Genomic DNA, 144,179 nt, shown 5'->3' with positions numbered 1-144,179 from the left:
AATATATAGCCTGTTAAAATTTGACATGACGAAATAATTATGCATATTTCATAACAACTGAAAAAAGCTGAATCCCTGATTTAAAACTCTCCAATATAGGTCCAGAATTTCACTATGTAATTCTAGCAAATGTTTATTGAGTAAACATCTTTATGCATTTCAAGAAAAAAAATTTAGGAAACACTCTTCAATTTAATTCATGAGGTTGGCATAACCCTGAAAACATGAACAGGAAATTATGAAGAAAAAATTGGTTTATTTCAAAGGTGCATGTCTTTCTGAACTCTCATTTGTGCCACTGATCTTTGTCTGTTCTCACCCTCAAACTGCACTATCTTAATTATTGCCCTCCTCCAGAGGATCTTCCCAACCCAGGGATTGAACTCATGTCTTCCGCATTGCTGGCAATTCTTTACCGATTGAGCCACCAGGGAAGCCCTCTTAATTATTACAGACAGACAATAAGTATTGTCAGACAATAAGTATTAATACCTAGTAGAACAAATCCTCCTCCTTTTACCCTCCTATTCAAAGAATGCCATGAACATATACATCAAAATTCTTCATTTCAGCTAACCAAATAACATGTATAAACAATAATATGTCACAAATAAGATGGGTTTGTTGTAATTATGCAATGTTAGTTTAATATTAGAAAACTAATCAGTAGAATTTACCACATTAAAAGAATAAAAAATATCATATGACCATCTTAATAGAAAAGCAGCTGATTAAAACCATCTTTTGGCAAACTAGGAATAGAAGCAAATTCCTTTAATAGAGGAAATCTACAAGACACCAATAGACAGACACGATGGAAATAGTGGAAGCTTTTCTTCCGAGATCAGGAATAAGACAAGTATGAGAATTATCACCACTTCTGGTCAGCCTTATACAATAGTCCTAATCAGTGTAGAAGGAAAGAAAAAGAATTCAAAGAAACAAAACTGCTATTATTTGTTATGATTATGTGCATAGAAAATCCCAAAGATTCTACCAATAGATATAGAATTAAATGACTTTAACAAGATTATCTTTGTGAAGCTCATTTAATTCTAATATCTACCTGTAGATTTTTAAAATTGCAGGACTATGACAAGTAGCAATAGAAAATAGAACTGAAAAATTTATAATAGTATCAAAAATATTTAAAATCTAGGCATAGATATTGAAAAGCTGTGAGGCAAAAGCATAAAACATTCCTGAGAGACATAAAAAACAAATTAATGCAGGCTTATGTCACATTCACATATTGAAAGACCCAGCATTTTACATTTTAATTTTTCTGAAACTGAGCTTTAGGTTCAATGAAATTCCAATAAAAATCCAAGTAAGTTTATATGTGCACTTAAGTGTGTGTATATGTATATGAGAGGGAGAGAAAGAAAGGATCTTAAAAATTTTTTTAATATATATATATATATGAAAATTGAAAGGAGCAGGTACAGGTAAGACACTCTTCAAATAGGAGGATAAAAATAGGAGGATTTGTTCTACTAGGTATTAATACTTATTGTATATCTATAGTAATTAAGATAGTTTAGTATTGGGGTGAGAATAGACAAAAAGATCAGTGGCACAAATCAGAATACAAAAAGAGATGAATCTTTGCAATAAATCTGTTGTCTCTATATTCAACTGGACATAAAAGTACCAATAAAAGGAAAAGACTGATAATTGAACCATGCTAAAATTAAGAACCTCCATTTATTAAAAGACACTTTTAATTACCTGTAGTCAAGTAATTCTGCTTCTCTACTGTCAGTGACAGCAGATAAGAAATTGAAGCAGTGTAATGATTTCAACAAGTTTAATGAAGGAGCAAAAGGAAGTATAATTTGTATATTTATTAATATTTCTAGAAATAACACATCATTTTATTGTTCTCATAACTGAGAAGTTTCAATTGTGTAGTGGTCAAGTTCAAGGGTAGAGGAATATATTACACATATGAGTCTTAGATCCAGCATACATATAAAGAACATGTGCAAATCAATATTTAAGACAAACCGATGAAAAACAAGCAAGAGACCAGAAAGACATTTCACAAAAATAGGATACCACAATCGTCAACAACTATAAGAAAAGGCCTTTAATTTCTTTAGCAGTCAGGCAAATGCATATTAAATTAAATTAAATGCAAATTAAAACCACAGTGATATACTACTAGAATTCCTCTAGAAAAGCTAAAATTACTGACAATCTTAAGTATGGGTAAGGTTGTGGAGCAACAAGAATCCTTATTCACTGTTAAAAAATTTTTAAAGTTGATAAATTATCCATAAAAAGAGAATGGAATTAGCATGTATATGTATATTATTCATACATTCAGGTGGCAAGCACTGACTTGTGTCTCAACTGCCTTTCAGGATATGTACAGTATCTAGTTTACAAATAGGAAAAATGAGGCTCAGGAAAGCCAAAGATCTTTAGCATAAGTTTACTAAGTGGAAGAGCCAGCATCTAAACCAAGTCTTTCCAACTCTCAACTCCATATTCTTTTCACTAAGACAATGCAGTTTAGAACATAACTATGATCTGTGAAAGAAGTTCAGTTCTTTACTATGTTGATCTCTATCCTAGTTGCTTTCTTTTTAAAAACTTTTTATTGGAGTGTAATTGCTTTACACTGTTGTGTTAGTCTCTACTGTACAATGAAGAAAATCAGCTGCACGTGTACATTGTCTCCTCCTTCATGATCCTCCTCCTCACCACATCCCACCCCTCTAGGTCATCACAGAGCACCAAGCTGAGCTCCTTGTGCTATATAGCAGCTTCCCACTAGCTATCTGTTTTACACATGGTAGCGTGTATATCGGAGAAGGCAATGGCACCCCGCTCCAGTACTCTTGCCTGGAAAATCCCATGGGCAGAGGAGCCTGGTGGGCTTCAGTCCATGGGGTCGTGAAGAGTCGGACACAACTGAGCGACTTGACTTTCACTTTTCACTTTCATGCATTGGAGAAGGAAATGGCAACCCACTCCAGTGTTCTTGCCTGGCGAAGCCCAAGGACAGGGGAGCCTGGTGGGCTGCCGTCAATGGGGTCGCACAGAGTCAGACACGACTGAAGCGACTTAGCGGCAGCAGCAGCAGCAGCGTGTATATGTCAAGCCTAATCTCCCAATTCATCCCACCTTCCCTTTTCCCGCTTTGTGTCCACATGTCACATGTGGACATGTTCTCTATGTCCATGGCTCTATTCCTGCCCTGAAAATAGGTTTATCTGTACCATTTTTCTAGATTCCACATATATGGGTTAATATACAATATTTGTTTTTCTCGTTCTGACTTACTTTACTCTGCATGACAGACTCTAGGCCCATCCATTTCTCTGAAAATGACCTGATATTATCCCTTTTATGACTGAGTGATATTCCACCATATATACGTACTACATCTTATTTATCCATTCATCTGTCATTGGACATTTAGGTTGTTTCCATGCCCTGGTGATTGTAAGTAGTGTCACAATGAACAGTGGGGTACATGTGTCATTTTGAATTATGGTTTTCTCACGATATATGCCCAGCTGTGGGATTGCTGAGTCATATGGACAGGGAGTGGGAGAAAAAGGAATCCACTTGCACTGTTGATGATGATGCCAGTTGATAACAGCCACTGTGGAGAGCAGTATGCTGCTGCTGCTGCTAAGTCGCTTCAGTTGTATCCGACTCTGTGCGACCCCATAGACAGCAGCCCACCAGGCTCCCCCATCCTTGGGATTCTCCAGGCAAGAACACTGGAGTGGGTTGCCATTTCCTTCAGTGCATGAAAGTGAAAAGTGAAAGTGAAGTCGCTCAGTTGTGTCCGACCTTTAGTGACCCCATGGACTGCAGCCTTCCAGGCTCCTCCATCCATGGGATTTTCCAGGCAAGAGTACTGGAGTGGGGTGCCATTGCCTTCTCCAGGAGAGTGGTATAGAGGTTCCTTAAAAAGCTAAAAATAGAACTGTCTTCTTTTAATGTATTTTTACTTAGTGAACATTATTGTACTAATTTGTTTACATGTGTCTCTTATTACTAGATTCTAATATTATAGTGGGAAAGCTCTAATCTTTGTGTTTTTATATCCCCAGCATATCACACAAATGTCTGTTAAATGAATGGATTAAACTTTTACCCTTGACACCTTGACTCACAATGGGCAAATTCCCATTTCAACTCTTTATCATTTTAACTCGTTAAAGATTGAAATGACTCTGATCTCTTCTAGGGAAATTAAAGCCAAATCGTGTTCTCAAAGATAAACAATTCTATTTCATCTTTCCATTTGAAGTTATTTGCAAACAATTCCACTTCTTGTTGCTCTGTTCATTCACACACTATCCAGATTTCACAAACTGTACCCAGAGAGTGTGCTGAAAGTTTTGTTTTCTTCTCCTCTTCTGTGTGCATTTAATCATAAACATGTCTCTCAGAATTATATTCAGCATTATAATTTGCATCCCTGCTATACATTTGCATTCATATGTCAACTTTTTTGGAATCCAGGGAGAATTTTATTTCAGCTATACTTAGTAATTAAAAATAAATATCTGTTTTATAGGAGAAAAATTTTAAAATAGATACCTTTAGTATAATATCTTTAGTAAAATAGTATACCTTTAGTATGTTAACAGAAAATACATTCCTGGGAGATGATATACAAGGTACAAGATGCTACATGATGTGATAGAATTGATTTTAGCCCAAGTCTTTCTCATTTGAATGTAACAGTTATAACTTCTAAAAGTTGTGTTAAAAATAAAGATTATTTTAATACTAATCTTAAAATGCTACCTACCTGAGTGACACGTGGTCTGCTGTATTTGCTTGCAGCAAATTCTATTGGTATAATTATATTGTGCTCAAAATATCTATGTATTTTAGGCTAAGTTCCTAGTCTTTGTTGCAAAAACAGTTAATGACTGTGATACGTATAAATATTTATGACTGTAATGAGAATAGCTATGATATACTGATAATGTCTAAGTTTAGATTTTGTCTTTATTGGGTATTCCTGGTTGCTTGGTGGGTAAAGAATCTGCTTACAATGAAGACACAGGAGATGTGGTTTCCATCCCTGGGTTGGGAAAATCCCCTGGAGAAGGAAATGGCATCCCTCTCCAGTATTCTTGCCTGGGAAATCCCATGGACAGAAGGGCCTGGCGAGCTATAGTCCAGGGGGTCACAAAGAGTCAGACATGACTGAGTGACTAAACACAACACTGTTAATGTCTAAGTTTAGATTTTGTCTTTATTAATGCAATAGCCCTCGCTATAAATACTATCATCATCTCTGTTTTACAGTAAGAAAGCTGAGGCACACAATAAATATTTGTTCAGTGTCACACAGTTAATAAATGGTAGAGATGGTGCATAATCTAAATAATCTGACCCTGCAACCCCTGCTCCCCACTGCAGTATTATGCAGTACCTCATATATATGAGGAAAGCATATATAAGAAAAGTTGCTTTGTGCAGGTTTTACTTTGCTAAATTTTTCAATAGTATCATAATTCATCATTTAAAATCAGAAATGCTCTAATTGCTGAATTAATCTGGAAGAAAATGAAAAGCAGCATTTTTATTATTATTATAGTAATAATATTTTATTATTTTATTTTATTATTTATTTTATTTTATTATTATTATATCTGATTATTATAGAGAGTCTTGAGGTCAAATAAAGATTTACAAAATTGTGCTTTGATGAAATCTGTGGTTTCAGATATATCATAGAAAATGGTTTTACCTACTTCCTAATGACTGTTTGTGAACTAAAATGTCCCATGTGATTTGCTCTTTTTAGAAGTAGCTCTGAGGACATCAAATATGTTAAGTCTGCTCTGATTTATGGAGACTTTTTACTCCTGCATTCAATAACACCCATGGCAATTTGGGAGGACATAATAAAATTTGGTATAAACACGAAGATTATCTTCAGCATTTGCAGCAGAAATTTTGCACTTACATTGATCCTGTCAGGTAAGAGGAAAAAAAATAACCACAAAGGATAAACTTCATCAATTCCTTTCTGTAACAAGAGCTTTGTTTTTCTTCACATCTCTGTTCTGTGTCCTGATTAACCTTACTTTTCTGGCTCCATTTATGTTTAATTAATATGCATCCTTTCATAGCAAAACATTTAAAATTTTGATCCTATAAATTAAGAATACATTATAATTCATAAACTGAACCAAAAACTACTTTTGGTATAAGTACAGAGAGAGTGGAAACCTTAGCTAAGAAGTTTGACCCATACCCAACCGGCATCTGCAGTTTTGTTACCTAATTTGCAGAATTCATGTAGCTTATTCCATTCACAAAGCCGTAGAGTGACAGAAAGCTTTTTCCATTTTCCAGCAAAATAGTGTACAGGCAGCAGCATGTTATAAAACAAAGCAGCTCTTGCCAGTTAATCAAGATTCTCCAGCTTCTCCTTGTGCCTGGACCTCTGCAGCCTTGCCCAGACATCCTTGCCTAGGTCCATCTGGAACTGTAAGTTCCTCTATGGTTCCAAATAGCAAAGCTCGATACTCCAGAAATGTTTGCTCTAATCCTGATTTGTCTCACACACCCTGTGTTAGAATCTCTGTTCATCTGTATCCATTTACTAGTAATTTGCTCCTGTTCAGTAGATGAATTAATTTTTCTTGTCTATAACTGGATGACAAAGTTCAAGATAGGATCTTCCACCTCAGTCCTGTCCATCTGTTCACCATATCCCATGGCCATGTGTCCTGAACTTTTCATCTCCCATAGCTGATGTGGCTACTTCAGGCTTCCAAGAACTTACATAATGTTAAAACTTAGAACATTTACAAGTTGTCAGGGAACATGTACCCACCCACAAATAATAATCTTTTTTCTTGTTTTTTTTCCAAAAAATAAACTATCCTTTTTTTTTAACTTTATGATTTATTTCAGTTGAATTGAAAAACGTCTCCAAAGTTTTTTTTCAACACTGAAATTGGGACTTGGTGAAGGGAAGTGGTACAGTTCAGAAGGGAAAGTTCTGCTAAAAAACTCGTATTTTTTTTTTTTTTTTGAGCCATGGAAACTATCATTTTGTTGTTTTAACATGGAGTGAAATGATCTGAGCTATGGTTTAGAAATATTAATCTGACTACTGTGTTTTGGATGGCTTAAAGAGAACAGAGTCATGAAAACCAGCTGTAGGATCAATCAGAGTGAGAAAGTAATGAAATCTTCCCTTAAATAGGGAAGTAGTAGTGGAAATTAATAGGAAGAAGACAGTTGTCTGTAGAATCTGGCAGGATTTAACAACTAAGTTGGGGAGAAGGAAAGTCAAAGGTAACTGAGGTTTCAGGTTGCTCACTGCCCACTCTTAGTGCTAATGCTGTTATAGAAAATGGAACAACACAAGAATGAATCCATTCTGCAGTTAGGGAGATAGTGAAATATCCAAGAAGAGGTATTGAACCAGGCAGTGGAAATACAGAATTTATGTTATAAGATTTGAAAGTCTCTACTGATAGCTGTGAAAATGGATATAATTTCTGTGTGAGAGTATATAGTACAGAAAGATGAGTTGCATGGGACTTTAAGATACATTCACTGAGGAAAAAAAGGATTGATAAAAGGAAGTATGCAAGAGGAATAGTCATGAAGTTGTGAGGGGACCCATGAAAATTTGTTTGTTCAGTCCCCAAGTCATGTCCAGCTCTTTGTGACCCTATGGATGGCAGCATACCAGGCCTTCCTGTCCCTCACTATCTCCTGGAATCTGCCTAAGTTCATGTCCATTGAGTCAGTGATGCTATCCAACCATCTCATCCTCTGCTGCCCTCTTCTCCTTTTGTCTTCAGTCTTTCCCAGCTCTTCCAATGAGTCAGCTCTTTGCAGCAGGTGGCCAAGGTATTGGAGCTTCAGCTTCAGCATCAGCTTCCAGTGAATATTCAGGTTTGATTTCCTTTAGGATTGACTGGTTTGATTTTCTTGCTGTCCAAGGGACTCTCAAGAGTCTTCTTCAGCACCACAATTCAAAAGCATCCCTTCTTTGGCACTCAGCCTTCTTTACGGTCCAACTCTCACATCCGTACGTGACTACTGGTCCCATCACTTCATGGCAAATAAAAGGGGAAAAAGTAGAAGCAGTGACAGATTTTCTCTTCTTGGGCAACAAAATCACTGTGGATGGTGACTGCAGCCATGAAATTAGAAGATGCTTGCTTCTTGAAAGGAAAGCTATGACAAACCTAGACAGCGTATTACAAAGCAAAGACATCACTTTGATGACAAAAGTTTGTGTAGTCAAAGCTGTGATCTTTCCAGTAGTCATGTAAGTATCCATGAGGATACACAGTCGCAAAAAAAAAAACAAACAGTGAGGAGAGCTTCTTGCAGAAGGTTTATCTACCTGGGGTTCTTGGAGTCTCTTCGATATGCGTATTAATGCTTTTAATCAAATTTGTTATATTTTCAGTTATTGTTTTTCAAATACTTTTTATGCTGTCTTCTCTTTATCCTTTTCTTGTGGAACTCCCACTACTAGGATATTGGTACATTTGATGTTGTCCCACTGGTCTCTTCAGTTTGGATAGCTTCTACTGGTCTGTCTTCAAGTTCACTGATTCTTTCTTGTGCCATCTTGAATCTGCTCTTGTGGCCTTCTAGTGAATTATGGAGAAGGAAATGGCAACCCAAGAACTCCAGTGTTCTTGCCTGGAGAATCCCAGGGATGGGGGAGCCTGGTGGGCTGCCGACTATGGGACCCCACAGAGTCGGACATGAGTGAAGTGACTTAGCAGCAGCAGCAGTGAATTATTTTATTTTTCAAATCAGGAATATATGCTTTGGTACTTTTTTTCTAATTTCTGTCACCCTGCTGAAAATCTCTATTTGTCGATTCATTGCTGTCATACTTTCCTTTAACTCCAGATCATAGTTTACTTCAGTGCTTTGAACTAAATAGCTGCTTTTTATAAGAAGCGTTTTGTATTTTTTGTCTGTAAAATCCAACATTTGAGGACAGTCAGACAATGTTTTTATTAACTGCTTTATTTCCTGAATATAGGTCACACATTCTTATCTCTTTGCACGTGTCATAACCATTTTCTTGAAAACTGGATGTATTAGAAATCCAGTGCTCTATCCATTGCACCACAGAGCCTGACATAACTAGATATATTAGGCAATATATCTCAATAAGTCTGGATTCTGATTTTTGTTTTCACTTCTGAAGGTTATTTTTGCTGCTGATTTTGTTTGCTTGTTTAGGAATTTGCCTGGGTTAAATTTGTGAAAATTTTTTCCTCTGCCATTTGCTTGTGCTGATGTCTCTGCTCAGTTTAAAAAATATATAAAAGTAAAGACTTCCCTGATGGTCCTGTGGCTATGACTCTATGCTCCCAATGCAGGGGGACTGGGTTCAATCCCTAGTCAGGGAACTAGATCCCACATGCTGCAACTAAGACCTTACGTGGTCAAATAAATAAGTAAATATTTAAAATATACATATAGATATAGGTTGAAATATGTGTACATTTCATAGATAGATATACATGTACATCTATATGTATCTATACATTATATATAATATCTCTATATATGTGTATATCATTTTACACAGAATTTACAGTCTTAGAAAGTAAGTTTCATTCATTTGCTAAAAGCTATTCAAATTGGCTAATACTATTGAGACTATGGTTTGTTTTTACATTGTGGCTAGTAGAACATTTGTTGTGATTGAGTATAAATTTGGGTTTTTGCCTACTTTTCTTTTAACTTCCATATAGTCAACACCATTAATAACTTTTCTAAAACAGAGATGTGAATGTTTTCTCCTTGCTGAATTCTCAGTCTCATGAATCCAGTTTTAGAACCCTGATTTTAATGGAATAGTCATCTGATTTTTAGTTTGACGGTTCCATACTCAGACCTCCTGGCATCAAGAGAGTAACCCTTCCTAGAACCATGAGAGAAAACAGTCTGTTTTGAGTATGGTAGAAGATAAAAATAAATCTGATAACTCATGTCACATTTTAAAACGTGTATTTTTTATTTAAGAAAAGTGTTAATAAGTTGGCAAACTTATTAACATTTAAATTTCTAGAAACCATTTTTATAGCTGATTATAATATGATTAAATATATTCTTATTGGCTAAATACATCACAACTACATTCTACTGTAATTTTACTATAGTAATTTTTGTTATTTATTAATAACTTCATTATTTTTACCTCCTTATGAAATAGTTGCATGTGTACTGAAATTTTTAATAATGTTCCACAAAAAGATAAAAAGAATAAGAGTTATTGACCATCTTGGATTAATTTTTCCTGAATGCAGTGTCCTCAAGTATATTCTTTTATAACCTCAGGTTTATCAATTTAATTCAAATGATCAGTCTTTGCTGACTAGTCCTCTCTGTCATCAGGTGTCCTCCAATTCTAATTCCAGACTTTAGGAACTTTTGAGTTTGTAATCAGAAAGCTCCCTGGTAAGCATGAACGAGACGAAGGTCTTGAATGTTCGTCTCAATTCTGGTAGAACCCAGAGAGTTGTCTCGAACATTTTATCATGCGTCTTTCTACTGACCACAGTTCTCCTATCCCAGAGCGCTGCTCCTTAGTTTATGAGAACTTTAAGTCCCATCATTAAACCTTTACTAATTGCATGTAACCTCTTTGGTTATAATTAGTTTCCCCTGGACTGTAACCAAAGCCCATTCCAGTCTCTATCCATCATCTGAGAAAAGTTAGAATCTCCAGACCTCAATTTTCTGTCTATAAATATGTAAAATAAAAGGGTCAAACTATATGTCTAGCTGGAATGTTTCATAATTTTTTGTGTTTATGTATTTTTGGAATCAGTATCCACATACAGTCTTGCTTAATGTTACTTTGTGTGAATTGGCTATTATTAATATATATATATCTACACATTGTCTATCTACACATAGCTTCCTAGGCACCACTAATTTTTTCAGGCTTTAACTTACCTTGTTACTATGTCCAGGTATCAGTTCTTCTAAAATTACCAGTTAGAACCATTTCTTCTCTCAATCATAAAGAGTCCCCAAACACAGGACCTGCCCTCAAAGAATCTCTCAGTATGTACTGAATTGACATGGGTCATTGATCCTCATTTCTACACTCTGCATGGAGGTAGCTGTGCTGGGAATGGTGGTTCTGAAAAGCTAAAGGACTTAAAAAATCTACAGGATCAGTGCTAGATAGGGTAGAGGCCAGTAGCTCTGAAACTGGGTAGTAGGAAATAGAGAAACAAAAAACAGGAACTTTGGGATTCTTTGAGGAGCTTTAAACCACTTTAAAACACCACAGCCCAGATGTTTGTGCTAAAGAAATAAGAAGGCCAAGGAGAAAATATTAGTCAGATCTGGGACTTCATTCATTCCAATAACATGCCTGGCAGAGAAATCACTATCCGTTTTGCAACATAACCTAGGGCAAGTCTGGGCAGGCTTTGGGAGGGCAAAAAGTTGCCTTCCACAAACTGAGCTGGCTTGCAAAGCAACCCACACACATGCCCCACACATGGAATCCTCCTTCTTTCCTTTTTCCTATCCTCTTTTCATTCGTCCTTCATCCTTCCCTCCCTCTATTCTCTTCTTCCTCCTTCTCCTTCCTCCTTCCTCCTCCTTCCTCCTCCTCCTCCTTCCTTCCTCTCCTCTTCCTCCTTCCTCTCTTCCCTCCTCCTTCTCCGCATTCTCCCTTCCTTCTCTCTCTCTCTCTGTCCTTTTCCAGAATAATCTGTGGGATTGTGGAATGTGTTTGTCAGACAAGTGCATCAGGGAAGATTAAGAATAAGACTGAGGCATGAGTCTTATGGTCATCATAAGTGCTTGAGCTTCTATAAACCTTAATCATTTATTTTATCTAAGCAGTAAAATGTTGGTCTTTACTAATTTGTAGTTCAAGTACACATATTAATAAATGTCCTTGTGTGTATGTGTGTACATGCAAGTGTATATATCTGTGGGTTTGTCTTTATATAAACACTGATGGATATTTTTCCAAATGTACTGGTGCTGACCTTTATTTTGTGTTTAAGCAGAAGGAACTTTATGTTCTACTTTTCCTCTGGAGAGATGGAAAGACTACTAAGGATGGTGGCGAGGGGCAGATGGAAGACATCTGAAGATGAGAATATCTCAGACTGAAGGCAGCCAGTCTACAAACAAATGTTGCTGTTGTTGTTACTGTTAAGTTGCTTCAGTCGTGTCCGACTCTGTGCGACCCCACTGACGGCAGCTCACCAGGCTCCCCCATCCCTGGGATTCTCCAGCCAAGAACACTGGAGTGGGCTGCTGTTTCCTTCTCCAATGCATGAAAATGAAAAGTGAAAGTGAAGTCGCTCAGTCGTGTCCGACTCTAGCGACCCCATGGACTGCAGCCTAGCAGGCTTCTCCGTCCGTGGGATTTTCCAGGCAAAAGTACTGGAGTGGGGTGCCATTGCAAACAAATGTTGAGCAGCTCAAAAGTAGATCTATCACCACAGCTGCAGCTCCATCAAGTCACCAGTTGGCAGAGCAGAATCTGGCCTCCTTTGTTTTGCAACATCAGCTCACTGTTTTGTTTTGTTTTTTAAATACATTTTAACTTGAAATTGCCCTCCATAACTGAAAGCACCCTTTGCTGTCAGGATTAGTGTTGAAATCTTCCAGCTCACTTAGCAGACAAGATAGTCCTCTCTGGAGGGTCTCTGCGGGGGTTGCTAACCATAAATCACTGCTTCCCTTAGGCCAGCTACCTCCGAACTGCACGAACCCTCAGTTAGGTCAGTAAAAAGGTTTTAAACACTGCTCTGTAGATTGGAATAAACTGGCTGCATCTCAGATTTATCTAGTGAGATTTTTAAAGATATGATCCATGCTCAAGGAATGAGATGCGCTCAGAAATACATTTTTTTAAAAGTTCCTCTAATAATTTTGATGAATAGCCAGGCTTTGGAACCATGACTCACAGCATCGAAGAGAAATGTAACTCCTACTCCTTCCTATTTGCAAACTCCTCTAGTGTCAGTAGCAGTGGTGTCCCAAACGGGAGAGAGCCGCCACCAGCAACACACGGCGCTTGTGAGCACTTGATGTCACACGGCTATTTGAGATTTCTTTATTGTTTGGGGTTCGAATTTATACACCATTTTTGTGTTTCCTGTCTAGAGAATATCCTTTAGTATTTGTTGGAGAGCTGGTTTGGTGGTGCAGAATTCTCTCAGCTTTTGCTTGTCTGAGAAGCTTTTGATTTCTCCTTCATACTTGAATGAGATCCTTGCTGGGTACAATAATCTGGGCTGTAGGTTATTTTCTTTCATCATTTTAAGTATGTCTTGCCATTCCCTCCTGGCTTGAAGAGTTTCTATTGAAAGATCAGCTGTTATCCTTATGGGAATTCCCTTGTGTGTTATTTGTTGTTTTTCCCTTGCTGCTTTTAATATTTGTTCTTTGTGTTTGATCTTTGTTAGTTTGATTAATATGTGTCTTGGGGTGTTTTGCCTTGGGTTTATCCTGTTTGGGATTCTCTGGGTTTCTTGGACTTGGGTGATTATTTCCTTCCCCAGTTTAGGGAAGTTTTCAACTATTATCTCCTCAAGTATTTTCTCATGGTCTTTCTTTTTGTCTTCTTCTTCTGGAACCCCTATGATTCGAATGTTGTAGTGTTTAATATTGTCCTGGAGGTCTCTGAGATTGTCCTCATTTCTTTTAATTCGTTTTTCTTTTATTCTCTCTGATTCATTTATTTCTACCATTCTATCTTCTAATTCACTAATCCTATCTTCTGCCTCTGTTATTCTACTATTTGTTGCCTCCAGAGTGTTTTTAATTTCATTTATTGCATTATTCATTATATATTGACTCTTTTTTATTTCTTCTAGGTCCTTGTTAAACCTTTCTTGCATCTTCTCAATCCTTGTCTCCAAGCTATTTATCTGTGATCCCATTTTAATTTCAAGATTTTGGATCAATTTCACTATCATTATTCGGAATTCTTTATCAGGTAGATTCCCTATCTCTTCCTCTTTTGTTTGGTTTGGTGGGCATTTATCCTGTTCCTTTATCTGCTGGCTATTCCTCTGTCTCTTCATCTTGTTTAAATTGCTGAGTTTGGGGTGTCCTTTCTGTATTCTGGCAGTTTGTGGAGTTCTCTTTATTGTGGCTTTTCCTCACTGTGTGTGGGTTTGTACAGGTGGCTTGTCAAGGTTTCCTGGTTAGGGAAGCTTGTGTCAGTGTTCTGATGGGTGGAGCTGTATTTCTTCTCTTTGTTCAGTCGCGCTGTGGGGAGGGAGGGAGGGATGCTGCAAACAAATAATACTGGCGTGCGCTCGCAGTGCCTCAGCCACACTGGGTCTGCCCCCGCTCACGGCGCGTGTAGCCTCCCTGCCCACACTGCTCGGGCTCTAGGTTGTTCCGCCGGGAACAATCCGAGGCTGGCCCTGGGTTGCATGTACCTCCCAGGTCCAAGCCGCTCAGGTTCAGGCACTCCGGTAGTCCTCAGAGGCGCAGACTCAGTTGGGCCTGAGTATTGTGCTCTTCCCAGGTCCGAGCAGCTCAAGTGATGAGGTGTTTGGCGAGCGCCAATGCTGCGACTTATCGCCTCCCCGCCACTCGGTTATCTGGGCGTAAAACCGGCGCACCTTCTTAGGCAGATGTTAACCGTCCAGACCCCCAAGAAGTTTTAGTTAGCAAAGAAGCCTGCTTACAGTTTTATAGATAATGTCTCTCTGGGGCTGCGATTGCCCCCTTCCGGCTCTGGCTGCCTGTCACCGGAGGGGGAAGGTCTGCAGCCGGCTATCTCTGTTCAGTCCTTTGTTCCGTGCGTGGGTCTGGGGGTGTCTTAGGTTGGGGCTGGCTTTTTGCGTGGTAGATATCCCACAGTCTGGTTTGCTAGCCCAAATTATTTCGCTCAGATAGTGCTCAGGGTATTCAGGCCAGATTCTTACTCTCAGCGATGCAGCCCGCGCTGCGCCTCCCTGCCCAGCCCCCGCTTGCTAATGGCGCGTGCAGGCGTCTGCGCTGCTTCTCCGCTGGGGGAGTTACCGTAGGACTCGCAATCTTCGAGTTTTAATTGTTTATTTATTTTTTCTTCCTGTTATGTTGCCCTCTGTGCTTCCAAAGCTCGGCACAGATTCGGCAGTGAGAAGGTTTCCTGGTGTTTGGAAACTTCTCTCTTTTTAAGACTCCCTTCCCGGGACGGAACTCCGTCCCTCCCTCTTTTGTCTCTTTTTTTGTCTTTTATATTTTTTCCTACCTCCTTTCGAAGAGTTGGATTGCTTTTCTGGGTGCCTGATGTCCTCTGCCGGCATTCAGAAGTTGTTTTGTGGAATTTACTCGACGTTTAAATGCTCTTTTGATGAATTTGTGGGGGAGAAAGTGTTCTCCCTGTCCTACTCCTCTGCCATCTTGGCTCCTCCCCCTCTATTTGAGATTTCAAAGGGGTGTTGAAATAACCATATTTCGGACATACTGGGTTAAGGAAAAATTTTATAAAACCTTATTTCACCTGTTTGTTTTGATATATTTTAATGTAGCCACTACACATTTCAGATTACCTATGTGGCCAGCATTATATTTCTTCTGGACTGTCCTTATCTAGAAGGCCACAGCTACCTCAGTTCAGAAATCCTGAGTCATCAAATTCTAAAGGTGAAGGAATCTTGTAGATGACAACAAGCTTTCATTCCATGAATGAGGTTATTGGCACCCAGTTGGGTGCAGTGACTTATTCATGTCCCTCAATTGGTGGTAGAGTCAGAAAGTACCTATCTGGCTCTCCATCAAGTGTCTACTTGACTTTTCCCTCCCATGAGGCCTGTGTTTGGCTGCAGTAGCCACACTGAATATTTCAGGACTCCTCTAACTCTGGGGCACGGAAAGGCATACTAGCCTCAGCCCCTGCTGCCATCTCTGCTCACCTGATCTGTCTTCATAGCTGGTTATTGTTGTTCAGTCGCTCAGTCGTGTCCAATTCTTTGGTGCTTCCAAGTTCATTTCTAAAAAGACATATTTGGGCCTCAAGTTAATGTCTCCCCCTTTCATCATCTCACATTAATTACTGATTTTGACATCCACAGGGAGCTGTGGTTTTAGTAAGGTCTTGGTATCTTTCCAAAGCATGGCTCGGAAAAACAAAAACCCTAACCAACTGAGAAAAAGAAAAAGCAGAAACAAACCCTTTCTAGCTAATTGAGAAGTGTGAAACTTTGAAATTCATTATTATGTTCCCTCCCGACATTTACTACATGTTGGTTTTCTCTAGCATCCAGAAAACAATGTTACTTCTCCAGTTCTAGTGCACTCTTCAGAAGGATCAAGTGCTGATGGGTGGTGAGCCACTCCCTAGTTTCTGCCCTTAAGCTGTAAAAACAAATTATTTTTTACATGGCATCAACATAGCCTTGCTTATATAAGACTTTTTTTTTAACCCCCAAATATTTTTCCTTCTTTCTCATCTGTTAATAAACTATTTGAGAATTTTAAGTAAATAGGTAGCATCCAAAATATTTCCAGAATCCATCACCCTGCAATAGGAATATTTGCTGCTCTGAATGGTACATTCCAGGGACCCACTTTCCCAGATGATTCCAAGCCTGTTGAAGTCTACGTACGTACATGTCCCAAAATGTATGAAAATCTGTTTGTGTATGTATGTGTGTCAAAAGTCTGAAGACACAGGGAAATACCTGGCTGAAGCCTTTGCATTTGATGTATGTTCTTCTGGATTCCTTTGGTTTAAGATGAGCTGTCAAGTGCAGAATTTATAGAGTAATTAATCCAAGTCACTGATAAATTAAAATGCCCCAGGCAAATAAGACTAGGTAAATAAATCTCATTTTAGAATTTCTTAGAACTAGGTCATAAAATGCTTTCTAGTTTCAGTTCATCACTATCTAGTTGAATCCCTGCCACTGGCAGAAGGCAAGCAAGTTAAGTTCTCTTTCCCCGGTTCCAAGGCCCTATATCCAGTGCAGTAAAAATTTCTGATCATTATGCTATTTTCCTCACAAGTTACAGATGTCTTTCAGTGTTGCTGATTCTTCCTGACCATAGAAATATTCACCCTGTGAAAAGACATAAACGTAATAATCAATAGATGACTGTTTAGAGATTTTACAGTATCGACACCATCTGCAACAGCAGTCTGCAGCCTATACTTGTATGTATACTGCTACTGCTGCTGCTAAGTTGCTTCAGTCGTGTCCGATTCTGTGCGACCCCATAAACGGCAGCCCATCAGGCTCCACCGTCCCTGGGATTCTCCAGGCAAGAACACTGGAGTGGGTTGCCATTTCCTTCTCCAATGCATGAAAGTGAAAAGTGAAAGTGAAGTTGCTCAGTCATGTCTGACTCTTAGCGACCCCATGGACTGCAGCCCACCAGGCTCCTCCGTCCATGGGCTTTCCCAGGCAAGAGTACTGGAGTGGGTTGCCAGTGCCTTCTCTGAGTATGTATACTACCATATGATTATTTATAAATGTAGGAGGTGGAAAGAGTCTTTGGCTGTCTTAACTTTGTTGAAGGAAAGAGATATTCTTTGCTGATAAAAAACCTGAGATGACATAATGAAGAAATATGGCAAGACTGGGATGTGCAGTCCTTGGAAGCCTTCTTCCCACTGGCAGGAATTGATGACTCATGATCATTCAGGTGGACCTTCTCTTTGATGAACTGATTACTTCTAAACTGTGGGAAAACTCTGGTGCCTTACAGCTCTAACAATTGCTAATTTTCTTGGTGTATTTCAAAAATGCAAAATCTTCTGTTAAAAGATCTATGTGACCCTTGGAAAAGTCTTAAATGTAGTGTATTGCTTTAAAGATTAGATTGATTAGATTAGATTAGATGTTTAACGGTTAGATTTACATAGATTAGAAAGAATGCAGATGCCACTGTTTCAGTTTTATACTTCTGAGAGGTCTATATCTTTAAACTTTGAAAGTAAACATAAGCAAGATCTCTCCCCATGTACACAGAAACCACCAGCGCAATGTTTTTAAGCTGCAAGTTGGAATCTAGTAGTGAGTTTTGAAATCTATTTAGTCAATGAAAATCTTTCTTTTTTAATGGAACAGACTAAAATAAACTGGTTTCTGAAACTTTGTTTTATACATACCTATTTTAGTATCTTTATCATGTATTGTCTACCTTGCTATTATTGATATCTATTTTCTATCATCTCCTCTATCCATATTAGTTTTTAGTTTTAAAAAAAAAAGGTTTGAGAAAAATCTGCTCTAAAGGAACTGTTAGATTATTAGATTTTGTAACAATTCTTATGATTTTCTAGTAGACTAAATAGGGAACACTTCCTGTAGGTCTGTGTATATAATGACATTCTCTTTTTATAACATCTTCCTCCCAGAACTCCATGTTGGATATTTTGGGGGAGTTTGGAGATTTGGGGTTTTTTTGTTTTTTGGTTTTTTTTGCTTTTAAAAACTGTGTGTAGAAAGACGAAAAATACTTAATGCTGAGTCTTAAAGACACTTAGATCAATTATTAGAGGCCGTTGGATCCCGGCTCAAAGCTCTCTGGGCCAGATTCAGCTCATATTCCTCCTTACTGATGCCGTCTAACAGAAGAAACGGGTGGAATCTCAACTGCTCACAGTCCTTGCCTTGGTGGGCACTGTCTGTCAATGGTGCATCAGATGAAAGAGGTTATGGAAGATCAGGGACCTATTCAAATACTGTCCTTCATGTTCATACTTCATCCATATATCAATACTTGGAGGTCAGTAGCCAGTGAACCTTGTTTAAACTTCTGAGCAATACTGACACCAAAGTAGAAACAGAAATTTAAAGTGAAAACTTTATAGTGATATGAAAAGCAGAGCATAATTTCTAAAGGAGTTGATATCATAAGAATTATTGCTTCCCTATACAGTTCTGATACTGAAGTCTTTCACTCAGACTAAAGAATCTGACACTTCTTTCATTGTCCATCCAGAATAATCGAGCTGTGATTTGTCATCTCAAAGTCTAGGCAATAGAAGTCACCTACAGAGATAGAAACCAACAATAATTTATATTTTCTTCATTTCAATTCAGTTCAGTTCAGTTGCTCAGTCATGTCAACTCTGCGACTCTTTGCTCAGGGAGCACGCCAGGCCTCCCTGTCCATCACCAACTCCTGGAGTTTACTTAAACTCATGTCTGTTGAGGTGGTGATGCCATCTAACCATCTCATCCTCTGTCATCCCCTTCTCCTCCTGCTTTCAATCTTTCCCAGCGTCAAGGTCTTTTCAAATGAGTCAGTTCTTTGCATCAGGTGGCCAAAGTATTGGAGTTTCAACTTCAGCATCAGTCCTTCCTATGAATATTCAAGACTGATTTCCTTTAGGATGGACTGGTTGGATCTCCTTGCAGTCCAAGGGACTCTCAAGAATCTTCTCCAACACCACAATTCAAAAGCACCAATTCTCTGGCACTCAGCTTTCTTTATAGTCCAACTCTCACATCCATGCATGACTACTGGAAAAACTATAGCTTTAACTAGACAGACCTTTGCTGGCAAAGTAATGTTGCTGCTTTTTAATATGCTGTTTAGGTTGGCCATAGCTTTTCTTCCAAGAAGAAAGAGTCTTTTAATTTCATGGTTGCAGTCTCCATCTGCAGTGATTTTGTAGCCCCCCAAAATAAAGTCTGTTATTGTTTCCATTGTTTCCCCATCTATTTGCCATTAAGTGATGGGACCAGATGCCATGATCTTAGTTTTCTAAATGTTGAATTTTAAGCCAACTTTTTCACTCTCCTCTTTCACTTTCATCAAGAGACTCTTTAGTTCTTCACTTTCTGCCGTAAGTGTGGTGTCATCTACATATATGAGGTTATTGATATTTCTCCCAGCAATCTTGATTCCAGCTTGTGCTTCATCCAGACCAATGTTTCTTGTGATGTACTCTGTGTATAAGTTAAATAAGCAGGGTGACAATATGCAGCCTTGACATACTCCTTTCCTGATTTGGAACCAGTCTGTTGTTCCATGTTCAGTTCTAACTGTTGGTTCCTGACCTGTATCCAGATTTCTCAAGAGGCAGATCAGGTGCTTTATTAAAACTATTCTCCTTATTGGGGAAAGGAAGGTACAGACAGTGGTGTCAGTTCCTCGTAAAACTGGCAAATAAAACTTCTTAATATATTTCTGAACTGAGAAAAAGAACATAATAGTTCTAACTGACAATGCTTCTTTTAATAAAAACAAAGATTATATTTAATGTGATATTTTAGCAATTTTCTCACTGAAAGTGAACAGTGTATTTTACCCAGTTTCTTAGTAATGACCTAGTTTCTTAGTAATTTAATAATGACCATTATTGTCAGAATCTTATAATTTTCAGCAGTCATTGTCAGCCATACATGATCAAATTTAAATATGTCTTTTTCTCCTATTTATAACTTCGGTTTAGCTACTATATTCATATATTTTGTCTCCTATATATATTAAGACCATAAAGAAGGCTGAGCACTGAAGAACTGATGCTTTTGAACTGTGGTGTTGTAGAAGACTCTTGACAGTCCCTTGCACTGCAGGGAGATCAAACCAGTCAATCCTAAAGGAAATCAATACTGAATATTCATTGGAAGGACTGATGCTGAAGCTAAAGCTCCAAGACTTTTGGCCACCTGATGCGAAGAGCTGACTCATTAGAAAAGAAAGATTGCTGGGAAAGACTGAAGGCAGGAGGAGAAGGGAATAACAGAGGATGAGGTGGTTGGATGGCATCACCGACTCAGTGAATATGAATTTGAGCAAACTCCAGGAGATAGTGAAGGACAGTGAAGCCTGGTGTGCTGCAGTCCATGGGGTTGCAAAGAGTTGGACGCAACTGAGCGACTGAACAACAACTATATATATATAGTAAACACTGTTTTAATACTTAGCAAATGCAGTTTAATACTGAATTGTGACATTAGGAAGGTTTTTGGCTTTCAGAGAATGACATCTGAAGATTAAGAACGTACAAAAGTTACTACTGTTCTTTTGCACTCATAAGTAGAAACTCTGTAATAGAGATCTTTTACTTCAATAAAATTAAGAACATACAAAAGTTACTACTGTTCTTTCACACTCATAAGTAGAAACTCTGTAATAGAGATCTTTTATTTCAATACAGTATATACAACAGGTGATGTGGTCACGTGGAAACAGCTGGGTGTTTTTCAATATTATTACAAATCAGATTGTCTAATGCTTCCTTTTCACTGCAAGTATTTGTTAATCTCAGCTCATTTGTGGTTTTAAGTGTTGGTATAGTTTGCTTTGTTTCATAAAATCGTATCTGTTGACTTGTGAGGCAAGATCTCTTAGGTTAGCATTCTCTCTGGTTGCTAGGTCATGGTCATTCTTACTGGTATCCAATAAAAGCAAAAGCAATATGGCAGTATTGCTTTCAAACAGTTATCCACCAAATTATGTTTTGATTATAAACTTGCTTACAGAGAAAGAATATTGCCATGTATCTGCATATGAAAAGAAAGTTACATCTTGACATGTTTTCTAATATTTTATTTGTAATTTCTCTTTAATGTTTTTACTTGTTGAAACATGCAGAAAATATTTGAAAGATGGTTTTTGAAGGAGTTGTAAACAAAGGTGACACCATTATCCCACTTTGATTAGAGCATGAATTTCTGAGTGGATGTACCAATTCACTGGTAATTCTCAAGTTACTTTGTGAGTATCAGTATGGATATTGAATGTATCCATATGTTTGAAAATGTTGCCCCTATGGCCTCATCAGAACAGAATAATAATTAAATCAAGTGCTCAAATACTGTTCTTAATAAAGAAAGGCAATGCCAAAGAATGCTCAAACTACCGCACAATTGCACTCATCTCAAACGCTAGTAATGTAATACTTAAAATTCTCCAAGCCAGGCTTCAGCAATACGTGAACCGTGAACTTCCAGATGTTCAAGCTGGTTTTAGAAAAGGCAGAGGAACCAGAGATCAAATTGCCAACATCCGTTGGATCATGGAAAAAGCAAGAGAGTTCCAGTTATTGACTATGCCAAAGCCTTTGACTGTGTGGATCACAATAAACTGTGGAAAATTCTGAAAGAGATGGGCATACCAGATCACCTGACCTGCCTCTTGAGAAACCTGTGTGCAGGTCAGGAAGCAATAGTTAGAACTGGACATGGAACAACAGACTGGTTCCAAATAGGAAAAGGAGTACGTCAAGGCTATATATTGTCACCCTGTTTATTTAACTTATATGCAGAGTACATCATGAGAAATATGGGCTGGAGGAAGCACAAGCTGGAATCAAGATTGCTGGGAGAAATATCAATAACTTCAGATATGCAGATGACACCACCCTTATGGCAGAAAGTGAAGAAAAACTAAAGAGGCTAAAGAGTCTGTTGATGAAAGTGAAATAGAATGAAAAACCTGGCTTAAACCTCAACAATCAGAAAACGAAGATCATGGCATCCGGTCTCATCACTTCATGGGAAATAGATGGGGAAACAGTGGAAACAGTGTCAGACTTTATTTTTCTGGGCTCCAGAATCACTGCAGATGGTGACTGCAGCCACGAAATTAAAAGGCGCTTACTCCTTGGAAGGAAAATTATGACCAACCTAGATAGCATATTCAAAAGCAGAGACATTACTTTGCCAACAAAGGTTCGTCTAGTCAAGGCTATGGTTTTTCCTGTGGTCATGTATGGATGTGAGAGTTGGACTGTGAAGAAAGCTGAGTGCCGAAGAATTGATGCTTTTGAACTGTGGTGTTGGAGAAGACTCTTGAGAGTCCGTTGGACTGCAGGGAGATCCAACCAGTCCATCCTAAAGGAGATCAGTCCTAGGTGTTCATTGGAAGGACTTATGTTGAAGCTGAAATTGCAATACTTGAGCCACCTGATGGGAAGAGCTGACTCATTGGAAAAGACCTTGATGCTGGGAAAGATTGAGGGCAGGAGGAGAAGGGGACAACAGAGGATGAGATGGTTGGATGGCATCATCGACTCGATGGACATGGGTTTGGGTGGACTCCGGGAGTTGGTGATGGACAGGGAGGCCTGGCGTGCTGCGGTTCATGGGGTCGCAAAAAGTCGGACATGACTGGGCGACTGAACTGAACTGAACTGAATACCTCTGTGGTTAGACTCAGTATTATTAGGAAGATTGTTAGTTTTGATTCATTAGTTACTTGTCCCTCTCTGATGAATTTGAAGTTTTTAAATAGTTCATGTGCTTGAACAGAAATGACAAAATATCAGTAGTGTTTTTCTACTTTTATGTGCTAACTTTTGTGCTGACAGAATTACAATTAAATTCATTGGTTAGAACTCTGGTAATCTCAGATTTTTTAAAATGTCAGCTTTCTACAACTATTGTTATAAATTTGGGGGGGAAATGGCATCTGCAGGTTTTAGCCTAGAGCCATTTATATCCTGGTATCAAAAGAGATTTTAAAATTATATAAATTAATATGTTTTAATACTAAGAAATACCCTTATTTCCTTTATTTATACAGTTGAATAAACTTTTCTGAGATTTATAAAATAATCACATTATGTTTGTTTTTTAGTATTACTCCTGGTCTCCAAATTTGTAAGATTCTTTTAAAATGTCTCATAATCATCTGGCCACTACCCAAACTCTCCTTTAGTTTTGTACTGTGGAAAGATATTTGACCATCAAATAGATCTTCTGTTTTTATGAAGCATAAAGTGAAAGTGAAGTCGCTCAGTTGTGTCTGACTCTTTGTGACCCCATGGACTGTAGCCTGCCAGGCTCCTTCATCCATGGGGTTTTCCAAGCAAGAATACTGGAGTGGGTTGCCATTTCCTTCTCCAGGAGATCTTCCCAACCCAGGGATCGAATCTGGGTCTCCCGCATTGCAGGTGGATTCTTTACTGTATGAGCCACCAGGGAATCCCCTATGAAAATATATGGTTCCCTATGAGGACCATGTATCTAAGAAAATGGTACTATCAAAATAGAAATTCTCAAAATAATTTCAGTTTCATGTATCATATAATGAAGTAATGAAAAGAGACTAACAAACGTGTTTGTATCTGAAACTACAAAATAGAGCTATCTGATCACCCTCCTTTTGATGTATATTATCTAGATTATTAATATTATTTTACATATATGTATGTCATTGTATTAAAATCTACACTATTTTCGAACCAAAAAGATCCTTAGAGATCTTCTACACTGGAACTTCTCAGACTGGAGTCACCTGCAGAGCTTTAAAACTTGCTTAGAGTAGGCATCCTGTAACAAATCAAAATTTCTGGGATAGGGCCCCAGGCATCAAAGGTTTAAACATTCCCCAAATGATTCAATGTGCAGCCTAGTGTAAGAATAAGTGGTCGAAGCCAGTAATTCTCAAACACACTGTGCCTAAGAACCACCTGTAGAGTTTGTTAAAACATGGACTTCTGGTCCTTACTCCCAGAATCTGGGCTTGGCGCTGACATTTTAAAAAATCCCATGGTTCCCAGAGGAGAGGGGTAAGTGGGGAGGAGAGATAAATTGGAAGATTGGGATTGACATATATACACTGTACATATAAAATAGATAACCAATAAAGACTTACTGTATAGTACAGGAACTCTACTCAATGCTCTATATAGGCCTATATAGGAAAATATGCTAAATAAGAGTGGATACCCACTCCAGTGTTCTTGCCTGGAGAATCCCAGGGACGGGAGAGCCTGGTGGGCTGCTGTCTATGGGGTCACACAGAGTCGGACACGACTGAAGTGACTTAGCAGCAGCAGCAGCAGCAGACATATGTATAAGAGATTCACTTTGCTATACACCAAAACTAACACAACATTGTAAATCAACTATACCTCAATAAAATAATTAAAAAAAATTTTTTTAAGTCCCAAGTTCCATGTACTGAACTGTATCCCCCACCACCTTATATATTGAAGCCCTGACCCTATATGACTATATTTGGAGATAGGACTTTTAGGAAGTAAAGTTCCATGAAGTCGTAAGTGTGGGGTGATAATCCAGTAGGACTTGTCTTAAAAGAAGAGGAAGAGAGAGAAAGTTCTGTTTCTCTCTCTACACTTGCATGTGCCAAGGAAAGGCAGTGTGAGGTTATAGCAAGAAGACAGGAAGAGAGCTCTCACCAGAAACTGAATCAGCTGGCACCTTGATCTTGGACTCGCCAGTCTTCAGAACTTTGAGAAATAAATTAATGTCATTTAAGCCACCCAGTCTCTGGTATTTTGTTGTGGCAGCCCAAGCTGACTAATATACCACGTAATGCTGATGCCAGCAGTCCATGGGCCACATTTTGAGTCCTGCTAGCCTAGGCTGCATTCCCCAGAACTTGTTTTAATTTGCCTGAGGGTACTGCAGAGTGTCATTATTTTTTAACGTTTGCTGGGTGATTCTAGTGTATAGATAGAATTGAAAACCACAGATCAAGCCCAGTTTCTTCAACTTATAGCTAAGGACACTGAGACTCAAAGACGTTGAGTGATTTTGCCCCAAGTTTTAAATGCTGAATTTTAAATTGCTGAAGTTTTCCAAATTTATAGGGGAAAAAAAGAAAATGTATTCTGGGGTTACACTGCTGGCATCTGAAAGACTTAGCCCTAGAACCCAGTACTCTCAGTTTCTAGTATTAACCCATTTCCTGTTTTCCCCAAACAACATTAACATCCTGTAACAAATCAAAATTTCTGGGATAGGGCCCCAGGCATCAAAGGTTTAAACATTCCCCAAATGATTTTCCATGATAATACAATCCAAGAATGTTGTAGTCTATACTCTGAGTCTGCTTAATAACAGTTGCTGTTTGTTGCAACATGCTTAATGACTAAATAGAAGGTGAGATCATACACACACACACACACACACACACACACGTGTATATGGGCTTCCCTAGTGGATCAAGCAGTAGAGAATCTGCTAGTAATGCAGGTGCCATAGGAGTTGAAGCTTCGATCCCTGGCTCAGGAAGATACCCTGGAGGAGGAAATGACATCCCACTCCAATATTCTTGCCTAGAGAATACCATGGACAGAGGATCCTGGTGGGTACAGTCCATGGGGTTGCAAAAGAATCAGACATGACTAAAGTGACTTAGCAAGCACGCATACATGTATATGAATATACATGTGGTTGACCTTCACACAATAATATTAATTTGCTCACCGTGAACAAAAACACTGGTACTGTCCTTCTTGTATAATAGCAAGAAACTTAGAAAATTGACTTGTGCAATAGAAAGATGAAAATTTAAGACTTCTGAATGCCTTAAAAATCCCAAGTATAATGTGAATAAATTACCAAGATGAGTAAAATTTTACTGAAGATTTCACCCCAATGACAAAAGTTTGGTTTGGTAGCAATTGCAAGTATGTGGTACTGAGCTTACTTTGCCTAAATCTCAATGGAAAATTATATCATGAGTAACCTATAGCATCAAATTTAACAATGATAAATGTGCTATTTGGAGTAGACATTTGATTTTTCCCTAAAATAAAGCTTATTTCTCCTTATACATTGACATTCTGTTAGTGGAAAAAATGAATCTTGACATTTTAAAATAAATTGCCATAGTTCATGTGAAATATGAGGACCTCGAAAAAAAGAAGTTAATTGTGCTTTTTTGGTCAATGATGCAGCATGCAGAAGTGGGAGAAATGAAGCTTGGCTAGAAACCAGGAGGACTGATATCTCTTCCCATCCCTGTCAGTAATTAGCACCAGGAACTGTAACAACGACCACTTATGTTAACCTCAGTTTCTTTGTAAGATGAAAGGGTGGGTATTATTCCAAGTTTCTTTTTACCTTCATTGTATAGATCATAAGCACCTCTAAGGAATAGTGCTTTTCTGTCAAACTTTACTTGGGTTTTTAAATTTTGTTTCCATTTGTCCACAAAGAGTAAAAATGGCCACTCAAAATTTGCACCATTCTAAAATAAAAACTAACACAGAAGAAGAAACAATCTGTATTCTTTGGAGTCAGGTTAGAAAAAGATGTTGAAAAATACCACTGGATCACATCAGTTCAGTTCAGTTCAGTTCAGTCACTGAGTCGTGTCCGACTCTTTGCGACCCCATGAATCGCAGCACACCAGGCCTCCCTGTCCATCACCAACTCCCGTAGTTCACTCAAACTCACGTCCATCGAGTCGGTGATGCCATCCAGCCATCTCATCCTCTGTCGTCCCCTTCTCCTCCTGCCCCCAATCCCTCCCAGCATCAGAGTCTTTTCCAATGAGTCAACTCTTCACATGAGGTGGCCAAAGTACTGGAGTTTCAGCTTTAGCATCATTCCTTCCAAAGAATACCCAGGACTGATCTCCTTTAGAATGGATCACATACTTAGCTTTAATATCAGTAAACTGTTAATTATTCCTCATCTAAAAGATGCAATACATGAAAAGCAGACAAGAATTTCATTGCTTCATACAGTTAATCTCACCAGTATAAGAAAAAGCCTGAATAGCCTGGCTATTGGAATTCAGTATTTATAATACTTGGGCAGCAGAGATGTGAAATGAACATTACAATCTGAAAGCAGTTTCACTAGTTCAACCAATACTGAAATCAAGTATCACTTCCCCAAATTGCATATCCAACAAATGTATTTAGAAATAAACATATTAGTGAACTGATATAAATGAAACTGATCTTCACAATATTTTATATAATTATTAAACCAGGAGAAGCATGACAAACAAACTTATTTTTTAAATCTAATGCTTCGTTTGATTCAAGTGCCCATTACCCCTGTAGAACAGTGGTTCTCAAGCTTTCTCTACACTGGTGTCATAGGGCTTTAAACACTGAGTTATTATGCTTTGATTGGTACAGGCTACAGTCTGGCATCACAAGTTCTAAAAGCGCCCCCAACCGGGTAGTTCTAAAGTACAGCTGAGTTGGGGAACCATTGTTGCGGAGTATTGGTTCTAACTTTGGCTGCATTCTGGAACCATCTGTCACCTTAAAAAGAATATGGGATGCCTGGACTTCGTCCTAGAAAGAATTAAATCAGAATTCTGAGAGTAAGTCTGAGCATTGGTGTGTTTTAGGTCCTTCCCTAAAACAAATAGTTCAGTTCAGTTCAGTCGCTCAGTCCTGTCCGACTCTTTGCAACCCCATGAATCGCAGCATACCAGGCCTCCCTGTCCATCACCAACTCCCGTAGTTCACTCAAACTCACGTCCATCGAGTCAATGATGCCATCCAGCCATCTCATCCTCCATCGTCCCCTTTTCCTCCTGCCCCCAATCCCTCCCAGCATCAGAGTCTTTTCCAATGAGTCAGCTCTTCGCATGAGGTGGCCAAAGTACTGGAGTTTCAGCTTTAGCATCATTCCTTCCAAAGAAATCCCAGGGCTGATCTCCTTCAGAATGGACTGGTTGGATCTCCTTGCAGTCCAAGGCACTCTCAAGAGTCTTCTCCAACACCACAGTTCAAAAGCATCAATTCTTCGGCGCTCAGCTTTCTTCACAGTCCAACTCTCACATCCATATATGACTACTGGAAAAACCATAGCCTTGACTAGACAGACCTTTGTTGGCAAAGTAATGTCTCTGCTTTTGAATATGCTATCTAGGTTGGTCATAACTTTCCTTCCAAGGAGTAAGCGCCTTTTAATTTTGTGGCTGCAGTCACCATCTGCAGTGATTTTGGAGCCCCCCAAAATAAAGTCTGACACTGTTTCCACTGTTTACCCATCTATTTCCCATGAAGTGATGGGACCAGATGCCATGATCTTTGTTTTCTGAATGCTGAGCTTTAAGCCAACTTTTTCACTGTCCTCTTTCACTTTCATCAAGAGGCTTTTGAGTTCCTCTTCACTTTCTGCCATAAGGGTGGTGTCATCTGCATATCTGAGGTTATTGATATTTCTCCCAGCAATCTTGATTCCAGCTTGGGCTTCTTCCAGTCCAGCGTTTCTCACAATGTACTCTGCATATAAGTTAAATAAGCAGGGTGACAATATACAGCCTTGACCTACTCCTTTTCCTATTTGGAACCAGTCTGTTGTTCCATGTCCAGTTCTAACTGTTGTTCCTGACCTGCATATAGGTTTCTCAAGAGGCAGGTCAGGTGAAACAAATATTAGGTGATGTTAATATTCAGCCTTAGGGTGAGTTACTATTATAGAACACTGCCTGAATATTCCCCATGGCCTCCCAAATATGTAAGTGTGAAGTCCCATAAGGTTTGTCTTCCACGTTAGTGGAAACCTGGCATAAACTCAGCTACTTTCAGCAGGGCTGTGAGGGGGTGGGTGCATGAAGACAGAAGTAAGGCTATTTCTTGAAATAACAGACCATAACAGTACACAGACATTGGGCAATCATATTCCTGGACCATGAACCTGTCCTCAGAACTTTAACATAACTCTTCACTAATTGTACTTCTCTAGAAAAAGCCAGAGTTTGGTAAAAAGAGAATTAAGTACTACCTGAGCACCTGAATCGCCCAAATTAAAAAGTCTCAGTAAATATTTATTTTCTAATCTTCTCAGTGATACCCACATTGCTTTACGTTCTCAAAAGCCATGTTCAAAAGCATGCTAATGCAATGTCAGCAGTGGCAGGCATCTGAGAATGAGAACTTGAATGTTGACATGGCATACAGACTCAATTTGCAGAACACATGAAGGTGGGAGGTAGAATTATTCAATTACCTCGATGATACCTAACATGTCAAGGTAAAAGGGCCTCACTTAACATGTGATTCTATTAAATTTTATTGTGCAAAGTGCTGAAAAAACTATAATGGGAATAGGCTGGGAAGAAGTACTTTGGAGAAGACATGAAAAAGTCTTTTCTGCTTTCGAGTTTTAGTAGGTTACAACATAGGAGTCAATAGGGTGACATTGCTCCCATAATAGTTCCTAGGATTTACTTGGGAAAATACAGTAATTAGAACAAAGCCATTAAACATTTGTGTTATTTGAATGAAACCTTGAATTTCATTTTTGGGGGTCAGATTTTGAAACGAGCAATGGCAAAGTAAACCACCTTCCAAGGGCTTTCAGAAAAGAGGAGGAAAAGCTGATGGAGTTGGTAGATATCCAGGCAAACTGAAGCACTCTCCCTTGGAATTAAGGCTACAAGCATCCTGGAAGACTCCAGAGGGCAGGATTACAGATCTTTTGAGTCCTACTATATGGGGGACCGTTTGCAAGAGGTAGATGTTACTCAGAAGCAGATTTCCAGGTCAATTTACAGCAAAACGGGGGGCAAAGGGGAATAAATGACAGTGGGTACTGTCTCCTTTGAAGATTTCTTAATCCTGGTTGCACATTCTGATCACCAGGGAAGAGATTTTCAAATGCTGATGCTTACATGTTAGCCTTAGAGATTCTGATTTATTGGTCTAGTGTGGGGTCCCCATTAAAAACTATTTTATCACATCTCCCCCGTTGCTTTAACGTTTTGGGTTGGAGAATCACTGAGTTAGATGACTACTTATGGGGAGGTTAAATAAATCAAACCAGATGCTTTTTCTAAGGTCTCTTCCAAGTTTGGGAAGGTAAGTAGAAACAACACTTACGGGTTACATACTACAGCTAGACCCTTTCACAATTAATCTTCTCTAATAGCTGAATCAATACATGTAATTCGCTTAGCACAGCATCTGGCATGTAGCAACTCTCAAATATTTGATATTCTTCAATGGAGGTATTATACCTCTGTTACAGTTAAGAAAACCAAGGCTCCGGGGTTAGCTTTCCAAGGACCCTTGTAGTAAACTGCAAATGAGGATTATCATTATTATTTATTTTTGGCTTCGCTGAGTCTTTGCTGCTGCACCTGGGCTTTCTCGTTGCTGTGAGTAGGAGGCTACTCTTCTTTGCAGTGTGCAGGCTTCTCACTGGGGTGGTTTCTCTTGCTTGCGCAGCATGGGCTTTAGAGCACCAGCTCAATAGTCAGTTGCACTGGGTAGTTGTGGAGTTCAGTTGCCCTATGGCATCAAGGATCTTCCTGGACCAGGGATCGAACCTGTGTACCCTGCATTGGCAGGCATATTCTTAACCACTGGACCACCAGGGAAGCCGCTCAAATGAGGAGTTAAACCAGATTAAACTAGTTTTAAGTTCTAGAGCTCCTTATCTCCTCCACCATCCGCCCCTAAAACATCTGGAAGTTTATGCAAATCAGTGGTATACTTGATTGAACATTTAATATATTTAACAAAACCACTTCCTCTTGTCCATTTTGTAAGGAATCTCTCTGCAAATGCAATTTCTGGAAAAAAAAAAAAAACAGCAGAAAAGTCGACATCCACATTTTTTTTTCTTTTTTTCTAATGTGGCCTGAGGAAATCTGTAGGTCTTGAGAGCTTCTAAGGACCGGGAAAATGGACAGAGGTGGTCCTTTAGAAGTCATAACAGCGGAGAGGCAAGGGAGTAAAGCACTCCTCTCAGGTAAAACTTCTCTAGTGCTAACGAATGGATGAAGATCTGTCACTTCTGTACCTTGTAGCTTCTGTAGTTTAATTACATGCTAATACTGATGGAGGCGAAGTTATTAGCCCTGGGATGATGGCTCTGGTCTTATCTGACACCTTTCTGAGGTCAGATTGAACCAGGCTGTGTGCAATGGCTGCTTCAAGAAAATGTAGGAAAATTCTCTAAAGACTGTGACTACTAAGGTTGCAGATTGTCCACCTGAAAAACTCGGATGACAGTCTCTCTCTCTTGTCCCCCCAGGATAGGAGATAGGGTAAATTAAATTTCTTCCTGTCAGCTGTATATTTCGAATGTTCTGTTCCTGACCCTTGACCTTTGATTGTAATCTGTTTCATTTGTAGAGTCCCCTGCTTTTGATTTACTGTATTTTGTTCGAAGGGTTAAAGCGGGAACTGCTTCTAAATAGATGATTTCCTCCTTTCTCTCTGAAGAGAGTAAAAACCGAATCCGGGAGAAACGGAGTAACAATTTTGGAAAAGGCGCGGGGAGCGGGGAACAGTCTCCGGTGTAAAGTTCTCTCCACGTTTTCCTCTCCCGGAGCTGTTGTGAAGCATCCATCAGCTCCTCCCCTCGGGCCTCCAAAAGTACCCCGCGGTTGGGGCGATTCTAGAGTCGAACCCAAAGCGTGTGGGGTCCTTAGAAACTAGAGCAAGCTGAAGCCAAAGAGGCCTGGCAGGGTAGGGGTACGTGCATTCGGGCCCGAGTGGAGGGGAAGGCCGACAGCCGCGAGTCCTCGGAGAGGAGGAGGAGGGCGAGAAAGCGGGGCGGGCCGGAGGTTGGGGTCCCGCAGCGGGAAGGGGTCCCCGTTTCCCCCTCCCATCCTCGCCGCCCGGGGCTCTGGTGACGTTGCGGTTTCCTCCTCCCTCCAGCGAGCCTCAGCGCCCGCCGCGTCCCGCCCTCCTCCCCTTTCGCCCACACCCACCCGCCCGCGCCGGCCCGGCTCGCAGTAGCGCCGCCCGAGGCTGCAGCGGCGCATCCTGTGGCGCGGCGCCCACCCGCACCCATGGCGCGGCTGGCGCGCTGAGGGTTCGGCTCCGAGGCCGCCGGGGGCCCGGGCGCCTTGGAGAGAAGGGGGCCGGGAAGGGGTTCCGGAGCCTGGGCCCAAGCTGGAGAGGCGACGCCCGAGAGGACGAAACCGCGGCGGGGAGCGGTAAGCGGAGGGGCGCGCGAGTGGTGGGCAGCGGCGCGCGGCGGACGTGGCTCTGGACCCCGCGCCGCGCAACTTTCTTCCGGAGTCTCGGGAGGGTCGTCGGCCAGACTGGCCGGGAGTCGGCGGGAGGCAAGCGCAGAGCCACGTCCCCCGCCGGGCGCGGAGCGCCGAGTGCCGCGACCTGCGCGCCCGAGCCCAGCTCAGCTGGGGGGCGCGCGAGGCGTGAAGCCGGAGCCGTGAGTTTCCCCGGCGGCAGGGCAGCTTTGAGTCCCTTTCCAACCCTTGGGCGCCCAGCGCAGAGCTGGGCGCACGGTAAAAACTCGGAGATCACTTTTCTGTGCGTCGGGTCCGGCCGGCCCAGCCGCGATTTCCCGGACGGCCGGGGGCTCCGGCTTCCCTCTGCCCGGTAGGTTGGCACAGTTTCGCGCCCTCCTTTCCCTCCGTCTCCCTGTTAATTGGGGTGGTGGTGGTCGGGTGTGCGATCCTGGCGCTGGCAGCCAGCCTCTGCGACTGTGGAAGCCAGGCGAGCACGTCTCGAGCCTCCCTAGACGCCGGATTCCAAAGCCGCCAGGCTCCACCGACACTTGGAGAAATTGTTGGTAAACCTCACTCCCAGGCAGCCCCTGGTGGTGGGGTGGGGGGTGGGGCGTGCTTGACTCACAGGCTGGGAAGCTCTGTGAGCAATGCCACATGGGCTCTGTCGCGGATGGAATCTAAGCTGTTTGTGACCTCAGAATTTTCTCATTTTCATCGCTCGGCTGAGGCATCAACCTCTGCTCAGGCTGGCGGGCATTGAAGGCTGAAACCGAATCGATTGCTTATAAGTAGGAGGTGAACCTCATTTACTTGGAATTCCTTAGATCAGGAAATGACACTTAGTTTCTAGGGATCTCCGTGTTATAGGGTTCTTTTAAACATTTTTTCGTTAGTCATGCTTTAGAGAGTCATGGTTTAGTTGACATTAAATTTGAGAACGGACGTTCTCAACTGAGAAATAGTTTCAAAACAATTTTTTCCCCCAGTATTTTATGTTTCACATAATAGACCTTAACCTTTCAGGAATTTCCTTTTCTTCAGTTGTTTTTTTTTTTTTAATTTCGCAATAAATGATAACTTGTATGAAATGAAATAGGATATGCAATATTTTGTAGAATATTCTGACTACTTCTAAAATGAGATCCCCAAATTGTTTGCAGGATTCATGCAAGAAATTTGTATATCATGTACTACAAGGTTACCATACAGATAGATATGTGTCCTTTTGTAAAGTGTGCAGGTAAGATGTGTTCTATAAAAATAGAGAAGAGAAAATGTGGACAAAAGGGAAATTTGCAACAGAAAACAGTATAGACCCCTTGTCACTGAAGGATTTATTAGCACCTTCCTGGGCCTGCTGGGTAGAAGGTTTTTAAAGTTCCTCTCTCTGAGGTTTGGGGCCTGGTTATGGAAAGACTGGGTAAGAAGTTAGCCACATGAAGTCAGGACCATCATAATACCTAACATTTGTGTGTCTATCTACTTTAGTATTTATAAAGTTAGTCCACAAATTAGCTAATAACATGTTTTCAGTGAGATTTGTTGACTAGTCCAATATCCCACAATGCTGCCTTGAGGGGATCTGATGGTCATCCAGGAGGTTCTTAACTTCACTGAGGTTGTACTGCCCTTCCCAAGACCTCATTATAAAGGTTTCTTTTAATCTCTGAAAAAGTATTTTAAGATCATAGATGAAAATACATTCTGCAATTAAGCAATAAGATGTTTGTTTATACATTTCTTAATATTTGTAGTTGAATATTTTGGTATTTATTTCTACTTGCATTGGATGACACTCTGTCCCATGAAAGAAATTACATGATTTCCACTCAATATTACAATTGCAACAAATGATTGGAAAGGAATAAGGAAGATACAGCATTTAGATTGGGGTTTTACTGTATCAATAATGTTTGTTTCCCAAAGGGGTAAAGAAACTAGTAAAAAATTAGCATTCTGTAGTTGCAGTGTGTATTAAATATTACTTGCATGCATGCTAAATCGCTTCAGTCATACCCAACTCTTTGCAACCACATGGACTGTATCCATCCAGGCTCCTCTGTTCATGGAATTCTCTAGGCAAGAATACTGGAGTAGATGGCCATGCCCTCCTCCAGGGATCTTCCCCATGCAGGGATTGAACCCGTGTCTCTCATGTCTTCTGCATTGGTGGGGGTTCTTTACCATTGGCGCCATGTGAGAAGCCCAGATATCATTAGCATGTTTGTACATGTTCTTATCCTTTTTTCACCTTCTTCCCCCATAAATTAAAAAACCAAAACTTTTTTTATGTTAGAATATGTTTGTGGCAGGCCTTTGAGGAGATCAAGACCCTCTTGTAGAGGGAAGGTCATCATTGTAGTGGATCCTTTTATTCCGATTACTGAGAAGGGCTGGATCTTTACTATTATGAAGGAGTGGGTAAGGTGGAGATTCCATGTCCATCAATCCTTCTGAAAGAATGGCTCCAAGTAGAGGACAGGACAGTTCTTTTGACTATATTATAAAATGCCTTAGGATTTTCTCATCTTGGAATTACATTATCTTCACCCATGGTAATTTGTGGGCTTTGCAGGTGGCCCTAGTGGTAAAGAACCTGCCTGCCATTGCAGGAGACATGAGAGACATGCGTTCAGTCCCTAGGTAGGGAAGATTCCCTGGAAGAGGGCATGTCAGTCTACTCCAGTATTCTTGCCTGGAGAATGCGGTGGACAGAGGAGCCTGGTGGGCTACAGTCCATGGGGTCGCAGAGTCAGATGTGACTGAAGTGACTTAGCACGTATGCTTGTTGATTTGTAGAAAAAAAACTTGTTGGGAGTCACCAAATTACCAGTGGGTATTTGGATGACACAGTGTAATCTAAACCAAGAGTCAGTGCCTGACATGGGAATTCGGCAAGTGTATAAGTTCAGAGTACCAAAAAGAAATTACTTCCCAGTGAAATTCATCTGATGAATTAAGGGCAGAATGGAAGTAGAGTTTAAAGTCCTAGATTTCAGTGGCACTGATCCATGCTTCTATTTGATGATGGCAGTAATTAGAAATGGATGAATTTCAAAAAGTCTTACTGATTCTAATGCCCAACTCTAATATAAATTATATATTTTAAAAGTGAAACCTTGCATTAAGTGGATAATATTTTTAATTGAAGTGATTTTTCTTTAAAGAAAATCTTTCTATATATTTTAATAAATAAATGTAGTCCCAGGTTCTTACCCATCTAACTTTAGTGTTTCACAGCTCCTACTTGCATGTAGAAGAGTGGTTTGATTAGGGCGTGGTGGAGAGATATTACTGAAAAGAATCATACTAGAAAAAAAGGTAGTGTTGTGGACAGGATAAAAAGGAGCCTAATAAACTCTTGCTTATGAGTTCCTGTGCATTAGACAATGGAAGGAAAACAAGAGTCCCTGGTAGATCATACAGCTATGTGAATGCTTCTATTTAAAACTGCCTAGGGCTTCCCCATGGCTCAGTGGTGAAAAACCTTCCTGCAATGCAAGAGGCACAGGAAGGGTGGGTTTGATCCCTGGGTGGGGAAGATCCCTTGGAGGAGGAAATGGCTACCCAGTCCAGTATTCTTGCCTGGAGAATCCCATGGACAAAGGAGCCTGGTAGGCTACAGTCCATGGGGTGGCAAAGAGTCAGACATGACTGAGCGTGAGCGTGAGAAAGTAATTCAATATTTTTCCAAAGAATTCTAATATTTTCATTTTTTAGCCTAGTGGAAATGAAGAGTGATATAGAGCAGGTGTCTTATCCTTATTTTAGAGCTGTAGAAATGGAAATACCATGAAAAGAAGAGACTTGTCTGTCATTTACAAGTAATGACGGGGGAGCCTGGTGGGCTGCCGTCTATGGGGTCGCACAGAGTCGGACACGACTGAAGTGACTTAGCAGCAGCAGTAGCAGTGGCCTATTTTAAATTTCAGATTAACCTAAATGGCATATTTCATTCTACTTTTCTCCTTTATGATTCCACATCCATGTTATTAAAGACTCTTACGTTTCATTTTCTTACAGATCTAATTTATTATCCCATTTACTACTCATTACTGTCCATGATTTGTCAGCTCCCTGGAATGCTTGCTTATGTGTTTTTCAGGCTTCTGTAAACTGGCTGCTTTGGGGCCCTCTTCCCACAGCACGCTCCTCTCACTCTGCTTATCTCTTATCATCCTCATCAGGGTTCCATCCTGGGGCCCCTTCTGATTCCCATAGAGCCCTATGCTCATTGCTCAGCTCTCATTTGCTGGCTTCAGGTTTTTGGGTGTTTTACCAGTTGTGTTGCTTCCGTCTGCATGTCTCAGCAAGCTCCAGCATATCAAGGGTATGGATTTCAGATCCTCTGTCAGATGCCCAGAAGAGTATAAACCTGCAGGAGGCAGTGTTTAGAGAGTCTGTTAAATACCACAGAAAAGAAAAGGGAATGATTTTACTTTGGAAAAAGAAGAAATGATGGTTGCGACCATCTGTTTATTTTTTTTTTAATTTTTAAAAATTAATTTGTTTGGAGTACAATTGCTTTTTTTAAATTAATTTTATTGGAGAATGATTGCTTTCCCACCCCCACCCCACCCTATCATGCTGCACAGCATGTGGGATCTTAGTTCCCAGACCAGGGATGGAACCTGCACCCCTTGGCTTTGGAAGCGTGCTGTCTTAACCGCTGGACCACCAGGCAAGTTCCATCTGTTTATTTCTTGAATGGAGTTCTGTCCTTAATTCCAGATAACACTATGAATTTTAGTGTGCTTTAAGATTACCACTGGATTTCCTTCTATTTGTTCCAGCTCCCTTAGGGTAGTCCATAAACATGATCTTGGTAAGTGCTGTCATCAAATGTTAGTAAACAATTTCTGAAAGAACAGAATTTCCCTCTTTAGTAATATGTAGAAGCTATAAACATCCTGGTAATAGCATGATTTGTTTGGGCATTTTATATTTGAGAATAGTTATAACCATTAGGTAAGTGTAGTCCTGTTTTTAAAAATATAACAAAACACATGTGTGTAGTTAACTCTCAGTTATGCGTATGTCGTGTATCCATTGTAGACTGCATCCATCTGCTTTGCTCTAGACAGAGAGAATTTGCAACTGAGTGTATGTGTGTGTCCACATGCGAAAAATATTTTTGGTATTATTTATGGAATTAACAGGGCCTCTCTACTTAATTAGTGGAAAATATTAGGATTATCATAGTAAAATTCCCTGTGTGTTTAGTGTACATGATCATTCAGTAGAAATTGAGTAGGTCCACAGTCATTTAACTCCAGTACTCTTGCCTGGAAAATCCCATGGATGGAGGAGCCTGGTAGGCTGCAGTCCATGGGGTCGCTAAGAGTCAGACATGACTGAGCAACTTCACTTTCACTTTTCACTTTCATGCATTGGAGAAGGAAACGGCAGCCCACTCCAGTGTTCTTGCCTGGAGAATCCCAGGGACGGGGGAGCCTGGTGGGCTGCCGTCTATGGGGTCGCACAGAGTCGGACACGACTAAAGTGACTTAGCAGCAGCAGCACAGTCATTTAAATGTTTCCATTTGAAATATTCATTTCATATACAGATGCCATAGGGTTGTAAATTTGTTGATTAAATTAAGGTTTTTGCCTTTTTCTCATGTGTAACAAACTTAGCTACTAAGCAAAAGGGATTTAATGCGTGCAGATGTTATACCACAACAAAGCTGAGTCAGCATTTCATAACTCTTAAAAAGAATTTGTAAAGGAAATGGGCTCACCAAGCTGTGGGTCTATAATATTTTTATTGATGAAGTACACAGGCAATGTACTGGCTTTACTGTTGGAGTCTAATGACTATTGTGAGAAAAATGGGGATATTTGTTAGCAATTCTTGAAGTGGGAGTTAACAGCATTAGTGTAAAACGTAGTGCTCTGCATATTGTGTTGTGAACCTAGAGATTACTAATTTAAAAAAAATAGACTGGGAGCACAGTTGGTGAACCAGGGGATGCCAGTGATGTCCTAGATGAAGCGACAGTCCTCCCTAGCAGAAAGATCAAATGGATCATGGTAATTGGCTGAGGCCCATGGGCCTCTTGAACAAGTCTGTTCTGTTCCGGAAACCAAAAGTGCCCTTTTTTATCTTTGCATACATTTTACTGTCACATCCTCTTCTTCAGACTGTGTGGTCTCTACTTCTTAGGGATTGGAAATCCATGCTGAAGTCACTTTTCATTAGAATTTGCTCATCTGCATTTGTATGAGATGGATGTAGGGATCTTTGGCAGGTTGGCAGGGGAGAAGGGATTGTCATCCCTCTAAAATACCTATTATGAAAAAAAACAGGACAGAATGCAAAGGAAACAGAGGTGGCAGGGAAAAAGGAGCAGAGAAGAGCTGTGAACAATGCTCATTTATTTCAAATAAACATATTTTAAAAAGTGAAAAAAAAGAAAAAAGACTACAAATTAACACCTTCATTTAGAGTAGTTCTGCACCTTGGAGTATTGAAAGGGTTATTGCATTTCTAAAGTAAGCTTACATCCAGAAAGTTGCGTTAGTGACAAAGGAACTCAAGAATTGCATGATAAAAATCATCAAGTAGTTTAAAAATGTTTCATGCCAGGGTGCACTCAACACCCTGACACCGGGCAGAGTGGTAGTGAAGCCCGCCAGGCTGCAGGATAACACTGCTTACCTTCTTTACAGTTGCAACTGTCAGCTTTTCTTCTTGACACAGTGCTATTCTTGTTGTCTTGACTATATCTGAGGACAGACTCTAAGTAAAGGATTTCTGGAATTCCACAGATTCTGGTAAAGAGCTCTTCTTGGGGCCTTGGCAGTTGGATGACAGCATCCTAGGAGGCTCGCACGGGGCCGAGCTCACCAGCCCCTTGGATAATCGGGTAGGGGCCAGCTGGATTTAGGAATCACCTGCAGTGTTTACACTTCTCCCAAGGGGGAAATGGGCCTGGCAGGAAGGAAAAAGGGGCCTGAAAGGGAATGTTGAACAGCTGTTTTCCATCTTCCCTGAAGAAAAAGAAGAGGAAATCGACTTACAGCAGGCATCAAGAGGGATTTATGCTAAATACGGGGAAGTTTTTCTGAATGTTTTAACCTTTAGAATGGATTTATGAAGGAGGCCTTTGAGTTCTTCTCTGTTTAGAAAGGTTTAAGTGAGGTTGTCCAGGAGGGATGTAAGCATTTGTCTTCTGGGGTTCTAATTTTATGACTGCTGCTCATCTGGATTTGAAAATCTTGGAAATTAAAAGTGACTTAATTATGTGAAGGTAGACGATATGGTGAGTTTTAGTGTTTGAAATACAAGTTGTGTATAGTTTCTACTTAGCACTTTTATTTGTTAGAGCAAAGTATTAATATTTGCTAACTGGTTAAGTATTGATCATGCATAAGATTGCTTCAGCGTTTCATTCAGATACACATAACAGTGTCTGAAAGCCCTTCTCCCCTATGTCTAATCTATTTTCTCCTCAAACGGATCACTTTCCTCTACATTTCTTTTTTATTTTAGAAAATCTTTTTTAAAAAGGGCTTGGCAGCAGATTGTGGTGTTGCATTTGGACTTTCAGTAATATCTTTTACATTTCTCTACCCCATTTTTATGGGAGAGTGAGACTGGCAACAGTGGTCACATGAGTGTATGGGGCATTCATTAGCCATGTGGTCAAAACATAGAGGCTGCCCATGTCAGAAAGAGCTCGGAAACTTCGCTTATACTCCAGACTTCTTAACAGCAGTATTTTTGGTTAAAAAGAATGGCATGTATAGAAACAGAACGTGAGCTTTGTTTCATTTTTGTTCAGGAAAATAGACTCTAGTAGAATTAATTTGTGGTTGCAGGCCAGTGGTCGTGTTTTTTCACAGTAATAAAATTAGGCAGGACTTAAGATGTAATCATTTTAAAAGCATGTTCATACTGATGCTGCTAAAGGTGTTAGAAAGCAGACTTAGCCAATATTGGGTCAGTGGGTTTGGGGGATGCCAAGAACAGGAGCCCAACAATGTCAATGTCTTAGGCAGCTGAAATGGAATGTTTCCACTTAGTTTTACAGCCCATAGTTTTAAAGCAATTTTGAAATGTTTTTCACAGTTACCTTTCTCAGAGGAAACTGATTTCTTAGAATCACTGAAAAGCCTGCAGAGTTAACCAGTTAAAGTGTCTTTTGCTGTCTCCCTTAGATATGAGGTTGATTTCTTCTTTTTTCCTCTAATTTGAATGTAAGTCTTTCACAAGTTAGAGCATGTTGGTTCTAATGAGAACCCAGGTGAAATAGAGAGCAGAATAATAATTGATCTATTACTTTTATGCAATAGTTCAGTTTATCATTTCTTAAACTCTAGTGTAAAAATTTAAGATCCACTTCTTTTCTCTTACGGAAACCAGTATTGTTTCCGTAAGAGATCCTGTTAATCACATGCTCTGTTAGGGTTCTAAGCTTTTCAGCATGAATAGTTTTTAGATTTACTGTGACTTGCATAGAGTTATTCTAAATAAAATTCAAATTAACAAATGGTATTTGAGTATCTGCTGCAGGAACTTGAAAAATTCAGTTTCACTTCAACTTGTTAAATGTAATCTGGCAAGTTTTAGGGTAAGTTGGGCCACTTTCAATATCTCTTTCTTGGGGAAGAAATGTGTTGGCAGTATTTATACTACTAAATTGCCATAAAATGATAAATCCTGTGCCTAAAGTTGAATGGAGCTAGCAGTGTTCGGGTGGTTATGTAACAGACCCTTCTTTGTGCGCTTACACCTTTTTTTCTTGTTGGTGAAGCCACTGAAGTTTGGTTCAGTGATTGCAAGTTTTAGAAAAGATAAATCTGTGTTACCAGGAATGAATGCTTTGATATATAATTTTTTCCAGTGTACTTTTGAACCTGAGAGTCAGATGAAAGAACGTTCTACTTTAGCGATAGAAATACTGAAAGGATTTAGTCATTCAGCAAGTACTTGCCAGGTACTTCATGTTTGAGGGGACGTCTGGTTGAAGCCAAAGCAGGGCAGCATGCAAAAAAGAAAAAAAAAAACAACATGGTTTCCAGCCTTCAGGAGCTATAAAGTCTGGTTGGAGAAGGATAACTGAGTATGAAACTTTATGAGAACAATTAAGTGTTGAACAGACAAATCCTTGCAACAGGATTGCAGGAAGAAAAATGTCTGTGAAGGTTACGTGGGCGAAGAATACTCAGCAAGGAGGGGAGAATGAACTGGGCCTCAGAGGATTTTATGCCAAAAGGGGGAGGAGAGAAAGCCTTGCACGCATAGCCACCAGCTAAGCAAAGGCGCAGGAAGAGGAGTGAGCTAAGGAGTGGGGTAGCCGCCAGGTCAAGGAGAACTTCTTAGAAAAATCATGCTAATTCCCTTATCTCCTTTCATGACAGTCTCTCTCCTATCTTCTGTACCTTCTTCATGAATTCTTTCCTTGTTTTCCACAAATATTTTTGAAGGCCTGTGTTGCACATAATCATTTGTGCATGACACCATAGGGAAGACAAAGAAGATCTAAGGGGATCTAAGATCCCCGCCTCCCAGAGGCTTATACCTGAGCAGGTGTGATCTGTCTCAGAGCCCTTTTGGATTCAGAGAGGACTGAAACAATAAATGTGAGAAAAGGAGAAAACAAGTATCTTCAAGTAACTCAGTGTGCATGTTATTAGTACTGAGTGTATTAATTAGTGGGCATAGTTAAAGATAGTTATAGATAGATAGCTATAGACATTCTTCCTGATCCCTTTTTAAGACCCAGTTCAGATGCCCCTCAGTGTATCCATCCTTCTTCAACTCAGTTGGAAGTATTGATTTCTATGAATTTCAGTAGTACTTTGTAATTCTCATATAATTCTTTTTCTTTTGGCCTGTAGGATCTTAGCTCCTCAACCAGGGATCAGACCCATGCCCCCTGCAATGGCAGCTCAGAGTCCTAACTACTGGACTGTCAGGGAATTTTCTTACTTCCTTTTTCTTTAGTGGTTTGTGTAGATATTTTCTTTGTTTTACCATTTTATAAAAGGGCAGATGCACTTTCTTGGTTGGCATCATCCCTGAATTCCCAAAGAGTATTGAGCAATGCGTGTATGGGGCCATAGGGGAGGCCACTTGTGGATAGAGTTGCTAGGGAATGCTGTTGCTAGATAGTACTGTTGCTAGATAGTACTGTGCTCTTTGAGAAAGATAGGAGGTTGATGTGGAGCAGGTAGAGGGAACCCTCATAGAGAGTAACAGTGGGAATCGAGGATAAAATATGAGTTGTGCTCAAGCAAGGATGAGCAGTTAAGCATGAAGGGAGAGTTTGTGTGGGGAGGAAGTGAATGCTAAAGTTGAAGAGACAGGCCAGAACTAGACTGTGGAAGCTCTTGGAGGAGAAAATTGTTATTTCTGCTGTGGGAAATAGAGGCTCTTGAGTAGGGAAGTGGTTATGATGATGGTGATTTATTTAATTTGGAAGGACCTTGATAGTTTACAAAGATAGTTATTTCATGGGTAATACTGTCAGACTGCATGGGTTTATATCTTGGCCCCTTCACTTTCTGTGTGACCTTGACTGGTAAAGAATCTGCCCGCAATGTGGGAGACCTGGGTTCAATCTCTGGGTTGGGAAAATCCCTTGGAGAAGGGAAAGGCTGCCCACTCCACTATTCTAGCCTGGAAAATTCCATTGACTATACAGTCCATGGGGTTGCAAAGAGTCCGACACTACTGAATGACTTTCACTTTGCTTTTCCTTACTATTCTGCTGTGTCTCGGTTTCCTCAGCTGTGAAAAGGGGACAATATTAGTATCTGTGTTACGGCATTGTGGTGAAGATTAAATGAGTTAACCCATGTGAATTACCTAGCGTAGTTCCTAGTATTTGGTAAGCACTATATGTTTATTTTTTATAGCAGCCTTTGGTGTATATATAATAAAAATTACGATCCCTACTTTAGGAATGGAATGAGGCCTGGAGTGCTGCAGTCCATGGGGTTGCAAAGAGCTGGACACGACTTAGTGAACAACAATTTTAGGAATGAGAACATTGTAGGACTAGGACTGCATATAGTTTATTAGGGCTACTATAACAAAATGCCTCCACTTGAGTGGCTCACACAACAGAAATCTATTGTCTCACAGTTCTGTGAGGCTAGAAGTCCCAAATGCAAGCATCAGCAGGATCGGTTCCTTCCAAGGCCGAGAGAACCAGCTCCATGCCTTTCTCCCGGCTTCTGGTGGTTTCCGTCAGTCTTCAGTGTTCCTTGGCTTGTGGACACTTCACCCTCATCTCACGCTGCATCTTGTCATGGCATTCTCCCTGTTTATGCATTTCTGTCATCAAATTGCCCCTTTTTATAAAGATAACCATCGTATTAGATTAGGAGCCCATCCTACTCCAGTAAGACATCATCTTAACTTAATTATAATTGTTATATCTTAATTATATCTGTGGTTTATTTGGACCTTGTTTCCAAATAAGGTCATATTTTGAGGGTATTAAAACTCCAACACAGGAATTTTTGTAGGACCCAATTCAACCCATTACTAATTTCAAGTTAGATCTTTTGAGTCTACCATACTATGCCATGACATGCCTAAAGGACTGTAGAAAAGAGGAGACCTCTGTGGTTTTACATGGGAAATAAGTAATGAGCTATCCATGGCTCTCCTGTCTCCTCTTTGTCTGGACTTGCAGTGTTTCCTGAACAGCAGTGGACACATTGTGCCTGGTTGGCCGTGGATATTTGTGTGCTCCCTAAGTCCTGAAAAGATCTTTTTGCCTTTCTTCTATCTTTCCAGGATGGCACTCTCCATGACTTCTTTCCATTTAGGATTAGAGAGAAAGATATTAAGATAAGTTTAGGGACATTGTACTTACACCGGATAATTTCAGTTTTCTCTGTAAATTTGGATGATGTGTCACTGTCCCCAAATATAGGTGATAAAGGAAGAACTGAATACTTTTGAGAAGAGGCAAAAATCTAATGTTTCAGAATAAGGATTTTGCTGAGGAGTTAATTGAAAATGAGTAAGTGAGTAGGTATGCAGCTGTGAGGTAAGATGGAAATTAATGCCTCTGGGCTTCCCAGGTGGTGCCAATGGTAAAGAATCTGCCAGCCAGTGCAGGAGATGTAGGAGATGTGGGTCGATCCCTGGGTTGGGAAGATCCCCTGGAGAAGGGAATGGCAACCCACAGCAGTATTCTTGCCTGGTCAATCCCATGGACAGAGGAGCCTGGGGGACTACAGTCCATTGGGTTGCAAAGAGTCGGACACGACCACACATGCATGCACACAGGTTTTTAGTAGGGTTGAGTTTCCCAAGTCACTGAGAGGTTGAGAACTATTCGAAAACAATAGAAATGACCCATGAAGATTAAAAAGAGTAGAGACAAATAACATTTGCAAGAGATGAACGCGCCAGGAGAGTCACCCCTGGCAAGTCACTGAGGAAACTAAGGTGGCTCCAGGAACGGAAGAGGCTGGTTCCCATCTTGCTTGTGGGTTGGGGAGAATGGCTTTCAGCCTCCATGGAGAGCACAATACAGGATGTATCACTGAAAGAGTCAAAATTACTTCACAGAATCTTTAATTTGGAGCATCTTAGGTGTCATCTCTGCCCCCTGTCCCATTTACCTCAGGAATTGACCTGGCAGATGGTCATCTAGTCTCCACATTCATGTAGGACAGGACATGAGAAGAAGGTCTAAGAAATAAAATCAGTACAAGAGGAGTTTTCTCTGGCATAGATGAAGAGAATTCCTTCAGGTTTGACTAAAAGAAATAGCTAGGTAGAATCCGGCCATGAGCAGAGACGGGGTGAAATGAGTAGGGTGGATATGAGAGGTGTATTCCTAGTTTCGGAGAAGGCAATGGCACCCCACTCCAGTACTCTTGCCTGGAAAATCCCATGGATGGAGGAGCCTGGTAGGCTGCAGTCCATGGGGTTGCTGAAAGTCGGACACGACTGAGTGACTTCACTTTCATTTTTCACTTTCATGCATTGGAGAAGGAAATGGCAACCCACTCCAGTGTTCTTGCCTGGAGAATCCCAGGGACGGGGGAGCCTGGTGGGCTGCCATCTATGGGGTCACACAGAGTCGGACACGACTGAAGTGACTTAGCATTCCTAGTTTAAGAGATACAAAGAATGGGGCTACCACTACCAGAGTAGAATGCTAAAGTCAGGAAAAAATGCAGTAAATGCACCGATATGAGGTTATAGACACCAAGTTAAATGTTCATGACCTAGAACATACAGACACAAACATTAGATATCTGGCAGTTTCAGGCTCTGAGTTGGGCTATTTCTTACTGGAAAATGTGTTTTGGCCTGTGAATCTGTCACCATCAATTCAGAAATTATTGTCTTATTCTTCACAGCATGCATGGTCTCCACTGTCTAGTAACATATCTCCGCAAAAATTGTTTCTTGACTAGTAATGTTTTATAGACCGAACTATAAAAACTGTTACAAGAAGTTTTTAGCACAAAATAATAGGAATAATGTAGGTGTGAAAGGAAGAATAATTCATTAGAAAGCACCCTTATTCTTTTGACATCTCTGCATAAAAGAAATGTTGGCAGTACAGAGGATTTTTTAAAAAAATTTCCAGTAGCATCGACATATATACACTATCATGTGTAAAATAGATAGCCAGTGGGAAGCTGCTGTATAGCACAGGGAGCTCAGCCTGGTGCCCTGTGATGACCTAGAGGAGTGGGGTGGAAGGGAGACTCAAGAGGAAAAGAATATATATATATATATATAATTAATGCTCATTCACATTGTTGTAGGGCAGAAACCAATACACATTACAGAGCAATTGTCCTCCAATTTAAAATAAAATATCCAAATAATAGCAATAATAAAGCCTTTATAACAAACCATTATGTTATGATGATAATCTTTGGGAATGTGGTTAAAAGAAGGGACATGAAGGAAATGACTTTAAATTTCAAAACAGAAGATCCTCAGTGAAAGTCTTAGCATATGCAGTCATCGTGCATGAAGCAGGCCTGGCTGGTCTGAGCTTGAGGAGAAAGGGGAGCGGCAGAATGTCTAATCCCATGCAAAAGGGGCTGAAAGCTTTGAGGTGACATTTAGGAGAAAACTCTGAGGAAACCCATGAAAACCACTCGTGGAATGCTGGGAAACAGCAGGGAATCCTCAGGGAGTGGACTGTGGTCAGAGGCAGGCCAGGCACGTTGACCAGGACATGGTGGGCTTGGGGGTACGGGAGCCAACCACAATCAAGGGTATACGTGGGGCTTTGCCTGAGTGAGGGTTGGAAGGGCACTGGGCAGAGGGCAGCTCTCAGTCAACTCTGTCATTAATAATCACACTCAGCAGTCTTCTAAGGTTCAGGCATTGTAATACATTTTACCTCCAAAAGTTATACTCAAAAGACCATTATTTCTTCTTTTTATGTAGTTGTATTTATATAGTTATCTAACTATATGTTTAGTTATCTCTGAGTATTTAGAGCTTTGCATCTTAAACACGTTTATTAAATTCATCAATTCCATAAATATTTTCTGTTTCTTAACTGCTGGGCATGCTTAGGTGGTGGGGATATAGCAAAAAGCAGCAAAGTGCCCTCATGGAGCTTACATTCTAGAGGGGGAAGCCAGGCACACACAAAAAATAAGTAGGTTGTATAGTAATTAGAGAGTTATAAGTGCCATGAAGGAAAATACAACCCAGAAGGGAGTTTAGGGAGTGATGGTGGTTAAACATGGTAAGGATATAACTTAGATGAGATGGTCACATCTGGCCTCACTGAGAAAGTGACATTTGAGCAAATACTTGAAGTGAGGAAGCAAGCCATGTAGACGTCTGGGGGAGGAACAAGCACATGGGCACTGGGGACAGAGCACCCACATGTGTATGAGGATAGCAAGGAGGCCATGTGACTGGGAGGGGAAAGAGGGGGAGAGTTGTAGGAGGTGGAGACTCCACATAAAGACTTGAGAACTATTGGTGGTACCTGGGGACTTCCCAGGTAATGCAGCGGTAGGGAATCCTCCTGCCAATGGAGGAGATCCAGGAGATGCAAGTTCAGTCCCTGGGTTGGGCAGATCCCCTGCAGGAGGAAATGACAACCCACTCCAGTATTCCTGCCTGGCAAATCCCACAGTCATAGGAGCCTGGCAGACTACAATCCACGGGTTCTTGAAGAGTCAGACATGACTTGCACGACTGAGCAAGCATGCATGTTGGTACTTTGGTGCTGACTCTGAATGAGATGGGAAACCTTTGGAGGGTTTTAAACAGAGTGGTGACATAATCTGAGTTATGGTTGAACAGGTCAGCTCTGGCTCCTGTGTCGAGAATGACCACTGTAGGTGAGGGCGAAGACGGAGATTAGTTTGGAAGCTATTGCAGTGATTTGGGCAAGACATGATGTGGCTTAGGCTGTTATGGTGGTGGTGAAAGTGGCTGGATTCTGGATGTATTTTGAGAATGGAACCAACAGAATTTGCTGATGGTTTGAATATGGAGACAAAGCGGGGAAGGGAAAAAAGGGAGTTTGGGCCTGAATTTCTGGCAGGATTGATTGCCAGTAACTGAGACTGAGATGGGGAAGTCTGAGACAGCAGTGCCTGCGTCTTTGGGTTAATTACATCTCTGTATCTTTGTTCTACAAACCAAGTCTGTGGTATTCTGAGTTTTGATTATGATTCATAGGAGGACATTTGGAAAGTACTCAGGGATTTTAATGCCAAGGAACTATGATCCGTTAGACAAAAATGAGAATGAGAACAAAAGTACACATAAAAATGTTTGAGAATGTGAAGACGGCAAAAAAAAAAAAAAAAGTAGAAGATTAAGAAATGGAAGAATGCTTAAGTATAAGTAAGAGATGAAAAGGAACTGTGTATATTGTTAAAAGCATCACTGCATACCTGCCATCCAATAAATGACATTTTAATTTTAAACAAATGAACTGAAATTGTATGTTTAGTGCCAGCAAATTACTTCCTAGAGAAAATCTTCTAAGCTTTTCCACCTAACATTATGTATTTCATTTTTAGACAATATCTAAGGCTTTTAAGTTGTTTAATCCTAAGTCCAGTATTCTGCTGTGTCCTTTACTTCAATAGCAACATCCTTGGACACAATCATATTGAGGGGTTTAAAGTAGAACAATATCAGAAGTTAAGTAAGGAGAAAGAGTTGGTGAAAAGTATCATGACATTTTCTTATGTAATGGGACAAAGTGCTATAGCAAGACTTTCAGAATTCTAACAGAAATTTAGATCATTGAACTAAAAAGGAGGTCAGGGAGTTCCCTAGGACCACGGTTGGGCTCAGTGATTCACTAGAAGGACTCAAAAAGCTGTTACAATTATGGTTATAGTTTAACACAGCTGAAGGATAGAGACTGAAATCAGCGAAGAGAAAAGGTGCACGGGGTGAAGTCTGGGAGGAACTGGGCACAGGCTTCCACTGTCTTCTGCTAATGAAGTTCCACTCCTGGCACGAATCTGTGACAACCCTCACAAAGAGTTGCCAGCCAGGGGAGCTCACTTGAGCCTTGGCGGTCAGGGATTTTTATTGGGGTTCAGTCTTGGAAGCATGTAGCGCCTGCATGACTGACTGTAGCTACTCAGATTCTGGTCCCCCAGAGCAAAGACAGTTCATTGTGAATCCCATTGTTAGTATAAACTGTCCCATCTTAATAGTACCACATGGCCCAAGGCCTCAGGCACCCCAAAATCCTCTTATCACATAGAATATAATGAGAGCTCAGAACTCATCTCCCATGAACCAGACATGGGCCAGTCCTTTCTTAGTAATGTATAGGATTTGAGTTAACTCTTTCCTGCAATGGCACCCCAGGAGAAGGCAATGGCACCCCACTCCAGTACTCTTGCCTGGAAAATCCCATGGACAGAAGAGCCTGGAAGGCTGCAGTCCATGGGGTCTCTGAGGGTCTGACACAACTGAGCGACTTCACTTTCACTTTTCACTTTCATGCATTGGAGAAGGAAATGGCAACCCACTCCAGTACTATTGCCTGGAAAATCCCATGGATGGAGGAGCCTGGTAGGCTGAGTTCCATGGGGTAGATGAGGGTCGGACACGACTGAGCAACTTCACTTTCACTTTCACTTTCCTGCATAGCTAGGTAGGGCTTTGAACATGGTATTAGTGCTTCCTAGAGTCATTATTATTAGAGGGTAAATTTATGCTATAAGGACATATTCTAAATATGCATAGTTTTAGGTAAATAGGTAAATGAATGAACCAGAGTAGATTATGTATGAGAAGTTAAATGTATTTTGTGGTACTTTGCCTGAAAAATATATAATTGTTGTCATGACTTATTCCACAGAAGTTTGCAGATACTGGGCTAGAAAAATAGAGGCATTGACCTCCAAGTATGTGGTATTGATTGGAGTCAGGAAAGAGGTAGAAAGGAGAGAGGGTAGCCTGGAAGTTGATGTTGAGGCAGAAGAATTAACTCATGCAACTCATGCAGCTACGGAAGCTGATTGTCTGCAAGCTAGAACCCGGGAAAGGTTGATGGTACAAGTTCCAGTCTAAGGGCAGGAGGAGATGATGTCCGTGCTCATCAGTAAGGCAGAGAGAAAGGGAGGGAGTGGGAGGGAAGAGGGGATTTCTCCCTTCCTCTGACTTTTTGTTCTATTCAGATCCTCACTGAATTGAACAAGACTCACCTACATTTGAAACAGCAATCTGCTTTACTCAGTCTACCACTTCTAATGCTAATCTCTTCAGGAAACCTTTCACAGACACAACCAGAAATAACATTTCATCAAATATCTGAGCACTGTATGGCTGCAGTCAGGTTGACGTATAAAAGTAATCATCACAGGTGCTAAGAAAAGAAGTCATATAGCTCAAAAATCAAAGGAGGAGATTTGGTTACAGAATTAAAGATACTTATGTCCACAAATTCAAAGAATTACATTGCTAACTGAAAATTAATATATAATGCCATTTATGACTTCCCTGGTGGCTCAGACAGTAAAGCGTCTGCCTACAATGTGGGCGACCTGGGTTCAATCCCTGGGTTGGGAAGATCTCCTGGAGAAGGAAATGGCAGCCCACTCCAGTACTATTGCTGGAAAATCCTGTGGACGGAGGAGCCTGGTAGGCTACAGTCCATGGGGTTGCAAAGAGTCGGACACGACTGAGCAACTTCACTTTCTTTCACTTTCATGGGAAGTAGAAAATGTATTTCGATCAAACATAAGATTTAAAAATTTTAAGTTCAGAAGTAAGTTTTTCATCTTTAAACTTCAAAAGTGTTGTTTCTATGTTTAGGATATTTTTCTGACTGGGTGAGCACATATACAATCAGAATGGTTATCTCTCTCTCTGTATAAAATTTGGTTGCCGAAGAAATAGTATTAAATGTAGAAACTTCTTTTCTCCTCACATGTGTTCAGTTACTTGGAATGTGTAGCCTCAAAGTTATAAATGTGCCATTGAGCAGGAAGAAAGACCAACTTCTTGGCATCAAATACTTTATATTTGTCAAAATATCTGATATTTGTAGGCTTTTGAAGACTCTACAAGGTTATGAATACATGGTGCATTGTACCTGTTTTAAAAATAACCTTCTGTGAGTGATGGTTTGTGAGCACTTCCTCCTGGTGTCATAGCACGCTCTCTCTCTTGTGGACTGACCTTGGTGTTCTTATTGGCAAGATGATGACAACTGCTAGCCTTTGTGGAACACTTTCTAAATCCCAGTGACCCTTTTAGTGCTTGAAGCTAATTTAAGATCACAGAAACCCTGTGAGGAATGTATTATTTTACCCATTTTACAGAGGAGGAAACAGGAACATCGCTAAGGATGTGGTGGTGCTGGGATTCAAACTCTTTAAGTCTGGCTCCCGCTTGTGCCCTCAATCACTAATCGGGTTCTGAGGTGAATGATGAGAACTAGCATTTCGGGGGAACCCTTACCAGAAAGTGTTAATTACTTTATAGGTGTTATGTCGTTTAATCTCCCAACCAGCCTGTGAGACAAATACCATTGTCCTCTTCATTTTAAATAAGGGATTTGGTTTAGCCTGTCCACAGTCACACAGTGGTGAAAAAAGCCACTCTGACTCCTGGGCCAGCCTTCTTAACTGCCTCAGCAGTCTGCCCTTATGAATCTGTGGCAGGAAGAAAATTTTTCCTTTACTTTTCATGGACATTTCCTGGTTTAAATTAACTGTTATTTGAAACTGTATGAGGTTATATTTAGCTCTTGGCTTCATTATCTTTATTCATTTTCTTTACATGCTTTATGCTTTTAGTCAGTTATGCCAGAAAATAGTGTTTTCATGTTTAAAGCTATTGCTGAGAAAGTCACAGCTAGTTTTTGAAACTCTTCTAGAAAAATCTTTGATTACGAAAAATTTTGAAAACAAAAAAGATTGCTAATTTTCTTTGGGGCCAGGTACAATAAGTTAAATAAATTGCTTTGGACTAAGGGAGAAATTTTACCTTGTAGCCTCATGCCTAATATAGTTTCTAGGTTTATAGCTGCTCAATACATAGCTGAATTAATGAATACATACAAGAAAGTCTTACTCCCAGTATAGGTAGGGAATTGGTATTCCAATTCTGGAAAACAATACAGTGGAAAACTTAAAATACATAAGCTACCACTTTTTAAAAGATTCAGAATGCCAAAAAAGAAATACACTTAATTATACTAAGATCTGCTGAAGAAGGGATAGGCTACCCACTTCAGTATTCTTGGGCTTCCCTGGTGACTCATCTGGTAAAGAATCCACCTGCAATGCAGGAGACCTGGGTTCGATTCCTGAGTTGGGAAGATCCCCTGGAGAAGGGAAAGGCTACCTACTCCAGTATTCTGGTCTGGAGAATTCCATGGACTGTATAGTCCATGGAGTCACAAAGAGTTGGACATGACTGAGCGACTTTCACTTTCATACTCAGCATTAGATTGTTCTGAAAATAATGTAAGAATAAAAAATTCTGAAAATAGGATTTTGTCGTCCAATGTCATCATTAAGAAAATCCATTAAAACTGTAACAAGTACCAATCAGAAGATATCCAACTGTTACACTGCTAGATAAACTAGAATTTACTTATAGCTTGTCTTAGAAAGTATAAAACCATTTCATTTTCTCTTTGAGCATTTTTGCGGGCAAAATTCAGTACTGTAGTAGTCTCATCAGTGACGTTGTAGATACTTCTCTCCCCCTACTCTCTGTCCTGTGCTCTGTTTGCCTCCATGAAAATTTTACTTCCTCTCTGCTTTCTGTAGGACAACCACTCTCTCAAAAGAAGAATCTTAATGGTTTTTAGTTTTGTAGAAATGTGTAGCAGGCAAAACTCTCCGCCTGAATTATACCGTCAGTTTGATAGCCACTAAATTACTCAAACAAAAGTCTGTGGTGCATGCGAGATGGAGATTTCAGATTTGACACCAGAAAATATGTATGATCATTTAAAAATATAATCTAGCTTAATTCTTCTTCTTATATAAAGAAGTTATACAGTTACTATTGTTGATGCTGCAAAGATGTGAACTTCAGAGAAAATGTGGAATGAGAAAATGTGGAATCTTTTAAACAACTCTCCTAGAGACACATGGAAATTTTCTTTGACTGTGCAGGGCTGCACTTAACTTATAGACCTAACCTAAAGTTTCTCCAGCGTTGAGTGTGAAGGGGGTGAACACCATTATTATACACAGTGTGGTTTTGCCGTGTGGGTTCAGGGTTATGATTACTCCCTCAGTAGTTTGTGTAAATTCTTGGGGTTCTGCATGTTATAATTTCATATTGTGGACTTTTGTTTGGAAATGACTTTTTGGGGAGATATATTTCATTTCACCCTTAAGTAAGGAAACAGTAAGCCATCAGTAAAAAAAAGAACTTTCATTTTGATTAAGAGTGCTTGGTTTTTAAATTTTTCTTTTTTGGCTGAGTCCATAGGCTTTACACATCAGGGAGTATAATTTTAGGGAATGATTGTATGGTACCAAAACCATATGTTTTCTTAGCGTTTGATATATTTAAGAATAATATTAGATTTATTTCACTACAAAAGTCTACCAAGGACCTATAAGGTTTTATTTTGATATTGAGGAAAAATAATTTTTAAAATTATCCTAATGATGCATTTAATAAAATTGAAATAGAAAAGCGAGGAGAACTTTAAATATATATATATTCTACTTAAAACATATGGAAACGGTGCAGTAGTATGTGTGAGACCACGGCAAGATGTTTCTCAAATACTTGGAAATAGGTTTCTTTGAGAGTCAAACCCTAAAATAGATCAGAGAAGGAAATATATAGCTCTGCTGGGAGATATTAGTGCTCTCAGACCATTGGTTTGCCTAAAACCTGACTGGAGGCCTAAACAGGAAGGGAACTTGGGTTTCATTGGAAGCGTGAAGAAGAAGGAGCTGTAGCTGCAGACTTCTGCAAGGTCCACGTGTTTACCAGGGCATAAGGTACAATGTCAGGGGCATTCAGTTGTCTGGTTTACTAGACTGTTTTAGTCCTTCATCAATAAGGGCACCTCCAGTTCTAGTGTGGGAGGGTCAGCTATCCTTGACATATATTTGGTTGGCCAAAAAGTTTGTTCGGCTTACAAGACAACCCAAACGAACTTTTTGGCCAACACAGTATTAACTATTGGGCCTGTCCATTGGGTTGGGCAAACTAGAATGGTTACTATTGAGCTGAGCTTAGTGTGGAGGTGGTGCAGGAGGTCTGGGGAGGGGTTGGTGGTGCACGTTTACTCTTCTTTCCTAAATAACATTCAGTTCAGTTCAGTCACTCAGTCGTGTCCAACTCTTTGCGACCCCATGAATTGCAGCACGCCAGGCCTCCCTGTCCATCACCAGCTCCCGGAGTTCACTCAAACTCACATCCATCAAATGAGTGATGCCATCCAGCCATCTCATCCTCTGTTGGCCCCTTCTCTTCCTGCCCCCAATCCCTCCCAGCATCAGTCTTTTCCAATGAGTCAACTCTTCGCATGAGGTGGCCAAAGTACTGGAGTTTCAGCTTTAGCATCAGTCCTTCCAAAGAACACCCAGGACCGATCTCCTTCAGAATGGACTGGTTGGATCTCCTTGCAGTCCAAGGGACTCTCAAGAGTCTTCTCCAACACTACAGTTCAAAAGCATCAATTCTTTGGCGCTCAGCCTTCTTCACAGTCCAATTCTCACATCCATACGTGACCACTGGAAAAACCATAGCCTTGACTAGATGGACCTTTGTTGGCAAAGTAATGTCTCTGCTTTTGAATATGCTAACTAGGTTGGTCATAAGTTTCCTTCCAAGGAGTAAGCGTCTTTTAATTTCATGGCTGCAATCACCCTATCACAATTCATTTTTTAGCATTTATTTTTAGTGGTATCCCAGGGGCATTTGTGACAGGCGCTGACAACGCAGACTCCATTCAAGTGCAGTTGTGGTGGTATTCTTGACCGTTTGAATTGCTCCAAGCCCAGGGCCCTTCCCACTGCCTTGGTTCTGATTCCTTATACACCAGGCAATTATCTAATACTTCTGCTTCCTGTGTATTTTTCTAATGAAGCCAGAAAATATTTCCCAGTCTTCTTGATTGTTGTATTTCTGAAAAATGAATGCACTGACATTTATATATGCTGAGGGAGGAGGAATTTAGTTTTATTATCATAACATCAGCTGCCATCTCCTAGGATGATCAGCTGAGATGATAATCTGAGCCAAGACCAGACCCTGGACTGAGGTGAAATCGTTAACTCTGGCAATGGCAGTAGATATCCTCCAAGTACTCATGTACTCCTTCCACGATATAAACCTGTTACTAGGAAATAGCTCCCCAACCAGAGATTGTTTTTCCCAGCACTATCCCTTTCCTTCCAAAGAATACAGTAATAAGCAGTCACTTTTTGTACACCGAGAGTAATTAACTGGCCTTGGAAAGCAATCAAACTCAGTTAATAGTTCATTTAATGTTTATGCTTTTCTTTGGGGGCAAAACCCCCCCAAAAATTTTGAAAAATGTCAAGGATTATATGCTTTCCTTTCCAATGAGCGTTGAGCTTACTATGAATGATGCCTTAAAGAATCGGGAGCCTTGAGTTCTAGTTTCAGCTAAGTCTCTTAACATGTGGCATGACCTTGCCCTAGTCAGTTGACATCTCTAGTTCTCATTCTTTTACTTATGATATTTAATTTTTTTCAAATAAAATATTTTATGGGTCAGTTCAGTTCAGTTCAGTCGCTCAGTCATGTCTGACTCTTTGCGACCCCATGAATCGCAGCACGCCAGGCCTCCCTGTCCATCACCAACTCCAGGAGTTCACTCAAACTCAAGTCCATCGAGTCGGTGATGCCATCCAGCCATCTCATCCTCTGTCGTCCCCTTCTCCTCCTGCCCCCAATCCCTCCCAGCATCAGGGTCTTTTCCAGTGAGTCAACTCTTCGTGTGAGGTGGCCAAACTACTGGAGTTTCAGCTTTAGTATCATTAGGTTAATATAATTCTGCATGTCTGAAACGTCTTCCTTTTTGTTAAAAATAACAAATATTTATGGAGCTCTTATTTCATGTCAGGTTTTATGCTAAGTGCATTATATAATATTTATTTGCCTCAGGAAGTTGGGACCATTTTATGAATGAGAGAATGGGGGTTCTGAGAGCCGAAGTCAGTTGATCAAAACCAGTAGACAATAGAGCTGGAACTTATACACAAGTCTGCCCAACTCCACGCCCATAATGTTAATTAGTGCTGTGCTCCTTAGACTTGGCACATATTTTAAGGGGTTTTTAAATCCATCTTAATTTGGGACATGGTTTACTTTCTATAGGGTGATTTCTTACTTCCATCTTTATACTTTCTATATTTCTGAAACCAGAGGAACTGAAAGAACTTTTGTACTACTCTGTGTTTCGTTTATAAATCACCCCAGACTGTTTGGAAACCCACTTCATTTTTGAAACCCAGCGTGCTGGTATAGTTTTCAATTCTGTTCCTTCTCGGTATATGCTTTCTGTGCTTTCTTTGTGTAAGGACGACAAAAATGGAAACTTTTAATGTTATTGAATGTTAAACATTTGGCTAAAGGAGAGAACTTTGGTTTACGCCTTAGGAGATTCAGGTTTATTTCTGTCTCTAGATATTTATGCTGAGATATTGTGAGAGTAACTCTTAGTACTGTTTTGCCACGTTATTAAATATGTGAAGAGCATTTCACACAAAATCGCTGTGTGTCAGCAATCATGGTATCTGCAGTGGATTGTTGGAACCAGAATTAAAGCAAAATAACTTTAGGCTTATTGTTGCTCTGTGTGGACCTACTTAAGATAATTGGAATTCGGGCGGTTTGTTAAATCCTTTTTACGTTATTTGACTTGGCCTTAGCATAATGCCAGTTGGACGGCTGCAGATATATGTGGTGCATACAAGCAGATAAATGATTATATTTCTGTCTGAATTATCTCAACTGTACTGTATTCATTGATTAGGTCTAAAATTAGGAATGTTTTGCTCTCTGAGCTGTGTCGAGTGAGATGAAAGAATGGGAAGGAAAACTGAATTAGGAGAGAGAGTTGGTGGAAGAGAAGAGGAAAGAAAGGCTGTTGGGGAAAATGAGGCTAAAAAGCGTCATTCAGAACCATTCTGAGAACTGAATTATGAGTAAACTGTGCACTACTCATAGGCAGCCTCTGAGCAGAGCTCACGATTTTGCCATTTTGAGGGTGCCTTGCTCCTGAACTGGGCCAAGGGCAGCTTAAAGATGTAAGGGAACTGGCGGTTGTTTTGTGTTAAAGAGATGGGAAGAGTCACGGTTGGTCATTTTGGTAAACTCTTTAGCCTTTAATAACCATTGTTTCACTCAGCATTTTCAGCATCTTCCAAACTTTGGTCATTCAGGCACCACCTTCAACAGTTTTTGCCTTATCCATTTGCTTTTCTTTTAAACTTACTTTTAAACTTAAATGTATTTTAAACAGGAACTTTATGTGTCTGTTGAAATCTGGTTTGATATGATAGTTATAGCTTTTCCTAATGTGCACTGAAATAAGTACATGAAGTTAGCATAAAGCCTAGACACCAATGTCCACCTAAAATTACCTTGAGAAATGCTCCTTTCATCTAATTCCAGCTCTTCCCTTGGCAAAGAGGGTACACAGAACACTGAGGGTAGATGGTTAAAGGGAAACCCAAAACTTGGATATAGGGGCTTTTCAATAAAAACCTAGACAGATTTAAGATGGTAGATGAGAACTAGGTCTCCCTTTGGGTTACCAGCCTAAAGACTTTAGTTAAGTTTCATTTCTTCTTTCTTTTTTTTGGTAAACTACTGAATGTTTTTTAGGCTACAGGAGTGTCTAGGCCTCATGAGTATTTTTCTGTATTTGTTGCCTCGCAGAAACTGTATCTCGAAAATTCTGAACTTGCTTTAGCTTCAAGTAAGGAGGAGTAAGATTTCTCCTTGCTCATTTTAGTGATAAGATCCCCTCTATCACTTCCTAAGCCCAGAAGTTCAGTGTCTGTGAACTGCCTTGTACATGCCAGGCACACACTGCTAACCCCTGTGATGCAAAAAGGAAGCTGTGGTCCCCTCTTTGGTGAGGTCTGGCATAAACAGCTGAAACAGTCCCATGTAATACAGCCATCAGCCAGATACAGGAGATGTTAACTCTTTGGGTAGATCAGCAAAGGCCTTCATAGCTGGTTGCATGTATGCCGTAAGGAGAGCAGCACAGTTTGTGCCCCTGTGAGTGTCATAGTCTTTTCTCCTCCGTCTTCGTAGATGATCGTTTAGCAGAATTTCTGTGGGTTGTACCCTGGCCCACATGTGTTCCAACAGGAATGTTTTCAATGTGTGGTAACTCAAGCCTTGCTGCCCTGACACCTCCACATGAATTTGAAGCAATAACTAGGGAACCTTCAGTAACAGTTGGCATATTGAGATGGCATCATTCCCAAAACAACATCTTAATGAGGTCTGTGCTTCAGGAGCAACGCTTCTAGTTTAAATATACTCGGGCATGTCCTATGTAACTGGAAGCCATGTGGCAGAAGTGGCTGTGATCACAGCGTGGTTCAGTCCTGCATTGGGAAGGTCTCATTGGAGCAGCTTCTCTAACCTCAGTGACTCCAGACCTGGGTAGGAGGGTGCTGTACATAAGGCAGGAGAAAGAGAATGTAACAAATCAGGGACTTCTCAGAGATTAAGACTCTGCCTTCCAATGCAGGGGGTGTGGGTTTGATCCCTGGTTGGGGAACTAAGATCCCACATGCTGCAGGGTGCAGCCAAAAATTTAAAAATACAACTTTTTTTTTCTTAGAAAAAGAGAAAGTAAGATAATAAAACATATCAGCCTTAGCCCCTTTTAGGGAATGTGTGTATAGAAGAACCCTCCTGCAAGTGCAGGAGACATGAGAGACCCAGGTTCAATCCCTGGATCGGGAATATCCCCTGGAGGAGGGCACAGCAAGCCACTTCAATATTCTTGCCTGTAGATTCCCATGGACAGAGGAGCCTGGTGGGCTACAGTCCATGGGGTCGCAAAGAGTCAGACATGACTGAAGCAACTTAGCATGTACAAAATCTGAGATATAGATTCTAGTCTTCACAGAGCTTCCAACCCATCCCTCCAAACCCCACGCCACCTGCTTACCCACCTAGAACCTGAGCTGCACATTTAAAAACCAGTAGTTCAGAGAAGATTCTCAGTTCTATCTATGTAGAGGTCAGTTAAAGGAGAAACCTCCAAGCCATCCTCACCCTGGGATGCTAATTGCTAATTAAGTGCTAATTGCATTGATGGCCCCATCCAGTTTTAGACCTTTGGGGATTTAATAATGCAGGCTTGTTTTTTTAATTAGCGCACTTGTTCTCTTCAAGAGCAGAAAATACACTCCAGGGTGAGGGTGGTGGGGAGTGAGCTTTCAGACCAAGCCACGTCTCTTGTGTTACCAGAGACCACACCCCTCCTCAGACATAACCACCGAAGACTTGTTTCTTTTGGCCAGCTCTCTGACCTTGAAGGATCCAGCCAGCCGCCTTGAAGATTTGGGTGCTAGACATAATACGGGTAGAGTCCAAGAGTTATTTCTATTTTATATATTTTATGTAGCTTGGCTATATTCATTTTGTATTCGTTAAAAGTTCTGTTCTTGAAGTAAGTCTAAAATACTTAACACACACACTGCCACTGACTTTTTTTATATATAGGCTAAAGCACATTCAGAAATATAAAGAATACTAGAATTTATGGCAGCATCCGCAAATGATGCTGTGTTGCATCACTTGGACACAGACCAAGTTAAGAGTATGGATTGTTCTCCACTGTGTGTTAAACCCTTGGTTTTCTTTCTTCTGAATGTGATGAGGCAGATTTTCCTTGGAAAAATGGTTTGCGTTTAGCTGGGGAGATTGATTTTTTTCCCCATCAGTTTCTCCCTTTAATAATTGAAAACTACTGTTCATTATTTACATAAAACTGTCTTTTTCTGGTCTGCTTTCCATAACCTTTCCCCTCTGAAGAATTTTAAGAATTCCCTGACTTGCCTCTGGGGGATTTTATGCCTGCTTTATCCCAGATGTGGGACATAGACCAGGCTGAGGGGTTTCTTTTTTTAATGTTCCTACTTTGAAAGACATTCTTTAACTAGTGAGCAAAGCTGCCACTGAAGAAAAGGATTTTCAAGAAAGTTAAGCAGTTTAAGAAAAGATGTGAGCTTGGTTTAAATGTCTGACTTAACTGAATGACACCAAAATCCTGAGTGCGAACTAAAAAAAGTAGACAGTAGTTTCAAATAATAATGGGAAAATGCACACGCATTCTTTCAGCCTTTTAAGTTTGGAATTGTATTTTCTGAATGAAGGCATGTCAATCTCCAGTCCCAGCAGCCCCGTGTCTGATCTTGCCTTGCATGCCTGCTGATGTCATCTCAGGGAGCGCACGGGCTTAGCAGATGTTTACCCTACTTCTGTTAGTCCTGTCCCCACCTTCTGCTGACACAAAGAGGATATTCAGCCTTACTCATAATATTTTGTCTGCTCACATTCATATAGATGTATTGATCCTAATCCCTCATTCAGAATGGAGAATGTTAGAAGGAGGGGAGAACTTAAGAGTGCAGGAGGCTGTATTAAGACAGGATTTTCTTATTTTTTTCCTAACGTCCATTCAGATTCCCAGACATTTCACCATCAGCTTTTGGTTATTGTAGCCTTCATAGTAATGTCCAAAAATACCATAAAATTGAAACGCTTTTGTGTGATAAAATGTGAGAAGAATGCCAGCTAGGGTTTTTCTTCTCTACTCTAGCAAATATTACACCATTTTCCAAGTCCAAAGTTCTGTTTTCCATGATGAATATATCTGATGTATCCTGTGTAATTAAATTATTAGGTTTTGGTTTCTTTCTCGTTCAAATTTTTGTTGCATTTTTGAAATATCTGAAAATTCTTAAGCTTAATTTTCATGTATGCAAAGTGGCTGCCTACCGTATATTTCCTGCTTCACCACGGTCCCCTGGCTGACATAACCTCCTCTCCTTTTTATTCTCCTGTAGGATCTTTCGAAGATGGTTTGGCTGCCTTGGAGATTTGGAGATCTGATGCCACGATGAGGACTCACACACGGGGGGCTCCCAGTGTGTTTTTCATATGTTTGTTTTGCTTCGTGTCAGCCTGCGTCACTGACGAGAATCCAGAAGTCATGATCCCCTTCACCAATGCCAACTATGACAGCCACCCAATGCTGTACTTCTCTAGAGCGGAGGTGGCCGAGCTCCAGCTGAGGGCCGCCAGCTCCCACGAGCACATTGCCGCCCGGCTCACTGAGGCCGTGAACACCATGCTGTCCAGCCCCTTGGAGTACCTCCCTCCTTGGGATCCCAAGGAATACAGCGCCCGCTGGAATGAGATTTACGGCAACAACCTGGGGGCCTTAGCAATGTTCTGTGTGCTGTATCCTGAGAACATGGAAGCCCGAGATATGGCCAAAGACTACATGGAGAGGATGGCAGCTCAGCCTAGTTGGTAGATTTTTGTCTTTTTCTTCTTACTGTATTAACTCTGTGATTTAAGGAATGAATTCATAGGGACATGAAATCTCAGAAGCCAGATTTTCATATACTGTGTATGTGTGTGTGATTGAGGGGGGAAGATTGCTTGTTATTTATGTTGTCAGTGGCTTCTGAATGGTCTCTAGTTTCAAAGACCTAGTAACTTCCAAGTTTAAAGTTAGAAGAAAAATATTTATAGATACAATCTAACCAAAGAAAAAGTAATTTGCTGCCTTGAGTAAACAGTATCATCTTGATTGTTGAGATTTCTTTCCCCCTTGTTTAACACACTTGTATTACTATCATCAGGTCTTAGGTTCTGACCAACCCCCAAGTGATTAAAACCTTTTGCCAGCAAGAGATTTCCTCCAATTAAGATTTCTTTCCATTTTAGGACAATTAGGAGCTTGAAGAGCTAAAAGTAAATGTGATAGGATTAACTGACAATTTATAAACAAGATCTTATCCAATAACCAGCAAATTGCCCAAACCTGTATGAAAACCAAAGTTGTAGTATAATTATGTGAGGAATTCTAATTATGTAATAATTTACTTTCAGAAGTTCAAAATTTGAGAACAAACTTCCTGTCACTTCTTGATTAGCTTAAATTTATTTGTTTATAATTGATGTGCCTACCTGATTCCAAAAGGTATGGGATGAATTAATTAGAGATTCTGTGGGTATTCTTATTTAAACTGTGTTTTAATACATAGTCAAAGACCAATTACATTAAAACAATTGCAAACTATATGAAATATCCTTTTAAAATTACATAGGCTGTTAATTGTCCTAGGGTTAGAAAGAGCTCATTTTTAAATGATTAGAAAAATCAGTGAATGCATTTAATGTTGTAGGGAGTTACATCTCCCATATCATAGGGGTGAAGAATGGTAGCTTGCAAGCTTCCTGAATTCCGCCAATACAGTAAATAAATGTAATTCTTCCTAAATTTCTGCAATATTATAAAGAATGTTGTTTGCTTATAGAGTTTGAAGGATTTCCTGAAATTTCTTACTGAAAAAGATTATAGAAGCATTGGTATTACATTCATATCAGAGCTTATTTTTAAGGCTTATTGTTAGGTATGTATAATCATTTTGAAGCTTACAATATTTTAGATTGAAAAGAAGCTTTTTATTTGGATTGTTTCAGAGCTGATCCATATATGCCATAGTTTCTGTTCTTGATTAACTCATTCTATTCCTGACTCCAAGAAAGAACATAAAAGATGTATGACTTCAGTTTTTATTTGCCAACCATACCTCAGTAAAGCTTGCAAAATTTTTTTAAATAATAAAACAATGATGTATGAAAATTGGATATTTGAACTATAAATTTCTGTTAGCAGATATCACAGTTACTTGACATTGTACAGTTAGTTAAAAATGGCAGCCATGTTCATAGTATTTGAGGAAAAAATCTTTTTTGTCTATAAAGGTAAAGTCCTTTTTGTTTTAGATAGATAAGTGAAATTTGACAGATTAAGATACTGATGAAAATGTTCCAGAGAGCCATTCTGGAACATTAATTTCACTTCATGAAAGAGTAGGTAACTGGGAAGTGCCACTTTATAATGGAGACTTTATCAGTATAAATACAATCACATTAAGAGACTTGCACAAGACCTGTGCAATTTTATTATAATAAAAAACATTCAGGCATATAAACACTAACTTAAACAAATGCTGTCATTAGAAAGGATTAAAAGAAGGAAAATAAAACTTAAAAATGATCATTTTCATAGTTTCTACAGGTTCAGAATTACTGGTTGATGGAGATGTTGTAGAAATATACTAGAGGCCTGGCACTTTTTTTGTGGCAGTATTAATAAAAACAGGTATAACTCTATGCCATTATCCAGTAACCCAAAAGCCAGCCTGTGATTTAATAGAGCTGAACAGTTGATTTCTTTCTCTTGACCTCCTGGTAGATGAAGGTCAGAAATTGAGAATTTACCTTTATATCTGCTGTGTATTTCCAGAAGTTATCCTAGCATAAAAAGTCAAGCTACTGGAATATTTTTATCTTGGGAAGGACTGTTAGGAGGTGGTACTTTTAAATGGTTTTATGGAAATTACAAGTTTTAAGAGCTATCGCACCCAATCCCTAGACCTTTTTTTTTTTTAACTTTTTTATTTATTTATTTTTTTAAATTTTATTTTATTTTTAAACTTTACAATATTGTATTAGTTTTGCCAAATATTGAAATGAATCTGCCACAGGTATATATGTGTTCCCCATCCTGAACCCTCCTCCCTCCCCATACCATCCCTCTGGGTCGTCCTAGTGCACCAGCCCCAAGCATCCAGTATCGTGCATCGAACCTGGACTGGCAACTCGTTTCATACATGATATTATACATGTTTCAATGCCATTCTCCCACATCTTCCCCCCTCTCCCTCTCCAACAGAGTCCATAAGACTGTTCTATACATCAGTGTCTCTTTTGCTGTCTCGTACATAGGGTTATTGTTACCATCTTTCTAAATTCCATATATATGTGTTAGTATACTGTATTGGTGTTTTTCCTTCTGGCTTACTTCACTCTGTATAATAGGCTCCAGTTTCATCCACCTCATTAGAACTGATTCAAATGTATTCTTTTTAATGGCTGAGTAATACTCCATTGTGTATATGTACCACAGCTTTCTTATCCATTCATCTGCTGATGGGCATCTAGGTTGCTTCCATGTCCTGGTTATTATAAGCAGTGCTGCGATGAACATTGGGGTACACGTGTCTCTTTCCCTTCTGGTTTCCTCAGTGTGTATGCCCAGCAGTGGGATTGCTGGATCATAAGGCAGTTCTATTTCCAGTTTTTTAAGGAATCTCCACACTGTTCTCCATAGTAGCTGTACTAGTTTGCATTCCCACCAACAGTGTAAGAGGGTTCCCTTTTCTCCACACCCTCTCCAGCATTTATTGCTTGTAGACTTTTGGATCGCAGCCATTCTGACTGGCGTGAAATGGTACCTCATAGTGGTTTTGATTTGCATTTCTCTGATAATGAGTGATGTTGAGCATCTTTTCATGTGTTTGTTAGCCATCTGTATGTCTTCTTTGGAGAAATGTCTATTTAATTCTTTGGCCCATTATTTGATTGGGTCATTTATTTTTCTGGAGTTGAGCTGGAGGAGTTGCTTGTATATTTTTGAGATTAGTTGTTTGTCAGTTGCTTCATTTGCTATTATTTTCTCCCATTCTGAAGGCTGCCTTTTCACCTTGCTAATAGTTTCCTTTGTTGTGCAGAAGCTTTTAAGTTTAATTAGGTCCCATTTGTTTATTTTTGCTTTTATTTCCAATATTCTGGGAGGTGGGTCATAGAGGATCCTGCTGTGATGTATGTCGGAGAGTGTTTTGCCTATGTTCTCCTCTAGGAGTTTTATAGTTTCTGGTCTTACGTTTAGATCCTTAATCCATTTTGAGTTTATTTTTGTGTATGGTGTTAGAAAGTGTTCTAGTTTCATTCTTTTACAAGTGGTTGACCAGATTTCCCAGCACCACTTGTTAAAGAGATTTAGACTCTTAAATTTTTAATAAATTGGAGTTCAATATAATCAGTCCCTTTTTGAAACTTAAAATACTGCTGAATGTTTTCGTAGTTCAACTATCTATATTTAAATAAACTAAATCATATGTTCCTATTATGCCCAGAGAAAGTATTGTAGGTGTTGTCACTGTCTTAGAATATAGTTCACCTATATTTGGTTTCAGGGGAAAATAAAAGACTTTTATTTATAAAAGAGATCAATATTTAATACTATTTAATTTTAAAAGCTTCCTACAATGGCTTCATCAAGCTTAATACATTTGCCATGTTCCATGAAGATCCTTCCTACTCTTTATAAAAACCTATGAGTAAATTGTGTCCATTCACTTGTTCAATTAATCAACATTAACAAACATTTATTGAGCATCTGTTATATGTCATGTACCATATAGATGCTGGGGATTCAATGATGAAAAAACAAATAGCTCTGTACCTTTAAAATTTGCACCAAGGATAAGGGCTGCAAACACTGGGTATTTGAAACCTAAGCTAGGACTATATTCTCTGCTCAGAATTAAGTGTAAGGATCACTTAATGCGGGGAGGGGGGTGGTGGTCATTAGTTTTTATTCATGAATTACTTAAAGATTTGAGGAATAAATGAGATATTGTAAAATACTTTATTAGCACAGTTCCTGTCACACAGTAAGCCTTCTATGAATAAGAATGACAATGATAATTATTGTTACTGGTATTTACTTAGTATTTAGACCTTGTTTAGTTTATAATTTGGTGTATGTAGGCTGTAAGGAAACAGTGTTTGTTTGGGATTTATTTGGAGACTTTGCTTATCTTTGTTCAAATTGCTCTCAAAACTAGAACATCTGTTTAACGTATAATATGTTCCTTTTGGCATTGTTCCATTAAAACTTTCAGTGTTGCTCCCTTGGGCCCTTTTTGTTAGCAGATAAGAATCTGATGGTAGCACCAATTGTGACGGCTTAGGGAAAAGGAACAATGATGTGTCTTTTGTCTGGTATTAAAAAGAAGTACACCTGACATACATATGCATACAGATTTATTAATGTAGTTCATTTAATTTGAATATTTTTAAAGTAAAGAGCTAAAAGGTCACAGCTGTAGATTTACTTAACAGTCTAAGGCCATTGGAAAAGTTAAATGGAAAATATTATCTAGTTCTATACTGATCTTATGTGTTCATCTGATAAAAAGAAAGGGATCTCATAGATTGATAATGATGTTGGTGATTGAAAAACAACCGCATGCAGTACTGTCATCTTTTAACATTATAATTTTGTGTGTCAGTGAGTACACAAGGATGAGACGTGTCTAAGTCCTGTATCTGCTTTTGTGGAGATGTCCATATTCTCTTTCAGAAGCTCTCTCTGCTTTGTTCTTCTACCTTTTGAATGTCATGCATTCTTCAATACATTCTCCATAACAGTAAAAGTAACAAGGTAATTGAATTGTTCTTAACTTGGTTGTAAAAATCAAATTTTAAAAGATGTTACTTTAACCTATATATAAAATGGCACATTATTTTTAGCATCACCAATAATGTCTTTGACCTTTTAAATTAAGCCTTTTTTCCTCTATAGATCTCCTCTTCCAAATGAGAGCTAGGATTTGGGTTACAGTTGGCCCTGTTTTATATAAAAGAGTGATTAGAACTTCATTTTACAACTGCTTTAAGAAATTAAATGAGCTGAGATCATAAATCTAGACCGGTAACAATAGAAAATGTGTTTCTATTACACTTAAAGTCATTTCATTTTTTTATATCATTTAATCACCAGAGCAAGTTCTATATATGTCAGTTGGCACATGGGGAAATTCTCTTTATAAATGGTTGATTTCTGCATTCAGTCCTTACCTAATTAAAAAGGGAACACTGTTGGGTGCCAAAAAATGAAAAATTTTCCATCAGTTTTTTTTCCTCAAGAGCTTAAACTTTAAGGTGAGAAAATAATAAAAGCAGATCTTAGTCAAGATTTAAGAGATTTCTAAAGAGTCGGTTTTTGAAGTTTTGGAATAAGCACATATTGCTCAGTTTTCCTAAAATTTTCATATGTATGTATATTTTTATTTACTTATCTTTACTTTTTTCTACTGTACCTTTCTTCCCAAAGATTAAGGAAACAAAGTATAATACTCAAATAAGAACTAGCTGAGAAACAAAAGAGGAAAGGAAAAGATTAAGAATATCAGCTGGACTAGCAAGGAGGCAGTTGCTGAAATGCATCTTATGTCCGATGAGTGAATGGGCCACAGGTGGGCCCTAAATTCTTTTATTTTTTTTGTTTTTATTTTTATTTTTTGCAAATGCCAACTGGGAAGAGTGTTTATTTTAAAAGTAAAAAAAGTAGGTTCAGTTAGTTTTGAAGTATAGTGTCCCTGGGATTAAAAATAGATCAGGTACTCCAACTACTACTCTTGACTCAAGGATCAGAAAGAAATTTCTCCTGGAATTTTCATGAAAAACTCTCATGGTAGTTTCATGAACATCCTTCCAGTGCATGTATGATGAATTGCACAGTGCTATCTTTTTTATACTATACTAGACTAGACTGAGGGCAGGACTGGATCTGTTTTGCTCATACATACCTCTGTCATCTCCTAACAGAGTATCAGGTATATTTTTGCCCAATGAATGAGTGCTCTAGTATCCTTGGATGAAGGTTCTTCAAAGTGAAATTGACTAAAACTAGAGTGGAGGTAGAGGGGATGGACATATGGTTTAGTCCCAGGCTACTCTACTTTTCTTTCCTAGTCTAGCTTAGTCCTTCAGTAGAATTTTGCTCATGCAGAAAAGTGAGATGACGTATACCTGTCAGGTGGCCTCTCTGTACATTGTGTGTCTCAGCTGAGCTTATGATAGATGGGTTCTCTGAGCTTTGTATTACACTACTCTGCCTGTTCTTACAGTAATCTTCTATACCTAAAAACAAACAAAAAACTCACTTAAATGATCATCGAAAATCACACCACACCTGAGTCACTTAAGAAAGATATAGATAAGTTGACCATATCACACCTACTATGAAGAAATGAATGTATTGAACATAGGTTTAAAATAGAATTGTAACAAAAGATTTGTTGTTCAAGCTCTACTGACATCATATACTTATCCCATGTGCATTTCTGAGCAACGGGCTTTTCAAGGCTTTTGTCTAAACATTGTAAAGCCTGGGGAAGGAGCCAAGCATAGCAGTCCTCGGATGCAGAGCTGCACTTGTATCTTGATTCTACTTTATTAGCCTTTAGCAGGTTTTTTTTTTTTTTTAACTTCTATAAAACCCCAGTGTCTTTGTCTTTAAAATGTGGATTGATTCTTCCCATGCGAAAAATGTTGTTCCAAGGGTTAAATGAGATAATGCATGTAAAGCTCTTAGCATTATGTGCCTGATACATATTTTACTAAAAAGTTTATTTTTACTATGCAGAAATAGATATGATCATGTAGCTTTATTCTTGACACACAGGACTTCATTTTACCTATTCACTCTGGAGTTGGGTTTTTGAGAAGTACTCATTTTGCATCATTTTCTTCCCTTTACAGTATTTTTGCTTACTTATCATCAGAAAATAAATCATAGAGGAAAGAAATTACTTCACTCTTGCATGGCTGCCAGTCAGCTACAGGAATTCAGAACTGGTGAGGGAAACAAAGAAAGTTGAACTTTTGGACAGAGGAGTAATTATTTTATTTGCAACAGACAGTGTATTAAATTCTTTGCTTGTGCAATGCAAACTTCTGGAGAGTGACATCTGAGGGCCCCTTTGCAAAATAAAATACAAAAAAAATAATAAAGTAAAAAAATGCCCTTGGCATATCATAGTGAACCAATCAGTTTTCTTCCTGTATGTTCCAAAATGAAGGGTGAGCACGTCACTCAGCATGGTGTGCTGGGCTTCAAATGCAGTTCCCTACAGCTGTCTCTCAGGCTTTTTACTTCTCTAAATTGCACAGTAAAGCTGGGGATCAAAGTAGGGGAGGATGTAGAGCCACAGCACCCTAAGTAAAAAGATCGGGTTTTCCTCTCATGACCTTACAGTGGTGAAGACCTGGAGGCGTAGCCCATAGTGCACCTGGAATCCATCCAAGGAAACAAATCCAGTGGACTCAACTGCAGGGTCTCTATTAACCCAGCCCCCAAGTCCCCTGGCTTTTTCTCCTTCATGCTTTCCCTCCCTTCTGCCCTTCCTCCTCCTTCCCCTTCTGCCTCTCTTTTTCTCTCTGTTCCATTCATTCAGTGATCTCAAGAAATACACTGCTTTTACCCTGCTATAAATCCTTGCAAACAGAAGTCTGAAACTGATGACAACAAGGCTTTTTATGATGATCAGATTCTTTAATATTTACAGAAACACATTTTAGGAACCTGGCCATTGGGAATTCCTTTCTGGTATACCATTTAATAAACAGGTTTTTGCCAGCATCATTCCAGGTGAGGGCAGTGGGCAAGGACTGGTGTTGCGAGACCTGTGGCAGAAGGAAGCAGGTAAGGAATTGCTCAGGGAGAGGCCAAATCAGGTGTTAAGGTTAGCTGAGCATCTCAGTGCTGGTTTTCATACACAACAAGGAGACTTCTCCATTCAGATGAAGTGAGGTTAAAATAGTTTAATAATGCTTCTTTCTAACAACAAATGTGAGACATTTTATATCATCTCTGTTGTTGTTCAGCTGCTAAGTCATGTCTGACTCTTTGTGATCCCATGAACTACAGCACACCAGGCTTCCCTGTCCTTCACTATCTCCTGAAGTTGGCTCAAACTCATGTCCATTGAGTCGATGGTGCCATTCAACCATCTTATCCTTTGTCTCTCCTTTCTCCTCTTGCCCTCAATCTTTCCCAGCATCAGGGTCTTTTCCAGTGAGTCAGCTCTTAGCATCAGGCAGCCGAAGTATTGGAGCTTCAGCTTCAGTGTCAGTCCTTCCAGTAAATATTCAGGATTGATTTCCTTTAGAATTGACTGGTTTGATCTCCTTGCTGTTGAAGGGACTCTCAAGAGTCTTCTCCAAGCACCACAGTTTGAAAGCATCAGTTCTTTGGTGCCCAGCCTTCTTACGGTCCAGCTCTCACATCTGTACATAACTACTGAAAAAACCATATCTTTGACTATATGGACCTTTGTCAGTAAAGTGATGTCTCTGCTTTTTAATATGCTGTCTAGGTTTCTCATAGCTTTTCTTGCAAGGAGCAAGCATCTTCTAATTTTATGGCTGCAGTCATAGTCTCCAGTGATTTTGGAGCCTGAGAAAAGAAAATCTGTCACTGTTTCCACTTTTTCCCCATCTATTTTCCATGAGGTGATGGGATTGGATGCCATGATCTTAGTTTTTTGACTGTTGAGTTTTAAGCCAGCTTTTTTACTTTCTTCTTTTCACCCTCATTAAGAGGCTCTTTAGTTCCTCTTTGCTTTCTGCTGTTAAGAGTGGTATCATCTGCATATCTGAGGTTGTTATTTCTCCTGGCAATCTTGATTTCAGCTTGTGATTCATCCACCCCGGCATTTCACATGATGTGCTCTGCACGTAAGTTAAATAAGCAGGGTGACAATATACAGCCTTGACGTACTCCTTTCCCAATCTTGAACCAGTCCATTGTTCCATGTCCCGATCTAACTTTTGCTTCTTGTCCTGCATGTGTGCGTGCTAAGTCACTTCAGTTGTGTCCAACTCTTTGCGACCCCATGGGCTGCAGCCTACGCAGCTCCTCTGTCCATGGGATATTCCAGGCAAGAATACTGAAGTGCATTGCCATGCCCTGCTCCATATGGTCTTCCCGACCCAGGGATCAAACCCAGGTCTCATGCTTTGCAGGCAGATTCTTTACCACTGAGCCACTGGGGAAGCCCTTTGTGTCTTGCATACACCTCTAAACATACCCAGTTGAAAAGAAATCCGAAGTTAGTTTTCCTGTGGGGTCTGTTTGTTGTTTGAGTGTATTGTTTGTTGTTTGAGTATAACATTCAGTATTGATGCAACCCTCAACTGTCTCCACAATGAGTAACACTCTCTCCTACCTCCTGCTCTTTTAGTGTCACTTGTTGCTTTTTTAATAAAAAAAAATCACTGTGGGCTTTTAGAGTTGTCCTAGGGAGCTGTGCTTAAGGCCAGAGGAATCCTCATCCTTCTTCTGAAGGGGTTCTAAATCTGGGCTGCTCACCCCATATATACAGCAAAGATGCACATGCGGTAAGTGCCACACCATCTTTACAGTCTGGCTCTCACATTTATCTAACGTTAAACTTGCCAAGTATGTTGCTTAAATTGTATGCATTCCTTGCCCTGTATCTTGAGAGATTTGAGTTAGCAAGTGCTACATACACACACACACACACACACACACACACACACACACACACACACACACACACACACATATATGTATGTATGTATTCTATTTCAATATTGCTTTATAATCTTTTTTTTTTAAGTTGCCTTTATTAAGTGAAATAGTTAGTACTAGTACCACTTAAGATGTAGGGCCTTGTCGACATTAAGTTCCTACTAGTAGTGTATGAAGAGATATTTACAACTACTGGAGAGGAGCAGTGACATGAGTATGTCTGTGCAGTCTTTTGTAAGGCTGGCTGGTTCTTTTTACCGTAGTTATCTTCAGAATGGCTCTTTCCTTCTTCATCTCCTTCTGCCGTATCTGTCAAGAGAGCATGTTTTAGCTGTGTTTAACACAGTCTCTTTCCTCCATCCTTCCTTTTTCATTGCAATGTCAACATGCTGGTTTAGGATAGCAGGAAAAACCATAGTCAGGAGACAGATCATTATGTTTCTCACATAAGCCTGCAGTTTAGAAGCTTTGTGTGTGGATGGCTTTGAGGAGAGGAATCAGGCGGAGGGGAACTAGGTGGAAGCTTAGGGAGGAAGTGAAGATCACGGCTAAGCCAGAGAGAAGAGGAACAAGAAGGAATGAATTTAAGGGACATTTAAGACAGAGAATCTACAAAGAGATTGATTGGATATGGGACACTGTTCCTCAAACTATGGTTCCTTCCTCAGAATCATACAGGTGTTCTTAAAAACAGAGCTTCCCGGAACTGGCCCAGACTCAGGGAAACACGATCATTTGGAGTAGGTCAAAGAACTTCTCCTTTTAACAAGTTCCCCCTATGGTTCTAAGGTACCTACAAATTAAATAGTGAAGGGAAGGGAGGTAGAAAGCTTGGGACTTGGTTTTTGTCTTGGGCAAATGGGTGCACAGTGATGCAGACAGGAGATGGAAGGTAGAGTGGGTGTGTGGGAGAGAAAAGATAGTTCACATTTAAAAATATATATTTATTTATTTTTTGGCTGCACCGGGTCTTTATTGCCACGTGCGAGCTTTTCTCTGGTTGTGGTGAGTGGGGCTGTTCTCTAGTTGCAGTGCGTGGGCTTCTCACCGCAGTGGCCTCTCTTGTGAAGCATGGGTTCTAGGGTGTGCTGGTTTCAGTAGTTGCAGCGTGTGGGCTCAGTAGCTGTGGTGCACGGGCTCAGTAGCTGTGGTGCACGGCTCAGTAGCTGTGGTGCTTAGACGCAGTTGCTCCTCGGCACGTGGGATCTTCCCAGACCAAGGATCAAACCCGTGTCCCCTGCATTGGCAGCCAAATTCCCAACCACCGAACTACCAGGGAAGTCCGTAGTTCACTTTTTTGCATGACTTTTCCCTCCACTTTAATGGTCTCACTTTGTTGGTATCACCAACTATATGGAGAGATGAATTCAAAGCCCCCTGTCCTTGTAATCATTACAAGTGCTCATAGATTCTCTTGGCAAATACTTTGGTATATATTTATTAGTATAATTTTAAAGACTTCCTGGCCATATCCGTTCATTTTTACACATTCATCACCTACCACTTTCTCTGTTCTATGGCTGCCACAGAACAGAGAAAGTGCCACACTCCTTACCTCTAGCCGTTTCTCTCCTTCCTCCCCTTTATTCAGTGCTTCACTCTCACTACCCTGAATACATTTTGCTGTTGGTGGTGGTGGTGACATTGTTGGATATGGGTGAGCTCTTCAGGAAGAATTATCTTTAGGTGGTTAAAAAAGATCAGCCTGTCATCATTCCTGTAAAACATGCCCCCATCCACAGCTTTCGGATTCTTGAAATCTTTTTATTTCCTAGAATGTTGTGATTTTAGTGTTTTAAGCTTTTCACCGGCAGGCGTTGATGTGCTTCCTCAGTGATTCACTGGGCCGTGTGCACTGACATTTTCAACTCTGCCTCAATCTGGGTGGTAATAAGTTTACAGACCAGCCCTGAGCAGACCTTTCTGCCTGCAGAGATCCAGACTCATCCACCCCTTTCCTTCCTCCTTTTCCCCAACTCGATGTAGACGTCAGGATCCTGTTTAACTTCTTCTTCCATAACATTTTCTCTAGCCCCTCATCCATCTCAGTTCTCATAGGTATTATTTTTCATGTGAACTTGTTGGTTTTACAGTAGTAACGGGGTTACTTACCTCGTTCTCTGATGAGGAGTGTGTGTGTCTTCAAGATGCAGCTTAAAGAAACTTCTTCGTAAAAACCGTTTGAACTCCAGTTTCTACCCTGCCCTGGCCAGTGTAATTCAGGTGTGCCAGGGAACCCATGCAGAACTCTCACAGGATGTTTCGCCTGCACTATAATTGTGGAGATTCTACCATTTGTCTGCCTCTGGCACATAAGCTTATTGAGAGTAGTACCATCATCATGTTTTACTTCTCTGGCCTGAGAGTGGAATATGCTATAGGGGCCACAAGGACACTAATAATAACTTAAATGGAATGAATGAATGATCATATTTTGATGAGTAGTCTAGGCTTACCATGAGCAGGAGTCCAAGATCTGTTTTCAGTTTCGAATCTGATCTGGTGCTTTGTGCACTGTGGATGGTCACACTTATTTGGCCTCACTCTCACTCTGAGGACCTGCCTGCTGTTCATCTGTAATCAGAGGTGTTGCACCTTTGGCCCACTCAGAGGCTGGTAGTGGGTATGTCAGGATTTGACATCTCTGTCTCTAGTTCCCCAGGGAGTCTCAGATTCCCTGCTCTTTGAAGCACTTCTCCTGCACCTGGTAGTCTCTCCTGCCTAATCTCTTGAGTTTTGGTGTCCATCATTTTAACTTCCACATAATATTCATGGGTACTCCTGGTCAGGTAACCCCAATAGAATTTTGTTTTTATTTTAAAGCCACCTGCTTCAGTATTTGGAATGAATGGTAGTGATGTTAGGTGGTGGGAGTGATACTTAATTAGAATTAAGATCAAGGACCATGGTGTCAGACTTTCATGTTCTAATCCCATATGTGAACCATATGACATGGAACATGTTACTTGATATCTTCATGACTCAGTTTCCTCATCTGTAAATTGGTGATAAACATTATATAATACTTACCTCGTAGTGTTTAGAGGGTTAAATGAATTAATGAAACAGTAACTGGCATAAGGTGTTAGCTATTATTTTTATCTTTATTGCTTTGCTTTTGTGTTCTTATACTTTGATGTCAGTAAAGGTAGTTTTCATTTATAAACAAATGTATGCATATAATTCATTTTATGCAAGGTTATTGTGTACTTACTCTGTTCTAGATGTTGTACCTAGGCATTGGGATATAAAAAATTGACACAAGTTATACATCTTGCCTAGAATTGTTGATCTAAGGAAAATATGAACTAATAGACAATATTAATGCAGATGATAAGGCTGTGATTGAGAAAGTACAGTGTGCGGTGGAAGACAGAGAGGTAGTTAATACTTCAGCATGCCCAGCATTGGAGTGTTGGAAAGGCTTTCCTCCAGGGGCCTGAAGGACAAATAGGAATCAGCCAACTACCCTTATGGCAGAAAATGAAAAGGAACTTAAGAGCCTCTTGATGAAAGTGAAAGAGGAAAGTGAAAAAGTTGGCTTAAAACTCAGCATTCAGAAAACGAAGATCATGGCATCTGGTCCCATCACTTCATGGGAAATAGATGGGGAAACAGTGGAAACAGTGTCAGACTTTACTTTTTTGGGCTCCAAAATCACTGCAGATAGTGACTGCAGCCATGAAATTAAAAGACGCTTACTCCTTGGAAGGAAAGTTATGATCAACCTAGATAGCTTATTGAAAAGCAGAGACATTATTTTGCCAACAAAGGTCCGTCTAGTCAAGGCTATGGTTTTTCCAGTAGTCATATATGGATGTGAGAGTTGGACTGTGAAGAAGGCTGAGCACTGAAGAATTGATGCTTTTGAACTGTGGTGTTGGAGAAGACTCTTGAGAGTGCCTTGGACTGCAAGGAGATCTAACCAGTCCATTCTGAAGGAGATCAGCCCTGGGATTTCTTTGGAAGGACTGATGCTAAAGCTGAAACTCCAGTACTTTGGCCACCTCATGCGAAGAGTTGACTCATTGGAAAAGACTATGATGCTGGGAGGGATTGGGGGCAGGAGGAGAAGAGGATGACAGAGGATGAGATGGCTGGATGGCATCACCCACTCGATGGACATGACTTTGAGTGAACTCCGGGAGTTGGTGATGGACAGGGAAGCCTGGCGTGCTGCGATTCATGGGGTCTCAAAGAGTCAGACACAACTGAGCGACTGAACTCGCCTGAACTGAACTGAACTGAAAGGGAAAGAGCATGTTTCAAAGTTCTAAGCAGAAGTAACTGATGTTCAGAGACTGTGACATAAGGAAGCACGGTGCTTTTGAGGAACTGAAAATTTAATGTAGGGTGGGCACAAACAAGCATCAAGGCTTAAGTGGACAGCCAGATGCTGCAAGACCTTGTCCACCATGTGAAGGAGTTTGGACTTTTTCTTACAAGAACTGTGAGGCCACTGAAGGGTTTTAACAGAGTAACAACATGGTCAGATCTGTGTGTGTGTGTGGGTGTGTGTGATTTTTTCATTGTAAAATAAAAGTAGAACAGCATAGGAACAAATGTGTGGCTTAGTTAAGTATTTTAAAACCTAGCCCTGGTAACCACAGCCCAGCTCCAGAAAAAGAACTTTGCCAGCCACCCTGGGAAGCCCCTCATTGGCCCCCTAGTCACAGCTCCCTCTGCCTCCTACAAAGACTCCCCTGACTTCTAGGGTCATCAGTCACGCCTTATGTTTCTTTATAGTTCATTCAAGTGTGCATCCCTAGGCATAAGTTTAGTCTTGTTCATTTTTAAAAATGTTTTTTAAGTCTTTATCTGCAGTTTCCCCTCCATCCCTTTATTTTTGTTACAATTTATCTGTGGAAGAACTTGGACCCTTTGACCTGTTCAGCGTCCTGCCGTCTGGATATTGTTGACTGCAGCCTCAAGATGCAGTGTAGTGAGTTCCTCCACCCACAGCTGGGTGCCAAAGCTTGATCCAACTCCTGTTTTGATCACTTTAACACAAGCATAGGTGGTGGCTGTTCTCGCATCAGGAGACGCAAGCAGGCTGCCAGTTTCTCCATGGGAAGGATTTGTGTTGTAGGAAGAATCTCTGATCACACGGGAAGAGTAGATTGCAGAGGTCAAACCAGGAAGACCAGTTAGGCATTTAGTGTTTATCCAGGTGACAGCCTGGATTAGGGGTTCTGAGAAGGGAAAGAATTGATGGGTTCCAGAAAGTTCTAGGGCTTCGCATGTATGTGCTGTGTGTGCTAAGTTGCTTCAGTCAGGTCTGACTCTTTGCGACCCTATGGATGGTAGCACACCAGGCTCCTCTGTCCAGGGTATTCTCCAGGCAAGAATACTGGAGTGGGTTGCTGTGCCCTCCTCCAGATGATCTTGGGGATCAAACCCATGTCTCTTGCGTCTCCTGCATTGGCAGGCAGGTTCTTTACCACTAGCGCCACCTGGGAAGCCCCTTAGCATGTATAAGACTTGACAATTATATTTGAGGACAAGAAGGACAAGAAACGTTCTTTATGGGATGCTGAGAGGATGGTGGGACCTTTCAGTGAGATAGCAACACCTGGAACTCTTGGAGAATACTAATAGAGGGTTTGGTTTGGGATCAGCAAAGTTTGAAGAGCCTATGGGCCCAAGAGGAGATGTTGAGTTCATGACTCTCCAGCATCATTTTTAGCTGCCTCCTGTTTGCTGGATGTATACTGTGACTTTAAAAAATGTCATTAGGGAAAAAAAATGATTTTATCCAATAAAAAATTTGCTTCTAAATACAATGGACTTAGTTTCTGTTGATGATAGGAAAATTTAGAAGGAAAGTTCAGAGCAGGTCAGATTTAATTAAAGTAGGCTTACCACAATAAATAAATGAATAACAACAAGAAGAATGAGAAGGCAAGGTAATGTGCTAAAAGAACATTACAGCCACTTGGGTGTCCTCAAATCACTTTCTGGATGTGAAGCCAAGATGAAACATCATGCAGGCGGCACTCCAGGAGGAAAGTATCCACTTGAGTGAATCATGCTATTTTTCTGAAGTTGAGGGGAAAAAAGAAAAAAAGATTCTTGATGAGGTATGGATGGCAATTTGAGCTTCTAACTATTTAATGTGCAGCTTTTGGTTTGTTTCTGTGTTTCAATTACAGGGAATTCACTCTTCTTAGAAAAAATCTAGGGAGAGGGAGAGATGAGAATAAATCCACACATACTGCTTAAATTTTACATTAACTTTAGTATCTTCCCACCCTAGACTTTGAGCCATTATTTTGAAAAACCATATGAAGTTTACTATTTTACTTTCTTTGGAGAACCTGTTGACATGGGAAGGATTTGACACTATTATTAAAGCCCGTTTGACTCTTCCGCTCTTTGCTTTTCTGTCATAGCCTGTTGCTTGGTTAAAGCATATGTGGTTACATTCAGCCTTTGGGGAGGCTAATGAGTTAATGTGCCCAGTTGTTTCTGACTGTGGGACCCCAGGGACTGGAGCTCACCGGGCCGCTCTGTCTATGGGATTATCCAGCAAGAATACTGGAGTGGATTGCCATTTCACTTTTATTTTCAGTATAACACTTTTATTTTCAGTATAACAGATAACTCTGGATAACTCTGGATCTAAAACTTGGGGGTGTGTTTCGTGCCCATGGCATGTTGAAGGGGCTTACAAGTGTGGCTCATAATTTAATCTAAATTTACTTTACCCATTAATTCTGTTTTATGGCAAATAGCGCATCTTCCAAATTTTTTATGATTCACAAAGAAAAATCCTAAACTGGCTTTTCCCACTTTGTTGCCAGATGACTTTTTAAGAAGGACTCTTTAAAATTGTGTCCCCAGGACATGAATAAAATAAACATTATTGGACAGGATGCTGTTCATAAGTAGTATTTCATTATCTCTCTTAAAAATAAATGACTTCAAACCCAAACAGATTGAGGGGATGAGAAATGTTTTTTTGTTGCTTTTCTACATGGTGACAAATTATTTTTCGTTCTTGAATTGACTGTGTGGACCCGTTTGCTGTTTTATACCTGCCTCCATTGTATACCATCTTCTGCCCTCTTTGAACATTCTGAGCTTCTCTAGTGGTCTGGGTTCCTGTCCAGTGAACTCTCAGTGGGTTTTCCCTTTTGGCTAGCTCCAGATCCTCTGCTGGAAAGTGCTCGGGGAAACCTGGTTTTGACCTTGATCCACGCACGGAAGCCAGCCCTGAGCCTGGGTCCTCTCTGCCTACAGGAGGCATCTGATGTGGCACATTTATCCTCTAAGACAGTGACTTTCAAACCTTTTTTGACTCTGACCTATAGTAAGAAGTAAAATTGACATCATAACCCTTTATACACATAAATGTATGTAATATTACTTATGTACACTACATATGTAAATGTGTAAGTAGAACCAGGCTTAGCATTTAAGTTATGCTCTGCACTCTATTTTCTATTTCATGCCATTAAATTCCACTAAAAATAAGCTGGTCACAGCCCCTTATATTCATTCCACAATCTATTAATAGCTTGTGATTTATAATTTGAAATCTCCTTCTAACATGCTGATAGACACATTCCCTTTCAGAGAATCCCTTCTTAGTATCCCTCTTCTTGAAGATCTCCAGTGAGGGCACTGCTCCACTCTTTGAGGTGGCTTCTTTATTCCATAATTCTAGTGTTCAGAATATTTGTTCCTAAGATATATTATTAACCATCTTTTTTTCATTAGGAAACAGTGCAAGTCTGTGATTAATGATTACATTTCAGGTTTCCAGGGCTGAGTGGAATAAATTCTGCAGCACATTACTTCCAATTGGCACCTAGCATAAAATCAACCACAGTTCATTCACTGTTTTAAAAAGGCAACTTCAGCAAAACCTTGAAAAAGCATATTGTAAAAGAGAAAAATTGTGATAAAGCATAAAAAAAGTAGTGATCTTGGGTAAATATTAACCGTATTGAGGAAACCATAATAGAAAGTAAAATATTGTTTTATGTATCCTAGCACCTTAGGGTCAGCCTCATTTTGAGTTTGATATTTTGCTGCCATCAGGGCGGCAAGACTTAGCAATTTGAGTACCATTTTTGCCATTGTTAAAGTGTCCCTCACTTTTTTTTAATGTGTTTTTTTAAATTAATTTTTATTGGAGTGTAATTGCTATACAGTAGGTTCTCATTAGTTACCTATTTTATACATAATATCAATAGTGTATATATGCCAATCCCAATCTCTCAATTCATCCCACCCTCCCCTTCCCCCTTAAAGTATCTCTCTCAGTTTTTAAACTCAATGTCACAGGTAATTATTTGCCCTTTGGCATGTGGTGAAGTCAGAATGTAAGAGGATTGCTTTAAAATAAGTAGGAGTCACCACGTGTTCAGACAGCAGCGGGAAGGTGGAAGATGGTGCATGCAGATGGCGGTGATGACAAGTCAGATTCTGTAAGGTCGGTGCCTTATTCTTAGGGCAGCTGTAACAAAGTACCACAGACGAGGTGGCTGAAAACAAAGAGAAGTTGATTTTCTCACAGTTCTGTAGACCAGACGTCTGCAGTCAAGGTGTCAGCAGGGTTGGTTCCTTCTGGAGATGCTGAAGAACCGTCTTATGCCACTGTCCCAGCTTCAGGTGGGCAACCCGTGGCATCCTTTGGCTTGTAGATGCGTCACTCATCATGTCTCACACATACCATCTACCATAAACACATACGGACTTCTTGTCCCTCCAGCTTTCCAAGGTAGATATGTTGTGATTTTAATTGAATGAATATTGTGTTTGCATATTTAATTGAATAAGTATTGTGTTTGCATAATGAAGCAAAAGCTGTTGACAGCTGAGCCATATCTTATACTGTGATTACATTCAATATGTGTACAACTTTTTGTTTTCTCTAGGATTACTTATAGCCTTTTTGCTTTATTTGCTTAGTTTCCTGTGCATTTATCACCAGTTGCCAACCAGACTCTCACGCAGTTATGTAAATCTCTTAACCCATTCCAACAAGATATTTTTAATAAGGCATTCTTAACAATTCGTTTTCTTGAAGAGGAAACTGCCACAGCGTTTGACTGATTATAATCTAGATCTGCTGTATAGCTGTTGACTTACTCTTCTTTCCTCTTGTGTGGTGGATCCCCTGTGCCATGAATCTCGTGTTGTCTTCTCCTTGGTATATATCCTAATTTGGGTGGAGAAATTAAATTCTCCACTGGTTTCCAGAGGAAGTATTCATGAGAGGTAAATTTTGAAACCTTGGTTGTCTTTTTACATTGTGTATCTAATAAAAATTATTATTAAAAAATGTTTACTTATTTGACTGTACCAGGTCTTAGTCGCCGCACACGGAATCTCTTAGTTGCAGGATACAAACTCTTAGTTGTGGCATGTGGGATCTAGTTCCCTGACCAGGGATAAACCCGGCCCCCTGCATTGGGAGTGCAGCGTCTTAGCCACCAGACCACCAGGGAAGTCCCTAATAATTATTATTATATGGTTATTTTTTAATGCAGTCTTCTTTTAACTTTTATACTAGAGTTATAAGTGATTTACCCACCACTGTTACACTATTACTCTGCATTTAAGTGTATATTTACTTTTACCGTTGGATTTTATACTTTCATGTGTTTTCATGTTACTAATTGGTGTCCTTTGATTTCAGTTGGAAGAACTCCCTTTAACATTTCTTGTAAGGCCAGTTAGTAGTGATAAACTTCTTCAGCATATGTTTATCTGGAAAACTTTTCATCTTTCCTTCAATTCTGAGAGACAGTTTTACTTGGTTATTTTTGAGCCACAGTTGTTGTTTTTCTCTTTCAACACTGTGAGTGTATCATCTCACTTTGTAAAACTCTGCTGATAGTATTATGGGAGTTCCCTTGTGTATAATAAGTTGCTCTTGTCTTTCTATTTTTTAAATTTAATTATGTTATGTGTCTTGCCGTGGGTCTCTTTAGAAGCATCTTTTTTGATACTCTGGGCTACCTTTATCTGGGTGTCTGTTTCTTTCCCCTCAGGCTAGGGAAGTTTTCAATCATATCTTTGCATAAACTTCTCTTTCTTCTTCCCTCTTCTTACCCCTATAATGTGTATACTGGTCTTCTTAATGGTGTCCCAAAAGTCCTTTCCCATGGACTGCAAGGAGATCCAACCAGTCCATCCTAAAGGAAATCAGTCCTGAATATTCATTGAACAGACTGATGTTGAACATGAAACCCCAATACTGTGGCCACCTGATGTGAAGAACTGACTCATTTGAAAAGACCCTAATGCTGGGAAAGATTGAAGGCAGGAGGAGAAGGGGATAACAGAGGATGAGATGGTTGGATGGCATCACTGACTTAATGGACATGAATTTGAGTAAACTCTGGGAGTTGGTGATAAACAGGGAGGCCTGGTGTGCTGCAGTCCATGGGGTCGCAAAGAGTCAGACGTGATTGAACTGAGCTGAACTGATAAATCCCTTATGCTGTCTTCACTGGGGTTTTTTGTTGTTCTTTTCCCTTTTTTCTCCTCTGACTGGATGAATTCCACTCTCCTCTCTTTAAGTTCACTGATCCTTTTTTTTTTCCCACTTAATGTAGTCTGCAGTTGAATCCTTTTGAATTTAGTTCAGTGCTATGACTACAAAGCTTGGTGCTTTTTAATATTTTCTATCTCTTTTGAAGTGCTCTTTGTTCATGCATTGCTCTGCTAACTTTGAGCATGTTTATGACTGTTGTTTTGATTCTATCAGGTAATCACTCATCTCCATTTTGTTAAGATTGATTTCTAGAGATTTATCTTATTCTTTTGTTTGGAACATATTTGATTTCTAGAGATTTATCTTGTTCTTTTGTTTGGAACATATTCTCTTATTTGTTCTTTTTATATTGAATCAAATCCCAAGTGTATCATTTCATTTCAGTGTTTATTTCTGACTTATGTTTAATTTTAAACATCTGAAATATTTACATGGTTCAAAATTTACCATGTTAGGATCATATTACAAATAATGCCATGATAAATAACCTTATGCATATATGGTTTTCAGTTTGTGATATTACTGGGTCAAAATACAAAATCCATATAAAATTTGTTGCCAAACTCTACCCCATAGGATTTATACTGTTCTGCATCCCTGACAGCATTTTTAAGAGTGTTTCTATTTCTCCACAGCTTTTACTGGAGTGTTTATCATACTTGATTTTTTTTCACTGATTAGTTGTTGCAGATTTAATATAAGTGGAGATGAAAATTTTGAATGGGAGATGTTTGCCTTTTTGTTGTTGTTAACTGTCTTGTTTGTCATTTGCTCATTTTTCCAATGAGTTTTTTTTTTCTTATTTTTAGGAGCCTCTGGTATATTAGGATAAGTCTAACTGCATTTAAGATACATGATTAAAATATTTTCCCCAGTTTATTCATGTTCATTTGTGGTCTTTTTTTTCCTATGCAAAAGGTTTTGGGGTTATTTTTGATTCATTTCATTTATAAATGGCCAAAATTGTCACTCTTTTCTTCTATTGCTCCTTGTTTTTGAATCTTAGTTGGAAAGGCTTTCCCTTCTGGTCACAAGGGAATTCATCAATGTTTTGCTTTAAGAGTTATATTTATTACTTTACATTTAGATGCCTGATTGATTTAGAATTTATTTTCTTATGTTCTGTGAGGTTTGAATTCAGTTTTCTTTTTTCTTCAAATAACTATCTAATTGTTCCAATGTAACCTGTTAAAAGGTAATTCATTTCACTGTTGATTTTGGATCACATACCTTTATCATATACCAAGTTTCCATATGTTTTTGCATCTATTTCTGAATTTTCTGTTTTGTTCCATTGGTATGTATATCTGTTCATATGTTAGTACCACTCTGTTCTGATGAGTGAAGTTTTGAAGTGTGTTTTCTTCTCTGGCAGAGCTAGTCACCCTCCATCATTGTTATTCTCATTGACTTCCCTGGCTCTTCTTGCATGTTTAATTTTTTCTTAAAATTAAATTGTCTACTTTTGGCATTTTTTTCTCACATAATCACTGGATGCTTGCATAGTCATTGACTAAAGTGATGACATCTATGACCTGTTGAACTGAAACATTTAGAAATGTTTTACATATATAAATATAAAGCATGCTAAACATATAAAATACCAAGCTACTTTTTAAATGGCCAGAAGTCATTTTATTAAGCTTTTCTGAACAATACAGGGAAATCTGTGTTATTCTCTCCTACACCTTTTCAAGTTTCAGAAATTTCTCCATTATAACTGATTCTTTCATAATTCATTATTAGAATTTGATAGGTAAGCCTGTTTTAAACTCTACTCCTTTGAGCTCTGCCATTCTTACAGAACAGAGGTCTTGTTATCAAATTTGAATCATACTTGGAGTGTTTCTCCTACTTACCTTTTTAGGCTAGGCAATAGCCCAAAGCACACTTGGCCAGCAAAAATGGATTACAATTATGAATGCTGTTTGGTTCCATTTATGTAGATTATACTTGGGGTAGCATAAATTGAGTATTTGGATAGAAAGACTTTGTGTCAGTGAATTAAACATTGGAATAATGACATGGCAGTGCCATTTCCCATTTAACAACACTCTTCTATGTTTTATTTATATTAACTTGGTATGTTTTGACATTCAGACTAATTCATTTTCTCTGTAAACCATATAGAATACTTTTTAAGTAAAAAAGAATATTCTTTTTGGTTTCTGCTTTTGCATAATTGACTCCTCAGTATTCTTGAGTAGGGCCAGACTGACCTAAACTTTTTAATTTTAGAATTTAATATTTGCAATATTAAATGTGTAGCTTTAAAATGAAGTTAAATGGTAGTGCTCTATATTGAATCCAGTGATTTCATGAATATAGAAATGAAGATTGTGGAAGAAAATGGTCTTTTTTAGTTCTGAGTTGATACATCGTTTTCCCCGAAGATGTCTTTCAGTTCAGTCCAGTCGTTCAGTCATGTCCGACTCTTCACGACCCCATGAATCGCAGCACGCCAGGCCTCCCTGTCCATCACCAACTCCCGGAGTTCATTCAGACTCACGTCCATCGAGTCAGTGATGCCATCCAGCCATCTCATCCTCTGTCGTCCCCTTCTCCTCCTGCCCCCAATCCCTCCCAGCATCAGAGTCTTTTCCAATGAGTCAACTCTTCGCATGAGGTGGCCAAAGTACTGGAGTTTCAGCTTCAGCATCATTTCCTCCAAAGAAATCCCAGGGCTGATCTCCTTCAGAATGGACTGGTTGGATCTCCTTGCAGTCCAAGGGACTCTCAAGAGTCTTCTCCAACACCACAGTTCAAAAGCATCAATTCTTTGGCGCTCAGCCTTCTTCATAGTCCAACTCTCACATCCATCCATGACCACAGGAAAAACCATAGCCTTGACTAGACGGACCTTTGTTGGCAAAGTAATGTCTCTGCTTTTGAATATGCTATCTAGGTTGGTCATAACTTTCCTTCCAAGGAGTAAGTGTCTTCTAATTTCATGGAAGATGTCTTTGTATACAGTCAATTCTAGTTCTGTCCTTCTGCTATCCTAGCGGTTGTTCTAAAGTGGGCTTCCCAGGTGGGTCAGCAGATAAAGAATCCGCCTGCCAATGCAGGAGACACAGAAGATGCAGTTTCAATCCCTGGGTCGGGAAGATCCCCTGGGGAACTAGACACAGAGATGTCAAATCCTTCTCCAGGGGATCTTCCTGTCCCAGGGGTTGAAACTGCATCTCCTGTGTCTCCTGCATTGGTAGGCGGATTCTTTATCTGCTGACCCACCTGGGAAGCCCACGCCAGTATTCACATAGAGTTACAGAGTTGGACATGACTGAACGACTAAGTACACCCACAGGGTGCAAAGTAGAAGTTCAAAAAGGAAAACTCATTGTCTATTTGTGTCTCTAGTCTTGGCTAGCTTAAGGAGTTGAAGATTCTCAGCATGCAGGTTCAAGCCCAACAGCCCCTGGACCAGCCGCCCCTGGAACAGTACATTAGGAGCCCCAGGCTCACCAGAGGTCTGCAGGGAGAAGAACTGTTTCAGGAATGTTTTGTGGTTGGAATCACATGTTCCTTGGGTGGACCCTGAAGAACCATGTAAGCACATTGTCATTTCTCATGTCTGCCCCTTTCCCCACATCTTGTACCTTCTTTCTGTCTTGAACATGGTGGGGCTTTGGAATCCTGTGTTATATTTCAGCATAAGTTCCCTTCTGCCTAGTTTAGCTCTTGGTAGGTTTGCCGACTAGCTCTTTCTTCTGGCTGGGTTCTTATGCAAAATTGGTGACTTTCTTTAAAAGCACAGTACTTCCCACCAAGAAGAAGTAAAAATTCTAGATTCAGATAGTCCTGGATTCCTTCATGACTCATCATTTACCTTAACTATGTGATCTTCAATGAATAATTTTCCTGTCCAAATACCACTTTTACAATCCATGAAATGGGGATATTATATCTAATGTCAGTTTTGAAGATTAAATGAAATAAGTATGTAAAGGGTGTGGCACACACTACGTGCTTAATTAACATGAAGTATAAATTTCTCTTTCCTCCCAGCTATACTTAATTTTGCTTCATGTTGCAAATACCGCCCCTTAGTCTCCTGATCAAACACTTGGAATATGGACTACACGCCAGGCCAGAGTTGAGTTGAACATGCCCCTTGGGTAGCTTGCTCCTGCTCAGAGGCCCCCAGATCAAGTTTCTGTGTATTCCAGGCTTACTTGGCTCTTGTTGGCCGTTCACAATTCACAGTTCTCAGGGTCCCACTGTGCTTCACAGACACAGCCAGGTTAGAAATCCACTTCCTTTGGCTAAATGTTGTAGGAATTACTTACAAAATGTAACGTATTACTGACATTTAACATTTATGGCTAGTTTTTATGTTTAACTTCACGGAAAAAAAGATGAATCACAACTGCCATTAGTCATACTTTTAAAAGCCTTGGTAACACAGGACTCTCCTAACTTACAGGAGTTTGTTTCTAAGCATACAGAGGCATTGGTTGAAAAATGGAATGACTGTCTATCTGGTAACTGTCTTTAGGACACTTTTGAATGAAATGATTTACATTTAAAAATAGAACTGGCCTTATATTAGCGTGTTTTGTTGGTGTGACCAAGTACATGCTGTAGGCAAAGGTGTGGCTTATGTGCAGTAGACATAACTTCAGTGAAGCTGGCAAATGTGAAATTGGTGCTGCTCTGCTCTGTAAAGTTATATTTGGGAATTTCTGAAGAGTTCATCACTGTATTCTACATTCAAATTCTTAATTCCTTTAAATCTTCATTTTCTCTTAAATTTATATTTACATAAACATCTACTGTCTAAAATAAACCAGATTTTTAAATATGAGTCTTCTACTTGATGAATTTACTATATAAATATTTTATAGATCATAAAACTATGTATTATCTTAAAATGAAAAAAAAAAGAAGGATTATTTTGAGTTCCGCTTTTCGGGAAGGTTTAATAAACAGTGGAACCTCATTCAGACATACCTGTGAAAACACATAAACTTACCTATACCATGAATCAATCAAATCATGACCTTCAAAATGTAGTTACATATGAAAAGCCTGGTATAAAATTGTCAAGGTGTAAAAAGTGCTCGAAAACAGAACTAATAATCAAAATATTATAAAGGGAGTTACATTATCCCATTGTTTCTAGTATTTTAAAAAATAAATTATTGATGCATTTAAATAAATATCAGTGATTTCTTGACAGTTCTTAGGTTTTTGAATATAGAACCTCTATTACTCCAAATATTCACTTTAACAGTATTTGTCAATGAAATAGTATAAAAATTTAAATGATATTATACAGAGTATTCTGCAAACATTGTAGTGCCTAAGGTTAATCTTAGATATCTAAGTATTAATCTTTTCACAGATAATAATTTTCTACAGACTGTGTTTCAGACTACGTTTCTACTAAGACTATATGAAAAAGTTTTTAATATAATTATTTGATCATTTAAAACTCAAATCTATGCAAATGAAAGTAGATGCCAACATTGTTACTATGGTGACTGTTTTATCATTTCATCAAGTAGGCTGTCAAGCTTTTAAGTAATAGGCTCCTTAGAGTGCCTATTTTTGTACTCTTTACATAGTAGTTCAAATGCGTTTTTGATAATAGAAGCAATCTGTCTCCATAAAATTATCATAAAAATTCTGGTTAATGAAGCTACTCATTTTGGAAAGGTTACTGTGTCTCTTCCTTTTACAGTCATAACTTGATTTATGGTAACAGCACATCATGATAAATCCTATGCCTTTCCCTATCAATACTGTGTGTTCCAACCTGGGTAATTCATAGTTTCTATGTTCACATCATTCTTTTTCACATAAATTCACTTAAATTCACCTTTGGAAATATTCTAGGCAGCAGATTTTTAAAATGTTGGACTCAGAATTCTTTTACACTCTTAAAAATTAATGACACTGAACATCAAAGAGCTTTGTTTATGTGGGCTATGCCCATTAAAATTTACCATACTAGAAACTAAATCTAAGAAATTTTAAAAAATATTTATTCATTCATTTGAAAAAAAAGAAGTCAATTTCATATTAACATAGGTAACATATTTTTAGGAAAAAATAGCCAGATTTTTAGAAACAAAATATTCAGTGTGAAAGAGGTCATTGTTTTACACGGTTGCAAATCGTGAATATCTGCTTCTGTGTTCAGTTGGTTGCAATGTAGTATTTAGGTTGAAATACATGAAGAAAATCCAGCTTCATACAGACATGTGACTAAAAAGGGAGGGGTATTTGAGGAGTCTTTTCAGATAATTATGCATAGCTTTGGAGAAGGAGATGACAATCCACTCCAGCACTCTTGCCTGGAAAATCCCATGGACAGAGGAGCCTGATAGGCTACAGTCCATGGGGTCGCAAAGAGTCGGACACGACTGAGCGATTTCACTTTCACTTTCTTTGATACCATACTAGAACTTGACATATGGTAGTTTTGTATAAGTTAGTTTTATGTGGAATCTGTATTTTATGTTAGTTTCAATGTGGATTCTGAAATTACGTTAGTTAATAAGCTCCTTATATATTTTAACTGGTAAAAAGTCCACTGCTATGTTTTGCAATTAAAATGAATCTTTTATCTTTGCATGGTTTTGTAATGTCATGCCTATTTATTTGAATGTTTATTCTCTGAGTTATTCCTATCTCTGAAATGTTGACACATTTGTATATGCATGCTAAGCTGCTTCAGTCGTGTCCAACTCAGCAATCCTGTGGACCATATCCTGCCAGGCTCCTCTGTCCATGGAATTCTCCAGGCAAGAATACTGGAGTGGGTTGCCATTTCTTTCTCCAGGGGATCTTCCCAACCCAGGGATTGAACCTGCGTCTTTTACATCTCCTGCACATTTGTTATCACTGACCTCATCAGAAAAGTCTTATTAAAATATTTTAAACTTTTAAGTTCATGGTAACAAGTTTTCCAAAATTCTTTTTTTTTTTTTTTTTTTTTGATTGAAAGCTCAAATTTTGTCACTGTCAGCAAAACCTTTTCCTTGAACTGGAAGGCTTCCTTGTTTCAAGAGAACTTCCACTTAAATACCCAAGTCTAAAAAACTGAAATTTGTCAGTGAGTCATTCTTTCATGTAAAAATGATATTTCATAAAAAAACAGGAGCTGGTTGCTCTCAACTCAATGCACAATTTCTTCTCCTCATGACAGTTATGTACTTTGCTACCCACAGTGCTTTATACATACTTTACATTTCATCACTCAGGATATTAGAAAGATATGTACTAAAAAGGTTGATATTTTATAAAATCAATCATTTTTACCACTTTATGAAGGATATTCTTAAATGAAACTGGGTTTATTAAAGATATTCGTAAGTGTAAGTGTTTTTCTTTAAAATTTATAGTGCATGGCAGTGTGCAGAATCCTACAAGGATTACTAGAGCAGTTCACTGCTCCTACCTGGATTCTTGCTGAGGTGCCAACATTTTTAACCCACTAGTGCTTCTGCATCATCAGTGTGAATATCAATATATAACATCTTTATACTATTATGTGAATAATTTTTATTCATCAATCCCCTGAAAGAGTCTCAAGAGACCCCAGGGGTTCATGGGCCTTAGTTTAAGAACAGCTGTCTAAACAGGTCAAAGTACAGCTTATAAAAAGAGGAATACAGTAAAAATTTTCCTAACTAACCTCTTAACTTCTTTAATTTTCTTAACTAACCACCGCTTAACTGAATTGCCAATGAAATTAACCTCCATGCCTTGTGTAACTGGCAGCAGCCCTCACAGATTGCTGAATGTCAAGGCTGCTGGGCCACCTTCTACTGTGTCTATTCATTTCTGTTGCCACCAGTAGGATTATGTGCTTAGCAAGTATCAGTTGTATTTGTTCTCAAATCAGTTTATGCCACTTTCACTAATACGTTGTTGTTTAGTCGTTCAGTCATGTCTGACTCTTTGCGACGCCACGGACTGCAGCAAGCCAGGCTACCCTGTCCTTCACCATCTCCATGAGCTTGCTCAGACTCATGTCCATTGGTGATGCCATCCAACCATCTCATCCTCTGTCGTCCCCTTCTCCTTCTGCCTTCAGTCTTTCCCAGCATCAGGTTATTTTCTTCCCATCAGGTGGCCAAAGTATTGGAACTTCAGCTTCAGCATCGGTGCTTCCAATGAATATTCAGGACAGATTTCTTTTAGAATGGACTGGTTTGATCTTGCAGTCCAAGGGACTCTCAAGAGTCTTCTTCAGCATCACAGTTTAAAGCATCAGTTCTTTGACACTCAGCTTTCTTTATGGTCCAACTCTCAAGTCCATACATGACTACTGGAAAAACCATAGCTTTGACTAGACAGACCTTTGTTGGCAAAGCAATGTCTCTGCTTTTTCATATGCTGCCTAGGTCAGTCATAGCTTTTCTTCCAAGGAGCAAGTGTGTTTTAATTTCATGGCTGTAGTTACCGTCTGCAGTGATTTTGGAGCCCAAGAAAATAAAGTCTCTCACTGTTTCCATTGTTTCCCCATCTATTTGTAGTGAAGAGATGGGACTGGATGCCATGATCTTAGTTTTTTGAATGTTGAATTTTAAGCCAACTTTTTCACTCTCCTCTTTCACCTTCACCAAGAAGCTCGTTATTTCCTCTTCACTCTTTGTCATACTTGGCTGTCCAGTGGCTCAGACAGTAAAGCATCTGCCTACAATGAGGGAGACCCAGTTCGATCCCTGGGTTGGGAAGATCCCCTGGAGAAGGAAATTGCAACCCACTCCAGTACTCTTGCCTGGAAAATCCCATGGACGGAGGATCCTGGTAGGCTACAGTCCATGGGTTCGCAAAGAGTCAGACACGACTGAGCGACTTCACTTTCCTTTTTCCTTTCTCTGCCATAAGTGTGGTGTCATCTGCATATAGCTTACTGATATTTCTCACAGCAATCTTGATTCCAGCTTGTGCTTCCTCCAGCCTGACATTTCACATGATGTACTCTGCATATAACTTAAATAAGCAGGGTGACAATATAGCACTGATGTACTCTTTTTGGAATTTGGAACCAGTCCATTGTTCATGTCCGATTCTAACCGTTGCTTCTTGACCTGCATTCAGGTTTCGCAGGAGGCAGTTAAGATGGTCTAGTATAAGAATTTTCCACCATTTGTTGTGATCCACACAGTCAAAGGCTTTAGTGTAGTCAGTGAAGCTGAAGTAGATGTTTTTCTGGAAGTATCTTGCATTTTCTATGATCCAGTGGGATGTTGGCAATTTGATCTCTGGTTCCTTTGCCTTTTCTAAATTCAGCTTGAACATCTGGAAGTTCTTGGTTCACATATTGTTGAAGCCTAGTTTGAAGAATTTTGAGCATTACTTTGCAAGTGTGTGAAATGAGTGAATTGTGTAGTAGTGTAAACATTCTTCGGCATTGCCTTTCTTTGGGATTGCAATGAAAACTGACCCTTCCAGTCCTGTGGCCACTGCTGAGTTTTCCAAATTTGCTGGCATATTGAGTGCAGCACTTTTAACAGCATCATCTTTTAGGATTTGAAATACCTCAAATGGAATTCTGTCACCTTCACTAGCATTGTTTGTAATGATGCTTCCTAAGGCCCACTTGACTTCGAATTGTAGGATTCTGGCTCTAGGTAAGTGCTTACACCATCGTGGTTATCTGGGTCATGAAGATCTTTTCTGTATAGTTCTTCTGTGTATTCTTGCCACCTCTTATTAATATCTTCTGCTTCAATTAGGTCCATACCGCTTCTGTCCTTTATTCTGCCCATTGTTGCATGAAATGTTCCATTGGTATCACTAATTTTCTTGAAAAGATCTCTAGACTTTCCCATTCTATTGTTTTCCTCTATTTCTTTGCACTGATCACTGAGGAAGGTTTCCTCTTCTCTCCTTGCTATTCTTTGGAACTCTGCATTCAGATGGGTATATCTTTCCTAATACATATAATCACTAATACATTTAATTGTACAGTTTTAATAATCTACAAATAGAATAAGTGTAAGTTAAAAAAAAAGAATGTTTCTAAATGCTTAAATGCTTTGGAATGACTTACTATAAAAAACTTCCATCATAATTTAATATGGATGAGATTAGAAAAAGTTTAGGGAAAAACTCAAAATTCTGGAAGGATTCTATATTCCTTCACAAATATCTTTAATTTCTTCCTATATTAGAGAAACCAAGGCTGAAAATTGTGTTATTATGTGTTCTTTGCAGGGAAAAATGATGACACTGATCCATAGACCCACATTCAAAGAGAAGGCTTTTGGCTTACCTTCAAAAGATTGGTGGATATGTACATATATATATTTTAAAGTGAGATAAAATTCATAAATTAATATCTATCTTTTTTTATGATTCACCTCTTAATGTGATTCTTTAGTATAAACCGACAAACTGATGGTTAGGATGACACTGAGTAAGATAGATCTTTTACTGCCATTCATGAGCTAGAAGCAAATTTCCTTTGGTTTCCATGATAGTAAACTATACTCTCATCCGTAATTACTCTCTGTATCTGCATAAGAATTAGCAAAGAATTTAAATAATCTCTTAGAAATGTAGCTATCACAGGTCAGATTTCATAATGATACAGTGATGCATCTGATGGTACCAGGAACTTTTTTTAAAGATTTTTTTTATTACATAATTTAAAGTTTTTTTTTATGAAGCATTGACTTACAATGAGGAACTTAAAAAAAAATTCAGTGTACTAGTGTTTTATTGAATTGGAAACTGCTTAGAATAAGCAGCTGTATGTGGGAGCTTGGAAATTGTTTTTTATCTATAAAAGTAAGTTGACTGGTAACTTCATGGGTGTATCAGACATGTCAGCCTGCAGTAGGTGGGCGCAGCTCGTTGATGTCAGCTTTATCACAACTGGGCGCGTGTGCTGTCATTTATAGATGACATGGTTGCAGAGACGCAGGGCTGGGGGAAAAATGCCTTGGGTTCTCTGTCCAGCTCCACGGTCACCATGAATCAGTGAAGACTGTGTTTCTAACTCCCTGGCAGTGAGCTTGCAGTGTGAGTTGTTTTCTTTCCTAGAAATAGGGAATTAATTCACCCTCCTCACAGTCTGTTTACAACCAGTACACACACTGGCAAGCGGACTGGCAGGGTGGCTTTGTCCGTGGCCAACTGGTTAAGAAGCTCATCCACTTCAGTCATGTTAGCGCCAGGCTGTATAATTAGCACAGCTAACCAAACACTGAGATTATTGTTAAATACCAAGCGATTCTTCCAAACTGCTGATTTCTTAATCATCACATATTCACTGTCAACAGTGTGGCCTACAGGCTTGTTCCTTCTTTTTTTTTCTTGCTTCCCCAAAAGATTAATTGACAGTTTCCTGTGTGCCAGTCACTGTTATGGGATTGGGGATCCAGCAGTGAATACAGCAGAGGAGAAAAAATAACCCTGCCTTTTAGAACTTCAGTTCTGGTAGAGGATACGTACACATAAACCTGGGCTTCCCTGGTGGCTCAGACAGTAAAGAATCTGCCTGCAATGCGGGAGACCTGGGTTCAATCCCTGGGTTGGGAAGATCCCCTGATGAAGAAAATGGCGACCCACTCCAGTATTCTTGCTGAAGAATTCCATGGACAGAGGAGCCTGGCGGGCTACAGTCCATGAAGGTCACAGAGAGTTGGACATGACTGAGCACACACGTGTCTATTGCGTGTTACTTGCTCAGTCGTGTCCAGCTCTTTGTGATCCCATGGAGTATAACCCGCCAGGTTCCTCTGTCTATAGAACTGTCCAGGCAAGAGTACTGGAGTAGGCTGCCATTTCCTTCTCCAGGGGATCTTCCCAACCCAGGGATCAAACCTACGTCTCTGGCTTCTCCTGCACTGACAGGTGTGTTCTTTACCACTGCGCCACCTGAGAAACCCACACACAGACAGACGTACTTAAATGCCAGGAGGACAAAGACATGAAGAAGGTGAATGAAATGCTGTGGGCTGAGGAGTAACACTGACAGAGTGGGCAGAGGAGGCCTCTCTAACATGATCAGGTCTTTAGTATTGGGTTGGCTGAAAGGTTCGTTCGGGGTTTTCCGTTATGGAAATGGAAATGATCCTATTGGCCAACCTGATATAAAGTCCTAGAAGAGAAACACAATCTAGAAAAAGTAGTCTCTCAGAACTTAAGTTTTCTTAATCTATGTCTGTGGGGTTTGTATGAGAGAAGTATTACATCTAAATTTTCACTGTGCCTGAAATTTTAGCGTCTCTTCTAAATCATGTATCTGGATAACCAACTATAGCAATCTGAGAACCTGTGTCTTTGTCACAGATATTTTCCTATCATACAGTTACTGTATACATCTCAAAATATTATATATATTCATCACTACTTACAAATTACCATAGTTACTATCCTAGCCATTACATTTTGAATTTTAATATCTTAATAAAGGAGCACATATATCACAGTTTTTAAAAATATCTGTACTGATCATTATATTTCAAAATAATACATTTCCTGGTACCCCTATGTATTATATGTTAGGAGTTTTAAAACATATTGAGAAAGAAGCTGAGGCTTTACTAGTTTGCCAAAAAGAGGCTCTGGCATAGAAATGTTAAGCTTTCGTTTAATCCCTAGTTGAGAGCTGTCTTCCACCTCCCACAAGTACAGTACACCCTTCATTTGTTTCCCTCTTTGAGAGATCACTCAAATACATCCTGAACAGATAGGGAGGGTTTCCTGGATCATTCCATAGAACTGTGATTGTGAAAGATCCTTTTTAGCTTCCTGTTTCCTGTAGGCCACATACTATTAATGTATTGGGTTGGCCAAAAAAGTTTATTCAGGTTTTTTTTTTGCCAACCCAATTTTGCTGAATTACATAGCAAGTCAAGCAGACATGTCTTTTTCCTTCCTAGAAAAGGACAATTTTAATACTTCACAGATTAGCTTTTAGACTTCCCTAAAAAAGTGCTTGACGATCCTTGAAATCGATGCAGTTCACTCTGAGAAAAAAATGAGATGCAGAAATCTGAGTTGCAATCAGGTCACTTTACTCACTTACACCAGCTTTCTAGCCACTCTCCTCATCATGATGTTGACCAAGTGCATCTGCCTAGATTGAGAGGACCTAGACTATATACCATGGTACCTTCACCTGGATCAGCCTATGGGAAGTAAGATGGGATATATAAACGCTTTTAACTGTTTTAGCATGACCGTTGTAGAACAGAGCCAAGAACCCTACTGCAGGTAGAAAGGGGAGGGCGAGCACTAGTTAATGGGTTAGTCCAGAGAATTTTGCTCGGCCACTACATATTATGTACTTTCAATCCTTTGAGAATATAAATATACTCTTCTATCTCTCATCAAGAGTTAAAAAAAAAACCCTAAAAATTAACATTTTAAATATTGCCTGAAACTGGAAAGAGAAAATGTTAAGTCTGTGATTTTCACATTAGACCGTCTTTTATGCTTGTGTCTTACGTGGAGGGAAATCTGTTTTTTATGCCATTAAACCTTCTGGACTGTACCTTCACTTGTGTCCTTTGTTGTTCTGAGAAGTAGATTCTTGAAAAGTGTGCTGAGAGCTCTGAGCCGTGTGGCCCTCATTTGCATGGTCTCTTTTCCTTTATAGGTTGGTGAAAGATGCTCCTTGGGATGAAGTCCCACTTGCTCACTCCCTGGTTGGTTTTGCCACTGCCTATGACTTCTTGTACAACTACCTGAGCAAGACACAACAGGAGAAGTTTCTTGAAGTGATTGCCAATGCCTCGGGGTATATGTATGAGACTTCGTACAGGAGAGGATGGGGATTTCAATACCTGCACAACCATCAGCCCACCAACTGCATGGCCTTGCTCACAGGAAGCCTGGTTCTGATGAATCAAGGTAGGTACAGCCAAGGAATGCCTTGAACTGACATCAGTCACAGTTACCACGTTGTGAGCCAGACATTTCTATAACTAGTCTAAGTACATGGTCACACTTGGCTCCTAACTAAGCCCAGACGATGATAATACTACCTCGGGCACCACGTGGAGAGTTGAGAGACCTCTCTTTCCTCATTTCTGCTTGTTACGTGAGCCTGCTTATTACTTTAGTATGCTCTCTTATTGTCCCAAGTCATATCCTTACACACAGGATCAGTGGTGAATATTCCTTTTTTCAATTTTTGACAGTGAAGGCAACCAGCCTGGATAGAGTTTATAAAAGCTAAACAGGTGGTTTATTATTTGAACTGAATATTCCTTACACACAGGTTGTGTGTCAATATATTGCTTCTTTTTTTCCCCTCTAAAGACTTTAAAAGAATCTATCTAAGGACTTCCCTGGTGGTCCAGTGGTTCAGACTTTGCCTTCCAATGCAGGGCATCCTGGTTTGATCCCTAGTTGAGGAGGTAAGATCCCACACACCTCGGGGCCACAAAACCAAATATAAAACAGAAGCAGTATTGTAACAGATTCAATAAAGACTGTAAAAATGGTCCACATCAAAAAAAATCTTTAAAAATAAAATCAGTTAATCTAGATCATTCAGGTCAAATTTACAGTTGACTTTTATGGACCATATAGCTGCTTTGCCTTATTGTATTATATAATTGCTAATATCACATTTTCTTTCTTTATAATTAAATTTATTTATTTTTAATTGAAGAATAATTGCTTTATAATAATTGTGTTGGTTTCTGCCATCACATTTTCTTTGTTCTTGTAATTGTGACTTAATTACAACTCCTGTTGAGAGACATCTTTAAATAACTAAATAAGGTTGTGTATAAGAAAAATGACCCTTGGTTCACAGTGAATTATTAGAATATTAAATATATACTAATAACTGGAAAATCTAAAATAGTTTAACTCAAAAAAATTTTTTTTAATTAAAAAAATTAAAAGATTTTAACTCTTGATTATTTTCCCCATAAGACTTAGTAAGCATTTTGTAGATTATCCAGCATCAGATTTTACCCAAGCCTAAGTTTCTCCCTTGTCATATCAACCATCACTTTTAATTAGGTCTTAGAGGAAAGGAAACTAAAATTAATGGAGCATATGGCATGTGCTAATCCTTGCCCATATTTTATTTAGTTCTCACATCAACTATATAAGGTAGCTGGGCTTTGGACCCAATTCTAGCCAAATTCAAACTTCATTGTCTTTCCACTATATTTTGTTGCCTTTCTGAAAATAAAAATTCAGTTTATAGTAACTTAAGGAAAGCTTGACTAAGAGTGTAAATTTTTGCCCCCCACTCTCACGAATACAAACCAAATTTTAAAAGTCAAAAAGCCAGCCACGTGAACACCTACCATCAGACCATTTATAAATCCTCAGGCCTGTGGAAAGATAGCATCATGAATTGGTGGAAGGAACCCTAGAGTGAGCTGGATGGTAGTCTAGGGCCTTGGATTTTAGTCTAGTACAGTTTAATTCCCTTAGATAAATTTTTAGTTCTTTACCAGCAGGAATAGAGCTTATTTCTTCATTCTTCACAGTAGATAAAATTGTTCCAGATGATAAACAGGCACCTAAAATACTGGCTCGAATTGGATCACAGTTTGTATTTGGCCTTGGCAGGAGTTTTCACAGGCATTTGTTTTCTGAGTAAAGTCATGGTTTGCTCTGGGATGCAGTCTTCCAGGGCTTTTCCACAAGCAGGGCCCGCACTGATGAGAAGAGGGAGCAGAGAAAAGAGTGGAATCCCTGGTCCTTTACCTCTCTGTTAGTCATCAGGCTTACAGCCCTGGCTTTCTCAGCTGCCTCGCTCTCACTCTAGGAGCTACCTTGGGCACACTGCACCGGTAATTCCATGTGCTCAGAGCAGCCTTGTAGGTCCTGACTGTGGTAGCTTTGACAGGTATAGCTCCCACTGAATTCACATGACACTCAGCAGTGGGAGAATTAGGATTTGGTGGCTCAGTTGGTAAGGAATCCACCTACAGTGCAGGAGACCTGGATTCAATCCCTGGGTGGAGACCTCCTGGAGAAGGGAGTGCTACCCACTCCAGTATGCTTGCCTGAGGAATTCCACAGATAGAAGAGTCTGGCAGGCTACAGTCCATTTGGTGACAAAGAGTCGGACGCAACTTAAATGAACTAACACTTTCACTTTCTGTTCTGCTAACCCTGTCTGAGGCTTGGTACAGAGGGCCCACAGGATCACATGTATTCAGTTTACAAATCAACTGGAAAGAAGACAGAAATGTTTAAATGATTACAGCATACTTGTAATAAGACCAGGGAATGAGATAAAGAGTCTCATGAAGTTATGATTAAATATCAAATGAGTGTATTAAGTTTGCATTCAGCAGAACAAGTTTAGGTGCTGGTTCATAGAACTTTGAAGGATAGATAGGATATGGATAAGTGAAAATAAGGAGAAATCCAGGCAAGATATATGGATGTTGGAAAAAACACAGGGCAGAACATTAGTAACAACAATATTGGTGCCTCGTATGGATAGATTCAAAATTTACAAAGGTAGACATTACCTCATCTCTCCTGGATAAAGTTTTTTAGAAGGAAAAAATAAGGAAAATCAGGTAATGAAATATGAGGAGCAGTGGAATAGCAGTCCTGATTTTAAACATCATTCACATTTGTATCTGGCTGGAGATGGAGGATACAGATGAGGAAAAGATGAAGATGATTGGGATTTAAACCCTAATAATTAGAAAATGGAAATTAAAACCTATCCAGAAGGCTGGTATGTCAGGTGTGGAGCTGGATGGGAGAAGGGGCCAGTTCACAGCAGAGCCTGAGAATGGTGCTGCCCCCATGAGATGAGATCTGGGACTTACTTAGGCTGGGACTTTGGCTTTAGGCTTGGACACAGCTGGTGGTACCTGGGCCTCTGGAAGCCCCCATACCCAGCACATCTAGTAGGCCAAGGTAGAAAGTTCAGCATGGATGACCATGCACATGTCTCTGGGAAAGAAATAACAAGTCTACTCACATTAGGAGACTGGGAGCTTAATTTGATCCTTAGGAGTTGTGTATTTTAAATACAAGCAAACAAAACAAACTTTAAAGACCCGGGTTCAGATCAAAGCTCTGTTCACTTTTAGTCGTATGCCAGAGGACAAGTCAACCTTTCTGTAATTTTGGAGAAAGAGTGCATAATTGAGTTGTTAAAAGGATTAAGTAAGGTTATGTTTGGTGCTATGTAACTTCTAAATGCTACAAAACGTGAGGAATTGTTATTGTTGCCTAAATGCTGGTTTCACAAAAATGATAGAAAAATAGCATTTCTGAGTCAAAAGCATTTTATAAAATATTTTAGACCTTTAACTCTCAGTTGGGGAAAATGAAAACGGTGGCAGGTGAAGAAGTACTTGAACAAAATCATGTAGCTCATTTTTGGCAGACGTGGGACTCGCAGGTGACTTTTGTCACCTTAGATCACCACTCCAGTGCTCTCTCCACCCCTCTGTGCTGCCTGGTCCGATGCTGTGACATCTAAAAGCACATAAAGGACGAGATGCTGTCTTCTAAGAACAGGATAAGTTGGAGACTGTTCATTTAGCATTTATAGAATTTGCAGCTTATTACAGATTCTGTAAAATAATGGCAACAGTTGTTGTGAAGTGGAAAACTTCAAAAATATTATCAGTTGGTGATTTAGAGAAATTGAATAAAAGCCTCAATATACATGATCTTTTCTTGCAGGCATGAAGTATGTCAATTTGTAACCTCAGATGTGGTGTGATTTCAATTTATTAATGATTATTAAATTACTGATACTTATTTAAAGGTTTGCCTTTAATTAATAAATGACCTGTATCAAGAACTTCTTAAATTATGGGCTCATCATAAACCTGGATTAGCAAGATGCTGTTTATAACATTGATAAGTAAGAGTTTTACAAAGTGCAATTTGCATAAAATAGTTAGATAACTAAGAGGGTTTAATTTGGCCACATTTTTGTTTTTGCTTTGTTACGTCCTTAGTCATTGTTTTCATGTGTTTTCATCCTTTAGGGTACCTTCAGGAAGCTTACTTATGGACCAAACAAGTTCTGACCATCATGGAGAAGTCTCTGGTCTTGCTCCGAGAGGTGACAGATGGCTCCCTCTATGAAGGAGTTGCATATGGCAGCTACACCACTAGATCACTCTTCCAGTATATGTTTCTTGTTCAAAGGCACTTTGACATCAACCACTTTGGCCACCCATGGCTTAAACAACACTTTGCATTTATGTATAGAACCATTCTGCCAGGTACAGTAAAGACTTAGAAGTGAAAAAAACTTTATTATAATTTTTTCTGATTATGAAGATGGGTTAGATTAAGAAATGTGGGATTTGAGCCATATTGAGGTTAAAGGGATGTTTTTTTTAATCAAAGAATTTAAGAGTTGTATATAGCCAAGAATATTCTGGATGTTAATGTGAGGATTTCTGATTTAAATATTATAAAACGTGGAGTATAACAGATCAAATATAATTTGTAGTCCCATGGTACTTTTATTTTTGTGTGTGTATACAAACTTGGGTACATATACAAACTCTTTTTCATGAACCTAAAAATATAAATATTTATGGTTACATGTTATTTTCCTTTATGTGTAAACCCTAGTTAATCCTATTTATTATTATTTTTTTTTAGTTTAAAATTTTTTCTTCTAAACTATACAGACATAATTCAAAATAGAGATTACACTTGGAGGTTTAGTATTCTCTTTAAATATTTTTGGGTTTGATCCGTGGGTCAGGAAGATCCCCTAGAGAAGAGAATGGCTATCCACTCCAATATTCTTGCCTGGGGAATTCCATGGACAGAGGAGCCTGGTGGGCAATAGTCCATATTGAAATAAATGGTATAAAATATAGAAAGCTAACCAAAAAATGAATTTCTATGAAACCCCTAATTTCTTGTTGTTATGTCGTAAGCTTTTAAGTAAGCATTTTAAGAGAACTGGCTTTGAAGAGAGAAGCCTTTTATTCTCACTAAATTCATTTCTAGGACAGACTATAACTCTGCTTACTTCTAAACAGGAGTAAATTTTCATCAGGATGGGTTTTTCCCCAGTGAAATGCAATTTTTAGTTGAGTGATTCTAGACCTACAGCAAACAATCCAGGTTTTAAATCTTTTTGCTCTGGCTATATACACGTGGATTGGATAGAACCTCCATTATTGCATTAGTTATCAAAAAAAATACTACAGAGCCCTCAGAAGAACCATGTTATGATTTGGTTTAGACTCACATTCAGAACCCTGTTGTTTTATTGCTTATCCTTGCACATTCAGGAGAAGCCTCTTGTTTCTTTGTTTATCTTGGTAAACACAGGCCATCTAAAGCAAGGGCCTTTAAGGAGCTTCAAAGCTTTGTAATTTGATCTGAGATCTAATAATCCGCCACAGTGGGGCTTTGACTTGCTGTGAACTGTGTATATGGCCACTTCCTAAGGTGGAAAAGACAATATAATCACCTTTAAATGGAGAATTCATGTGTTTGTTTCAGTTAGTCAAACAACCTTTATTGAACATTGATGTGCCAGGCACTATCATAGGCAAGGGATTCAAAGAGTAATAAGACATACCATCTGCTTTTAAGATATTCACAGATTAGCAGAAGATTCAGAAAGTCACAATTTATAATAAGATTTACTTGCTGCCAAGTCACTTCAGTCATGTCCGACTCTGCAACCCCATAGACGGCAGCCCACCAAGCTCCCCCGTCCCTGGGATTCTCCAGGCAAGAACACTGGAGTGGGTTGCCTTTTCCTTCTCCAATGCATGAAAGTGAAGAGTAAAGTGAAGTCGCTCAGTCGTGTCCGACTCTTAGCGACCCCATAGACTGCAGCCCACCAGGCTCCTCCATCCATGGGATTCTCCAGGCAAGAGTACTGGAGTGGGGTGCCATTGCCTTCTCCGAGATTTACTTGGACAAGCATTTACTAAACTGGCAGGAGCAAAAACATTATCTATAAATTATGTAAATACGATCATGCAGGGATTTTTAGAAGGGATTTTGTGTTAAGTCAATCTGTTCTCAACAACATTTTTTTTCCTCTATACTATCTATTATAGTAACAATTATTCCTGTCTGAACCAGAGTTTTCTTCCATTATTCTTTTTCAAGGATGCCTGGAGTATTCGGTTCTTACTTGCTTCTGTTTTTCTGACCTATTCCAATATGATCTTTACATTTTTTTCTCTTTTCTTCAACTTCTGACAGTACATGTGGGCAGGATCTTCTCTGGGAATGGTTTTGTTTTCTTCCTACAGATACTCAGTTTCTCCCCTAACCTTCTAATTTCTACTGTTGTTGTTGTCCATTTGCTAAGTCATATCTGACTCTTTGTGACTCCATAGACTGCAGCAAGCCAGGATTCCCTGTCCTTCATTATCTCCTGGAGTTTGCTTAGGTTCATGTCCATTGAGTCGGTGATGCCATCCAACCATGTCATCCTCTGCCACTGTCTTCTCCTTTTGCCCTCAGTCTTTCTCAGCATTGTGGTCTTTTCCCATGAGTTGGCTCATGGCATCAGGTGGCCAAAATATTGGAGCTTCAACTTCAACAGCAGTCCTTCCAGTGAATATTCAGAGTTGATTTCCTTTAGGATTATCAACTGGTTTGATCTACTTACAGTCCAAGAGACTCTCAAGAGTCTTCTCTACTTCTACTGTATTGAATGCCAAATTGAAACACTTCATGTTATTATCTTGGCCTGGGATATGGGATGTGTTGGTGGAAACTCATTCCAGGTTCAGGGACTCACCATGCACATGAGGATAGATAGCCCATGTATCCATACAAGTATAATAGCATATGGCATGGACACTGGAAAATGAGGAAGCTGAGCAACACGTAAGCATTCCATTACCAATGACAAGTTGCCACGTAACAAATATATACACAAGGTTTGTGGAAGACCTTTGGAAGGATTTTGATTAATTGGGGTAGAGCAAAGGGATCATGGTTCTGTTTCTTATTTTTATCCTAGAAGACAATTGATTCCAATTTGCAACAAGGATTCAGAATGATTGTTTGGGGCTTTATGGAAGTATGTAGTTTTAAATTTATCTTAATTCTGTCAAACATCTTTCCTCAGGGTTTCAAAGAACTGTGGCTATTGCAGACTCAAATTACAACTGGTTTTATGGTCCGGAAAGCCAATTAGTGTTCCTGGATAAATTTGTCATGCGTAACGGCAGTGGCAACTGGTTGGCTGACCAGATCAGAAGGAACCGTGTGGTGGAAGGTCCAGGGACGCCGTCCAAAGGGCAGCGCTGGTGTACTCTTCACACGGAATTTCTCTGGTATGCTACATTGTACTGGCTTGAAAGAGAAATTGTACCCAGGGGCACCGTGTGTTAAATTTTTTTGCATTAAAAAAGAAAAACTCATCTCTTCATGCCACCTACGCACTCGCAGCTTCTGTTCAGTTCATATTGCAGTATTGAGACTCTGTTAGAAACATTTCCTTCCATTTAAGATCTAATTACTGTTTGCTGTTTTTGCTTTTCTTGTATTAGAGATATCCTTGGCTCACACTGTTTCATAGATACGCATGTTTTGATTTACATCATTTTTGAAATCATCTAAAGAGAAAAACCACAAAATTTAGACCTAGTTTTTCTGCTAATCACACTGAAAGAAAAAAAAGGTAGTAAAATGTTTTGTTTTGGTAAATGGAGCATTATAATCTTCTAATAGCAAAGCTGTTACTAAATTTTCAAAACTATTTAAAAGTGTTTGACAGTATTTGACAGTTTTACTTTGATAATAAAAGAACCATGTAATTTTTTTTGCCTTAATCTTTTAAGCCTAGAAAGAGCAGCCAGGGTCTCCTTTTTTAAAGTACTGCCAAATACATTGTTGGCATCCAATAAATTAAAGTTAAAATAAAAGGTACAGAGAATTGGTTAATCATTAATCCCTGATGTCTTTTCAAGCTATTGAAATTTGCATTCAACTACAAAGTAAGCTTGCATGGTTTGATTGCTGCTTTTCATTAAAAATAAATAAATAAACAAGAGGAAGAAAAATGTTAGTAGAGTGATAACTGTCATAGTTTAACCATCATTTTTAAGAACAGTCTTCACAGATGAACTACATATATTAATATGTAGCCATTCCTGACTCCATTTAGGGGTATGAAGTAATTACTTAATAGTGTCTTCTGCTGCTGCTGCTGCTGCTAAGTCGCTTCAGTCGTGTCCGACTCTGTGCGACCCCATAGACGGCAGCCCACCAGGCGCCCCCGTCCCTGGGATTCTCCAGGCAAGAACACTGGAGTGGGTTGCCATTTCCTTCTCCAATGCATGAACGTGAAAAGTGAAAGTGAAGTCGCTCAGTCGTGTCCGACTCTTCGCCACCCCATGGACTGCAGCCCACCAGGCTCCTCCGTCCATGGGATTTTCCAGGCAAGAGTACTGGAGTGGGGTGCCACTGCTTTCTCCAAATAGTGTTTTCACTTACCCATAAATAAAAAACCAAGAGAATTCTATAAAGTTGCTTCTAGGAGTCAGATCAATGGTAAGTCTAACTTGGTTCAGAATGTGCCTTTATGGAAATATGAAAACTGACTAAGGGATTTCTCTGGTGGTCTTAGTGGTTGAGGAAGTAAGATCCCGCATGCCGTGTGGCCAAAAAAAAAAAAGAGAGAAATAAATGGTAAATACCTGAAAAAATGACCAAAACCTGAGAGAAGGATGACCAGTTTGCTTATATCTAGATTTGTTAAACCGTGGTAATTAAGCCAACCCTCTACTCAAAGTAGATATTTTTGATGTCCTGAAACAAACTCCAGAACAATAGACAAAACAGCCCAAATCAAGTATCAATAAGCCAAACTGCCACAGCTGATGGATTCGCTTTAGAGCCCTAAGAGCTAGTGCAGGTCTGCCTTTCTTCCCTTGAGCAGCAGATCATGTGAACCTGTCAAGGCTATTGTCTGAAGTCACCAAAAGCAAAAAGTCATCTTCATTATTATTTTTACAGCCTTTCTGAATCAAGACCTGTGTTCTTAATCACGGGTTAATTAAGTAATGTTAATTATTGTCTTACTTTGATAATAAACCTGTATCATAAATTAAGATAAGAAATTTATTATTAAAAAAGCATGCAGATTAAAACAAAACAAAACCTTTGGATTTTTGTCTGGATTGAACAATGGGAGGAACAATCATAAATCCCCCCACTATTAGATTGTTTCCTGAATTTCATGCATTTATATTCTTAGGTATTGCATTGGCAGTAAATTTTATCTAATATGTGGAGTTGGACTGTATTTAAATTTATTTTTTTAGAGGGGAGGTAAGTACCAAATTTGAATTTCAGTTTTTTGCAGAACAATACTTGCTTATCACTAAGTGATGGTGCTGTGCTGTGCTTAGACACTCAGTCGTGTTCGACGCTGTGACTCCCTGGACTGCAACATGCTAGGCTCCTCTGTCAATGGGGATTCTCCAGGCAACAATACTGGAGTGGGTTGCCATGCCTTCCTCCAGCAGGTCTTCCCAACCCAGGGATCGAACCCAGGTCTCCCACATTGCAGGCAGATTCTTTACCGACTAAACCACCATGGAAACCCAAGAATACCGGAGTGGGTAGCCTATTCCTTCTCTGGGGGATTGTCCCAACTCAGGAATCGAACCGGGATCTCCTGCATTGCAGGCAAATTCTTTTACCAGCTGAGCTACCAGAGAAGCCCACTCAAGAATTGCTAGAGTCTAAATATTTTTTTAAAGAATTTTTTTTTTTGATGTGGCCCATTTTTAAAGTGGTTATTGAGTTTGTTACAGTATGGCTTCTGTTTTATGTTTTGCTTTCTTGTCACGAGGCATATGGGATCTTTGCTCTCCAACCAGGGATTGAACCTGAACCCCCTGCATAGGAAGGTGAGGTCTTAACCATTGGACCATCAGGGAAGTCCCTAGAGTCTAAATCTTAGTGTGTGGTTTCCTAGAATAGGAGCCCCTCAACTAGAGGTTTGGGTGAGCTGCTTAATTCTCTGAGCCCCAGTCTTATTTGGGTGGCAGTTCTGAAATCATTAAGTGAGGAAGGTCCATGTAGAGATGATCAGCAGCGGTCATTTCAGGCTCACACCCTTCACAGATGTAAAGGTACACTCGTCTCCCATTCACCAAGGACATTCCTCTACTCATGCTGATTGTGCATGGGTGTTTCAGAAAAGTCCATAATGCAATCTACACTGCCAGTGCTCTGGGTAGCATTTGTGTGTTGTTTCCTCTAGCCACGTTGCCATGTGGCATCACCGTTCTGATATGTCCTTTCACTTCTATCAGAAAATCACATAATTTTTAAAAATTAATTCTTTCAGGTATGATGCCAGCTTGAAATCTGTCCCCCCTCCCGATTTCGGCACCCCGACATTGCATTATTTCGAAGACTGGGGCGTTGTGACTTATGGAAGTGCGCTGCCTGCAGAAATCAATAGATCTTTCCTTTCCTTCAAGTCAGGAAAACTTGGGGGACGTGCAATATATGACATTGTCCACAGAAACAAATACAAAGACTGGATCAAAGGCTGGAGGAATTTTAACGCAGGGCATGAACATCCTGATCAAAACTCATTTACTTTCGCTCCCAACGGTGTGCCTTTCATTACTGAGGCTCTCTACGGGCCAAAGTACACCTTCTTCAACAATGTTTTGATGTTTTCCCCAGCTGCCTCCAAGAGCTGCTTTTCTCCCTGGGAGGGCCAGGTCACAGAAGACTGTTCATCAAAATGGTCTAAATATAAGCACGACCCAGCAGCTAGCTGTCAGGGGAGAGTGGTTGCTGCAGTGGAGAAAAATGGGGTGGTTTTCATCCGAGGAGAGGGTGTGGGTGCTTATAACCCCCAGCTTCACCTGAGGAACGTTCAGAGAAATCTGATCCTCCTGCATCCGCAGCTTCTCCTCCTTGTGGATCAGATACACCTGGGAGAGGACAGCCCCCTGGAGAGGGCAGCAAGCTTCTTCCACAATGTGGATTTTCCTTTCGAGGAGACGGTGGTAGATGGGGTCCACGGAGCTCTCATCAGGCAGCGAGATGGCCTCTATAAAATGTACTGGATGGATGATACTGGCTACAGTGAGAAAGGAACCTTTGCCTCAGTGACATACCCTCGCGGCTATCCCTACAACGGGACGAACTACGTGAATGTCACCACGCACCTCCGAAGTCCTGTCACCAGGGCAGCTTACCTCTTCATAGGGCCATCCATCGATGTTCAGAGCTTCAGCATCCACGGAGATGCTCAGCAACTGGATGTGTTCGTGGCCACCAGCGAGCATGCCTACGCCACTTACCTGTGGACAGGAGAGACTGCAGGGCAGTCTGCCTTTGCGCAGGTCATTGCTGACCGGCAGAAAATTCTCTTTGACCGGAGTTCAGCCATCAGGAGCAGCGTTGTCCCGGAGGTGAAGGACTACGCTGCTCTGGTGGAACAGAACCTGCAGCATTTTAAGCCCGTGTTCCAGCTGCTGGAGAAGCAGATCCTGTCCCGCGTCCGGAACACAGCCAGCTTTAGGAAGACTGCCGAGCGCCTGCTGAGATTTTCAGATAAGAGACAGACCGAGGAGGCCATCGACAGGATTTTTGCCATATCACAGCAGCAGCAGCAGCAGCAGAGCAAGTCCAAGAAGAACCGAAGGGGAGGCAAGCGCTATAAATTTGTGGATGCTGTCCCTGATATTTTTGCACAGATTGAAGTCAATGAAAGAAAGGTTCGTCAGAAAGCTCAGATCTTAGCACAGAAAGAACTGCCTGTAGATGAAGATGAAGAAATGAAAGACCTTTTAGATTTTGCAGACATAACATACGAGAAACACAAAAACGGTGATGTGATGAACGGCCGGTTTGGCCAGGCTCGGATGGTGACAACGACTCACAGCAGAGCCCCAGCGCTGTCCGCCTCGTACACCAGACTGTTTCTGATTCTCAACATTGCTATTTTCTTTGTCATGTTGGCAATGCAACTGACTTATTTCCAGAGGGCCCAGAGTCTTCATGGCCAAAGATGTCTCTATGCAGTCCTTCTGATAGATAGCTGTATATTATTATGGTTGTATTCTTCTTGTTCCCAATCACAATGTTAGTATTGAAACTATAAGTGGCTTGATTGTTTTGTGGTCACAAGTCTATGCAAAAAGAAGAGAAAAATTCATTGCCCTAGTTTATTACCGGATTTTTTTTTTCAGATTCTTTTAACAAATTAAGGGGAAAGTACTTCCACATAAGAAACCAGGAACATGGAGAACTCAGTATGCATAGAGGCAAAGAATTAGGAATAAGGGTAACTTGGTTGTCACACAGTGTTTCTGGAAATGTTTGTTTTGGCGGATTTAGGAATCCATATAATACTACTCTTAAAAGAAAAAAAAGTCTGGTTTTAAGTACTGTTTCTTTTTAAGAGAAAGAGATAGAATTGGATTTTATTAATATTAATTTAATGCTATTAGCACTCTCCAGATACTATTTTATGGAAAGACCCAGGCACACAATTCTGAAAAATACAGAAAGTTTTTTAATGTTGTAATCATGTTGAAAATAAATGTTGGTAGGTCCTGGTTATGATGGTGTCGACTTCCTTGGAGAAAAATTCATGTGAATAACAGTGTCTGCATATTGGGTTATTGTTCAGATAACATGGTAAAATGATGGCAAAAGGTTGTTAAAAACTTGAGATATATCTCCAGCAGAAAACATATATTAATGAATGAACATTTCCTTGATGATGTTGGTTTCTGCATACACATAATTGACTGCTTTTACACATCCATTGGTTGTTCAGTAAGTAAAACAATTACAGATAACTTCCTATTTTCCTTCTATGGACAACTGTTACAGACCCAATGACTAACTTCAAAATAAAATATTTTATATTTGACTTGATTTCGATACCAAAGAAGACGGGGAAGCTAAAATTTGAATATAATTCTCATGTTTTTTTAATAGAAAACTTTCTCTAAGTTTATTTTGCTAAATAAACATCATAATTGTGATTTTTCTGCAGTGTCTTTCTTTTTTCCATTCCATTCCATTTCCATTCCATTCAACATGTATTCAACAGTTTTGAAATCTTTGAAGAAAACTGTTTATTTGAACTTGCGTTAATTAAGCATAAGTTGGAATAAGCAAAATAAGTTGCTTATTTTCTTTTTTGTTGTTTAAACATATTTTAAACAGTTAGACAAAAGCCAAACTCTGATATTTAGGTAATATCAAACTTTAAAAAACTATTTTTAAAGTTTTATTTAATTCGATAAGAGCAAGGGCTGCTCTCTGGTTGCAGTGTGCGGGCTTCTCATTGTGGTGGCTTCTCTTGCTGCAGAGCACAGGCTCTGGGGCACTCAGGCTTCTGTAGTTGTGGTGCACGGGCTTCGTTGCCCCGAAGCATGTGGGATCTTCCCAGACCTGGGATTGAACCACTGTCCCCTGCATGGCAAGATGTATTCTTAACCAGTGGACCACCAAGGAAGCCCTGTACCAAACTTCTAAAACATAAAATTTTTGAATTTTGATTAAGTCCTCAGGAGGTAATAGCAGTACAGAATACTGGATATGTATTCCACAGATTGGTATTTCAGCATAAGAAAATGATATACTTAAAAGGAACTTGAGTGGATTGTCTTACATTTAGCATATTTTGAGTTTTCTGTATTTCTCCCTCAAAAACAGAATATGTTTGGCTCAAGTTTATAGTAATACATTCGCTGATACAAATCCAAGGTAATAATGACCACCTTTTCGTTGTACATGTCCTTTTGGTTCATGAAAATACTGATAAGTAACAGAAAACAAGAACGTGGAGAAACTTAGGAGCCCCTTTTCTCAGTTTTAATTTTGAATCTTCTTACACTAAAAAAACCCCACAAGTCTGACTTTTCACTGTGCTTTACTCATACTGGAAATCTAGAGAATGACTTCTGAGGAAGTATTTTTTTTTTTCTTTCATGGAAGAAATCTCTGGGGAGGATGTCATTACACACTGTTTGAAAGAATAATGTTTTCAAAAGAATAATGCTTCCGTTTGTCCTGCATGGATGCTGTTACGGGGTTTTAAACTTGCTTTATGTGACAGATTCTCCATTTACTTAACCTCATTCGACATTCCTCTCTTCTACTCTTTCTCATTCAGAAAGGATGAATTGTCTGAAATGATCAAAAGCAAATTTTGAAAAAGAGGGTAAATTGCTCTTTGAGGCTACCAAGCAAACCTGATCCCAGACCCAAAAACTCAGGCATACTTTCTCATAGAGATGAAAAGTGCTTTCCTTTTGTTTTCACTAGTTTAGGGCAGGCAGTGAATTTGTCCCCATAGCATGATCCAGTGTAATACATTAGCTCACTTAAAAAGCAACTTTTAAAAATACAGTAATTGCATATCTTTAAAACAAAATTAATTACAGGATTTGTTTTCCTTCTAGTGGATCTTGTATTTATTTTAATTGAAAAGATATTTCCACAGTCAGTGACTTAAGTGGTGAAGCAAGAAAAAAAATGCTAAGACAGATCACAGCTCTTCATAACAAGACATGCTTTATATCAGGGATACTGCATAGATGGGGAAAGAGTGGAAACAGTGTCAGACTTTATCTTTTTGGGCTCCAAAATCACTGCAGATGGTGACTGCAGCCATGAAATTAAAAGACGCTTACTCCTTGGAAGGAAAGTTATGACCAACCTAGATAGCATATTCAAAAGCAGAGACATTACTTTGCCAACAAAGGTCTGTCTAGTCAAGGCTATGGTTTTTCCAATGGTCATTGGTCATTCCAACCTCATGTGAAGAGTTGACTCATTGGAAAAGACTGATGCTGGGAGGGATTGGGGGCAGGAGGAAAAGGGTACGACAGAGGATGAGATGGCTGGATGGCATCACCGACTCGATGGACTTGAGTTTGAGTTGAACTCCAGGAGTTGGTGATGGACAGGGAGGCCTGGTGTGCTGCGATTCACGGGGTCGCAAAGAGTCAGACACGACTGAGCGACTGAACTGGACTGGAACTGGACTGCATATTTGAATAAAACTAAAGAACTCTTTGTATCTTCCAGAAAAAGAAGCGATGTTAAATCTGTCTTGAAACTGAGTAATTAATTATGGAATCTGTTTCAGCACTGCTCACTGAAAGGAGTATTTCAGGTTTACTGGATAACATGGGAACTTTGTTCAGAGGATTGGCAGGACTTTGAGTCCTCACCCTAAAGAAAATTTGGGCATCTTGAGCCTACAGAGCTTGTCTGTGTAGTGGAAGAGGCCTGTTTCCTGGTTGGTAACTGATTAGATTCTTAACAGCCATAATGATGGATGAGACCTATTTGCTGAGAGAAGTCTTTTGAGATCCTTGTTATAACTTAATAAAGTCAACTGGAAGACATTCTTAAACTGTTTTAATAATTAGAATCTATTATGTCACCTAGAATTTGAATTTAATTCTGCCACAAAGATTTTAGTCATAGTTTTTAAGAAGTACCAACTGTTCGAAGGTTACTAGAAAATAGTTTTAACATACAGACTTTAATTTTTTAAGAAGAAAAATTTATATTACAACTTAACCTGCTTTTAAAAAAATTTTGACAGTTCACAAACCACCACAAAGGAAATGGAAATTTCCCCAAATTTTTGAGAGCAAACAAGTGATGAAATGCTTGTATTTTTGTTACTTAATAAAAAAATGCATGTTGATCGTTAGAAATATAAATCAAGATCAACTGGACACTTCTGAGAGTTAAAAGAGAAGCAAACAAGATTCCGAGACTGTTCTAGGCAAATTAGGACATATGGTCATCTGTGTCTTAGAGTAATTCAGGAAATAAAAGGGGCGGGAGATGTATATGAACATCTGAGTTCAGTGCTTAAAAAAGAAGCTTGAGATGATCTTGTCAACTACAAATTGCCACTTGGCATTGGCTTACCTACTTATCTGCCTCTACAAGGATTAAATAATGTGCTACTGCAGCTGCTGATTTTCAGCAACCCCTGAAAGGAGTTCAGGGTGGAGAGCAGAAAAGAGGCACTCCATACTCAGAAAAAATTGGCAAGACAAGTCTTCAGATAGATATTTTCAGGAGCTGATTTTATGAACCCAATTCTTACATCTCCCCATATCTAGAAAAGCACTAAAATCCTTCGTGGTGATGACTGTTCCTCATGACTAGCTAAGCTTCATGAGAGTAGCAAAAATCTGGAAAAATACGTGCTTGATGGCAAGTATCCCCCTTCATCAAAATCACATATATACTGATCTTCCCCCCTGCCTCTTGGGAGCAGTTTCTCAGAGTTCTCTGGGGTGCCATCTCCCCGACTGTGGTCCTCACATTACCCCCAATAAAACTTAACTCACAACTCTCACATTTCACATTTTTTTAAGGTCACCAATCTAAGCCTCCAGGTGCAGAAACAAACTCAAGCAAAGGGAGGTTTTATCTACTTATTCCTGTACTTACATCACTTCTGTTGGCAAATCACTTGATTTTTTCCTCTTTAGGTTTGCATTGAGAAGAGTTCAGTTTCTGCAGCTTATTTAGCTTATTGGTGTAGGTAACTTGTTTTTCCAGCAATGTTTCAGCTAGATATGTGCTTTACACTATATAGTATTAGTGAAGTACTGACAAGTTTTCAGGAAATGACAAAGAAATCATGCATTCCAATACATGGTCTAAATATTAAAATTTCAGTCATCAATTATTTTAATAGGTTCAAACCCTATTAAGCAAGATGTGATTGCCATGCAAAAGATAAAAGTTGATGAAGTTACATTATGAGTTTCCTGTTCTTGGCAGTGCAGTTTCTTTTGGGGGGTTTCCTTTCTGTTTTTGTTTTCTGTAAGTTATAAGCACACATCATTGGAAAAGTAAAATAGCACCGCTGCTGCTGCTAAGTTGCTTCAGTCGTGTCCAACTCTGTGCGACCCCATAGACGGCAGCCCACCAGGCTCCCCCGTCCCTGGGATTCTCCAGGCAAGAACACTGGAGTGGGTTGCCATTTCCTTCTCCAATGCATGAAAGTGGAAAGTGAAAGTGAAGTGCTCAGTCGTGTCCCACTCTTAGCGACCCCATGGACTGAAATAGCACTAGAAGGCTTGTAGTTTTAAAAGCCTCCTGCCCTCTCCCTTTTCACTCTAGATTCCTGCTTCCTGGAAGTAACCAATTTCAGACCATCTTAGCTGTTGGGTTCATTACATCCTTGTTTGTGTTTAAGTCTAAAATTTCCTACCAATGAAAAGAGGATTTAACTCTTTCACTCATCTCCCCTTTCTTCACACTTGCCTCACGCACCACCTTTCTTCTCACAGAGCTATCATAACTTTTGGCCCACTCTCGGGAATTTATTTTACTGACAGTATTTGTATATTAAAACTATGTAAATATGACTTAAGGGCTGGCCATGTTCTTACTTCCTTTCATATACAACTTTGTTTTTCCCAGAGTTAATGATTATTTCTTTTTTTTTTCTTCCATTTGCTTAGTCGTCAAGCAGCATCATCTTATCCCCAGACTTTCCAATATAAACATGCATCTTATTCTGTTCAATCACATCTAAGTCATCTGGCAGTTCTTTTTGTTCCTGGGACCATCCTTGAATGATGGTTGTTGTCAAATATTTCTCCATGATTCTGAGGATTCTCTGCACCTCTTTTCTGTGTGTATCTTTTGTTTCCTGGCCCCAAGTTTCCTTTTTCTTTATTAATATCTTTTTGAGATATTAATATCTAAAAATATTATCTCAGGTAGGATAGATATGATATCTTACCTGAGATTCCTGAGAAAGGAGGCATGGGGAATCAAGTTTTGTCTCCTTCCATTTCTGAACAATTATTTATTCTCTCCTTCACTTGATTGATCACTTTGCCAACAATTTATTCTGGAAATAACTTAGAGTTGTGAAGTCATGGCTCCATGACTTTCCAATTTCTATTGTTGCCATTGCAAAGTCTGTTACTGAGTTTTCTCTTGGACAGAAGTTTTAACTAGAGAGAAAGTCTCTCACCTCCTCCCTGGTTAGTTCAGTGGAGAGATGTTGGAGGAGGAAGTCACTTAATAGGCCTAACTGTTGTGTTCTCAAAGTCAAGTGGAAAAAGGGGCTAGAGTCTCAGTGTTTGGTAAGTAGACAAGTATTCTCTAAGCCCGTGCCTCCCCTCGGTTGTGCTGTGTCTTTAAACCACAATCCTCTTCTCAGTCCCTCTTGGGAGCCGCAGCCTCATCTTCCGCTGGCATCCAGGTGAACTCTGCCTGCTGTGATTCCATTTTCCACTCCCTTGCATTCCAACACCCACAGGCACCAATTCCTTAGCATACTTGCTCTTTTGCTGAGTGAATTGGCTTGTTTCTGTCAACTCAAATCCCATTTTCTTGTTTATGTGGATTTCAGCCTCCTGTTTAGTTACCATTCACCCGTCTACTCTCAGCTCCCACCGTCTTGTTCTATTCTTCATTCATTCACTCTGAAAATATTTTTGAGTACCCACTAAGTATGAGGCACTGTTCTAGTGCTTAGAATACTCCATCTGTGAGTAAAATAAAGAAACATCCTGCCTTCTTGGTGCTTACCTTCTAGGAATGGTCTGACAAATTTGCATAATTCATAAGTAAATTTTATAATCTATTAAAAGCTAATAGGTGCTGTGAGGGTAAGGGAAAGACGGGATAAGGAAATCTGAGAAGGGAAGGGTGTCATGGGTAGTCAGAATTGTCTTTCTTGACATCCTCATTCCTAGTCTCTTTTTCATTTTTAAAATCCCTTAAGTGGATTGCATAGAGTTTCGGTAGGGATTATAAATTCGTTCATATCCAGTATGTGTGACTAGAAGCCCCACATCACCTTTCAGGTGAGTTGACAATAAGAATGACAGCGACATGTGTTTATTGGGTACCTACAACCTGCCAGGTACTGTGTGAGGAAGTAGAGGTTTGGTAGAGAACAACCACAAAATAAAACATGGTCCTCAGGTAGTTGATGATATGAGTGAGTGGGTGGGTGGGAGGAACAAAGAGCAACAATCACGACAAAAACATTCTGCCAAGTAGTGCTGAATATTGTGGCGAACAGTCTAGATAGGAGATAATCAACTCCCTTGACTAAGTCTAGAGAGGGAATATTTAAGGCCCAGCTCATAGGCAAAACATCTGACCAAAGAAGTGCCTGTTCTGTGGGAGCGTGTTGATAAAACATGATGAATCAAGGGGCCCTGAGGATATTTGTCGGACACGACTCAGCAACTGAACTGAACTGAACTGAACTGAGGATATTTGTCTCTGAGTCTCATTTACTATAGGAGAGCAGGCTGCCTGCCTTGGCTCTGCCCCAATCACCTGTCTCACCTGACTGTCCCTTAATAAACAGAAAATTGTCCAAATTTTCCTGCCATTTCTATTTTCAGCCTGCTTGTCTAAGGAACTTCAACTAGACTGATGTGGCTGGAGTGCAGGGTGAGTAATAATATAAGGTGATGGGAAACAAGACTGAGAAGGTAAAAACAGGGTTATGGAGGAGATGCTCCTTTCTTCTCTTTCCATTTAATTAAAAAAAATAACACCAATTGGGACTTCTGTGGTGGTCTAGTGGTTGACTCCACACTTCCAACGCAGGGGGTGAGGATTTGATCTTCGGCTGATCCCACATGCCCACTGCATGGCCTAAAAATTTTTTCATTAAAACAGTTACCACCAATTGTACGAGCATTTTGAATAATCTAGGCAGTTGCATTACCTTCTAAATGAGAAAAGTTGAAGTACTTCTTCTACATGTCTAATTGGGAAGTCTTCGTTACAGAAGAATCATATGATATCAATGGTGAATCTCAAAGGAAACATCGATGATCTGGGATGGGCTTTTGAGGCTTTGGTTTAAGGCAGACTTTGAGGCACCAGCTTCTAAAAACACTTCAATCAGCCCCTCACTTTCCACATCAAACAATGAAAATTGATTTTAGTATATATTTATGAATTATTTTCTGAGCAAGAGTTCGCAGTAGTTTAGGTACCTTCTTTTCCTTTCAAAGAAGTGGTAATAGCAGGATACTGGAAATACCTTTCTGTCTGAGGGGAACATCTTGTAAATTTCCCCTACTTTCCATTTTTCCCCCATTTTTCAGCATTTATTATTTACCACTTTTAAAATTTTGTCCAGGATAAGAGACAAAAGGTGAAAGAAAAGAAATTCCCATGTATTGCCTTCCTGTGAGATATTCTTGATTTCTTAGCTCCCTCACCTCACTCTTTGAGGAATTTATTTTAATGACAGAAGAATGGATCCATGACATTTGTTAGGGTTCTGAGGAGAATTCTTAGAGCCCTGTGTATATTTAAAGCTCTGTTCTTAATACAAAAAAAAAAATTTGAAGAGAGGAAAGTATGATTATTTTGAAAGATGAATTCACAGAACTTTTGTCAAAGTTGAAAATAAATTGCAATAATAATTTAAAACAGTGAAAAGAAAATTTTAAACATTGCTGTTATTGAATACTGCCCTTGAGTCACACTTAAGAGACATAAAGAGATCATTAAAATTGCTACTCCATCTGTCTTCTTCGCTGGACTACACTTGGACTACACTCTCTTGCTTATTGTATATACATGGTTCTAACACAGTACCTGGCACATACATGGTACCTAGAAGATACTTGATGAATTGATTGACTGAATACATGAATGGAGCACAGAAGACTGCAGCATCCCAAGACCTTAACATACAAAGCTCCAGCTCTTACCGTGAGCTGGTATCATTAACCTCCCACACATTAGATCCTGGAGCTGTTTCAACATGGTCATCTCTGGGTTACGTGGTGGCCCTAAAAATCAATCTTCAGGACAGAGTACATGACAAAGACAGATGTGAACAAGATACACTTGCAGCTGCTCTATGGCCATTACATATATGGTGGTCCCACATGGGATTGAAAGCCCAGATGTCAAAGCACAACTTAAAATAACACACCACTAGTGTGGGATGTTGTAAACCACCGGTAATCAGCAGACTCTTGCTAAGCTTCAGCTATTATCTGTGAGAATGCCTTTTGAGTTCATGTCATTGTGCAATCTAGGGAGCGAGGCTATGCCAGCACAGCTGACTTCCTAGAGAACATAAGACAATGTGACGTGGGCACCAGGAATGTGGGCAGGCGGTGCGGCTGCGAGGGTGGGTTATTCATCTGGCTTTACAGCCACACCTACACCGTGGAGAGTCACACCTTGGCACCTCGGGGTACACCCGACTTCCTGAAAAAGGCTCTGGCAAGGGGAGGATCTTGTCTAAGTTATTGAATGTTTTCCTCTGTTTCTAAATGAGTTTCTGTGTTGCCTAGTGGATGTTTTAAGAACCTTATAGGTGATGAGAGGACCTTTGTGAATTCACTGCTGAGGAGAGGTCATTTCTTATTTAAAAAAATAATTTAGATGCCAGAGGAAGAAATCGGGAATGAAAGAGTATTTGATAGTTCTGTAAAACAAATTTTGTGGGTTTTTTTTAATAGGATATAAAGAGCCCACATGCTAGGCTTATTTTATAAAATGTGCTAAGATTCTTGAAAACGTTGCCTAGTCCATGTTTATACCACAATTATATTAAAGCATATGGATGCCAATGATGATAATAGGCAAGAACTCTGCACACATCTGCATGCTGATTCTGTAAGGACGGAAGGAAGACGCTAGCTACAGCCCCGTCTTATAAAGTAGGAAGCTAGGCCCAGAGAGGTTAAGGAATGTGACCAGAGCCATACAGCTTGCAATTTTCATGGGCTAGTGCATGAAGTTCAATATAAAACAATGTTTCACTATTTGCCGTTAATTATTTAGAATGTTCAAAGTGCCACATTATAATTGTTTATTAATTGAGTTATCAGTATAGTTATATCAAACATATTTTGATATACGAATTTTTTACCTTTAATCTTGTGAAACTGAAAAGAGTAAGCAAATTTTTTTTGTCAAAGTAGATTTTTTTAAAAAATAAGACAGACTAAAGGACATCCCTATAATTTATTTTAAAAAATAAGTTGGTAATACTTCCACATCCAATGTCATTATTACTTCATCACTCTGCCCTCATTTTAGAAAAGAGAAAACTGGGACTCAAATCATCAAATAATAATGAACATAATTTAGAAATCACTACAACTCTGTCATAGTTCAGGACCCTGCAGGATGGTTTACAGAGAGTATAAGCTATACAATCAGCTCAAAATCAGACTTTTATGTTTTATTTCTAGTCTCATCCTGCACTCGAACTGTGAGTTATTTTTCTTCCAAAGTAGAAGAGTTTCATAAACATAAAACAAATTATTTACCAATTTTTTCACTTCCATCTTTAATTTAGTATTGTTTCCTGGATTTTTACTTTAGTCATAGATGCTTGCGGTTTTTCAGGTGGTTGAAGTCAATAAAGTCATTGTAAAACTAGTGCTTTTGGTTGGCTGGCCTCGACAAAATAAGCCACATTTTCCTAAAGATGAAAAAGATTTGGCTGAATTAACTATTGACAATAGTTATTCTCAATAGTGGAGATATAGAAGAAGCTAAAAAATATTTCTTTCACAAACAATACATCTCTTAGACTTCCAATCCTTTGTCACACTGATTTTTTTTTAAACCCCAGTCTTATATAGAAGAAGAAAAATGGAACTTTTGTCTTCTGTTTTGACAGATTCTCAGAATTCTCTGTTTTTCACTTTTGATTAAATTTTGTCACTTCTTGACTGAGTGTTTATATTTTTGGCGACCATGACTGTTTCTTTAAAAGGCTAGAATTGTGTGTTATAGAATGTTAGAGTTAAAAGGGACCCCAAAGATGGTATAGTCCAGCCCTCCCATTTTATTGTTGAGGAAACACCTTGCCTGGCATGTCTGCACTTTAGTGCAGGTGAGGGCACTAAATCATCATTGCTTATTTTGACTTTTCTACTGCTAGTTGGACCATCCCCAGGTTAGGGAATAAGGTTTATGATGCCATCAATGACTGTTGGATTGTTCTTCTCCTAAATAATCTCAAGTGAGTTATAGACTTAAATTTTTAATTATATTATTTCTTTGAATAAAGACAGCTGATAGCTTGCTTACTAAATATCTGATTCTTCCTTTTGTTCTTGTTTAGAAGAGTTAGTGAAAGTTGCTCAGTCGTGTCCGACTCTTTGTGACCCCATAGACATCCATGGAATTCTCCAGGCCAGAATACTGGGGTGGGTAGCCTTTCCCTTCTCCAGGGGATCTTCCCAACCCAGGGATCAAACCCAGGTCTCCTGCATTCTTTACCAGCTGAGCCATAAGGGAAGCCCTTAGATGAGTTAAAAGTGAAGTCGCTCAGTCCTGTCCGACTCTTTGCGACCCCATGAACTGTAGCCTACCAGCTCCTCTGTCCATGGGATTTTCCAGGCAATAGTACTGGAGTGGATTGCCATTTCCTTCTCCACTTAGATGAGTTAAGTCAAGTGTAAATGCCCGTAGAGCACAATAAAACTATTATGTGGTGAACTAGCGCCCTCTAGTACAAGTCTGAGTCAGCACTGTTAAATAGTCTTTTACAAAGTGTAATTTGTGAAACTAAAATGTTCTAAACGCTGTGCCGGGTTCTTTACACTATCTCATTTTATTTTTTAATACAAGCATTGTATGACAAAGGTTGAGACAGCTCTGTAAGGAGATAGAGTAAATATGCAACGTGGTGAGGGCTACCTCAGGTGTGAGGGGAGAGTTGTAGACAGGGAATGACTGATTTTATTGAAGGATGCAGTGATATTTAAGAGGAGGAATTCTGGGAGTTCTCAGGTTAGTAGGGGAGACAGAACTCCGGAAGGGACTCTTGTAATAATCACATTAGTTAAGAATGATTGCAGAACTATATTATATACAGCGGGAGCAAAGAAACATTACCACTAAACTCTTGAGGTTCTGGAGGTAGTTTCAATGAAGAGGTGACATCGGGCTGAGTAATAAAGAAGAGGAGTTAGTCAGATGAAGAACTGCCAAATGCCATTTAAGGCAGCAAGTGAGAAGGCAGGGAATTAAAGAAGACCGTGACATGTAAGTACAGGAATGTTGGGGGCCAGTGCTGTCAGAAACTGAGGTACATGGGATGAAATGGGGCAGAGATGGCTGGGGCAAGACTTGGAAGAGCCTCTGTGCTAACACCGGGAGCATACAACTTGTCATCCTGACAACTGGGAGCACTGTGCGTTTTCAACTGGAAAATAACATAATTACATTTCTTTCTTTCCCTGACTTACAAGTTGAGAGATATAATCTATGGTCAGAAGACTACTAAAACAAACATACCTTGTAAACATAATCATAAAGCAGACATTTTTGTAACCTTTTTCCTGGTACAGAAATATAACCTTGGAAACACCCTACCCATCTCCCAACCCTAGTCATAATCCCACTCAAGCCCTCAAGACAACAACCACTTTTCTTGTGATTCTTTTTTTTTTTTTTAATTTTATTTTATTTTTAAACTTTACAATATTGTATTAGTTTTGCCAAATATCGAAACGAATCCGCCACAGGTATACCCGCATTCCCCATCCTGAACCCTCCTCCCTCCTCCCTCCCATACCCTCCCTCTGGGTCATCCCAGTGCACCAGCCCCAAGCATCCAGTACTGTGCATCGAACCTGGACTGGCGACTCGTTTCATACATGATATTATTCATGTTTCAATGCTATTCTCCCAAATCTCCCCACCCTCTCCCTCTCCCTCTCCCACAGAGTCCATAAGACTGATCTATACATCGGTGTCTCTTTTGCAGTCTCGTACACAGGGTTATTGTTACCACCTTTCTAAATTCCATATATATGTGTTAGTATACTGTATTGGTGTTTTTCTTTCTGGCTTACTTCACTCTGTATAATAGGTTCCAGTTTCATCCATCTCATTAGAACTGATTCAAATGTATTCCTTTTAATGGCTGAGTAATACTCCATTGTGTATATGTACCACAGCTTTCTTGTCCATTCATCTGCTGATGGGCATCTAGGTTGCTTCCATGTCCTGGCTATTATAAACAGTGCTGCAATGAACATTGGGGTACACGTGTCTCTTTCCCTTCTGGTTTCCTCAGTGTGTATGCCCAGCAGTGGGATTGCTGGATCATAAGGCAGTTCTATTTCCAGTTTTTTAAGGAATCTCCACACTGTTCTCCATAGTGGCTGTACTAGTTTGATTCCCACCAACAGTGTAAGAGAGTTCCCTTTTCTCCACACCCTCTCCAGCATTTATTGCTTGTAGACTTTTGGATCGCAGCCATTCTGACTGGCGTGAAATGGTACCTCAAAGTGGTTTTGATTTGCATTTCTCTGATAATGAGTGATGTTGAGCATCTTTTCATGTGTTTGTTAGCCATCTGTATGTCTTCTTTGGAGAAATGTCTATTTAATTCTTTGGCCCATTTTTTGATTGGGTCATTTATTTTTCTGGAGTTGAGCTGTAGGAGTTGCTTGTATATTTTTGAGATTAGTTGTTTGTCCGTTGCTTCATTTGCTATTATTTTCTCCCATTCTGAAGGCTGCCTTTTCACCTTGCTAATAGTTTCCTTTGTTGTGCAGAAGCTTTTAAGTTTAATTAGGTCCCATTTGTTTATTTTTGCTTTTATTTCCAATATTCTGGGAGGTGGGTCATAGAGGATCCTGTTGTGATTTATGTCAGAGAATGTTTTGCCTATGTTCTCCTCTAGGAGTTTTATAGTTTCTGGTCTTACATTTAGATCTTTAATCCATTTTGAGTTTATTTTTGTGTAAGGTGTTAGAAAGTGTTCTAGTTTCATTCTTTTACAAGTGGTTGACCAGTTTTCCCAGCACCACTTGTTAAAGAGATTGTCTTTAATCCATTGTATATTCTTGCCTCTTTTGTCAAACATAAGGTGTCCACAGGTGCGTGGATTTATCTCTGGGCTTTCTATTTTGTTCCATTGATCAATATTTCTGTCTTTGTGCCAGTACCATACTGTCTTGATAACTGTGGCTTTGTAATAGAGTCTGAAGTCAGGTAGGTTGATTCCTCCAGTTCCATTCTTCTTTCTCAAGATAGCTTTGGCTATTTGAGGTTTTTTGTATTTCCATACAAATTGTGAAATTATTTGTTCTAGCTCTGTGAAGAATACCGTTGGTAGCTTGATAGGGATTGCGTTGAATCTATAAATTGCTTTAGGTAGTATACTCATTTTCACTATATTTATTCTTCCAATCCATGAACATGGTATATTTCTCCATCTATTAGTGTCCTCTTTGATTTCTTTCACCAGTGTTTTATAGTTTTCTATATATAGGTCTTTAGTTTCTTTAGGTAGATATATTCCTAAGTATTTTATTCTTTCTGTTGCAACAGTGAATGGAATTGTTTCCTTAATTTCTCTTTCAGTTTTCTCATTATTAGTGTATAGGAATGCAAGGGATTTTTGTGTGTTGATTTTATATCCTGCAACTTTACTATAATCATTGATTAGTTCTAGTAATTTTCTGGTGGAGTCTTTAGGGTTTTCTATGTAAAGGATCATGTCATCTGCAAACAGTGAGAGTTTTACTTCTTCTTTTCCGATTTGGATTCCTTTTATTTCTTTTTCTGCTCTGATTTCTGTGGCCAAAACTTCCAAAACTGTTGAATAGTAATGGTGAAAGTGGGCACCCTTGTCTTGTTCCTGACTTTAGAGGAAATGCTTTCAATTTTTCACCATTGAGGATAATGTTTGCTGTGGGTTTGTCATATATAGTTTTTATTATGTTGAGGTATGTTCCTTCTATTCCTGCTTTCTGGAGAGTTCTTATCATAAATGGATGTTGAATTTTGTCAAAGGCTTTCTCTGCATCTATTGAGATAATCATATGGTTTTTGTTTTTCAATTTGTTAATGTGGTGTATAACATTGATTGATTTGCAGATATTGAAGAATCCTTGCATCCCTGGGATAAAGCCCACTTGGTCATGGTGTCTGATCTTTTTAATGTGTTGTTGGATTCTGATTGCTAGAATTTTGTTTAGGATTTTTGCATCTATGTTCATCAGTGATATTGGCCTGTAGTTTTCTTTTTTTGTGGGATCTTTGTCAGGTTTTGGTACTAGGGTGATGGTGGCCTCATAGAATGACTTTGGAAGTTTACCTTCCTCTGCAATTTTCTGGAAGAGTTTGAGCAGGATAGGTGTTAGCTCTTCTCTAAATTTTTGGTAGAATTCAGCTGTGAAGCTGTCTGGACCTGGGCTTTTGTTTGCTGGAAGATTTTTGATTACAGTTTCAATTTCCGTGCTTGTGATGGATCTGTTAAGATTTTCTATTTCTTCCTGGTCCAGTTTTGGAAAGTTGTACTTTTCTAAGAATTTGTCCATTTCTTCCACGTTGTCCATTTTATTGGCATATAATTGTTGATAGTAGTCTCTTATGATCCTTTGTATTTCTGTGTTGTCTGTTGTGATCTCTCCATTTTCATTTCTAATTTTATTGATTTGATTTTTCTCCCTTTGTTTCTTGATGAGTCTGGCTAATGGTTTGTCCATTTTATTTATCCTTTCAAAGAACCAGCTTTTGGCTTTGTTGATTTTTGCTATGGTCTCTTTTGTTTCTTTTGCATTTATTTCTGCCCCAATTTTTAAGATTTCTTTCCTTCTACTAACCCTGGGGTTCTTCATTTCTTCCTTTTCTAGTTGCTTTAGGTGTAGAGTTAGGTTATTTATTTGAGTTTTTTCTTGTTTCTTTAGGTATGCCTGTATTGCTATGAACTTTCCCCTTAGGACTGCTTTTAAAGTGTTCCACAGGTTTTGGGTTGTTGTGTTTTCATTTTCATTCGTTTCTATGCAAATTTTGATTTCTTTTTTGATTTCTTCTGTGATTTGTTGATTATTCAGCAGCGTGTTGTTCAGCCTCCATATGTTGGAATTTTTAATAGTTTTTCTCCTGTAATTGAGATCTAATCTTACTGCATTGTGGTCAGAAAAGATGCTTGGAATGATTTCTATTTTTTTGAATTTACCAAGGCTAGATTTATGGCCCAGGATGTGATCTATCCTGGAGAAGGTTCCATGTGCGCTTGAGAAAAAGGTGTAATTCATTGTTTTGGGATGAAATGTCCTTTTTTTTTTTTAAGACCTTACTTCTCTGATGGCTTTCAGGGAAGGGTTTTTGTTTGTTTTTTCTTTTAAATACGGTATTTTAAATTTTATTTGTTAATTTATTTTGGCTGTGTTGGGTCTTCAGTGCTGCAGGGGCTTTCCTCTAGCTGCTGCGAACAGGGGCTACTCTCTGGTTGCGGTGTGCAGACTTCTCATTGCAGTAGCTTCTCTTACTGTGGAGCTTGTTCTAGAGTGTTCAGACTTCAGTGGTTGCAGTCTCTGGGCTCAGTAGTTGTGGTTACCAGGCTCCAGAGCACAGGCTCAAACACTACGGCACAAGGGCTTAGTTGCTTCAAGGCATGTGGGATCTTTCAGGGCCAGGGATCGACCCCTTGTCTTCTGCATTGGCAGGCAGATTCTTTACCACTGTGCCACTGGGAAAGCCCCTCCTTGTGATTCTTAATCATTTCTTTTTAGTTTTGTCACTTATATATACATCTTCAGAAAGTGAAGCTTCTGTTTCTGAACTTTTTATAAATGGAATCATACTGAATATATTCCTTGTGTTTGATTTCTATTGTTCAACATTATGTTTTTAAGATTCATCCTTGTTGATTGTTGCTGTAGGAGTATTTTTCTACATTGCCGTATAGTATTCTCATTTGAATATTTCACAGTTTATCTCATCTGCTGTTGTTCGATATTTGTTCTTTGATTTTTTAACCAGTTTTTGCATAATATGAACAGTAGTACTATGATTTTTTTTTACCCTATTCACAAGTGCATAACAGTTTCCAGAGTATATTAAGATTCCTTTTTCAGGAAGTTAACTCTACCAGGACTGTGTGGCAGAAACTAGAATGGGATGAGGTATAAGAGCCTGTCCACTTTCAAGGATGATGAAGAGGTCCAGTTTGAGAAATGGTCCTCAGAAGAATGGAGCTGCACAGGAAATGGAGGGGCACCCACAGCTGACTCTGAGTTTTCTAGCTTGAAAGACCGATAGCCTTAAAACTCTGGAGGAGAAATAAGTCTTAAGGAAAAGTGAGCTCTGTTTTGGGTTGGAGTCGACTGCTGGGCATCTAAGTGAAAATATCCACTAGGCAATCAGAAATGCCTATCCAGAACTTAGGAAAAGAAGGGGCAGGGGATGAAGATTTTGGAAATGGTAACATACAGTTGGGATTGTCACAGTCAGGTGAAGGGAGAGTAAGGATAATGGACAACACTTTTTGAGCATTTGCTAGGTGCCAGGCATGTTCTGGGCTTCCCTGGTGGCTCAGAGGGTAAAGTGTCTGCCTGCAATGCGGGAGACCTGGGTTTGATCCCTGGGTTGGGAAGATCCCCTGGAGAAGGAAATGGCATCCCACTCCAGTATTCTTGCCTGGCGATTCCCATGGACAGGGGAGCCTGGCAGGCTACAGTCCATGGGTTGCAAAGAGTCAGACACGACTGAGCAACTTCACCTTCACTTTAGGCACTGTTCTAAGAATGTTATTGTAACAACTCACTTCATCTACCCAACAACCCAGTCAGGCAGGTAATGTTACTGTTTTCATTTTACAGATGAGAGATATGTAGTTAGTGTTAGCACCAAGAGGGGATTACACAGGCACTTTGTGTAGAAAGGAGTGAACTTCAGTGAGGACTAATATCCTGGTTGGGAGTCACCGAGTTAGGAGGAGAGCCAGAAGAGTATAATTAATAGTCAGACTTAACTTAATTAGGAAAGTACTGCAGGTGCCTGTCACTGCTGGGAGAGGTCAAGGTAGTGTGCCAAAGCAGAGTCAAGAACAGTCAAGCTCTGAGGCCAGGTGTCAAGGAAACCTACTCCGATTTCATTCATTGCTTCCAAGAAAGGAAGTAAAACCCCTCTAAGGAACCTAACAATAGAATAGAGAAGAAAATAGTTATTTCCCTTTGGTTGCTGTCTACAGCTAAATTACAAAGAAAAATCCCTCCTTTAAGTAATTCACTTATGCATGCGTATGGGAGGGGCTCCCCAGGTGGCATAGTGGTAAAGAACCCGCTTACCAGGAGATGCAGAGGACCTGGGTTCTATCCTTGGGTCAGTCCCCTGGAGGAGGAAATGGCAACCCACTCCAGTATTCTTGCCTGGAGAATTCCATGGACAGGGGAGACTGGCAGGCTACAGTCCACAGGGTTGCAAAGAGTCAGACACGACAGTTACCGAACATGAGCATGACCATAGGTATGAGAAAATGGTGCAGAAATGGGGCAGATAGTGGAAAAGTTGACCACTACATCCCAGAGAACTCTGCTGAGTAAACAAACTGAGCTGGGCAGGAAGGAGGGCAGCAGGAAGTCATGGGAAAGTCCCTGCTCCGCCAAGACCTGCAGCCCTACCAGCCCTCACTGTGGTTTGGAGGCTCTGAGGAGAGAGGGTGGGAGTGGGTGTTCAGGCAGCCCTACAGCCGTATCGGGACCTGCCCTGGTATGGCCTTGTCTTCTTCCTGGTGTTGCCCTGCTCTTATCTGGATAGACTTATGTACTGTCCGTCAGAAGGTTGGCAATTCAAGAATCTTTATGTTATTCTGAGCTGAATGACATGCACAGAAGGAATCAAGTTCTGAACTGAATAAAGCAGGCATGGTGCTGACTTTGCAGTGAGAGCAGAGACCATCAAAGTCTGCTTCTCATTCATTCACTGATTCACCCATTAGTACCACAGATATTTATTGAACACTGATAATGTTCTGGGTACAATGCTAAGACCTGCGTAACCAAAGAGGGATTAAATCAAGCATGGTCCTTGCCTTCATGAAATGGATAATCTAGTTGGGGATTTGAAAGACATAGCAAGCAGCAAATAGGAGGTTACAAAACTGTCATATGTAACAAGGAAACGAATATGAGGCTAAAAATAATCAAGGAATGGGTGAGGGAATCCAGAGTCTAGTCATAGAAGATCTGGTAGGCATGTCCCATGTTCAGTTCTCTTCGCCTCTAAGGCCTGGGAGAAGACCATACTTATTCTTTCCCTTGCAGTTAGCTAAAGCTTTGTGTCTGGTTCTGATCAGATGTTGCTACCAGAACAGGGCATTTCCAAAATAAAAATCATCTTTTCTCATCATCACTATTTGTCCCATTTCTCCACCTTCCTCTCATATTCACACATAAGTGAATTACTTAAGGGAGGGATACTCTTTGTAGCTTAGCTGGGGGCAGAAACCAAAGGGAAAGAACTATTTTTCTTTATTTTATAATTAGATTCTTTAAAGAAGTTTAAGTAGTCATGTATGAATGTAAGAGTTGGACTATAAAGAAAGCTGAGCACCAAGGAATTGATGCTTTTGAACTGTGATGCTGGAGAAGACTCTTGAGAGTCCCTTGGACTGCAAGGAGATCCATCCTAAAGGAGATCAGCCCTGGGTGTTCATTGGAAGGACTGATGTTGAAGCTGAAACTCCAACACTTTGGCCACTTGATGCGAAGGGCTGACTCATTTGAAAAGACCCTGATGCTGGGAAAGATTGAGGGCAAGAGGAGAAGGGGACAACAGAGGATGAGATGGCTGGATGGCATCACTGACTCAATGGACATGAGTTTGGATAAACTCTGGGAGTTGGTGATGGACAGGAAGGCCTGGCGTTCTGTGGTTTATGCGGTCAAAAAGAGTCGGACATGACTGAGCAACTGAACTGAACTGGAAGAAGTTTCAGTTCCTTTCCTAAAATGTGGCAATAACTTAGCAGTCCAGTGGTGGACAGACAGAATGGAAACTGATAATGAAGGCTAGAGAGATGGCAATGCTTCTTATATGGTTGTTGATAAAACTGACTGTATTAACTTGGAAAGAAGATTATGTAGCTTAAAAAATATGACTCTGGGGGAAAAGACTGGAAAACAATGTTTCTAGTGTGTTGGTTGCTACTGGATATGTTTTGGCAAGGCTTTATAACGTCAAAAAAGAAACTGGCTGATTTGTGAGCAGAAATTAACAGGAATAGAGATATTTCACAAAACTGAAGTTTGAAAAATTGGAAAACCTGATTGGTAACAGCCTCCATATACTAAGAGAAAAACTGAGGAAACCTCAAAAGACAAAGTCCATTAAAATAGATCTGGGGAAAGGCCAAATTGAATGGTCTCCACATCTATTGATAACACCTCTCAGTAAATTAAGGAACTCCAAGGCAAAGACAAAATTAAGATACTCAACAGGATAAAGAGCTGAGACAAACATCAAAGTATAATTTTTCTCTAAAAAACATAGTCTCATGTTTATTCAGGGTACCTGTAATGGCAAGAAAGAGACAGCTTGTATCTGTATCTATAGTCTATACCTTTGTCTATATCTAGAGAGAGAATGGAACAAGAAAGCAAAAAAATATAGTAGATGTGAAAAACATGTTTTGAAAACAACTATGAGTATAGGTATTGAAAAATATATATAGTTTACTGAATTAAAAATAAAGAAGCTTATGAAAATTTGAGAGACATTTGAGCCAGAGGAACACAATCCCAACTGGACCTGTGGTCTTCCAACATTTTACAAGTAGTGCACGAACTAAGAAAAATACTCAGCCATCAAGGGCAAATGCCCATTAAGTATTTAGCTGAAGATGATAACAGACAACCTTTCAGAAAGTCAAGTCTTGAGAATCAAATAGCATTTTGCAGTTCCCAGGGTAGGGACCTTTATGGTGTTTGGTGGTGCTTTAGTCATCAAGTCACCAAGTCGTGTCTGGCTCTCACTTCCTCATGGACTGTAGCCTGCCAGGCTCCTCTGTCCATGGGATTCTCCAGGCAAGAATACTGGGGTGGGTTGCCATTTCCTTCGGTCCAGGGGATCTTCCTGACCCAGGGATCGAAGCCGAGTCTCCTGCATTGCAGGTGGATTCTTCACCGACTGAGCTACCAGAGAAGCCCTAGTTTTTGCCCAGAGGTAGTTAAGAATTAAAAATTCACCAACAGTTCAGTTGGTGGCTGCTGCTCACTTCCATTTTGCCCTTTCAGAATGGAGTGTTCCCTGCTGTCCTGGCCTTGTTCCTTCACTAGGCATTGTCTATGGGAAACAGATAGTTCACAGTCTGAGGACCAAAGGGGTCACATGAAGACCTGATGTAGAGATTCTGGGTTGTGAACTCCATGTCATGACTGGTTTGGACTTTCAATTTTTTGGGGGGTGGGGGTGGGGAAGAAGGTTAGTGAGTTTCAGCCACCCACCCGCCTCCTTTCCTCTCCACCCACCTTTCCCGCCTGCCTTGTCTCTGTCCCAACAGTGGGCACAAAGAAGACTCTACAGAGCACAGGTGGAGCTTTGTCTGAATGAGCAGATGGCTCTTTCCTTTCTGTATCCCCCAGGGCCGGACAGACGCCACCCAATCCCATCTTCATCAGGTCTTTTCCTTTTATCCTCCTACTGGTTTCTGACATTTTTCAATTCTTAAATACTCAGTTCTTCATCTTCCATATTCTTTAATCACAGTCAGTGTCTCATTAGGATTTATTACTTTGGGCAATAAGAGGTGAGTTATTAGGATTCCAGGTTCAGGGATCAGCCCTTAATATAAGCCTTGTGTGCAAAGAGAGAAAGAGTGAAAAAGCCTCTTCCCAGAGTTGTTCCTTAGACCTTCTCATTACATTAAGACATTTTATATTAGTATTTTTTAATTGTTGAAATAACATATGCATGTTAAGAAATGAGACACTATATATATCTTTCATTTTTTTCTTTATTTTTACACAAACGGATTGATTGTATGACAAGCAGGGTTTTTGCTTGCCTTTTTCAATTACCATGTCTACTCTGTCTTTTCAACCATATCAGCACATACAGATCTGTCTCAATCATATGAATCTGCTCTGTATTCTATTATATAGATGCCCATAATTTATATAAGTAGTCCTCTACAACTGAACCTCACCTTGATTGTGAATGTTTTAAATATGCAGCATATTCCACATGGTTTATCCTTTTAGGGAAGATCTTTCACAACAGTTTAAGTTCTCCAATGAGTTGTTAAATAATTTTTTGACATTTTGAAATATGACATTTATACTTTGAGAAGCACAAATTTCCCCCTATTGAGTTACTTTAATTTTCTTTATCCTAATCCTTTAATCTTATTTGTTACTCATTATTATTATCTTTGAAAATGCATATCTTTGGTCATATTTCATAAACTAGCAAGCCAAATCTGAGTTCAGGGGAACTGAGCTTGTGGTAAAGCAAAGTATAAATGACCATTGGCAGTGAATTGTATCCCAGGTTAAAATCACCTCTAAAATAGCTATCTGAGTCTATGAGGAAAGGCAGTTGAATGTATGTTTACCAGGATTCCTAATAGTTGAAGGTCTTAAGAACCTTAGAAAGAAAACCAGGACTTTAATAGCTTTTTATGGTATCAGATGATGATGATGATGGTGACAACAAAGACTGGCTACATCTAGGTCCTCAGAATTAAAATAATCATCTACCGTAAGAAAAAAAATTGGAGGGATCACAGAATACTTAAAATTTTGTGATAGGTTTAGGAAATTCATGTTAAGAAAAGGGGAAACTATCCATTAAAAGGTATTTGAAATGTCATGGGATTGCTACTTAACAAATGACAGTCCTGTACTAAGGAAGAGATCTGATCTTTCCTTCTTTCTGTTTCATAACTTCCAGAGGAAGAACTTTAATAGACATTCAAAAATCATATAATAACACATCCCAAATTTTCAAATACATTTCTTAACATAAAAAATATATTCCACATGCAGAAATGTATAGTCTAAGAATGTCAGACTTTCTAAATTCACTTGTTATTTTGGTTTTTAAAAATAATTTCATTTATTTATGTATTTTTGGCTGTGTTGGGTCTTTTTTGCTGTGTGGGCTTTTCTCTAGTTGTGGTTCTCACTGCAGTTGTTTCTCTTGTTGCTGAGCACAGGCTCTAGGGTGTGAGGGCTTCAGTAGCTGTGGTTCCCAGGCTCTAGGGTGCAGGCTCAGCAGTTGTGGTGCAAGAGCTTAGTTGCTCCGTGGCAAGTGGGATCTTCCTGGAACAGGGATCAAACCCATGTCTCCTGCATTGTCAGGTGGATTCTTTACCACTGAGCACCAGGGAAGCCCCTACTTGTCATTTTGGCATCTAAAGTTGTATCTTGCACATTGCAGACCTTAATTTGATCTTACTGTTGTGGGTCTTGTGGCCAGGACTGACAGTTTGCTGGAATCTAGCAGCTGTATTCCAAGCAGGACCATACAATTAATTAAAGTTCTCATGAGCGCTACAGAGAATGTTTGGGATCCAGCTCACTTGAGGATGACTGCAAAGAACTTTCAGATGCACAGTGTGAATGTGCATTTTCTTTCAAGAGTTTCTCTTGCTTTCTTTTCTGAGAAATGTTTTGTGGTCTCTGAAACCCATTTCTGACACTGGTAATGATAGTGCTGAGAAAAAAGTACTACAGTTAACAAAACAGAACAAAATTCATAACCATTGGTTTTTCACTGTGTTTAACATGAGAATCTCTCACTCATTTTCTTAAAAGTTAAATTGGTACTAAATTATAGATTTTCAAAATTATAAAGTCTTTCATGGCTTCCCAAGTGGCTCAGTGGTAAAGAATCCACCTGCCAATGAAGGAGACTCAGGAGATGGGGGTTTGATCCCTGGATTGGGAAGATCCCTTGGAGGAGGAAATGGCAACCCACTCCAATATTCTTGCCTGAGAAATCCCACGGACAGAGGAGCCTGGCAGGCTACAGTCTACAGGGTCACAAAGAGTTGGACACAACTGAGCACACACACAACAACAACAAAGATCTTTCAGGTATTAGTCAGTGTAGTCTTAGAGAAAATTCTTGCATCTTCTTGACTTACTATTTACTTGCAGTAAGGGCTGAACTTCTAAGCAATGTCCTCTCAGAATAGAGCTGGGGATAAAGGGCTGGACAATCTTCAATAGACCCAGAACTGGAACTAGGCACTGTTGCAGAGGTGGTGGGGTGCATGTCTGGGTCCTAGACTCAAATGCAGTGGCTGGGAGGAAATTCAGGCTGGCAGGCAGTAGCTGGACTCGAATAGTTATGAAAGTGCAAGTTGCTCATCGTGTCTGACTGTTTGCAACCCCATGGACTATACAATCCATGGAATTCTCTAGACCAGAATACTGGAGTGGGTGGCCTTTCCCCTCTCCAGGGGATATTCCCAACCCAGGGATCGAACCCAGGTCACCCACATTGTAGGAGAATTCTTTACCAGCTGAGCCATAAGGGAAGCCCAAGAATACTGGAGTGGGTAGCCTATCCTTTCTCCCGCAGATCTTCCCGACCTAGGAATAGAACCCAGGTCTCTTACATGGCAGGCAGATTCTTTGCCAACTGAGCTAATAGTTATGGAAACTTGTAATAAGTACAGAATGATCGTCTTACCTGGGAGATCTGTGATTGAGGGAGCGCAGTGGTGGCAACCCCAGGAGGTGGGGTCTGGAGACACAAGCTGACAGGATAATGGGTGAGGATGCAGGTCAGTCGGTACATTTCAGGGTAGGATTGTAAACTGCATACTCTGGTCTACAAAGCCCCTGAATGACCTTCCACCTGCAGCTCTGCCTTCCTTCTCACCCTCCGTGCCCTCATCACTCTGACTGTCTTTCTAACCACAGAATACTAAGCTCCTTTACACACAGAGCCTTTGGCATTCCCATTTCTGCTTTAATGTCCTCCCCCCATAGAGGCTTTCTTAGGACACTCTGCAGCACATGAGTCCATTTTAATTACCTGCATCACTTGAGGACTTTCACCCTAATTATCTATATCCTCTCCACTAGAACACAAGCTCAGCGAAAGCAGGGTTTCTGTTCGTCTTGTTCCTTGTTTTGTACAATAATACCAGCTACTTTTACAGGTACTAGCATACCTGTAAAAGCATACTGGGTGCTTATTAAATATTGAAATGAGTGATTGCATCAGCAAATGAACTAATTAATACATTGGGAATGAATTACTCGACTTGAAATAGGGGACTGACAAGATAAAAGTTTCTGTAACTAAAAATATTTGAAACCAAATCCTTGACAGGAACTGGTAAGAAGAGGAAGGCTGTCTCCAGATGCAAAAGTCTTAGTAAATGAAGGGAATGAAAACAGACAGCAGAACTAGGTGATGGGAGAGGTCATGCTAAATAGCTTGAGTCTTGATGGAGAATAAGACTTCTAATAAGAATATTAGACATGGTGGAAAAACCCAGGTTTGGATGTTCCAAATAGGAAAAGGAGTATGTCAAGGCTGTATATTGTCACCCTGCTTATTTAACTTACATGCAGAGTACATCATGAGAAACGCTGGACTGGAAGAAGCACAAGCTGGAATCAAGATTTCCGGGAGAAATATAAATAACCTCAGATATGCAGATGACACCACCCTTATGGCAGAAAGTGAAGAGAAACTAAAAAGCCTCTTGATGAAAGTGAAAGTGGAGAGTGAAAAAGCTGGCTTAAAGCTCAACATTCAGAAAACGAAGATCATGGTATCCGGTCCCATCACTTCATGGGAAATAGATGGGGAAACAGTGGAAACAGTGTCAGACTTTATTTTGGGGGGCTCCAAAATCACTGCAGATGGTGACTGCAGCCATGAAATTAAAAGACACTTACTCCTTGGATACATCACAGCAGGATCCTCTATGACCCACCTCCCAGAATATTGGAAATAAAAGCAAAAATAAACAAATGGGACCTAATTAAACTTAAAAGCTTCTGCACAACAAAGGAAACTATTAGCAAGGTGAAAAGGCAGCCTTCAGAATGGGAGAAAATAATAGCAAATGAAGCAACGGACAAACAACTAATCTCAAAAATATACAAGCAACTCCTACAGCTTAACTCCAGAAAAATTAATGACCCAATCAAAAAATGGGCCAAAGAACTAAATAGACATTTCTCCAAAGAAGACATACAGATGGCTAACAAACACATGAAAAGATGCTCAACATCACTCATTATCAGAGAAATGCAAATCAAAACCACTATGAGGTACCATTTCACGCCAGTCAGAATGGCTGCAATCCATAGGTCTACAAGCAATAAATGCTGGAGAGGGTGTGGAGAAAAGGGAACTCTCTTACACTGTTGGTGGGAATCAAACTAGTACAGCCACTATGGAGAACAGTGTGGAGATTCCTTAAAAAACTGGAAATAGAACTGCCTTATGATCCAGCAATCCCACTGCTGGGCATACACACTGAGGAAACCAGAAGGGAAAGAGACACGTGTACCCCAATGTTCATTGCAGCACTGTTTATAATAGCCAGGACATGGAAGCAACCTAGATGCCCATCAGCAGATGAATGGACAAGAAAGCTGTGGTACATATACACAATGGAGTATTACTCAGCCATTAAAAAGAATACATTTGAATCAGTTCTAATGAGATGGATGAAACTGGAACCTATTATACAGAGTGAAGTAAGCCAGAAAGAAAAACACCAATACAGTATACTAACGCATATATATGGAATTTAGAAAGATGGTAACAATAACCCTGTGTACGAGACAGCAAAAGAGACACTGATGTATAGATCAATCTTATGGACTCTGTGGGAGAGGGAGAGGGTGGGGAGATTTGGGAGAATAGCATTGAAACGTGTATAATATCATGTATGAAATGAGTCACCAGTCCAGGTTCGATGCACGATACTGGATGCTTGGGGCTGGTGCACTGGGACGACCCAGAGGGAGGGTATGGGGAGGGAGGAGGGAGGAGGGTTCAGGATGGGGAATGCGAGTATACCTGTGGTGGATTCATTTTGATATTTGGCAAAACTAATACAATATTGTAAAGTTTAAAAATAAAATAAAATAAAATAAAAGCACTGAGATGTAAAAAAAAATAAATAAAATTTATAAATAAATAAATAAATAAATAAAAGTCGCTTACTCCTTGGAAGGAAAGTTATGACCAACCTAGATAGCATATTCAAAAGCAGAGACATTACGTTGCCAACAAAGGTCCATCTAGTCAAGGCTATGGTTTTTCCAGTGGTCATGTATGGATGTGAGAGTTGGACTGTGAAGAAGGCTGAGCACGGAAGAACTGATGCTTTTGAACTGTGGTGTTGGAGAAGACTGTTGAGAGTCCCTTGGACTGCAAGGAGATCCAACCGGTTCATTCTGAAGGAGATCAGCCCTGGGATTTCTTTGGAAGGAATGATACTAAAGCTGAAACTCCAGTGCTTTGGCCACCTCATGTGAAGAGTTGACTCATTGGAAAAGACTCTGATGCTGGGAGGCTTTGGGGGCAGGAGGAGAAGGGGACGACAGAGGATGAGATGGTTGGATGGTATCACTGACTCAATGGACGTGAGTCTGAGTGAACTCCGGGAGTTGGTGATGGACAGGGAGGCCTGGCGTACTGCAATTCATGGGGTCGCAAAGAGTCCGACATGACTGAGCGACTGAACTGAACTGAACTGAATGGGAGAATGCCAGCCCTCCCTCTTGTTTTGAGAAGTGGGAAAATAAATATATCTCATTCAAGAGAATGGGAAGGTATATTTTAGCTCTGTTACTATTAAGAGGGATATGGATAAAGCCATCTACAACAAAAGTGTTGACAGAGTGGTATTTGTTCATGACAGTATGTGAAAATCGTGGAAGGGGAGACAACATCTCAGAGGAGTGTGCTGGCGGTGAAGACTCCATCAGTAAGAGGAGTGTTGAGTAACCCAAAGGATAAGGGAAGGAAGCTTTTCTGCAGATGTGGGATTACAGAGATGATAGTCATAGCAGAAGTGATTTGCTGCAAACATGCAACTTAGATGCAAGTTTACACAGAACCTGGAAGTACCTGGTCTAACCTCAGAGAAGAGGCCCCATCTGCCCGGCGTGACACAAAGGACATTTATCTGGGGACAGCTTCTTAACACTCAAACAGAGAGAATAGTTGTTCATCACAGTGCTGGGGAATGGTGGTTTTGTGCCAGGCACTGGTGGTGGGAGATAGCTAAAAAGGCAAGTTGGACTAAGAATAGGGTGTTTCCTGCCTTCTCTGCAACAATTCACTCGGCTCTGTAGGCTACTTATTCTTCCCAGAAAAAATAAGGCAAACCTAGTGGATAGGCTTGAGCAGCAAGCAGTTCACCTGCCCACCCAGACTCTATATCAATGCACCTCCCCCTCCTTGAGGTGAAATGGACAACTGAGGGCACAGCGATTTTCTGAAGGTAGTCACTGAATACAATTCTTGGTCTAAAATGGAGCATTCATTTGGATTCTTAAATACTACACAGCTATTTGTTGTCTCTTCCTAAAGTTGCAATGCAAAAGGTAATCTCTCACACTGGACATCCATTAACAGGCACATCCTGCATATCAAAGCACTTTATGGATGCTACTCACTTGTCTCAACAATCTCACTGTCTGCACTATATTCTGTTTTTACGAATGAGGATGGTGAATCTTAGAGAAGATAATGTATTAAACACACACGCACACACACAAAATGCACCTGACTTCAAAACCCATGTTCTTTCGAGTACACCTCACCTCACTCTAGAGCCACATAGAGTAAGGCTCAGTTTCACAGAAGTGGTTTTAGCTTGTCAGAGGAATGCTGCTCTGAGCAAACTGAAAGTGGAGGAAACAACACGTTAGTTAGAGGTAGTTGTCGTTTAAAGTGTTTTTGGTTCAACTAGTGTTTTTTGAACAGCCAGTACCCTGCTCCTCTGCTGATCAATTTGGTGGCCCCTGGGTAAGGATTTGATACACTTCTATGTACTGCCAGTGTTAGGACGTACCTGAGTGGGGAGAAAAAGAGGTAGAAGTCAATACAGTATATTCAGGCTAATGTCCTGTAGGAGATCAGGTTGAGGAGAGAAAAGTGGCAGTTCTGTTCAGAAGGGAGACAGGAAGGGGGCAGAATATCATGGATATACTGGAATTTGAGCGGGGCTTTGTTGCAATTCAGTTTATATAAGAGAAACTGGAAATTTGCCCTTGAATAATGTTTCCTGTAAATCATCGAGGTTTGTGGGGGTTTGTTGTTGCTGGTAACTGCTGGGTCTGATTGGGAGTTGGTTTAGGAGCCAGGGTGGCTGCAATAGAGGAAAAGTTGGTGTTTCCCCCAGTTAACTCAAGTAAAAAGTATTCTTTCCATAAAGGGATCATTAAGGGAAAGGAAAGTCCCTGGTTCCTTGTCAGTGTGGAGGAAACAAAAGCTACAGTGGAACAGGCCCTATCTTCCCTCAGTCAGAGTTCCTCAATTGAGGGATAAAGGTCACCAATGCGCCTGCTTCTGGAAAGGGGTGGGCATGGGGAGGTCGGCGGCCTGTGTGCTTGGATCTGCCACAATTAGTTGGGTTGAAATAAGAAAGCGAAAGCTCAAGACACCCTGAGAAACCCTCTTCCCTTTTTTGGAAGGTGCTACTTGGCGGGGCACGGGCAAACGCCAGATCTCCCAAATCATTTCAGGAGCTGGGCGGCGAAGAGGCAGAAGCAGCCGAGCCTTGTCCACGGCTCCCTAGGGTAGGAGACCCATGGAGAAGTTTCGGGAGGTGTTGAATTTGCACCTCAAACACCGTAACGCTCTGGGCTACTGCCTGGTGAGCCTGCTGACGGCGGGCGGGGAGCGCATCTTCTCCACCACGGTGTTCCAGTGCCCGTGCAGCGTCGCCTGGAACCTGCCCTACGGTCTGGTCTTCCTGCTGGTGCCGGCGCTGGCGCTCTTCCTCCTGGGCTACGTGCTGAGCGCGCGCACCTGGCGCCTGCTGACCGGCTGCTGCGCGCGGAGCTGCGGCTCGGGGCTGCGCGGGGCCCTGGTGTGCGCGCAGATCAGCGCCACCGCCGCGGTGGCGCCGCTCACCTGGGTGGCCGTGGCGCTGCTCGGGGGCGCCTTCTATGAATGCGCCGCCAGCGGGAGCGAGGTCCTGGCTCGGTACCTGTGCGTGGGCCGCGACCCGCGCTGCGCCGCCCAGCTGCCGCTGGTGCCCTGCCAGCAGGCCCAGGCGCCCGACGTGAAGCAGCTGCAGAAGGAGCTGCAGAAGGAGCTCACGGCGCACTCGCAGGTCGGGCGCCCGCGCAGAATGCGGTGCGGGGGTCGGAGAGGGACTGGCTTCTGCGGGGCGGACGGGAGGTAGAAATGCGTCCCCTTTCTCCTGACACCGAAGGCAAGCTAACTAGAATGGCTGTTGGCTTCAAATGAGCTGATAGGCAAATCTGTCATCTATCTTCCCAGGGCTTCCCAGGTGGCGCTAGTGGTAAAGTGCCAATGCAGGAGACCCAAGAGATGAGGGTTCCATCCCTGGAGAAGGAAATGGCAACCTTCTCTTGTATTCTTACCTGGAAAATCCCATGGACAGAGGAACCTGGCGGGTTACAGTCCATAAGGTCGCAAAGAGTCAGACACGACTGAAATGACTTACCACAGCACATCATCTATCTTTTTTTTTCTTTCTCTCTCTCTCCCTACCCCTTCCCTCCCTCCTTCCGTCTCTTCCCCTCTCTTTCTTTCATCTCGGTGCTATTTCTTTTTTTCCCTTTAATTGGAGTATAGTTGACTTAAAGTAGTTTCAGTCTTACATATGCGTGTGTCTTCAGAGTCTCTTCCCTTATGAAAGTGAAAATGAAGTGGTTCAGTCGTGTCCGACTCTTTGAGACCTAGTGGACTGTAGCCTACCAGGCTCCTCTGTCCATGGAATTTTCCAGGCAAGAGTACTGGAGTGGGTAGCCATTTCTCCCGTGTCTCCCACATTGTGGGCAGACACTTTACCATCTGAGCCCCCTGGGAAGCCCATTATAGGTTTTTGTAAAAAATTGAGTATTACTAATGAAAGGAGGAAGGCACTTAGGCACTCTGTTGTGTCAGGGATCTGCTCTGTGCCCCACACCCGACACCTTGCTGGGTCCTTGATCTCTATTATTATTCTCTTTTGTCTTAACAGTGGGTACACTGAGTCCAGGTCTGCCTGACTTTAAAGCCATCACCCCACACTGCTTCTGGGCTTGTAAAGCTCAGAAGTTCTTGGAAATGAATACTTGTTTCACTGGATTTTCTGAAATTCCACATTTTGAGTTCCAGGGATTCCACATATAAGCTCCTCCGTGGATCCTTAACATGATTTGGAAAATGACTGTCTTGTCAAGCAAGCAATTCTACTGAGGGGTGGGGGGAGGGGTTACTGCCACTTCTTTCTCTTAAGGGAATAAGACCTAACTGTTGCTTGTTCATCATCTTAACTCTGAGTAGTTCAAATTTTACCTGTTGATTAAAAAAAATTTTTTTAAGTGACTAAATCACTGTTTTGTTGTGTTTACCTAAGGTGTTAGGCTGGGTCCTGATAGCAGTTGTTATCATCCTCCTCCTGATTTGTACATCAATCACTCGATGCCTGTCTCCAGTTAGTTACCTGCAGCTGAAATTTTGGAAAATCTATTTGCAACAGGAGCAACAGATTCTTAAAAGTCAAGCCACAGAACATGCAACGCAACTGGCGAAAGAAAATATCAAATGTTTCTTTGAGTGCTCACATCCACAGGAATACAACACTCCAAGCATTAAAGACTGGCAGCAGATTTCATCACTATATACTTTCAATCCAAAGGAGCAGTACTACAGCACTTTGCACAAATATGTGAACAAAAAACAGAAGAATCAAAGTAGCACATCTTCTGAAGAAGATGCAATGGTTCCTGTTCTTGGCTTTGTAGATTCATCTGATATGAACAGCACTACAGACTTATGACCTTGTTAATGAATGAGAAAAGAAAGCTCTTCTGAATTATTGATTCCTTTAAAAAAAATAAATGTGGGTATTGTTTATGACTCCTCTGTTTGGTCTTCCAAGTTATGGAAACATAGAATATTAAATAAAATAGAAATTTAGAATTTTATCTTTTTATTATTTTATTTAAAAAGTAAGCAAGGTTAAATGGTTCACTCAGTGTGACAGTTCAGTTCAGATCAGTCTCTCAGTCGTGTCCGACTCTTTGCAACCCCATGAACCACAGCATGCCAGACCTCCCTGTCCATCACCAACTCCGAGAGGTTACCCAGACTCATGTCCATTGAGTTGGTGATGCCATCCAACCATCTCATCTTCTGTTGTCCCCTTCTCCTCTTGCCCTCAGTCTTTCCCAGCATCAGGGTCTTTTCGAATGAGTCAGCTCTTTGCATCAGCTGGCCAAAGTACTGGAGTTTCAGCTTCAGCATCAGTCCTTCCAGATCGCTCAGGACTGATCTTCTTTAGGATGGACTGGTTGGATCTCCTTGCGGTCCAAGGGACTCTCAAGAGTCTTCTCCAACACCACAGTTCAAAAGCATCAATTCTTCGGCGCTCAGCTCACTTTACCCAACTCACATCCATACATGACTACTGGAAAAGCCATAGCCTTGACTAGACGGACCTTTGTTGACAAAGTAATGTCTCTGTTTTTTAATATGCTGTCTAGGTTGGTCATAACTTTCCTTCCAAAGAGTAAGCGTCTTTTAATTTCATAGCTGCAGTCACCATCTGCAGTGATTTTGGAGCCCCCCAAAATAAAGTCAGCCACTGTTTCCCCATCTATTTGCCATGAAGTGATGGGACTGGATGCCATGATCTTAGTTTTCTGAATGTTGAACTTTAAGACAATGTTTTCACTCTCCTCTTTTACTTTCATCAAGAGACCCTGGAACTAAATCAGAAGATTTATATCCCTAGCCTATATGCTATAATACTGCTTTCAAATAAAACAATTTAGTAGCAAAAACAGCAAACTAACAATTGAACATCATACCTTTCTTTAAGGTATCTGATGTTAATTTCAAGTTCACTTTCGTGCAGACAACACATTGTTTGTGTATTTAAAATACTGGCATTTAAAAAGCAAAAGTAATTGAGCATGGCTCATATTTAGCCCTTCTTCCTTTTTTGGCAGAGCCTTGCTTCTGCTTCTGTTTGCCTCTTGTAGTATAGAGGCCGTTATTTAGTACTGGTCAGCAGAACGGGATATTCTGGTTTTGCGAGTTATATATTGCAAGAAAGTTGGCAGCAGAAACTGCACGATCCATTTTTTTTCGATTCCCTACTGAATAATTTTGAAAATCATATGTCTACTTTCATTTTTGCTTCAGTATAAAAATTTCTTTAGTATATTCTTCTCTTCAATATTTTTTCTGGCCTATCATTTATACTCATGTATAATACTATATTCAATTGTATCATATGATCTCCATTTTATTGACTTATGCTCCATTTTCTCTTGCATGGTCTTTAATATTATTGTGAAAGTACATATGCTTAAGATAAAAATGATAATAATAGAGAACTGTGTGAAAGAAAAAGTGAAATTACCTCATTCCTTTGCCATGTGTTCTTCCCAGAAAAAGCTGTGCATTCTGTGTGTACATGAGCTTTATCTCTTACTATAAATGTGATTCTGCAGCTTTTTCAAATAAAATATCATTGTTCCATGTGTATATATACATAGCAATTTACCTCCTGAAAAATTACTGCGTAGTATTCTACTGAGTAGTAGGAAATGATTTCTTTTTTGTTAAAAAAGAATATGCACACTCATGCACACATTCCTACAGTATACAAAGATAAGCACAGGGCTTCCTTAGTGGCTTGGTGGTGGAGACTCTGACTGCCAATGCAGGAGACACGGGTTTGATCCCTGATCCAAGAAGATTCCAGTGCTGCAGAACAACTAATCCTGTACACTACAACTTTTTGAGCCTGTGCTCTAGAGCCTGAGAGCCATAACTACTGAAGCCCACACACCCTAGAGCCCAAGCTTCACTACAGGAAAAGCCACCACAATGAGAAGCCCACACACCACAATTAGAGAATAGTCCCCCCTCATTGCAATGAGAGAAAAGTCAATGCAGCAACAAAGACCCAGCACAGCCAAAAATAAATAAATATATATATTTTTAAGATAAGCACCAAATTGTCAAAATCAGTCAATTCTGAGGACTAATAATGGGTCAGAGGATTCTTTTAAACCTTATGCATTTTTGATCTTTGGATTTTTGAATAACAAGTATTAACTGTATGAGTTCAGTTCAGTTCAGTCGCTCAGTCGTGTCCGACTCTTTGCGACCCCATGAATCCCAGCACACCAGGCCTCCCTGTCCATCACCAACTCCCGGAGTTCACTCAGACTCACGTCCATCGAGTCGGTGATGCCATCCAGCCATCTCATCCTCTGTCGTCCTCTTCTCCTCCTGCCCCCAGTCCCTCCCAGCATCAGAGTCTTTTCCAATGAGTCAACTCTTCGCATGAGGTGGCCAAAGTACTGGAGTTTCAGCTTTAGCATCATTCCTTCCAAAGAAATCCCAGGACTGATCTCCTTCAGAATGGACTGGTTGGATCTCCTTGCAGTCCAAGGGACTCTCAAGAGTCTTCTCCAACACCACAGTTCAAAAGCATCAATTCTTCAGCACTCAGCTTTCTTCACAGTCCAACTCTCACATCCATACATGACCACTGGAAAAACCATAGCCTTGACTAGACGGACCTTTGTTGGCAAAGTAATGTCTCTGCTTTTGAATATGCTATCTAGGTTGGTCATAACTTTCCTTCCAAGGAGTAAACATCTTTTAATTTCATGGCTGCAGTCACCATCTGCAGTGATTTTGGAGCCCAAAAAATAGTCTGACACTGTTTCCACTGTTTCCCCATCTATTTCCCATGAAATGATAGGACCAGATGCCATGATCTTCATTTTCTAAATGTTGAGCTTTAAGCCAACTTTTTCACTCTCCTCTTTCACCTTCATCAAAAGGCTTTTTAATTCTTCTTGACTTTCTGCCATAAGGGTGGTGTCATCTGCATATCTGAGGTTACTGATATTTCTCCCAGCAATCTTGATTCCAGCTTGTGCTTCTTCCAGCCAGGCATTTCTCATGATGTACTCTGCATAGAAGTTAAATAAGCAGGGTGACAATATACAGCCTTGATGGACTCCTTTTCCTATTTGGAAGCAGTCTGTTGTTGCATGTCCAGTTCTAACTGTTGCTTCCTGACCTGCATACAAATTTCTCAAGAGGCAGGTCAGGGGGTCTGGTATTCCCTTCTCTTTCAGAATTTCCCACAGTTTATTGTGATCCACACAGTCAAAGGCTTTGGCATAGTCAATAAAGCAGAAATAGATGTTTTTCTGGAACTCTCTTGCTTTTTCCATGATCCAGCAGATGTTGGCAATTTGATCTCTGGTTCCTCTGCCTTTTCTAAAATCAGCTTGAAGAACTGGAATTTCACGATTCATGTATTGCTGAAGCCTGGCTTGGAGAATTTTGAGCATTACTTTACTAGCGTGTGAGATGAGTGCAATTGTGTGGTAGTTTGAGCATTCTTTGGCATTGCCTTTCTTTGGGATTGGAATAAAAACTGACCTTTTCCAGTCCTATGGCCACTGCTGAGTTTTCCAAATTAGCTGGCATATTGAGGGCAGCACTTTCACAGCATCATCTTTCAAGATTTGAAAGAGCTTAACCGGAATTCCATCCACTAGCTTTGTTCATTCGTAGTGATGCTTCCTAAGGCCCACTTGACTTCACATTCCAGGATGTCTGGCTCAAGGTCAGTGATCACACCATCGTGATTATCTGGGTCGTGAAGATCTTTTTTGTACAGTTCTTCTGTGTATTCTTGCCACCTCTTCTTAATATCTTCTGCTTCTGTTAGGTCCATACCATTTCTGTCCTTTATCGAGCCCATCTTTGCATGAATGTTCCCTTGGTATCTCTAATTTTCTTGAAGAGATCTCTAATCTTTCCCATCCTGTTGTTTTCCTCTATTTCTTTGCATTGATCACTGAGGAAGGCTTTCTTATCTCTTCTTGCTATTCTTTGGAACTCTGCATTCAGATGCTTGTATTGTTCCTTTTCTCCTTTGCTTTTTGCTTCTCTTCTTTTCACAGCTATTTTTAAGGCCTCCACAGACAGCCATTTTGCATTTTTGCATTTCTTTTCCATGGGGATGGTCTTGATCCCTGTCTTCTGTACAATGTCACAAACCTCAGTCCATAGTTCATCAGGCACTCTATCTATCAGATCTAGTCCCTTAAATCTATTTCTCACTTTCACTGTATAATCTTAAGGGATTTGATTTAGGTCAATGGCACCCCATTCCAGTACTCTTGCCTGGAAAATCCCATGGACGGAGGAGCCTGGAAGGCTGCAGTCCATGGGGTCGCTGAGGGTCGGACATGACTGAGCAACTTCACTTTCACTTTTCACTTTCATGCATTGGAGAAGGAAATGGCAACTCACTCCCGTGTTCTTGCCTGGAGAATCCCAGGGATGAGAGAGCCTGGTGGACTGCCATCTGTGGGATCGCACAGAGTCGGACACGACTGAAGTGACTTAGCAGTAGCAGAATGGTC

The 144,179-nt window shown here is 40.0% G+C and overlaps 2 protein-coding genes across 5 annotated transcripts; both read left to right on the top strand.

The window, feature by feature from the left end:
• Nucleotides 1-32,310: 32,310 nt before the first annotated feature.
• DSE (dermatan sulfate epimerase) lies at nucleotides 32,311-108,837 on the top strand. 4 transcript variants are annotated; one of them, XM_027551152.1, is made up of 6 exons: nucleotides 32,311-32,544; nucleotides 61,072-61,540; nucleotides 95,510-95,763; nucleotides 99,852-100,091; nucleotides 102,932-103,139; nucleotides 106,166-108,837. In XM_027551152.1, the coding sequence occupies exons 2-6, from the start codon at nucleotides 61,125-61,127 to the stop codon at nucleotides 107,925-107,927; spliced, it is 2,880 nt and encodes a 959-aa protein (XP_027406953.1). In that variant the 5' UTR covers nucleotides 32,311-32,544; nucleotides 61,072-61,124; the 3' UTR covers nucleotides 107,928-108,837. The 4 variants fall into 4 exon arrangements, with proteins under 4 accessions (XP_027406953.1, XP_027406954.1, XP_027406956.1 ...); XM_027551153.1 differs by lacking the exon at nucleotides 32,311-32,544 and adding an exon at nucleotides 32,932-32,950 and having other exon boundaries at nucleotides 106,166-108,831; XM_027551155.1 differs by lacking the exon at nucleotides 32,311-32,544 and having other exon boundaries at nucleotides 61,296-61,536.
• A 28,273-nt stretch (nucleotides 108,838-137,110) lies between these two features.
• Nucleotides 137,111-139,674, top strand: CALHM6 (calcium homeostasis modulator family member 6). The gene is made up of 2 exons (XM_027552161.1): nucleotides 137,111-137,872; nucleotides 139,127-139,674. The coding sequence occupies exons 1-2, from the start codon at nucleotides 137,345-137,347 to the stop codon at nucleotides 139,547-139,549; spliced, it is 951 nt and encodes a 316-aa protein (XP_027407962.1). The 5' UTR covers nucleotides 137,111-137,344; the 3' UTR covers nucleotides 139,550-139,674.
• Nucleotides 139,675-144,179: the final 4,505 nt, after the last annotated feature.

This window comes from Bos indicus x Bos taurus, chromosome 9, assembly GCF_003369695.1.
Source record: "Bos indicus x Bos taurus breed Angus x Brahman F1 hybrid chromosome 9, Bos_hybrid_MaternalHap_v2.0, whole genome shotgun sequence".
Classification (NCBI taxonomy): Eukaryota; Metazoa; Chordata; class Mammalia; order Artiodactyla; family Bovidae; genus Bos; species Bos indicus x Bos taurus.
Note: the sequence above shows the minus strand (reverse complement) of the source record. Positions and strands in the feature narration are given on the sequence as shown.

Coding starts and splice junctions, on each gene's coding strand:
- CALHM6 (XM_027552161.1), top strand. CDS start 137,345: ATGGAGAAGTTTCGGGAGGTGTTGAATTTGCACCTCAAACACCGTAAC. Junction 137,873..139,126: donor AGCTCACGGCGCACTCGCAG/GTCGGGCGCCCG, acceptor TGTTTACCTAAG/GTGTTAGGCTGGGTCCTGAT.
- DSE (XM_027551152.1), top strand. CDS start 61,125: ATGAGGACTCACACACGGGGGGCTCCCAGTGTGTTTTTCATATGTTTG. Junction 61,541..95,509: donor ATGGCAGCTCAGCCTAGTTG/GTAGATTTTTGT, acceptor TTTCCTTTATAG/GTTGGTGAAAGATGCTCCTT. Junction 103,140..106,165: donor CTTCACACGGAATTTCTCTG/GTATGCTACATT, acceptor TAATTCTTTCAG/GTATGATGCCAGCTTGAAAT.